Raw genomic sequence first — 121896 nt, forward strand, 5'->3', positions numbered from 1 at the left:
GGGCAAAACATAATGTACTTGCTTAACAGCCCATAAAGTAAACATAAATGCCTAAGCCCAAGAATGTCATTTCAGCTAGGAGCATCTGGATCAACATCATGGTGACTTTGCTTGCCTCCTGTTACTGTGTCCTTGAGGTATATACATATATTATTTTTTATTCATCTTCATGAGTTTGGACAAGCACTGTACCCAACGCTCAAAAGTCACTGTAGCTCCAACCCTACAACACAGAGGGTATGTGAGATCAAACAAGGTAAATTCTGAGCTTGTAACAATTAATTTTTTAGCTTTATTCAAAAGTAGAGTAAGAAAGATTAATTCAGGAAAGCTAGTTACCATGTAATAATACCTAGGGCCCACAACTGCTGAATAATTTAGAGTAAACTTTGCATCCAGTGCCATGAATTACACTCTAAAAAGAAGAGTATACAGTCAAATCAGTTAGTTCAGCTTGAAGTATCTCAGTCCTGATTCAGGATTTATGCCTGTATTTAAATCATATTCCCTCAGCCTCCATTTCCATCTCCAGCAAGAGTTGCCCATCTGCCTCAAGCCCCGCAGAGCTAAGCCCAGTGCAGCCTTAGCTGTGCATTCCAGTCCAGGACTCATGTTTCCTGTATGATGTGCATGTGTCTCCTCCACACACATCAGTCCTGTTCAAATAATACTGCAACCCTGACTGACCTTTCAATATTAATGACAACACACTCTAGAAAGCACTAGGAGAGAGCTTTTCAAAGCAGCTGAAGGAGATAGATAGCTATCTTGTGGGATTTTCAAATGTAACTAAACAGGCCAATTGGCTGACTCCCACTGCATTCATGAAATCAGTAAGAGTTGAGTACCCAACTACTTCAGTGTCGTGTTTGGAAACCTTGCCACAAGCATCTGTGAAAAACTAAGAATTTTGGGACATTTGCCCTTACTTACAGATGAGGTCTGCCCAGGCACACATTAAAATAAACAAAAAAAAAAAAAAAAAAAATCTTCCCAAAACTGTTTAGAGCCTACCTAGTACCTAGTACATGAGAGTGCTCAGAAGAGCTGGGTAGTTCTAGGCAAGACATACTGAGCCAGCTTTAGTTTTGGTCCCATATGCTTTGGATCCTGGATTCAGACCCAGCAGAAACTGGGGTGGCACTATTTTAGTGAAGCCTGGTCATCCTCAAAGCACCTACATACAAATAGGAACAAGAATGTAAAGCCAGCGATGAGTGGAGGGCACCTGCATTTGGAACAGCTGCCTGATGTACTTGGTTTCCAAAAGAAAAGGGGAAAAAGAAAGGCTTTGTATCTCCACAACTTGTCCCCCCCTCCTACCCTGGGACCTTGGAGCATCTCTACCAGGTAGCCTGCAACCTGCAGCTGCATTCCAGAGGCCACACACCTGGGAGTGCCAGCAAACTGTGGGCTGTGACCTGGTCAGCATCATTTTGCCTGCCACTCCACAGGCATTGCAGGTGGACTACTCTTCATTGGCAAACTCTCAAACAAAGATTTTCACCTCTGCCACTACACATAGATAATTAAAGACTTGCAAGAAGTGCAATTTTCAGTAAAGTTAGCTCTGGTTAGAGACGTATTTGGTCATATATGCATGATACAGCTGTCTTCATGGCAAAACTTTCTTTTATGTTAAATGTTATATTGAACAAGAGCTTTTCTGTCTCTTAATTTCAGTCTGCTGTAGAAATCATCACTAGCATGTGAAAAATGTTTTAGGAGGTCACATCTCACAGGTCTTCCCCACAAATCAATGCACTGAAAACCAGAAAGGACCACGTATATTTCTTATCCCTTACAAACAGATCTAGATTAATCCAATTTGACCTTTGATTCATTTTAGCCACATGGTCAAAATTATCCATGTTAATCTGTCCAAAATTGTCTGCCCTTCTGTGCCAAGCTCACGCTTGCATTCAGAACCAGATACACATACCACACTGATCCTCATCTTCTGGTCACTCTGAGCCAAGCCTCCATCTCCAGCAGTATTTGCATTCAGGCTGGAAGAGGAGGCACAGCCCTGGTGGGGAGCTTGATGTGAAGCTCCACATTTACAACCCTGTCACCAGACTAAATCAAACGGTATGCGCTCCAATAACACTGTCAGGAAGGTAGGGAATGCCGTTCTGCATCTGATTAAGAATGATATATTCAGTCAACCCACATAATAATGTGGTTTTAGGACTAAAATGAAAAACTACCGGCAAATGCAATAATCTTTTCTTTTGAACGGTGAAGAGGATATGCAAATACACCAGAGTATAAAAACCTAGTGATCCTTATGATACAGGATCCTGGGATCAGGACAGGGATGCTTTACAGCCTGTGTGCTCTGCCTTTTGCCTTCTATTTGTTGTTTATGCTTAGGAATAGAGCTGTGTGGGATGGGATATTTAGGAATTGTCACCACACGAATGACATATGGGTGCTGCCTGGCTCGTGGCATCTTTATGATGGTGTGACTTCTAATCCAGACATATGCAGATTAGCAGTGGATTCAGTCATGCTGAAAGCATCCAGGGCTTCCTTTTAAGCACCAATCCCTTTCAGACTGGCAGCGATGTGACTGTCAGCTACTGTTTCCTGATGTCTCCCTCACATGACTGCTGAGAGCTGTGGTACACCGTGCTCGGGTGGCTATCTCATTTCCAATCAGTGTACCGTGGCAGCAGACAGTAACGGGGGTTTCTGTTCCTGGATGGGTGCCACAGTGTACTTGGAGACATTTGCTGCTTGCATGTGAGTTTTGGAATCCCCTTTCACAATCAGGAGGTCTATGGAAAAAGAAATCCCTACCACAGCAGGAACATAATACTGGCTCTGCGTGATGCCAAGAGCATTAATCTCCTTCAGCCTTAGGGCCGTGTGCCTATGGATTCCAAATGTCCCAGTTCACTCAGCACATTTCTCTCGACCTTATGAGTGATTTTTTGATAATTATAACATCACATGATAGCATGCTACGCTGTCTTTGAGTTATGAAACTGAAGCTTCACCTTAGTAGAAAAATTCAGGTAAAATTTTTAAACCATGCATAGGAGAATGTAGTAGCTGTTATTATGGGCTGCAAATCGGATCGTACAGTAGCTTCTAAATTTGGGGATGAGTAGCCATTACTGTGGAAAAATGACACTCCAGTTTAAATAAAAATTTCTGACTTTGATTTTCATTGAAAGCCCATGGATCTCCATCTGTAACTCTCACTGGCTGTGGAGCTTCCAGCCCCACTTAATTCATGCCAGGACTCCAGTTAAAATGTTTATAAATGAGGAACAGGTGACTAAATGCTATGTTGAGAGGCACAACAGAAATGCTTTTGACAGACAATACAAGGGCAAATGGTAGTAGTAAAGTAGGTTGTAAGAAATTTGTTACTGTGAGGGTGGTGAGGCCCTGGAACAGGTTTGACCAGAAATGCTGTGGCTGCCCCATCCCTGGGAAGTGTTCAAGGCCAGGCTGGATGGCACTCTGAGCAACCTGGTCTAGTGGAAGGTGTCCCAGTCCCTGGCAGAGAGGTTGGAACTATATGATGTTTTAGGTGCCTTCCAACCTAAACCATTCTATGATCCTATGATTACTTTTGGATTTGTCTTTTGTACCAAGTGCTGATTAGGTTTTGAATTTAAACAGTAAACCTACAAACTAGAGCCAGAAATTTTCCTTTCTTTGGCATACTTTGAGATTCTAGATTTACAAACTGTTTATCTCTACAACACCTGTCATGGCAGGGAGTCCATTCAGTGCTGCTGCTGTCACTGTCCCCTCTCTGAAAAGCTGCTTGGGCTGCTGCAAGAGATGCTACAGCATGAGGAAGCAAGAAGTAACAAGTACCACACAGTGAGGATGACTGGTTATCCCACTAGGACTTATGGCCAGTGGTGGACAGGGTTGGTGCTGCTGTTCATGGGAATGAAGAGTGAGGTTCCACTTGTCGGGCACAGACTCTATGTGGCAGCAGTGCATGCACCACACGTTCCCAAAATTCAGACACTCCCTTCCAAGGACAACACATCTGCCTGTCCATCAGTCCTATGGCCAGCACAACCAGCACACCTCTAAGAGAACACAACCCTTGCCAAGGCTCCTCAGATAAGAGGAAAGAAGAAGAAAAACAAAGATGCTTGGAAACTGTGATTTTATTCCCTTTCCCATCTCCTACTGATTTCTTTTTTAACCCTTTTTTATGTCATTCACAGCACGGGAATGCATCAGTGTGACTGTCCCCTGGCTGTCCACTGAGCATAATTCAGACACTCAGATGGCTGCAGAGAAAGGAATCAGAGGTGATGCCAAACAAATGTGTTAAAACACAGCACTAGAAACAGAAACCATGCAAACCATGTTTTGTTGCCTCAAATCTGGGCATTGCAGAATGGCTTCAGTTATTTGTCATGTCATGAAGGCCCAGCAAATTTATGTCTTAAGGAATGTAGCAGGGGTGAGATCAGTGCGATCATACAGAGACTTGTGAAAAGTTAGTAGAATTTATGTTTTGATAATGAAAGGTCTCCTTTCTTTTGAACTTCCCAAACAACTTGTCTATAGAACATGTGAATTCAATCACACGGTTGATGAACACTTCATAAAAATTACCGTTTTCTGCACTGTGTTATACATGCAATTCTGCAGGACTGATGGAGAGGAAGCTTCAGGTTTCTCACTTTCCTTTGTATTGCTGTGTGGGCTCCACGCACCGAGATCAGCTGAGTGTGGGTCACAAGAGAAATGACAGTGAGGTTCACCACAAATCCTCCTGCCTGCCTCTCTGGTCTGCCAGCCACCAGCAGTGTGGGCACCAGACACTTGAGCTGGAAGGGACCTGTGGGAGTCACCTACTCCAACACCCTGCCCAAGAAGGGCAACTTCAGAGTTAGACAGTGGCTGATTGACAACAAAATGAAACACGACAGAAGCGCCAGGGGTAAGTATGTGTCTTGGATGTACAGCATCAAATGGAGAATGCATGAGAATTTCATAAGTACATTTTCACTTAACCACTACTTTAAAAACATATTTAAACGGGACACTGATACACGATCGGCTCTCTCAGGTAAATGCTGCCAGATAACAGCAACTGTAAGCTGTTCAAATTTAGCAACAAATTGAGCAAAGGAAACCTAATGCTTTAATCCAAAAACAAGCAGAAGATTAAAATCCTGATACCATCATCAAACATAATAATGGCTTTCGTGTTCTTTCAGATTTTTATATTTTTTTTAGGAACTGTAATTTAACCTTGTTAAGTAGGAGTTTCTGGGGTTTTTTGGTGGGGACAGGATCTCTCCAGACCAAGGCAGAGGCATACAAGGAGAGAATTGAGAGCAAGCATGTGCTCTTGCAGTCCGTGTCAGGCAGCTGAGGGTGACCGAATCTGCTCCTCATTTACTTCTGTACAGCTGGAGAGCTCTAACAGCCCTCTGCCTGCTCTGCTCATATTTCCTTTTTACAGGGGACAGACTTAATCAGAAAGCTGGAACAAATTGCACCTTTGGTTAAACCATCATGCATTCTAACCGTTGCTTCCTTTTTCCCGGTATCTGACATCAGAGCCATGCTGTTTGAGGAAGTCACAGTTGTAGCAATTGTTTCTAACCACTGCTCCCTTCTATTTTAGGCTGGCTGAGAATGATCCCATCCCTTTAGACTGATTCTGAGTAAATACATTTATATCTACAACCTGTATACCAAGGACTTTTGTATAAGAAGACCAGAGGACAAGACATTTCTGCACAGAATGAAGGAGCAGAAAAGTGTGGCCTTTAAATAAAAAAATTTCTTTTGTATTGATTTGAGATTCTTTAACAACAACAGCGCTTTGATTGATGCAAAGTCACAATGAAGTCACAGTAGACTTGGTGTGATGAATGCTCCTTTGACCTTTAGAGATGGTTGGCCTCATTCCCCCACTGCTGTGCACCTTGGGCTGTAATTTATACCTGTGGCAAAGTGGTTACCAAACCAGCATGGTAGCAGTTTATAGCATCTTGTGCAAATCACAACGCAAGGAACATGGCAGGGGGAAATCAGGCCCAGTGCCTTCCCCCACAAGGCATCAAAGAGGGGATCTTTTATAATTTACTACAATACTGCCTAAGCACCAACCTAAAGCGAGGCCCTGCCAGGCGCCCTGCCAACATGGAATAGTGGATGGCCCAATAGCTTGGCTAGGGGGGAAGCTACTGCTCATTAAATGAAGGTGCGTGCAGGGAGAGCAGCTCTTTGAGGCCTGGAAGGAACCAGGGCATTTAGTGAGCTCCAGGGCTGACAGGCACAGCAGCTATGCAGAGGGGCTGGAACCTTGCTAGTGCCCCTCTGAAATCTACCCTCTCAAGCAGATTAGTTTATGTGAAGACACCTCTGTAAACCTCTGCAAGATGCAAGAGCCTGGGAAACACACAGAAGAATTACACAGAGGAAGAGGTTTCCATACTTGAGCACATAAGGTGAGAAGGACAGTGTTGGCCACATCCACAGAGCTTTGATAGATCATTCCTAAGAATGCCTGACTCAGGTTGCCCCAAAGTAGAGTAACCTATGTGTGTCCATGCTGAAGGTCTTCAGAAGTCCCAAATACCTCCTCAGGCAGAGACCAGCTCTGCGCTCTGTGACCTAAAGTCAACCTCCAAAGCTCTCCAGGAGGTAAGACATCCATCCTTGGGTTATCTTATCCTGAAGGCAAGTGCAGCACAGCCACACTAAAGCCTCATCAGAAAGCCCTAAAAGGGGTCCTGCCTTACTGGATGGTAGCCAAGATCACCCAACAGCAGACACGGCTGACTACACACAGGCGGACCAGGGCTGGAGCAAAGGGAGCTGAATCCATCATCTCATTGCCACCAACTAAGGGCCAAAATCCACCTTTCCTGAAGGGAGTGTTCAGGCTTGAACAGAAAGAAGAGATCTTATACAGAAGCTGTTTTGAACACAAGGCATTTTGATGTGATGAGCAAAGCAGAGGAAGTTGAAGAGCAAGATCTGACCAAGGCATACCAAATGAACATACAACTATGCGGCCCTTCTTCTGTCTTTTAAATATCCTGCAATTCCCCAATGCACACCTAAGACACCAATTTTCAATGTACCTAAGAGAAACTGTGATTTGACTTATTTGTAGTGTTGTGACAGGCAAGCTTGTAGGAAATCTGTGTACAATATTGCCCTGGACACCAGTGGCTCCAGCACCAGGCAGGCAGTGTGTGAGTGCAGACTTTGTAAGGAAATGGAGGGGACAGGTAAACTCTGCTTCCACACACTCTCTCTACTTCCAAGACACCTTCTTGCTTTCGCAAGAACCCAACAAACAAGTTTATTTAGCAGAAACTTAAACCAAACAGTGGTTTTGAATCAGTTATTTGTTCACAGCCCCTACTGCAAACCCAGACATGATGAAGCCTATGAGTTGTGTTGAGCATGATTTGGGGCTGTTTGTTCTGTGTGGTCCTGAAAAGAGACAGCACATGAGTCAGCTGGCTAACCACTAGAAAGCAAAATCATACTCCTCATAAGCTTTCAATTAGAAACAGTAAATTAGCAAAGCCACAATCATTTCTTAAAAGCTTCTTTTTCAAAGCAACCCTTTTGCGCTGTCCATTCTGAATTCTTAACAGGATCCTGAGGTGAGGACAGACTTCATCTTGTAAAAGATTGGAGGTGAGAGCAGGGCCAAGTGCAACCTGGGACATCAGCAAGATTTTGGCTAGAAGGCATCTTGAGGTCTCCACTTCCACCTACTCAAGGCAGTGCTAGCTTCAAGGCAGACCAAGTTACCTTGAAACTTTCACTGTCTCTGTGGACAGAGACTCTACAATGCTTCAAAGAGACCTGTTTCGATGTTTGACTAAGTCTCCTGTGAAGAATTTCCTTTCTACAACCAGAATTTCCCACCCTCCACCTTGAGACCACAGCCTCTTGTTTTTTTGCTTGGCGGGTTTGGTAGCCTGCTCTACCTTCTCTGTAACCTCTCCTTTAGATGGCTGAGCTCAGCACTTACATCTCCCCTTCTCCTTTTCTTCTGTGGGACAAGTACCCCCAATTCCCTCAGCTCACCCCACTGTTACACTCTCCAGCCCAAGGCACAGGAGCATTTTACTCAAAATTAATGACACTACTCCATTTCTGCAGAGGTCAAAACCAATGACCTCACCACAACTACTCCGATGATAAAATCATTTGAGGATATTTTTCTTCATTCTGTATATGTTAAATGCTCACATTACCCCACAACAAATTAAAAACTACACAGAGTAATGTTTCATTACAAGCTGCATAAAATACAGCAACAAATGATACCCTAGCAGGTGACCATCCCTCACTGATAGGCATTAAGCCCACTGCTTGGCCAGCTGAGCTACACTAAGCATCACTTAAAACCTGCAGATTGATTAGACCCAACTGGCACCTGCAGAATTAATACCTGCAATTTTGGTCAGCTAGCTAAACTAATTGAACTGAGCAGCACACAGTGATCAGATTTCACTCCTTCTCTTTTCACACATAACTCCTGACGTCCTTTGCGAGCAGTTGTGAGAAACTGCATATTTGATTTAGTTTGAAATTTGATCATTTTTGCAGGTGACTCCAGCTTTTTAATGTAAACATGGAGATACCTCTTTATTCTCACTGGAAAACAGAGAGGGTTTGGTTTTTTGTTCTACGTTAGGAAACTGCTATTGGATATTCAGTGACAAGCAGTTTGAATAGATAGATTTAATTTTTGCTCCAGCCCTGGAAACAATAACTATCTTTACATCTCTTGTAATTACCACCCAACATTTCACCCAAAACTACACAACAGCCTCTCTTTCTGTACATTTAATAACCCTCTCTGAACCTCCAACTCCACAAATGGAGCTGCTGGTTGATTAGCAAACAAATAATCACCTGAGTGCCAGGCCCAGACAGCTGCCCCGTGTGTGTGTGTCACTCATGGCCCCTCTGCAGGACTCAGCAAATGCCAGCTGCTCGTCTTGGAGCAAGCTTGGCAGCCAGGCACTGGACACAGAGAGTCGTCCAGGCATACACACATGCATGTCTGTGCCTGGATGTGTGGCAGAGAAATAAGACTGAGGGAAGCATGGAAAATGTCAGGAAAAAAGCAAAGATTTTTATCTGCTCTTCTCTCGTGGTTATTTTTTTCCTTAGTGTTTCTCAGGGCCGTAACTATCGCACCATCTGCTGAAGAGTAGCTTTGGTGTAAGCCCAGGTAGACAAAAAATGAGCTGGCTGCTCAGAACATGCAGTGAGAGGAAATTTGGTAAGTGGTCCTGACTAATGTGGTGTCTCACGAGTTTTATACTTTCTAAACACTGCAAGATGACAGGCAGTTACACGTAACAAAATGTTTGGCAAAACTGCCTGACTAAATCAAATTTTTACATTTGTTCTGTGAAGTGACTGTAGTTCAACAAAAGGTGGACTTGTAATAATGGTCTTCATTATCCACACAAAGACATTAATATTTTGATATTGCAGTCATCACCTTGAAAAGAAGTCTGAGATTCAATGCCAGCTTCAGCAATCATATGCTAGAATATTTCTGAATTACATCTGAGAATTCTCACTTAATGATGTGACATTTTATTTTAAAATATACATTTAGGTGTGTGATGATTACTCCAAAAAGTTATAAAGCCCACTCAAATCCATTGGCTTCTCTAAGGCTGGATCTTGCTCTATTGTTTGATTTTCTTAACAAAAATGGCATTAATACTTTAGTGGAACATGGGTTTATATCAGAGACTTATTAAAATGAACAGTGCAAAAATGAAAAAAGAAAAAGACGGCATTTTAGAAACTAAGGATTTGTTGGGCATCCTTCCAGTTGGAAAAACTTGATTAGGTTAGAGGCAACCAACATTTTTTAACTAACCTCGAGTGAAACTCAACTGCCAAGTGTAGATGCACATTAAAACCTTAATAATATATTTACTTTTTCTTATAAGGGAGATAATAAAGACACAGTCAAGCTGAGATGGAGAAGTATCAAACTTTTCCCTTCTGTGTCAGTAACTCTGAATATCTGATTACATGTTGCAAGCAGGCAAAGGGATGGAAGTAGCAACAAAAGAGCAGGAATGTTTTGCTCATACTATGCCTATGCTGTACCTGGCTGATTACAATGAGGGAAAGGGAGAAGGGGAAGGGAAAGGGTCCTCTGTCAACCACGCTTAGCTCTTTTGCCCTCATACATCTTAAAATTCACATCTATTTGTTTAGATTGTGCTTCAGACCAATGGATTGTCTTCTGTGTTTGCCAAAGGAGACAATAAGTCCCTTAAAGACAATCTTCTAGCTGAAATTGCCCACCAAACCAGAGAACTCCCAAGTTATAAATCTATGTGAGGGAATGCAAGAGGCCTATGCAGAGTTCTCCCAAATATTCCCCTGCTAGGATAACATCACTGTGCCACCAGAAATCTCTGCTTGTGTAAACTTGATAGCAAGCACAGGCAAACGTTCTGAAAGATCTAATCTTAGAAAATGTACTAAGCTGCTTGATCCACATGATAACCAAATGCTTTGTGAACTTTATCTATACTGCTGGATCAAAACTTCATTGGTTCTACATTTTTCCATCCATACCCTGGCATTTAATATTAAGTATGTGGAATCAGCCATAATAATATTTGCCATAGGTGAGGGGTTACCAGAACCAGAGGGTATTAACTGCTAGGAAAAACTGATAAAACTACATTTGGCTGTGTATATTAATAACAGGTAAGTGAAAGAAGAGAGGGTGAACAGCACCCTGTCCTCTGGCTCTGCTGTGTATGTTGCAGCACTGACTCCATGAAACATTTTGTGTGGATGTGTGTTGGTAAATAACAGGTGGAACTGGATTTCTTAAAGCAGGGAAGGGCAGGATCCATAACCCCACCTGTACTGGCTACACACCAGCAGCCACCCACTGGCACCTGCAGAGAGTGAACTTCTGCTACCTACAATCTGTTAGCTCTCACAAAATGAACCCAAACCTTTTCTTCACAAAATAGCACTGCATGAAAGTACACTAATCTCCAGCAGAACAGTACAGATAGGGGTGGGGGGAATGCCAAACTATGTCATTCACCATTTCCCTTTTAAAAGTGTTATGGGAAGTAGTTTGAACAATTCCCTTCTTCTGAACAGAACAAACTGAACTCAGTGCCGGAAGGTCTTATAAGCTGGCATCCACCTACTGGGTCACAATTTATATCATCTGCATCTATGTGACGATTATACATTTCCTTCCAAATTGTTGATAAAGGTATTGAGCAACGCTGAGCCAAGAATAGCTTCTTATGCAACTTCAGTTCAAAATTTACAGCACTCCTCTGCCAGCTCTTCTAAAACTGAGATTTCAATCTGGAGCGTGCAAAGCCCACTGACGGTCCACACGCACCCTCAAAAGAGCAGCCAGACACAATTACAGCTCTGTCACGCTGCTTTCTTCTGGAGTCAGGGAGAGATTGCCTCAGAAGGTAAGAACTTACTGCCAGATTAGGGCTCAGTTTCCTACAGTGAAGGGAGAGGCTGCTGTGTAGTTGCTGTCTAACAGCCTCTTCTCCTTCCACCATTTAGACAACCATGCAGGACAGCTCTTTTTCTTCTGAATATGCCCCCGTGGATCCTTTCAGTATCACTGACTGCAATATTTGCCCTGTAGCTGAGTCACAGAAGTCACTACAGGATCAAATTCTTTAGGGATAGAAAGTGGAGAAGTAGTATTAAAGTAAAACCAAAACATGCAGCTGAAAAAAGGTGATCATCATAGTAAAATTTCAAATCATTAACAGAAACTAAGTGAGGAAACCTATAATCCAGGTAGTAGCCAACCAAAAAGAGGCAAAGTTGGAGCAATATGTAAAAATTAAAAGATAAGAGAGGACAGAATCAGATGGCACCTGAGAAAGTAGCACACATTTAAATACAAAATAGAACATACCAAAAGAAAAAAAACAAGGAAGATAATGTAACAATGACACAAAGGAATAGAAACCACCAGATACAACAGAAATTCTAGATAACAACATTGATAATCCCATCAAAGGTCCAAGGAAGCCTCAGAAAACTGTATACAACATTTGGAATCTGCATTCAAAGTGTGTTGCTCATTATCAATGGCACTCTAGGGAAAGTAAGACAGGTAGAAAGGCAGACAAAAGCAAAGAACAACTTTTCCCATCTTCTATGTTCGTTTCACCACTGGATCAACATCTTTCCCCTCTTATGCATGGACTCACATGCCCTTTCCATTTCTTTCCTTGCTCCAGCCTTTTGAATTCTGTCCATCATTACCTGTCTGGGGTCTCCTATAGTATTTGTTTCTTTTGTGTACAAATAATCTGCCCAATGAAGCTTCTAGGATTTCTAGATATGTAGCTACAGAAAAAATTGTACTTAAATAGACCAAATTAATGGTGTAGTTCAGCAAACACTAAAAAGAGAGATTGAGAGGTCCGTATACCTCAAGGAGTTACCATAAAATTATAAACTGAAAGCACACACCTTTGGATCCCTGGAAGGGGCTGCCCTACAATATTTGTTGTCTTCAGGGGCTGCCCTACAACATTTGTTGTCTTCAGGGGCTGATGGGCAATTATCTATTGAATATTATTCTTAGAAAATGTTGCTTAGTCAAATACAAACTTTGGGGGAAAATAAGACAGTATCAAAAAGAGGGCCACAAATTTTGGTCAAAACTACGAAGAAAGCAATGGCAGGATAACAAGTAATTTGCTTGTGAGGGAAACTCACATCACATGTGAGAGAACCAAACACAGGTCCCAGCTCTGCCTGATTCACAACAAGAATATGAAGGAAGCCAAGTCAGTCTTTCTGTGGTTCAGTGACTACTAGCACAAGATGGAACAGACGCAACTGGAAAGCCTGTGAAAGTCCCACACACACTCCCTTGCAGAAGGCGCTGTCTGGAGACTAGGGAGGCCACAGCCTAGTTTCAGCTGAGCAGGCACTTACAACTACACTGAACTACCACAGGATTATGCTGAAATGCAGAGGAGGTATTTATAAATCTTCAGTGAGTTTTATGGCTATTCTGTATCTACTTTCATGGTCCTCCTAACTCACAGCCCTCAAAAAATGTACAGTCCTGGTCGCTCCATTATAAACCTGCTCTGCTCTGTGATCTCAGAGGAACAATGCATTGGCTAAAGCAAGTTGGTTTGTTGCTTAAAAAAATTGGCTTGGCTTTGTTTCTTCTGCTGTTTTCTTTTTGTGGAAGGACATGGACTGTGTACTTCCTAACAAGAAGGAAACTAAAGTAGAGTAAATGAGAAGTCCACAAATTAGACTTCTCTAAGTTATGCTCATTGCAGCTGCCTAATCTAGGACAAAGGTTAAAACCAATATCAGCAACAAAACCCAACCAAACACAATAAAGACACTCAATGGCAAAATCAAGAAAAAGTTTCAGGACTTATGACTGAGGTACCAAATGATTTTACAAGTGCATAACAGAGAAAAGTTCAGCAGAAATTACTTCAAACTCCCTGAAGAAGCATGACAGGAACCTGTAGACAGACAAAATAGACAGACTAATACTGGGAAACAGAATTAATTATTTTCTCAGTGGATATCAGGAACAGGAAGAGCAACGCTTTAGGAAACATTTCCTGGAAGCAGAAAAAACACATTCTGACATTTCTTTGTCAGGACACACAAAAAAGAAAGATGCAACATCATTAAAACATTCCTAGAGATTTTTGCTCTTGCCTTCATCCAGAAGTCTGTATCATCTTGATAATACTTAGCTTTGCATCTGTGCAATCACATGGTTATGTCCTATTACTTACAGATGACGTTTACAACAGAAAATCACACAGAAGTTGTTTGAAAGGGACCTGTGGAGATGATTTAGTCCATCCTCTTCCTCAGTACTGTGGGCATTCCCCACACTAGCTCCTGTCAAGCTGTGGTTTGTCTGGCCAACCCTTGAAAATTTCCTAGGGTGGAGATTGCACAGCCGCTCTCAGAAACACATTCCAGGGCTGCAGTACCTCTCTCTCTCATGGGTTTTCCCAGCCTTGCAACTGGAACCTTCCCACAGCAGCTCTTGCCTGTTGCTCCCTGCCATACTGTCTACCACTAAATGGCTGAGTTTAGCCCTGTTACCTTTTCTGATCCCACTCCAGCTGCTGTGGGCTGTTGCTAAGATCACCCCACAGGCTCCTCTTCACCAAACTAATCCCTCAAACTCTGCATGTGTTCTTGGTCCTTTGCTGGCAGCCCTCTGCTGGGCTCCCTCCAGCTTCTTCACAGCCTTCTGGCAGCAGGGTGGGGTGGAAGTGGGCCCATACAGCAGGGTACCTGATTCCAGCCTCACCAGTGCCAAGCAAAAGTGGATGAGAACAGCTTTGCTTGACCTTCTGAGCACGCTCCTTCTAGCCTAGTATGTAAGTTTACTTTACAATTATGGCTCAACCACATGTGATTCAACCAATTCAGCACAGCTCTGAGGTCCTTTTACAGCCAGGACGCTGGTTAGCCAATACTGATGCTGGAATTACTCTGCCATGAATGCAGAAACTTGCATTTCTTCTAGCTTAATCTTATGAAATTTCTGTGGTCCCAATTTTCAACTTTCTGATGATTCCTCTGGACTAAAGCTCTGCCATTCTGTGTGTCAATCACGCCCCCCCACTTAACACAGTCTGCAAATTTGCTAACGGTGCCATCTGCCTCTTCATACAGGCCACTGCCTTCTTGTCTTCGCTATGTTTGAAAATGAATTTCAAGAAGATGTTCTTTTTCAGTGACTGAGGAGACAGTAACAATCATATTGTTCCCTGGATTGTCCTTCTTGCCTTTATGAAAGACAGGTGTTTCAGCCCTTAGCCTTTTTCCAGTCTTCATGGATTTCTGCAGACCACTCTGATTTTTCACATATGATAGCAGGTAACACTTTCAGTATCAAATGAATCTCACCAAGCACTATGGATCTGAATCCAGTTGTAGTTGTCCCTAGCTCATTGCTCCTTCCCAGCTGTATCCTCCATAACAAACAGTGCTGGTGCAAATCTGTGTCTGAGTTAAAAGAGACACTGAGGACCCTGTTTTGTTATGCTTACCACTATGTTGTTCTCCCCTATTCTTCAGCAGGCCTACATCCTCTTTGAACTTCTCCTTAGAAGTAATTAGAGTTCCAGTAGAACCCCTTCTTGTCACCCTTAATGCCTATCCTTGACTTAACTCCAGCTGGGCCTCAGCTGTACTCATTTTTATCAAAAAATGCTAAAATAATATCTTAATATTCTTCCTTTGTTCGTTTCAATTCTTGTATGCTATTTGGTTGCATTAATGGCTTGCCAGGCAATTCCATGCTTAGTCCAGAGCCTCTTCTGCTGGAAGCCCATCCTGCACAATGGGATGCTTAATTGTTACTCACCTCTCAGAAAACTGAAAGGTTTTGTGCTTGGTTTTGCTTTTTTTTTTTCCTTTCAGTTTTGCTTGTTTTAAATCAGCCAGCCCTCCTTTGCCCTTTTTCCCCTTGGCATCTTTCCTAGGAATTTTGCCTAGGGAAATTCCCTAACTAAACCAAACTCTATAAAGTCTAGAGACCTAATTTTCCTCATTCTCTTTCCACTTTTCCTCTGTATATTGACCTCAGTATCTCACAGTCACTGCAGCCCAGGTTGCTATTTCTGCCAGACTTTTGGCTGCTTTTTCCCACTTTGCAAACAGCTGGTCAAGTACAGCCCTCTGGCAGGCACTGGCATCACAACCTGTGAGCTGCATAGTCTGCAACTTCTTGGGTTGCTCACATGGTGCAAGCCCAGCAATGCCTACCTGAACAGCTCTCAAAGGCACAGTCAAAAGAGTTCTGTCTGTGGAAAGCCTCATCTTCCACATCTTGTTCAGGAGATTTTGGTCAGACCCCATCTCAACATCTCCGGTGGCACTGCACCCATAGGCCTTGGCTCTTGGCCAATACATCCTTGGATTTCTGCTAGAGCCCTGCTAAGTCAAGGAGCACCTTCACAGAGGGGACAGCAAGCCCACTGATCTTCCCCAAGTAAACTGTGTTTACAATAGTTTATGTATCTTTCCTAAGACCTCTCACCAAAAGTCTTGGTATCATGCATTTTGTGTAAGACAGTGTTACACAAAATATTACTGCTCTGGTTTCTCTTTTTTTCTCCATCTTTTCTATACCACTTCTTCCTAGAACCCTATTAACTAGTATTTCAGCTCTCTAGAATTTAGCTTTCTTTCTACATTTGTATTTCACCCACTTGAGTTCCTATCATCCCTGGCATTAGTGAAACAATTATCTTTTAAAAAGTGATTAATAATATAACTGGGGGTGAGTGTTGGGGTTGAGGCACAGGAAAAGAGGAGTAACAGGTTCCCAGTACTCGTAATTTGCAATTCATTAAATTAAAAAAAATATGAACATGCCTTAAAAAATCACAACAATTTAGCATCCTTTACAAATGTAAGCAAAATTACATGATCTAGTTATGGTCATTTATTAGGAACATGAAAAACAGATAATTTTGAATCCATTCAAATGAAAGGGAGATAGACCTATAGGTGATCAGGAAGAGTGAATAGACTGCAATTATACTACTTTTATTCAAAAATTCACTGCAAAATTACATGCAATAATTATGCCACTGTTTTACTGAAGCCAAACATGAATTTTAAAACATCCTTTACTTACACTGATCACGTTCTCCAATACTTTAAATGAGATCTAAGAGGATAAAAACAGATAAAGGCACCAAAGTTTCTGTGCTAATCTTCCAACAGAATACCCTACTAGCTATTGTTGAACAGAAATTAATGACCCCAAAGGATATCCAAAGAAATAACAATTCTGTGGTTTCCAGAGGGTGAAAGCAGATGCGGCATTACCACCTCTCCCTATCCTGTGCTGCTTCTAAGTGGATGTTTCAAGATCTAGGAGGCCAGAAGCATGGCCTCCAAAAGGCCTGCAGGGTTCAGGAAGTCATGCCTCTTCTTGAACCCATTCTCCCATGCTCACTTTCACCTCCCATTCAAGTCTTTTCCCTGCCAATAGTACCCGAGTCAGGGACAGGAGAGGGCATTTGCCAGCTTCAGGGGAAGCTCTCATTAAGACAGTAATGACCCACCATGCCCAGGAACAGCCTGTCACAACAAGGTGTCTGAATAACAGAATGGTTTAAGTGACTCCTGACTGATTCTGTGTTATCCAGAAACTCTCCTCTCACATATTGATGCTTGTTTATGCCAGCAGCCACACCTACTTATCTAGGGGGCTGTGGTGCCTGGTTTTAGGTAATGGGGAGGGAATCATCCCTGTCTACCTGAACTGCCACATCCCGGATAATTATTTTTATGAAGGGCATTTCTCAGACACAGCAAGCAGTAAAACAATACTGAGATTTTAAGTCACTTCTTAAAAACTTCCACTCTAAGTATGGCACAGTTCAGATGTTTTTGTCAAGTTAGAATTGATATCTCCACTTTAAAAAGTCTATTAAAACATGGTTCTTCAAGGAACAACATGAAAGCAAACATGATGAAAGAATTCACAGTCACAGCCATGAGTGTCTCTCATGTGTCTGTATCTTAAGCTCTCTTTCCTCCCTCTGTTGCCTAAAAGAAGCATCTTTTCACCTCAGTTTTTTCAGTTAGTCTTCATGATGAGGAATAATAACCAAGAACACACTTCTAGTTAGTAGGTGGCTTCTGTGCAGAGCTCTTCTCCATTGCTCTTGCCAAGATGAATAGTGCTGTCCCACTCTTTCCTGCCCAGCGTTTTACTGGTGGGGAACTGTATGTTCCAAAAGGTGATTTATTAACCTGCTAAACAACAGAGCCAAATGCTGTAGAGATCCTGCTGTCAGCATCCAGCATGGTAGCTAGAGGAAGGTTTGTTCTCTCGTCTAATCTCAATGATCGCTACTGATGTGAGTCATGTTTCCCACACTGTCACTGATTCCTCACCTGTGTGATGTCTAAAAGGGGATTTTAGGCACCATCTCCTGCCCCAATTACTCACACAGAGCTAGCAGCCTTCTGCACAGACAGATACAGTAATTAGACATGTGTCACACCTCAGGCTTTAAATACTGCTCCAATCTTCTTGCATGCAGGAATTTCTGAAACAGCCTTGGATTTTCCAAGGGTGCAACACAACCATGGCAAATTCTTGCTGGCACACTTTTTGGCCTTGAAAGTGATTTTTTATTTATTTACTTGGGGTTTTTAAGTCTTTAAGGAGTAGAGTTTCTTTTAGGCAAGTACATGTAAAAGCAGGAAAGCAACAGTCAGTGCCAGCCTGACTCGCACAGAGAGACAAGATCTTTAAAATAGTATTTCCGCTCCTTTTGAGGCTACAGTCTGTGGTTTCATCTGAGGTACCTGTGTGGCAACCCATTCAAATGAGCCCACAGAGAGTCTTGTATGTTAAAAGGAAAGAGGAATTTCCAGTGGAAAATGTGATTGAACGGAGAGATGTTCATTTGGACAATCTCTTACCAAAGCTCAGCAACTAACTAGTGGTATCTGCCAGTCTCTTTTTCCATGCCATGAGGCACTCTGTCTTTACTGGTTACATCTATTAGAACTCATAATGTCATTACTGGGCACATCAAAGCATCATGCCTCCCTTCAGAAAGGCTCATAAGTCTGCCCACTCACATTGTGGTCTGCAAGTAACTATGAATCCCCCAGCACTTAGTGGTATGTTTCACACCTCAGGTCTGGGCTGGCTCTGAGCACTGTTTTCAGGCTCTTATAGCCGTGACAATTAGACACCATTCCTTAGGAACCCTCAGGCTTAGTCAAACATTCTCTTTTTTTCATACTAATAAGAACTACTTTTAGAACATGATGCTCACAATTTAGAATATAATTAAGAAAATAACCCATCTATTAACTGAATATTTCAGGACTGAGGTAATAGTACAAGACAGCATAAGTACATATGCATTTACAGATTTCAAAATAAATTTTCCTAAAAATTTGCATGTGAGATTTTTAGTCTCCCATGGAACTTGTATATGCATGTCTAACTATCAGAATCACAAGGATGTTTTGTAAGCATCAAGCTCTTTTCTGGCTACAGGTACTAATTATAACAATCACTGAATTTGTCAACATGCCACTGATGCTTAAGGGAAATGTCAGAGGAGACAGGGCTAATTTGAAAAGGACAGAGGGAATGGAAATATTATGGTTTGGGGTTTGAGTTTTTTGTTTGGGTTTTTTTCAGACAAGTGTCATACCATTGCTCTTGGCTTCACTTCTGTATCCTGGTTAGTTTTCTGATCTCCTGACTGTGTGTCAGGGTGCCAGAGACATCACAACAGAAGTGACAAGAACTGGGGAGGAATAGTCAGCAGTGGTCCCAACTTAAATGTTGCTTATCTTCAGCCTGAGTCTGCAGTTGGTGAAATTATTCAGGAAAGTGCAGTGAAGGGATAGAAGTGAGAGGTCAGTGCTCAATGGCTTCTGTGTATCTTGTCTTTGGGGACTGAGGAATCTCTGCCTGTTTGCCTTCAACTTCCATGCACAGCAGGGCCAATCTTAAGCACAGAGGACACAGCTGTCTTGGGTAGCAGGCTGAGAACCAACCACAGCCCTGATGCCTGCTCTGTACCCTGGAGCTGCTGACAGCCACGCCAACACAGCTGCTGACTCCACTGAGAGGATGGAGTCAGATGTTTCAATTGAGGTCTTCACTCATCCACTCAAATGACAAGTTGAATTCCCCAGGCTTTCCCCCTCTCTCTCTGAGCCAGCTCCTTCCCCTCCTTTCTCCCCTCCCACACCATGGGTCCCACCACAGCATCTCACTTTGGAGGTGGCCATGCCAAGAAGCCCCAAACAACCTCTGCTATTTGGCTGTGAGGAGCCCAACTGTGCAGCTGTGAGCAGAACAGCTGCCAGTATTTGGGAGTCCTACAATGCACAAACCTGTAAAGGCTGGGAGCTGGAGGCATCCTCATCCTACCTTAAATGTCCAGCTAGTGCAATGTGCAGTTGGCTGAATGCCTTTGGAGACACGGTGGCCATGAGCAGTGGGATCCCTAGAGCTGCAGCCTTCTGCTGCACACTGCCATGGACGGGCTGGTTACTGTGGTTCAGCAGCCTCAGGTTGTCACTGCAGGTGATCAACCCAAACAGGCAAAATGAGAGTGACAACGAGCAATGTGGGAGTATGCTGTCACCTGGCCAGATAAGCCTGAAGAGATCTAGAAGACCCTTCCACAGCAAGCAAAGGAAACTAGCCAAAAGCCGCTGTCTTCTTTGGGATGGTTTCTGAAAAGCTCTGAAGCTGAGTGGCTCCAGGTGCTACCAGCACAACACTCTGTCCTGTTCTGAATCTCAGTAGTGGGGCCACCACAAAGAGCTGCTTGTGGAGCTCATCAGCTCATCACAATAATGTCACAGAGAGGTTTTGTGGTTGGTTGGTTTTGTGTTTTGCTTTTTTTTTAAAGGTCAAAACAGCTGAAAACTGCAAAAATGAATTTGTATCAAAATAAAGTTTTGCAAAATTGAAGACAAATACAGTCCTTTGTCCAGCTGAGTACATAAATGTAGTTTCCTCCCTTGTCCTAGCACAGACACATCTGAACCAGAAGCAAGGGTAATCTTAATAAATGATGTTAAAGTGCATATTTTTCATTGAACTGGAGGGCACGGAAGCAAAGAGCAGAAAGTTAAGACACCTGTTGCACACCTCCTTCAAAAGAAACTATATAATACTAATTGCAGGCTGTCATAAAATCTCTTATAATGCCTCAAAGGCATTGGGTCAATGTGTTAACAATTTGGTTCTTATACTTAGTGGAAAATAAAGAGAAAAGAACTTCAAGGTATGCTTGGTCACTGCAAACTTAAAACTTCAGCTGTATAGTTTGATGAGTGGTTTTATGTTGGAAATTCCTTTATGGTTATAGGAAGAGCAAAAAAACCAACATCAGTCCCGTTCTAATATTGAAAAGTAACAGAGAGTGAACAAAAGAACAATCTGGAGATATTCCCCAGGAAGGAAGGAATTACGGCTCTGTAACCAAATGGCTACTTTTTCTTCCCTGTTTTCTTAAGAGGAAGTTTTGTGTTTAGTCTCTCTAAAAACATCTTTGCTTTTCAGGTGATGTCTGCTTCACTTGTTGAGAACAGAAGTGTTAGGAAGGACAGCATCTGGGGAGAAACAAAGCCAGGAGCATTTACTGGAAAGCACTAACTATATCAGAAAGAGTACTTCAGATGCTGATTTAATTGAAATCAGGAATGTAGCTGGAGAAAAGAAACATTGCCAGCGTACCCTGGAGAGCAGTGCTGAAATATGTGCTACATTGACCACTGACAATCCATAGAGAGCTGGCAGGTCACACTGTGCTGGCTCTTCTCCTTGTTTCCAGCTGCTAAATTACATTAAAGTCAGCTTAAAATTCATTAAACGCCTTCCTATTATTACTTTTCCATATAAGCAGTTGTTATAGCTGCTGAAGAGACATTGTGTGATGGCGACAGTGAAGAGAGAGACCTGAGTAAATATGAATGGGAAAGGAGAGGTGATTTTGACCAGGAAAACGCTTGGGACCCTTCAGAATTTAACTGCTCTTCAAAAGATGAAAGCAGCTACACAGTAGATTGTGAATTCAGATGCTTAAATGCTCCAGAGATACATTAATAGTGATTGTGGAGGTCACGTTTTGTTTGGCAGTTTTGCATAAATCCTGAACCAGTCAGAATGATCACTCTGTGAGACTCTCATTGCAATGATGCTGACCCGGTGTCACTGATAATTACAGGTAATTTCAAGTGCTGTCATTAATTTGCCTTTTTCAATCTCTCAGCAAAGCCTTACAGGCTTTGTCCTGTATATAATAGCATTGAAGGTAATACGATTTCTTCCATCGGGGATTTAAGGAATTGGATTTTACTCAGATTTTTTTAAAGGCTTAGCACTATTTCCTGCAGGTTTTGAAAAAAGTAGTTCTTTAGAAGTTTTCACCAATTTCAGTGGGAAGTTTTTTCCACAGGAGGATAGAGAGGAGAGAAACTCAGGTGTTATCTGAAATACAATTCACAGAATTCACAGAATGACTAGGTTGGAACAGACCTTAAAGATCATTGAGCCCAACCCATGCCCTAACACCTCAACTAAACCATGGCACTGAGTGCCACATCCAGTCTTTTTTTAAACACATCCAGGGGTGGTGACTCCATTACCTTCCCAGGCAGATCATTCAGAACTTTATCACCCTTTCTGTAAAAACTTTTTCCTAATATTCAACCCATATTTCCCTTGACGCAGCTTGAGACTGTGTCCTCTGGTTCTGTCATCTGCTGCCTGGAAAAAGAGACCAACCTCCACCTGACTACCAGCACCCTTCAGGAAGTGCAGGGAGTGATAAGGTCACCTCTGAGTCTCCTTTTCTCCAGGCTAAACTCAGTTCAGAAGGAAACTTCCTTTATAGGTGGAAGTGGAGGAGAGAGCAGAGGTCCTTGCCTCCATGCCCATGTAAACCTTTTTGCTTACATGGTAATTTTTTTTATAAAATATCAAAACCAAAAATATTTTTTGCTTGAATTCTGGCCTTTAATGGCATGACATATGCAACAAAGAAGAATCAAGTGGCATGCAGTAAGTGCACCAACAGGACAGAAATGGCAGGCCAAGCCCAGTATTAAATAGTATTTTGAAGTCAAACATCTGGCATAGTGCTGTCCATTCATTAGCTGCATCATCTGATGTACATGAGAAAAACATATCATAGGGCCTTCAACACCACCTTCTAGTCTGACTGAAAGAAAGAACCCATCCATTTTCCTGGCAGAGCAAAGTATCTACTAGAGGAAAAAACTCTTTTTAAATCTAAAAAAGAAGATATAAACCCATTTTTTGTGACTCATATGACTTAGAGCTGTAAAGACTTTTTAAAATAGTATTTGCAGTTTCTGCAGGGAAGACTTTCAGAATAGCACCACTAAAAGTAGAATGCCCAGAAATCTTGAAAAAAGTAGAATATTAAAATAATATAGATCATAACAGGAAGTCATGCCTCTGCATATCTTATAACTGGAGTCTGCATAGGCGATGCAGAGGTCCATCCACTGGAGACCACTGCTGAATTCCATGCAGTTCCTCTGCATATGCAATTCCCACTGGCACCACACTTGACCCAGTCTACACAAGGATGCTGCCAGCACACAGTAGTCATGTAGTCATGTGTACTGTTACCTTATTCTGATCTTCTCTAAATATTTGGAGCTGAATTTGGCTTGTCTGACAACTCAGGTGCAGCAGAAGATGTGAAATTCAGTCTCCAGACTGTGAGCTTCCTATGAGTTGGGACAATAGCAGGGGCAGTCAAACCAGCTATAGCAAAGGTGAAGAAGAACAACACAAGACTGATGGGAACCTTCTGAACCTAAGGGTCTTCTAGGGAACTCAGTTAATCCTGCCGGTTTCTTCAGGGGAGTGTCTGCCTCTGTGGAGAGAAGCGCCGCCGAGCCACCAGCCCTCTTTGGGAGAGCTCCTGTACTGTTCCAAGGTGGAGCTGCTCTGCCCCCGCATGGCAGGTCACTGGCAGAGCACGGAGCCAGACCTCCGCTGCACGCTGACAAACCCATCCTCTCATGGCAAAGCATGCCAAAGATTCTGTGCCACATGGAAGGGACCCGTGTTCGTGTTCAGTGCATCATGTTCTGTTACAGCTGCACATGCCAGAAAATTGTAGGAGCGAGGCAGCTGAAAGGAGCCCATAAAAAATTAATGGCTGACATAAATACCAACCTCCAAACAAAGAATGGTCAGAAGGGAAAATGCAAGAGAACTGAAATCTGTGACTTATTACAGGCTTTGTGACAGGTTCTCATTTGGAGCACTGATTTTAAAATATCGGGTATTAAAGACAGGTTTTAGACAGGATTCAAACTTGGCTTCTGGAAGCAGAGACCATACCTGTATATAAAATGCAACTGGGAAGGAAGTCCTAATGATGTTAACTACTCCACAGAAGCCAAGAATGAAATACAGAGACAGAAGCAGGAGAAGGATGGAGTTAAAAGTTTCTGTGGAGGAATCCAGACAGCCTTTTAGGGGAAGAGAAAAACTATCTCAGTAGAGACAATTAATTCACAGAGCATGGGAAGTTCGGTTCTCATGGTGAAACGTTCCCATGAGACCAGACAGTCCATCCCATTATCCCCCAGGACAGCTTAGGCAACACCAGTAGTCACTGAGAGCTAAACAGGGTCTTGGCTGCATCCAGCTGACTCCTCCAGAGTGGGAAGAAGATCGTGACTGTTTCCTGACTACATTGAAACAAATGTATAGAGCTTTTATGTGGGCAGGGGCATCTGGTTTTCGCACCATATGCTACTCCTTTTGGAATATAAGTATATAGCTGAGTAAATGCAAGGGGTTGTTTATATGATGAGCATGAAACAGTCTGAAATGACACCAGAAGCCACTAGTAATAAATAAATTCTGCTTTTCGTCACAGGCCTCCAGATTCTCTTGGTAAACTTTTTGCTGATATGTTTGACCTTAAGTGAGATGGCCCTTGGACATGGATGGAGGAAAACACTATTGCTTTTCAAGTACACTCGATACTTCCAGACATCCAAAATGCGACAAATGAAACAGAAAAACAAAACCAAAGTAAACCACAGCAAAACCTCACAAAATTCCATCACATCCCAGTTGACATTCTCTCCCCGCAGCGTTTTCCATCAAAGATGCTACACTCATTCATTGGCAAGGTGGCCTCTTGCCATTCAATGTAAGGGAGCTGTGATCAAGTGAGTAAACACTACTCTTCATAAAAACCTGAAAAAATAAATATTGTAAGTGGTGCAGAAGTGCAGAATTTAAGAGGGTGCCACAGGCTTCAGTAACCAGAGGTGTGGGATCCTTTCTGTCTTGAAAAGGTTTCCATCAAAACCCTTCTTACAGATAGCACAGTAAGGAACAGCACAGATTATTAGTATACAAAAGAATAAAGAAGAAAAAATTTCACAGTCTGTGGTGACTGGCTTTATTAATTGTAGGCTGAGAGAAAAGATAGTCAAAATATAAACTACTGAAAACAAAGGGAAGGCATCTGCCAAAAGGAGATTACATGTCAGACTGAAACCTCTGTGCATCGGTGTGTATATACATGTGTACATATTATTTGCTAATGTTGGCTTCAGTGCATTTCTTACTAATCTTACTCCTATGAAATGAAAGAATTGTTAAAAAATTAAGGTTTTCCTGGAAGAAGTTTGAAGATCTTGAGTGTGGTGTATTAGTTCTTGTTAAAGAGTGCAATCAGTGACAAATTCCCCAAGTGGTACAGGGAAAAGTCATACATACAACTGGCACGATGAATTTTCTTGACAAGAAATCTTTGAAGAGTGTCGTCCAGCAGAGAAAGACTGAAATAGCGCCAAACATGACACATTAAGCCAGGACATAGTGCAACTGTGCAGAGAAAGTGATACAAGGATCTGTTTCTAGCCAGGGAAGGCATTTGTGATTAACCAATAGCTGGTGGACATTTGCCATTTCAAGCCATAATAACAACTTTTAATCAGACTCAGTTTAGAGTTTCCACAGAGAAACATCAATATTGATCCCCAATGGATTTAGGAAACACACACCTGATGTTTCATGTATGCACATACATACATATCTATTTCTGTGAATACACTTCCAAATATTTAGGAGCACAAATGCAGAGCCACTAATATATAGTTATGTCATTAGACATGGACGTAGTTAAGGGGTGGTTTTATATTTGCATCTGTAACTATAGATAAAATTTTAGCACATTATAAAAACACTGATATATATTAGAGGATTCTTTCTATATCCAGAAGAAATAGGACATACGTACATGAGACAAAGCTATACGTAAATATCTGGCAGCCTGGCACACTGAGTAGGCCTGCGCTCTCACTGAAGGCTGGGGCTGAATTAATGTTAGTTTCCTTTCAACCATGACAGGGAAGGAGGAGGGAGGTCTGGAAAGCACCATCTGTTTTTCCAGATTGCTGTTAATCTGCCAATAATTCATACTGGATATAAAGAATTAATGCTATGGGAGAACATTGAAAAATATACAAAGCTTTCCTCTTCAGCATATGGAGCAAAGACCAGCAAAGAAGAGGCACCAGGTTGTCTTCCTGGGCCAGGAGGGTGAAAAACCCTCTGAAATTTGTCTTGTATGTTAAAGAGAATGAAAAGACAGACAGATGTGGAAGAGGAAGGGAATGTTCCTCTGATAATCAAAGAAAGAAACCTCACATTCATCAAAAGAAGGCTTTATAAAAAAAAAAAAATTAAGATTGGCCAAGTAACACCAAAAAAACAGGGCCCCGGCCCAGGCAATGCAGAGGAACAAATGATATCCTGCCTGTGGGGAACATTCAGACTATGCTTTGTGAGCCCGTGATGGCTTCTCTGAGAACACACATTGTGAGCAAAAGGTCACACAAAGGGAGCCTAAAGTCACTTGGAAAGGGTGGCAAGGTGGCATCAGCGAGACAGCAAGACATGGGGTGATACATCTGAGGTTAGGCACTCATCCAGGCTGATTGCGGATTTTACATTGACCAGAAAAGGTCGACATATGGTCTGCTGGGAAATCCGCCAGCAAAACTACTGCTATTTTTGTATGGTTTTAATACAATTTTCAACCTTTTCCTTATGTGTGCAGCTTTATTAGAGAAAGGAGTGATGGTTACTACAAGGAGCAATCTCTACCTTTTACGGTGCCTCTGTCAATGTTAAGTTGAGCAGGAGTGAGCTACATACAGGTGACAATTCACTGAAATAGGACTGTTCTATCCCATTTCTGCTGCACCTATCCAAGTAAACTGAGCACTGGCAAGCAATCAGCCTTCCCACAAAAGCATGAGCACTGTTTCTTGCACATCTTTGGTCCAGGCCAAATGACATCCTGATCTCTAGCAACACTTCAAGACTTAATGCAGGTCAACAGCCTCTCTACTGTGCTTCTATGGCCTTCACACAAGCACACACTGCATCTTTGGGGCAATTTGCCACTTCCAGTGCTTGAATCCAACCAATACAAACAAGTATGAAGGCTTTTCCACAGGCAAACGTGGTATTCTGGATCCATCCTTTTATTCCTGTCTATCCATGGTGGCAGAGGGTCTTTTCAGAGGTGAATAAACAGCATTTCAAAGCTACTGCCTTTGCATTCCTACAAAGGTCCTCTGTGTTCCTGTGCAGCATGAAATTGTCTTACAACAATATTTAATTTTCACACCAGAAATGAAAGGACTTATCTACGCTGACATTAGGAAAAGAAAATCACCCACCTCTCTGAGGACAGAAAGCTGGTGCAGCAACATAAGTGATCTGGCAGTTCTTGCATAAACAGGAAGAGAAGAATTCCACAAATTTGATGACATGTGGTCTTTATTTTCAGAGTTGTTTGATTGACGAGTGACTGTGAGGGGTGCTGTATACAGGGAGCTCTGCTGATGGGCCCTGTGATCCAAAGCTGGAAGGAGCTCTAGACTGATATCACTGCTACCTGATGACAATTTTCTGGCTCTGGGGGCTATTTCTTCTGTCAGACATGCTGAATGCCATATCTCCTTCATTTCATATGTCTTTTTTTCTTAGGCTTTTTTTTTCCCTTCTGAGTTTTCTTACCGTATAAAACGTGTGAATGGGTATGGGTTGTACTCTTAAATCATGAATGTGGTGTCTCTGTTTCACTCAAATTTTTACAATCCTCACTTTAGACCCAGTAAAATCTACCAGTAAAAAACTTGTTTTATTCTCCTCTCTGGTAAGCTTAAGCTGCAGGTTAAGAACTTCTACAAAGATCACCCTTTGTAAAAAGACTACAAAAGTGGCAGGGGCCACAGCCTAACGCCACACCTTCAGACTCTCCATCAATAAAAGCATGGACTAATGACTTGCTTTCCAGGAGCAGGACAAGGTTAGTAAAAAGAAAATTTTTGAACCAAATAATACAGCTGGGAAAAAACAAAACAGGTAAAATTTGGCATACACAAGAACTTTAAGGGATTCTTTACCATAAAGTGGTCATGGTTTAAAGCTTTAATATTCTAGATAGTAGTCTTTATTTCCACAGATGCACAATGAATTTTAAGGGAAAAAGTCGGTACATCATGTTCAGCTTACCCATGAAATGCAAAACCTAAATTCCAGAAATTAAAGTTCTGGCTATATGAAATACACTTATATTCCATCTATCCAAAGTATATGTTGTTTAACTTAGTCATTTGTTTTATGAAAAGTAAATTAAAGACATAATTTCTATAGCTGCTTAATGTTTTATTCCTGGCTGGGTATTTGGACTAGGAAAACAACAGCTTTCCTTTTGGCTGTTAGTGCTTAATTATTCAATGTTAACAGCCAAGAAGTAAGCTGTTAGCCCTCCTCCTCTTCTTCACAGCTTTTCTTTCTCTCATGGGTCTAAATCTGTCCTTCACACATATGAAGAGCAGTTTGAGTTGTAGGGGTTACATTTTGGCCTCACAGGAAACAGCCCATGGCTTACAATATTTCCTCTTAATATCCCTGTGGCTTGTTCTCCAATCTTTTAAAACAACACAGTAGCAGCTTAATTTCCTGTCTTTGATGCTCTCCTTTAAATACCATCACAGACTCCTTCACAGACCTGCTCCCAAGCTAAGCTCTTTTGCTACAGTTTCTGAAATGTGATGATTATTCTACCTAAATCACTGTATGAAGTGCTAGACAAAGTAAATAAGCTCTAAATCTAGTGAGTTTCCTTCTTCCTTAGAAGCCTCCACAGCAGAAGACTTCACCAGACCTAACCAGATTGACTCCAGCAGCACTTAAAGGTTATGTTGAAAGGCAGCAAATACTGGCATCAGAGGATGATGACTGCTTGAAACATCCCCAAATAACATCTCCTAAATTAAACACATATTCAGTGTATTTGGGTCAAGTCCATGAAGGCCAAGTCCAGCAGTGTCACCCAGAGAAGTGTATTTTCCTAAAGACTCAAAAAAGTCATATAGCTTGCCTCTCTAGGATTAATGCTACTCATGACATAACCACACTCTTTCCTTGAGTACAGCTTTCACCTTTACCCTCATCTGGAAAAAAAATCTCTGGAAAAGTTTCACTGTTTTATTTGCTCTAGCTAAGCATAACAAAAAGCAGGCATGTACCCCTTCATGACAGGCCACCCCAAGATACTCTTGCTACATCAATCAGGGATACACAGTTCATGACTGTTCCCTTGCCTTTTCTACCAAATAATTGCATTTAGGCTATATTATAGACTGCTTTAATTCCTATCAGTCTGATAAACTTGGAAGGTTAAGGGCAAAGAGAACACACCATATATACAAAGCCATGGTCTTACTGTGAGTCTAGCTGAAGTCTTAACAGTCTAAATAAAGAATTACCTATCCAGTTACAATGACACTAATGCTTCACTGCTCAAATTACATTACTTAAAATTGTATATATACAAACATTTTAGCATTACAGAATCATTAAGATTGGAAGAGACCTAAAGATCATCTCATCCAATCATCAACCCAGCACCACTGTATCACCCCAAACCCACAGCTTCAAGAGCCATATGCAGATACTTGAACACTTCCTACCTACCAGCAATCCTAACACCTCCCTGGATAATTTATTCCAGTACCTAACCACACCTTCAGTACAAGGTTTGTTCCTAATATCTAATCTGAATCTCTCCTAGCACAATTTAAGGTCCTTTCCTCTCATCCTTGCACTTGAAACATGACAGAACAGATCAATCCCCACCTCACTACAATCTCCTTCCAGGGAGTTGTAGACAGAGATGAGATCCTCCCTGATCCTCCTCTTCATCAGGCTAAACAACAACAGCTCCCTCAGCTGACCCTCCTAAGACTTGTGTTTGTGCTCCAGACCCTTCACCAGTTTTGTCACCCTTATCTGGACACCTGCAGCACCTCAATGTCCTTTTTGAAGGGAAGGGCCCACAACTGAACACAGGATTTGAGATGCAGCCTCAACAGTGCTGAGCAGAGCTGGATAATCACATCCTTTGTCCTACACTGGCCACACTATTTCTGATACAAGCCAGGATGCCATCGGCCTTCTTGGCCACCTGGGCACACACTGGATCATGCTCAGTCACTGTCAAACAGCACCCCCAAGACCCTTCCTGTTGAGCAGCTTTCCAGCCACTCTGCTCCCAGCCTGTAGCACTGCCTGGGGTTGTTGCATTCCCATTGTTGAACCTCATGGAGTTATCTTCAGCCCATCAATCCAGCCTGTCCAGGCCCCTCTGCAGATCCTTCCTGCCCTTCAGCAGATCAACTCCCACCTAACTTGGTAATGTCTGCAAATTTACTGAGGTGTACTCGATCCCCTCATCCAGGTTATTAATAAAGATATTAAGCAGGACTGATCCCAATACTGAGCTCTAGGGAATATCACTTGTGGTTAGCTACCAGCTGGATGTAATTCCATCCATCATAACTCTCTGGGCCCAGCCATCCAGGCAGTTTTAGCCAGCAAAGGCTACACCTATACAGGCCAAGAGCAGCCAGTTTCTGCAGTAGAATGCTGTGGGAGCTGGTGTCAAATACTCCACTGAAGTCTGGATAGATGAGCCTTTCCCTAAGTGTGTCACTTTGTCATAGGAGATCAGGTTGGTCAAGCAGGACCTGCCTTTCAATCTCCTAAACAGGCCAAAGTCTGCCTGTCAGAAGTCCAAAGTGGCAGTTCTGTGGCACCCCTCCACCCTTCACTCAGAATTGAAACTATCATTTTGTGGTCACTATGCCCAGGAAATACCAACCCATTTTTCGGTGGTATGCTTTCCTTTCCACTGCACTCTGGGTCTTAACAAAGACAGCTTCAGAACAGGAGGAGGAGAGCAGTGAGGTCCTAGTATTCAAATCTTTTGCAGTATGATATTGATGGTCCTTCTCAACTTGGAATCTGCTTGGAATCCTTTTCACATGTTTTCTAACATGCTCTGCACCTTGCTCTTTCTTCACTTTTCTCCAACTCTATGTTACACATGTGTAACACTGTTACATACAGTGTGTTGTACATATGTCAGACACTTAGTATTAGTTCCTTTGTAATCCCTACCTGGTTTTACCCATTTAAAGATTGCCTTTCTTTAATTGCTTGCAAGGGACTGCTGATGAACTTCTCACAGCCCTGGGGCCTCTGGTATCATCCTGTCCCTGTAACCCACAAGCTGCTTTATTCCAGGATTAGTCATACACAGTTCATTCTACAGAGAATAAGTGTTTGTTATTAATATTTTCTAGTTACAAAAATATATAAGATTAGGTGTATACCACACAGTTGTACAAAGTGATCAAAAGCTAAAACAAAGTAATAGTTACATGGTCATTAGACAATCACTGATAAGGGTAAATAAGCTAAAATAAGTCTACAACTAACCCAAGACAAGTCCATAGGAAACCCAACAGGTTCAGAAGTCTTCACTGTTAACTTGAGACAAAGCCTGTGGCCTCTTACAATAAATGGAACCACCTTATCTACTTGGCTGCAAGGTTACAGCTGTTCCTTGAACCCTGGCCTTATGATGGAGATCAGAAAGTATAGAACAGAAGAGTTTCTAGTAAAATCTGAGCTTGAAAAAACCTCTCAAGAATTCATGTCTTCAAATCAAGTCAACCTCTGAGAAGCGACATGGACTGTGATGCAAATGCTCTCTTCAAGATCAAATATTCAATTCAGACTAGATTAGAAGGGACTAGACTTCATTACTCATCAGTCTGTCTCCATGATAAATGTCTGAATTACAAATTTGCCATCATACAGGAAACAAACACACATTTTTATTCATTGCAAAAGAAGAGCAAAACTGAAGACTTCATGGCTGTGAAGAGCACTTTAACACTCTCTTTGGTCCAAATGAAAGCTTACTTCTCACCAGAATGAAGCGATTGTACTCCTGATAAAGGAGGATTGCTCTTTCTCTAGCTCAAAATATGGAAATAAATAGTAGATGTGAGTCTTCAGGACAGTAAACATAATCCTGTCTCTGCTTGCATACCAAAACATAAATGCAGATTTAGACTTAATCTCACTGTATCTGACCTCTCCAGTTCCATTTCAATGTATTACTTTGAAAAGTGTGTTACTTTGAAAAAAGTGATTGTTACTGATTATGTAATGAAAGAAAAAGACACCTATGAAATCCACATAATTCTTAGCTCAGCCTTTACTCTTTCATGTTTTTTTTTTCCTGTGAGGTTCTCTTTTTTCAAGAGAGAAGTTACTATCAGACATGGAGTTTCATAGTTCATGAAGAGGCCCTGTGACCTTTACACCTATTACCTTCCAAAAATATGAGATTGTAATTTCTTGCTAACATGCTTCTGTTATTTTCAGGCAACTTCAACACCATCATTCTCATTTACCTCAGGCAGAGTCATTACAGAACTTGGTGAAGAAAATTCCAGCAGATGATGTTGCTGAGAGAGCTGTTAATCAGGGACCACTGAGCTAAGCCCTTCACAAACAAACAGAATGCAATCCTGGACACACAGACTGACTTCCAAGGTCTGCTCTGGGTAGTTTAGCAAACATTCTCATGTTCTGAATCTACAATGCATAGAAAAGAGGAGGCCAAACTTTTCAGGGCTTTGTCTTTCATTTGCAACCTCTCACCCACATTGATTTGAATGACTCATCTCAAAATAAAGAGAACAGGTGAAAAAACAGTAATTATACATGCAGAATTTTTCAAGAATCATAATTTCCCCAAACAAGATTTCCTGTCTATTTTGTTTAGTGTAAGTATTGCAAAAGCGAAGACACTTGCCTGCAGATACAAAACAGATTGGAAAAACCCTGCCTTTGTGATTGAAGAATGTCTCCACCTCTTAAATACTGGAAGTTGTTATTGATTTCCCCAGCAGATGGAGTAGCATGTACAGTTTTGATGATTCCTGACGACTTATTTATGGGACTTATTTATTTGCAATACATACTACGTTTTTACCAAATATCATGGACTTCTACTTGGTTCAGTCTATCAAAAAAAAAATCAAGCTCCAAAGACTGAATAATACAGCTGATAAAACTAAGAATCTTCTTTCTCTCCATAACTCTCCGAGACTTTTGAAAATCTGACATAACTTTTGTTGAGGTTCTGCTTTATCTTCAGCACTTTGCATCACCTGCTGTGCAGCACAGCAGCAGAAACATAACAAGTTTCAGAGGATGCAGACATTCATCTAGGCATCAAAAAGGCTCCACAAGAATCATATGGTCATAGGATAATTCAGCTTGGAAGAGACCTTGAAAAGTCATCTAGTGCAGCCCTCTGTTAGCTACACCTCAAAGGCAGGTCACTCATGTGATCAGACCAGGCTTCCCAGGGCTTTATCCATCAGATCTTGAAAACATCCAATGGTAAAAGGAGCCTACACAACTTCTAGGGGCAACCTTGGCTCAACCATCCTCATGGTTAAAAACTGTCTCTTTATAGCCAATAGATCTCATTTCAACTTAACCCCATTGTTTCTTGTCCTCCTGCCATGAACTGCCATGAAAAGACTGCCTTCATCTTCTTCAGGGCCTCTGTGTAGCTCTAGGAAGGACATTATTACGCCCCAATTTATCACTGTCTTTCCTATCACAGAGGGTGATCACATAAGGTCAGAGGTGGACACAGCCAATCTGCTGTAAACTGACACATTGTGCCACTCTCCTCCTGTATTTCCTCATGCTCACAGCTCATGCACAGGCTAACTCAGATGGACTTCATACTTTTATGCCAAGCATTACATAGAGGAATATCTGTAACTTAAGGACCTCAGAAATCCTGAATTCCAGCCTGACTTGTGTCACTAAATTGCTATACAAAAAAATTTCTACACTGCTTCCATGTAAGGACAGCATACATCTCACATAAAATATATATATACACATACATATATATATTCAAGGTTCAGCCCATCTTAGCAAGTCTGGCCTGAGACAAACACTATTATTTCTTCATTCACATGACAATAGAACACACCCCCTAATGCACAGAGATCAGTTTTAGAAGCAGATATGATAAGGTGGGACTAACCCAATGCTTTCCTATCAATTTGTCTTTTCCTGGAAAAGGCAGGATGACTCTAGATCCCTTCAGCAGAAATCCAAGCAGTGCTTTCTGTCAAGGAACAAAGGTGGGCACAAACACAAAGAAATTGGGAGTGGCACTGATGCAGTGTGGAAATGAAAGCAGGAGGAAAGCACTAGCATTGCTTTGATAGAAACAGCTTTATTTCACACACAGCAACAAAGAACATGACCTGTGATTACTGCCTTTTTCAGCAAGCAGAGGGAAATTGCCTGTGCAAGACCAACCAAGACCAAGTCAGTTCTTCAGTGAACTACATCCAAACTTGAGCTACATGGAATCACAGAGTTGTAGAAGGAACCTTAAAGAACATCTAGATCCACCCACCTCACCACTGACATGAGTTATGTCCTCCTTCAAAGTAGAAGCTGCTACTTTATCAGGAGGTTATCAGGAGGTGAGCACAAGTGTTATGAGTGCTTAAAACTTAAGAAAATAACTTAAGGGGTTAGCCTGGCAAAAGTTTGAAGGCAAAAAACTAGGAGAATAGTGAAATGATGGTGGTATAGCTTATTACTAATAGCTAGTGAGTAGCAGTGGTTCTTAGTGCTATAGGGGTTTTACCCAGCCGCATCAAGTGAGGGTGAGAAAGGAAATGTAGGATGGGAAGCACTGCATGAAAGTTCTTCTCTCACAGAAGGTACTGGAAATATTTAGCATGGGTGTGCTAATTAAGCATTGCAGTTACACTTTCAAATCTGGGACCTGATGGTGTTAAATGCACAGTGAAAAAATGAGACTTTGTATGCAAAAGTACCGCTTTGACTCCATACATTTGCTGGTTTACAACTGCACAATGGATTTGCACCGGAATGCCAGAAGCCATGGTGCCATCATTCTCCCACTTTAATCTGCCTTTGCAGGTTTTTCACAGTTGGGTACTTCACAAAGACACTTAGAGTAAAATGGGATTCTGTGTTTGGAATGTATGCCAGTTTTTATGACAAAGTTTCCTGTAATCTGATACATGAATTATCAGTAGAAGTATTGTTGCCAACTTCAGCATTATCTGAAAGCCACTGTTTTACAGTAGATGGTGGAAGAACAGGGTCTGGAGCATGAATACAATTGTCTGACAGAACTTTTTTATAAAACATGGTGATTAGGTGGCTTTTTAAGATATCTCTTTTCATTACCTGATGCTCATGCATTGTAGGGGTAAGGCAGAGACTGACTTCCACCAACACCATCTTCCTAAAGTACAGGCATATTACATTGCCTTTGAATCAGCTACAGAATTTTACTAAATCTGGCACAACTACACCTACAACTTCACTGCCAAGAGGTGTCTTTTTATACAGGGAGGGGGCTAACTGCTGTACATATCCCAGTGTACCTTCTCAGACAAGACATGGGAAGTTCACATAAATTAAGGTGTTTGATCAATCTGTAAAATGCTTTAACACTGTGTTGCCTGCAAGAGCAGGGAAAGTGAATTTTGAGACATTGGTATTATTTTCTCCCATTAAACTTGACATCTATATGGCAAAGAAAAGCCATTGTAAACATTCAAATATCTGTACCCAAACTCCCTGGAAAACATCCACACTTCAGCCGCTGCTACACGGGACCTGTCTGGTCAGCACTGGCAATTACCTGGAATTATATGTAGACAATTCTTCCTCAACACTTTTAGCCTCTTGTCTACTTGAAAATGAGGTGAAAACCACCCAGCCTTGAGACTCTGGACAGACAAATGTTCCAGGAGAAAGAACCTGGATTCTCATTCTGGTTTGGACACACGGGTATCTCATCATTTGGATACACAGGAATCACACAGGTATGCAGGGGTTTAATTCATTTTAGGAAAATATTTTAACAATTCTTTTTTAGTGGCAAAGAAACGCCTAGAAAAATTGTTACAGTTATATTCTGAGAGCCCCTTTTCCTTTCAGAGGCTAGTCAGTTCAAGGGGAGAAAGAATACAGGGTGAGTATATACTTGGAAGTTTTCTTCCTTCTTCTGGATTCACTGGGAATGCTAAGAGGAAATTCAGAAAAACATACTTTTCAACTGAAATCATACCAGAAATTAACTTTTATGTGTTGCTCTGGCCACCTAGTGCATGTTGTAGGCATCTTCTAGTACAGTCTGTGTGAGATCTACACATAACAGAAATGGTGTAGGCTATTGAGAAGTTAGAACTTTATATAAATCACTTTATGAGCCAGCAGATAGATCTGAATGCACAGGTGGTGAGTGAGAAATGAATAAGCAGAAGGCCTGGGAACAGTGCCTAGTGAATTTTGGGAAGGCACTCTCAAGCACGTCTGAGTTTTCACTTGCATCCTCCATGCATGAGGCTAGAGCCTGTCCTTATGTGAAATTCAGTATCTCAGTGCCAGGATTATGCTCAAGCCCAGACATATCAGGTTTTTTGAGGAAGGCCATAAACAGGGACAGAAGCTTGAAGTAATCCTGCAGTGATGCAAACTCACTGCCGTGCTGCTGGCAGGAAGGCAATTGGTCTCATTATCTGCATCTTCAGCAAGTTTATGAGGACACCAAATTTCATAAAGTGGTAGCTGGTGGAGAAGAGCTCTGCAATCCCAGGGACCTCAGCAATGTGGAAAAACGAGACAAAAAAACCTTCTGAAGTTCAGGACAGACAAACTTTAAGTACTGTATCTTGGATGGAGCAACTCCATGCAGAGAGACACGGCCTGACTCCCCAGAGAGCAGCTCTGCACAAAATGCCCCAGTGGCCACACTGAACATGAGCCAGCAGCACACCCTTGCAGCAACAAAGCCCAACCATGGAACAAGATGTACAACAGGCATGTCAGCAAAGCACTTGTAAAGATACTCTCTTATTACACACTCATTTGAAAAATTGAGTTTTGTGCCCCCAGTGCAAAAGAAGCACTAACAAACTGGAGAATCTAGGAGAGGGGTATTTAGACGGTTGGAGGCTGGTGCACATGACACACAGGGACAGAGACAACCAGGTTTGTTTAGCTCAAGAGGCTGAGGGTAAAACACAAACTGCTGTCCCCAGCAAAGGTGAGAAAGTAGATGAAGCTAGAGCCCTCCCAGCAATGCAGAGCAAAAGGACAAGAGGCAATCACTGCAAGGTCTCCAACAAAGGAATTTTGATTGGATATTACAAACAACATCTTCACCAGAGTGGTTAAGCACAGAGATGGGTACCCAGAGAAACCCTTTCCTTGGAGATTCTCAAAATGCAATTGCAGAAGGCCCTCAGCAACCTGATCAAGCCTTGATGATTACTCTGCTCTAAGCCGGGAGCTGGATTAAAGACATCCACAAGTTCTTACTAAAGTACATTTTGCTATCACCTATACCCATATTTCCAATACTATTTCACATTGTCGTGGCTGTCTAGTGTTAAGAGCTGGTTTGAGTGTGAATTTCAATTTCATAGAAAAGGTTGGGATTTGCAACTACTTTTCATTGTAGTTTCAATCAAACAAAAAAAATTTGCTTTGATATTAAAGCAAGTTAAGACTGTTAATTTTTAAAAGATATTAAATATTACATTTAATTAATTTTATCCATTGATTACTTTTTGAAGTAAAAAGAGGAATATGGAAACAAAAATGGAACAAAATTAGAAAGCGAGGTCTACCAAACCCCACAATTGCACCAAGTTCAGATTCACACTGAATTACAATAGTTTGGTCCTTTACAAATTTCTGTGCAGTTGTATCACACAGTTATGTTTCCTCCCTCACAGATGTCTCCCTGAGGTGAGGAACACATATGTTCTCCTTCACTGCTTACAACAAAATCCACACTCCAACTGCATGGCGCTTTTATGTAAGTCGGGAGTAACATTACTTACCAGCCAATCTTGGGAATTTAAGGCAACATTGCTTTGGGTTCTGTTCATATTACCTTACCAGAAAAACAACCAAGACAGTAGCTAATAAACTGGAAGGTTTCACACAATAGTGTTTGATAATTAAGCGATGTTGGGAACGCAGCCCCTCTGAAACCAGAGCATAGTAACCACAAATTTATTTCTGATTTTGGAAGCATTTCACTCAATGTCTAACCTCTGCAGAATGTATAAGCCTATTTTCTATCTCTCTGTGGTATCTGAGAAGAAAACCATGTCAGTGTACTTACTCAGTGATAAATGTATGAACAAAAAAAAAAAAAAAATCACATAAAACTAGCTGGAATTTCCCTTTTTTCACCTTTTAAGACAAGAAGCTCTTTCAAGAAAGCAGTGCATGGAAGTTTCGCTTAGTTCTATTTTATGAAATAATAGTGTAACTTCAAAGAATTTCTGAATTTTGGTTTGGTCAAAAAGTCACAGATACTATTTGGAGAGGCAGCCATGTGAAAAATCACTCAAAATAAGAAAAAAGGATAATTATTTGCAACCTGCTGCCACATGTGTGATAGCAGTATCAAATCTCTGGTGATACACATCTGAACTTGAATTTTTGACTTAAGTAAAATGGGTTTGTCCTGTTCATTATTGTTACTGCCTGGCATGTTTCTGCAGAGCATTATCCTACTACATGGCACAATTCAGTACCTTTGGAGGTCTCCAGAGAAAAAGAGATAAATAGACCACAGAAGGAAGAAGACAAGATAACAATACACGTCAGGGGTGGGGTATACTCAGTAACTTCACACCTGCTCTTGCTTAGCTTGCCTTTCCTTTCAGCAACTTCTGAAATCATAGCAGAAATCACAAATGTTGTTTCCTCTCAATAAAAAAAACCTATAAGGTAGAGCCCCCCCCCTCAGAAATCTTAAGCTGAGAATCATTACTATTCTTAGTATATTATTACCAACTCCAAGCCTAGAAAAGTTTTCCATGAAACACACTTATATAAACAGCTAATATGAAGATGTCAATGCAGCCTTATCAGCAAAGCAGGAAGTATACAACCAGTTAGACCTTGAAGTAATCTCTTTCTCCAGAAAAAAAACAAAACCAAAAACCACCAGAAAGAGCATGTGTGTGCATGTGTTGAGCAGTAGAGCTGGCTTCTAAGCAGATGGCAAAAGCAAAAGACAAATCTGAAACACCAGAACTAATGAAGCCCATATACCTACAGATCAATAGCTCGTGGGTATCGAACTTCAGTGTGCAAATATGTGCGAGAGCAAAGGTTAAAGTTTTCCTATCATAAAGGCATTAAAGAAGTCTCTCTTCCCCTTTTATTCCTGGGTAACAAGTTAAAAGCGCAAGGCTTTTGCACAGCAGGAGCTTTGACCATCTTCTTCTATCAGTTACCTATTCCATCCAACCCCAAAGAACATTGTTTTTAGCTTCTAAGTCACTGTTAAATTAGATTGAACCTGCTCACATACTCAGATTTATTGTTGGGGTGGGGTGGGGGGAGAAGAAAACCTTAAGAAAGATGAACTCATGCACAAAAGAATCATCTCCTTATAAAACCCCTTCTTCAGCTGAGGGATAATGGAGTCTGAGGTAGCAACTACTTTAAGTCAAGGATAAAAGGTTCTAGTACTTTACCATCTCTTCTATGGAAACACAAGTTCTTCCAGATATCTTGAATCTTTATTGTAAAGAAGGCAAAGTAAAGATCTTTGAGGATTTAAGAGCCTTCTACAGCACCTAAGTAAAGATATTTACAACAGTCAGCTCAGTCAAGCTCGTATTTCAATCACATACCAGTAGGCATTAAAATCCAAAGTCTTACTAATTCCTAGTCACCTGATACAAAGCTTTTAAAATTACTGTCCTTTCTTCTTTTCTAACTATTACTGAAAGACTAGTTTTCTGTATCACAGATTAGCCACTGTTTATCAGTATGGCTATAATTTATTCACCCAGGCCAAACAGAATTCCATTCATTATTAGCCAAAATTCTGATAAGTCTTTGTAACCTGCATTTCTTTATCTGTACCTCTCTGGAGCTGAAGTTTGATACGCATCAGTTGCAAGACTCCACTGCAACTCATGTACATGAAACACTAAGAATATGAGCATGAATATCCAACACAATCATACTAATAATTTAAATAATCACAACTTGGAAGCATACAATAGAGAAATCTGGGTTTTAATTAAGTAAAAGGAAAATAAAACTACAGATGTTTCAGCTAGCTGAATCCAACTTGTTTCACCAGAAGTATGCTGACACAACATATAAAGCCGAGCAAGAGTACAAAGTAATTTGTGCAAAATGAGAGACATTAGCCTCTTTTGACACTGTATGCAAAAATCCATTATAAAGGCCATTCTAGAAAAAAATTATTTAAAATATTTAAATATGGACATTACTGTCAAAATAGTCAGCATTTTTATACTCAGTTGAACTAAATGTATTAAAATGTATTAAAATTTTATCAAAAGGTTGTACAGCAAAAGGTCTTCCCCCCATCACTTTTACAAGGTCATCATCAATTCTGGTCTTTAGAAGCAGGAGGACACCAAATGAGCAAAAATATGGAAGGCTTTAAATGGAAATATTTGATGTAAGAAAACAGCTTCTAGGGACTGGAAGGGTTTAAAAGAAAATTGTTTCCTGCTGTATTAGAAAACTGTCAAACAGTATATTAGAAAACTTATTAAAAAAGAGGTTACTTACTTTGTTATTACTGTTATTATCTTTACACTAGAGTATTCCATTCCTTTTCCTTTGAGCACCACAAATTAGCTCAGCAGAGTCTGTTCACATGGTGAGCAGAACAACTGACCTGCATTTGGTCTTCTCCTTACATTTTCTTGCCTTAAAATTAAACTGCTGACTGTACAGAATTTATTTTCTTGCTAAGCAAAGCATTTAAGTGAGGGATCACGTTCTGAAGTGGTGAACTACCACCTCTACTTACTTTCCCTTGTGTTTTAACTTCCCTCCATATGCATAGAGGTAAATGATTTATGGATCCTTTTCCCTTTGATACATGATTTATTTGTATCAGTTTCCACCAATTTAGCCTTCTCCTACACCACTGCCTTTGAGTCCCCAAAATTCCCTGCTCCTCAACTTCCAAACCTCTAAAAACACCTTCCTACTATTACATTTTATATAACTTTCAGTTTCTGCTCCAAGTTTTCTATCGTCCCCTCCACATTTACGTTAGGTGCTATGGCATTAGCACAGCTCAAAACAATTACCTCTATAGCCCTGAGACCACATTCCTCATTCTTGTTTTTGTTCTGAACAGTTTGGTCTTTTCTGAATATACTGATTTAAGAATTGCTTTAAGGAAGGTGATAAGAGAGGCTGCTTCCACAACATGCAGTTAGAACTTCTGTCAAGGCTGCATAACTATTGTTTTCCCACAACAAGCTGATATTCAACCAGGACTCAACATGAACAGCAGGCTAAAATAATTCTATCCAACTTCAAGATCATATTAGCAGTGAGAAATGCTAATGCACAAATATGTAGATAATTTTAAAAAGAGAAGGAAGAGCTGTGGGACTGTTCAAAAGGAAACTACTGAACATCCAGAAGTAAACTGGAATAATTATCTGAAGAAACAGTTAGCTGTATCTCAACCTATTTGCATGTCCTGCTATTTGAAATGCAGTCATTGCTTTTCCAGCCTCACATTCAATTTAATTCTCCTCGAAAGAGTCTGAACCTGCAGTCACTCAATCACAGAATATCCTAAGTTGAAAAGGACCCACAAGGACCATGGAAGTCCAACTCCTGGCCCTGCCCAGGACAGCCCCAAGTACCACACCATGTGACTGAGGGTGCAAAATGTCTTTGACAGCCATGCAATTATTCTTTTTAAAATCAGTTAGGTACCAGTTCATGTTGTTCCTCAAGTGCAGCTCCAAAAAAAACAAACACATAACTTTTATGTATAATGAGCACTAAGTTTAACTTGCATTTAGAAAATAAATTAAATAACTCCAGCTATTCTTCTGGAGTTAAAAGAAGAACATGTCCATCTCAGCACTGGTACCTCAGTTTTATTTCAATAAGGACCTTGGTTACCTTCTCACATTTGTCAACCCGATTTTGTCTCTTTCATCCACAAAAAAAGATCTTCTAGCATAAAATTAAATAGCAATCTACAGTTTGGAAGAATCTGGTTTGACCTGTTACAGAGCATTTACTCAGAAATATGATTATTTATGAAAATCACTAGTAAAATGTGTTAGTGGTGGTACACTGGAAGAGGAAAAAATACAGTTAAGACTGTTTCTATTTCCATATACAACTTTTATTGCAATACCTGTATTCTAAGTGTACAGATACAAATATAAAATGACCCATGACAGGCTTTAAAGCTGCCCAAGTAGCAAACTGAGAAATTAATTAAGTATTATAGCCAAAGTTGACAGGACTTCAACAGGTGATAGGAAGCTTCCCCAGTCTCTCTCCAAGAACAACCAGGATCCACCATAGTTTTGGTCCAAGATGTATGCTTTATGTTGGCAGCTGAGTCTAGGAACGAGTGTATTTACCCCAGATGTGCAGCATAAACACAGAAGCAATAAAAAGAAGACTCATGACCAAAACTGGAACAGGTCCACTAAAAATAAAGAGAAAATGCATTAACATAAAAAAGAAGTCTGTCTTGCCCATTATCAGCCAAGTGAGCTCATCAGTTCATATGAAATTGTACAAGAAAACTCTTCTTCCCTTCCCACAGAAATACCTTAAGGCACATAGAAATGAGATAGCCTCTATCAAAAACTGCTGCTGCTGCCACTGTTTTAAAAGACAGTTCTATACACCCTAAATGTTACATAAAAAAATACAACAAACCCTCCCTCCCCCCCCTTGTAAAAAAAGCCATTAAATGTTCATTATTATTCATCACTGCTTCCACAGTCTCTGGAAAAGTATCCTCTGTGTTTACAACTCAGATAGCCAACTGAGCAAAGATGCAGTCCTATATAAAAAAAACAACAGAGTCCTCTAGCGGCTACTAAAATTTTGGCAAAAAATTCTAATTAGCTGTTTTATTTTAGAGGTTTTGTTTCATTTGAAAACAATGGCAGCAGTGGGTGAGAGACGGAGACTTCTGCTTTCTTGAAAAACACAAAGTGGCAAAGCTACACCTTTAAATCTTTACCTAAAATGATTATTTTTTCCCTTCTTACTTCCATATATTGTTTAGAAATTGCATAGTAATGTTTTTAAAAAAACAATTTAATCTTAGGGTGCACATTGATAGCTTCAATCAGCTGTTTCATGCTGTTCTAAGATGCAACAACAGTTACATGAATACACACACTCAACACTCCTTCATACCACTCACTTCACACAATCTCATTTTTGATTTTCAACATGCTATTGGGAAATCTCTTATCCAGCCTGTGTTTCCCTCCAGGGTACTGTTTATAAGCATGTAAATGCTACCAGAATACAAATTTAAAAAAAAGGAAACTGAAAAGGGATTCAAAGAGCTTACTGACATATTTTTCTATGAGATCATGATCCACATACTTGAAATGATCACAACCGTAATCTTACACTGAGTTTTAAAACTCAGTTATTATCTATCATACTCAGACTTATTTGGGTATGGAGAATCCTGAACACAGACATAAAGCATTTAGCAAATAAACTAATAACAAAATAAACAAAGTCCACATACATGGTGACTACATGAGCAACCCCTTCAAGAGGTATCTTTCACTAAGCAACAGAATGTAATTCTCAAACCCTAGCATTTTATATATATAAATAAATATATTTATTTTATAGTTTTATTTATTTACTTATATATATATATATATACATGTAAGTTTATAGCCTACATAAAATAAATCATAATTTATAGTCCTTACACTGTATCTGAATTATTATTTAATTGATTTGAGCCTTCAGCAGTAGGAACAGAAGCTGCTCTGCCAAAGGCACACAGTAAGAATGCAGCCCCATTAATCAGAACAGAATTACATGGAAATTAACAGTGGGGACTGATTGTGTGTTCAGTGTTTTTTAACATGAAGATGACATTGGACTCCTAAAGAAAAATCAACTCTCCAATACTGATACAGATATCTCATTTCCTCCAGTCCCAAAGAAAACCTGTTGACACCCTGCAATTCTCCTCTACACACCTGCATCTTCTCAGGCCCCCACAAATAAATAAATGGATTCAGACACCTCTAAAAATTTGGTACTCTGCATTCTCAGAATGTCTTTCATAAGGCTGCATATCATACCACAAGCTCAATTTGACTTTCTATCCACAGGAAAGCTGCCTATAGCTCCTTAAGCAGGAAAGCCCAAGACAAGATACAGGAATCACAGATACCAAGTGACCCAAAAAGACGAAAAAGTTTGGGTTTAGTTTTCTTTTTCAAAGCATGTAATCTCCAAGCTTTAAGGAGAAAAATATCATATCCCCTCTCTGCCAAATCCTCCACAACTCCCTTTCACTAACAGCTGTTTTTTAAGGCATACACATCTTGAAGTATCTTGTAATACAAACAAAGAATCTTTCCTGAGGGAAACCAACTTGCCTATTCAATGGATTTATTACTCTGGATATTGAATAGATACAAAAATATCCAAAGCATCAGTCTAATTCCGCACAATATAAAATATATAAACTTTTTTATCTAGAGCGAAATTCCCTTCATTGCAGCTAGTATGAATTAACCTGTTCTCAGATGGTTTTATGTATTTTTTCATAGTAATTTAGAGATATTGCATTTTAAACAGTAGGAAAAAAACACCAAAAAAGCCCACCCACCACCACTACCAGGCTAAGCTTTCCCATTGCTTTGTGCAGTAGTGATCACAACCATTTCTAAAAACAACTTCAGCTGAAGCACTCACTGAGGCAATCACAAATCCTTGATAGCCCATTCTCACTTTAAAGTCTACTAAACAGGGCAGAGATAATAACAACTGGTTGCTATGGAAAAAAAAATTGAAGAAAAATACCTAAAAAGCTGTAAGCAAGAAAGTTGCTACCATGCCATGGCTCAGAAAATGTTACATCTAGTGTGGGGTGCTTTGTAAAACCAATTCACTTTTATAGATTTGATTCTTTCATTAAAAACCTGACCATACAGTTACCCAAAGTAGCTTCCAAAAAAACCACTTCCAGTGCTCCAAAACCTTAAAATCAGGAACCACTGTGTCACAACATAAGTAGATGGGAAAATCTGTTTACTGATCTGCTTGCACTGAAGATGAGAACAACTGAGTGGCCATTCAGCATCAAAAGTGAAATCAAATTATTCACAAGGAAACTTAGCAAAAATGTTAAAGTGTATCACAAGTCTACTAAAAAAATCATAATGCCCTTCTGGTTGTTTGGTTGTTGTTAGGTTTTTTTGTTTGTTTTGTTTGGTGAAATTCATTTTTTAAATTGAACTTCAGTCAATCAAACAACAGATAAAACAGGCGCCCAGCCTATCTGCATAGATTTGCTCTTGAACACTATTGCTGCTCATTGTCTTTTCTTTGCCTTGTTTCCTTTCTGGACTCAGAATGGAGTAAGCAAGGCAGAACAGCACAACTTTGGTGGTTTGCTGGATACAGTTTGTTTTCTAAAGTTTCAAGTACATATGAAAACATGTAAAACAACTTCAAAGGAAGGATTACTCCCAGAACTATCACTAAGTAGCCTATAACCATGTCCTTCCCCAAATGTGCAGCTAGCAGCAGCCCTCTTGAAGAACTCCAAAAGAAAATATTAATGGATTTGAGAAAAAAAAGCAAAACAGGGTCAGTCCTGAGCATCTCAAGACTTTTCAACCCAGTAAGAACAAGAGCTCGTGAACTGTAATTCTACAATAAGTAGAAATTTCCACTCAGGATGTAACTTGGCATGCACTCATCAGCTCAAATACGCCTTCCACTTCTGTTACCCAAGTATTAGGCTTCAAATTTTGTTGGGAAAGTCATCTGAATGGCTCAAAGTGGTCAAAAGAGTAAAAACTTAGGCTCTCTCTATAGTGTTAGGGACATTACTAGGTATTTGACCATAATCTTGGAACATTCACCTTGTGAAAATGGAGATAAAAGGCATTGGCATGCTATTTGCTAGGCAAGTTCAGCTAAAGTAATTTATCTACAGCTTTTCAAGACAAACACCTGATGTGAGCATATGGTTTATCAGTGATATTCTATTTTCAAGGGGTGCACAGGACCGTAACATAGCTATTATAAGACAAAACTCAAAATTTTTACTTAAAAGAGAATGAAAACATACAGATGCTTTAACTCATTGAGACAAGTGATCTTTCTCAACTTCAAAGTGATTGCTCACAGCCTTCAAAGACTACATAGGGTAAGCTTTGGCAATTACAAAATACAACTCCTACCTACCTTTTTAAAACCACTTTAACTTTAGAAACTCCTTCTCCAGGGTCACAGATTAAATATGGCATTTCAACTATCAACTCAGCAAGTTTTCCCGTGCACCCCAGAACACTGACAGATTATTATTAATTCAAAGAGTGCAAGACAGGGAACTCTGCAGCCCTCAAGCCTGCCACCACCCATTCACCCAACTTACACTTTGAGCCCTGGCGAGTCCTCAGTGTAGAACCGCCACATCCCACCAGTCCCTGTGGACGTGGCACGGCCTGCACTCCTTGTCCCACAGCTGGCATTTTTCCTTTAAGGGGTGACAGAAGAAAACAAAGACCAAACAACACATTAGTACTCCACCAGCTTCTAGGACCCAGCAGCCCAGGAGACTGCAGAAACAATACACTTCACAGAATCGATCAGGTTGGGAAAGACCGCTAAGACCATCAAGTCCAACCAATGACCCAACACCACCGTGTCAACTAGATCATGGCACTGAGTGCCACATCCAATCTTTCCTTAAATACCTACAGGGACACAGTACGTATTTATATTTTACACCACCTCCCTCGGCAGCCCATTGCAATGTTTAATCGCCCCTTCCTCCTGATGTCCAAGCTAAACATCCCCTGGCGCAGCTTAAGAGTTGTGCTCTCCTATCCTGTCACTAGTTGCCCGGGAGAAGACACAGCCCCTCACCTGGCTACACCCTCCTTTCAAGTAGTTGCAGAGAACCATAACGTCACCCCTGAGCCTCCTTTTCTCCAGGCTAAACACCCCCAGCTCCCTCAGCCCCTCCCCATAGCACTGGTGCCGCAGACCCTTCCCCAGCAGCGCTGCCCTTCTCCGGACTGGCATCAGCCTGTGCTGCCCCGCCGGAGAGGGCACCAGCCCGGCGAGCAGAGCGCACCGGGACAGGAGCTGTCCCCGCAGGGGCGGCGGGCACCCACCTCTGCCGGACGGTGGATCCCGCGGCGCGGGGAGCCACAGCCTTGCTGGGGGAGCGGCCGGAGGAGCCGACGCTGGTGGCGCTGGGGTTGGGCCCGGGCTGCGGAGAGAGGAGAGAAGCGGGAGGGGGTGAGAGGCGGCAGGCACTGCCGGCGGGGCAGGGGCGCCTCAGCCGCGCCCCGCCTGGGGCAGGCCCTCACCATGGCGGCGGCGCTGCGGCTCGGCGGTCTCACACACGCTCCGCTACAGCCGCTCCGGCCACGTCCCCGTCCGCATCAGGCTCCGCCCCGCGCCGCGCATCCCGGAACCTCGCGGCTTCCCCGGATAATGCCTGAGCAGCAGCAGCGCCTTGTCCCTGTACCCATGGATACAGGGATACGTTCCGAGGCCGCTGCGCCCTGTGACGCCTCGGTCGCGCCCGCTCCTTGCGCAGCGACCGGGCCAGAGTGGGACCGTGGAGAACGGCGCGTCGGGCAGCAGCGAAGCCGCCCGGCGGGCGGGGCTGGCGGGAAGGCCCGGGAGGAAGGGAAGCAAGGCTGACGTGTCCCACCGGGACTGCCGGGCTGCGCATGCGACCCGCGGCAGCGGCCATGGAGGAGGCGGAGGAGGCGGGAGGAGCGGGCCCGTCCGTGCTGTTCCTGCACCCGGACCTGGGCCTGGGCGGCGCGGAGCGGCTGGTGGTGGACGCGGCGCTGGCGCTGCGGGCGCGGGGCTGCCGGGTGCAGATCTGGACGGCGCACTACGACCCCGGGCGCTGCTTCGCGGAGACGCGCGGGCTGGCGGTGCGGCGGGCGGGTGGCTGGCTCCCGCGCAGCCTGTGCGGCCGCGGGCACGCCCTGTGCGCCGCCCTGCGCATGGCCTTCGTGGCGCTCTACGTGCTGCTGCTCAGCGGAGAGACCTTCGACGCCTTCGTGTGCGACCAGGTGCGGGCATCGGCATGGACATGGGCATGGGGACGGGAGCGCCCTTGCCGCTGGCCCGACTGGAGGCAGGGATGCTCCAGTCGAGGCTGCTCTTCACAAAATCACCGAATTGTTAGGGTTGGAAGGAGCGTCTCGTGATCATCTACTCCAAACCCCCTGCCAAAGCAGGGTCTCCTACAGCAGGTTTGGAATGTCTCCAGAGAGGGAGACTCCACGACTTCCCTCGGCAGCCTTTTCCAGTGCTCTGCCACCCTCAAAGTAAAGAAGTTCTTCATGTGGAGGTAGAAGTTCTTGTGTTTTAGTTTAATGAGGAGCCACTGCTCCTCATCCTGCCAGTGGGCATCACTGGCAGCATCTTCTTAAAATGAGGTCCACCTTTGAGATATTTATATGAATTAATCGTCTCCTAGGCTTCTCTTCTTTAGACTAAACTAGCCCAGTTCCTGCAGTCTCTCATAAGAGACAGGCTCCAGAACCCTGGAGTATCAAATCCTGATAAAATTGAATTAATTATCGGGTGTGCAACAAGCCAGTAATGGCACACTCAAGGGAGAGACATCGATTGTTCATTTCAGAGCTGTGCAAGACTGGCTGCTCCACGGTGTTCCACAAATTAAGAACACTCCATCAGGCTTTCTGTGCCATCTTTTATACACAGAAATTCAGAGTTAGTAACATTCAAAATGTGGCCCCTCATAATACTATGATTGGTTAATAGTTTCCAGAGAAGGGCAGTGGAGGTGGGTCTAGAGCTCAAGTCTTATGACAGGTGGCTGAGGGAGCTGGGATGTTTAGCTGGGAGAAAAGGAGGCTCAGGAGGACCTTATCATCCTCTATAACTGCCTGAAAGGATGTTCTGGCCAGGGGGGGATTGGTCTCCCTGACAGCTAGTGACAAGGTGAAAGAACATAGTCTTAAGTGACCAGGGGACACTTAGCTTGGACATTAGGAACAATTTCTTCAGAGAGGGTGATTATGCATTGAAATGGACTGCCCAAGGAGGTGATGGAGTCACTGGCCTTGGATATATTTAAGGAAAGACTGGATGTGGCCCTTTATGCCATGGTCTAGTTGACACAGTGATGTTGGGTCATCGTTGGGACTCAGTGATCTCTTTTCCAACCTAACTAATTCTGTGATTCTATGCAAGTTACATGTCCCCAGTTAACTTCTACATTTGCTTGGAGAAATGGTCTTCACCTGAGCAGGGGTCTTTCTGACCTGTGGGTGTGGTTTTTAGTGTTAAAATGAACATAGTTTAGCTATAGGATACATCAACCTTGAGTATTTTGCAAAGTTAGCAATGTATACATAGACAGAAATCAACATCTTGATTTACTACATCTTTAAGGCTTGTTAGTTCCAGAATGTCGTTGACTAAGGGATGCTGGCTGCTGACAGTTCCATTGATGAGATCTTCTTTCTTGCTGATTAGGCTTCAAAGTGTACAAAGATCTTACATCAAAGAATGTCCTGACTTTAGATAATCTTGACCTATTCCACATTTTGCAATTTAAGTCTTACATTCTGGGGCAGCTGGAGGAAGAGGATGCCACTGCTGCTTGGACTCTGCTCCCAGCACCCCTGGTAATGGCAGAAGGAGGTGCTTGGAGAAGTCCTGGGGCTTGATGGGGAGCTGGGAGAAATTATAGGGCCACAAGAGGTCCTGGATGAGGGAGTACAACTTGATGTGCTTGTATGGGGGAGAGGGAGAAGGCACTTGGCTTGCAAAGCAGCGGCTCTTAGCATGGCTTTGAAATCACATGTGCACACTGGTGGCACTGACACAAACAATTAACCTGTCCTCTTGTCCCATCTCTCTGGTTGCACTAGGTGTCTGCCTGCATTCCTGTGCTTAGACTGGCCAGAACCCGTAAGAAGGTTTTGTTTTACTGCCACTTTCCCGATCAGCTCCTGACCAAGAGGGAATCCTTCCTGAAGCGCCTCTACCGACTGCCGCTCGACTGGCTGGAGGAGTACACCACTGGCATGGCAGACTGCATCGTTGTGAACAGCAAGTTCACTGCCAGAGTCTTCAAAGACACATTTAAGTCCCTGTCACACATAAAACCAGATGTCCTCTACCCATCGCTCAACATCAGGAGCTTTGAAGAAATTGTTCCTGCAGACATAGCTGATCTGATACCGAAAAAGAAGAAGTTTTTGTTTCTTTCCATTAATAGGTATGAGAGGAAAAAGAATCTGGCGTTGGCTCTCGAAGCTTTGCACGAACTTCAAGGCAGACTTGATTCCCATGAGTGGGATGAAGTTCACCTGGTTATGGCAGGTGGTTATGATAAGCGAGTTCTGGAAAACGTGGAGCACTATGAAGAGCTGACGAGACTCGCAGCGAAACTTGATGTTAATGACCATGTGACTTTTCTGAGATCATTCTCAGATGAACAGAAAATCTCTCTTTTTAGTAACTCTGTGTGTGTGCTTTATACACCAAGCAATGAACATTTTGGCATTGTCCCTTTGGAGGCAATGTATATGAGATGTCCAGTTATAGCAGTTAATTCAGGTGGTCCTTTAGAATCAATCTCACATAATGTTACAGGATTTTTGTGTGATCCTCTGCCAATGCAATTCGCTGATGCCATGGAAAAAATTGTAAGAGATCCCCTCTTAAAGGACACGATGGGAGCAGCTGGGAGAGTGAGAGTTATGGAAAAATTTTCTTCAGAAGCTTTCTCAGAACAGCTGTACCAATACATATGCAGACTAACAGAATAAAATTCTATTCCTATTTAATAGTTTACAGCGTTGTGTCTCTCATTTGTGTAGGAGACCAGTATTCATTGTGACTAATGAAGAATTAGGGATATCTAAATGTCCTTGTTTTGCTTCTTGTGCTGCCTTATGTCACTTGACACATTGAAGGAGCAAAACATGTCCCACTGTGTCATTAGAAGGTTAAAATTTTCATGTGGTAGACTGATCTGCCATTGCAGGAGTTTGTTTGTGTACTGTGCCTTGGCAAAATGCAAAGTTGAATGGCAGTAAGTTACTGCAGGAAAATGACTGCATTTTTATTTAATACTATATGGAATGGCTGATTCAACTTACAAAATTTGGATTTGTCCAGATAAGACACACACAGCCTTATTTTTATGTATTTAAAATGGTCATCAGTAATTTGTAAGTAAGAAAGGGCTGTCTTAGCTGAAGTATGGAGAGAAGTGCGCAGTCCAACTAACTGCATGTTTGAAAACCCCAGCAGTGTCAGGAGTATGAATGGTATGGTTTTCAAATGACTGAGCATAACTGTGCTTGTCCAGTTGCGTTGTGTAGTCACACTGGGTGTCAGAAAAGCATACAGGTGTGTGAGCAGGAGGAAGTGAGGCTGGAATAACACCAAGGATATCACACTACCTCAGGCAAAAAGGTTAGTGCTGAAAGCTATGTTTGTTCGTCACCTGCAATGCTTGAGGAGGTAATTTTACTGTGGGAATTTCTGTAGGATTGTAGGGTTTGTAGATAATTAAATGTTTTTCTCTATATTTAACATTTCATTCTAAATGACAGCACACTTTTAAAAAAGGTCTTAATCTGGACCAGGCAATAAAGACATTTTATTTTGCCTAATTTAGTGGCAACTTTATGTTTTCCTAATGCAGTGAGTGTACACAGGACAGTACTGTGATTTTTTTTTCCCAAGCCAGTGCGGGGAAAGAAATATATTTTTGTTCATCTACCTCTCTTTTAGCGCATCCTTATTAGTTGATGGTTCTATTTGTTATAACATTTATAATAATCTATACAATTGAACTTTAAGTGTGAAAGTAGATCCAGTGAAATCCAGTGTTACCTATAAAATACAATTTGCAGCGTGGTGTGAAATGTAATTTGTGGTCTGAATTCTGCAATTTCTACTTAATGTAGTTTCAGGCATTTCTACATTAGTACTTCACAGCAGAGAGACCATTCTTTTTGTTGCTTAGGACCAAAACCCACGTCTCAGTATACTTATAAGGCTTTTATTTGAAGTAGAACAAGCAAAAATCAAAGTCTGTCTTTGTCTTTAATCAAGAAGTTGGAATACTCTAAATTTTGTTTGTTATGGAGTGAGAGCGGATGGCCTCACAGGCCCTGTTTCCTACATATCTATTCAGTCAGAATTTAGGCAAGCCTAAGTCTATATTCTTGCAAGCCTGTTCCTTCATTTCTACTCCATTCCCACCTTTAAAAGCTTTCCTAAATCTTCGTGCAAGTTTTTCATCATGGGTGTGGCAATGGATGACTGAAGGACCAGAAGAGACAGTGAAGACTATCTGTAGTCAGATAAACACCCTTGAGACATGTTTGCCCTCAGTTTTAAGTTGCATTTAAAAGGTACAAGGTGGATGGGGCCAATTCCTGTGCTTGCTTAGTCTGTGTTACATTCTCCTCTCTCAGCTGTGCTGGGGTTAACCTGGAGCCTGAAGAGACACACTGGTGCACGCTTGCCAGCATAGCTGCGGGGGTAGCTCTGTTTCTGCTCCAGCCTTGGCCTCCAGCCCTTTCCTGAGCTGTGTTGCTGGCAGGCATGTGCCTAGTCCTATATCCTGCAGCTTCTGTTCACTGAATTTCATGGATTCCACTTGGACTTGATCTGCCATCTCAGATTTTCCTGGTGATTGCTGTGACTGTCAGCAGCTGCTACTGTCACCAGGCTGCCCCCCTTGGGTACTGTGCCCTGGTTGGTGAGGTCACTGTCCCGTGGTGTGATCTCCCCTGACTTTTCACTGCCATGCCTTGCAGAGCAGCCCCAGTCCTGCTGCTTCACGGCAGGTAGGTTGGACCACCTCAGTCTTGAGGCTGCCTGCATGGAGCCTGGCCTTCAGGCTCCTCATCAGCTGCAGATCAGGCTCAGACTCCTGCAGGAGCCTGTGGTCAATGTGTAGGAGTGTGGCAGAGCACTGCAGGCTGCTTCAAGATCTCTTGCTTTCCATCTTGAGAAACCTGAGATAAGAGATATCCCTGTCCATTTAAGGAGGGTTGGATCACACGGTCTTTAAAAGCCCCTTCCAACCCAAACGTTTCTGTGGTTTTATGGTCTTCCAGAACCATTCAGTGGGGACTGCACAACAATATTAGGATTTATTAGTTAGATATGGCTAATCTTTACAGCTATGCAGGTACCATATATCCCAACGGACATCAGGTGATCAGCAGTAGTAATATCCCAGAGCAATGTGGATTGTGACTGTGTGGAAGGCAATGACCATGGGGTCCAAAATCAGGTGACTTAGTTCATTTAAACAGTTTTTGGAGGGAGCGCAATTGCAGTGGCCAAGCACTGGAGCACTGGAGCTCCAACAGGGGAAGTAATAATAAACAACAGATACACAAATCAGTTGACTCTGGAAACTGGGTGTGAAAAGCAAGCCCCTTTAAAGTTTATATCTGTCTGTGACCCTCAAAATGAGATGGTTAGGGCTGGCCTACCCCAGAGCTTGGGCCAGTCTATCAGTTGTGTTCTGGGAGTAGGCCAGAATAGAAGCACCACTCTTGGTTCTTGTGTTGCCTCAAGAGTGCGCTACCACTCCTCAGAGGCAGCTGGGATTGCCAGGTCCTGTTTGTATCAGATGTGAAATTCCTATTTGTGGGAGTGATCTGTCTAAAGAAAAAGACATGGGGCATGAGTTTGATTGTGGGACAGTACAACCCCTATGGCCCAGACATCTGCTTCCATAGCGAAATGCCAGCCAAGACTTCAGCAGGACAGTAAGGCAGGATGTGGTGACTGACTTTCTGTTCCTCAGGAGCTTTGTGTGCTTCTCATGCCCATGGGAAGTAAGATCCCTTCCAAGCAGGTACCAGTAGAAGAGCCATGACACTGGAAAAGCCTGTTTTGATTCATCAGAAGAAGCTGGCAAACTCTACGAAGTGCTGCACTTCCTGCATGCTAGGGAATGAACAGCATAAGGGAATGAGCAGAAAAGTTCTTTCTGAACCAGATACAGACACTATGAGCATCTTGTGGTACTGTTTGGTCTCTCCTGTGCTCTGACCACCTTCCATGGTTCTGCACATCATGTGCTGCATAGTCTGCTTGATAACTGTGTAGTGATATTCTCAGCATCTTCAGGTTTTCCAGCACTCAACAGGCACACAGGCTAGGACAGGGATGTCCTAAATCACTTCCAGCAGTGGTGACTCCATGTCAAACCCCAGGAATCAGTTCTTTTCAACAGCACAGGGTGGAGATCCTGGCATACCTGGTGGACCCTGACTACTGGCATGTTGATCCCAGATAGGTTGAAGCCACCTTAAAATGGCAGGCTCCTCTGAAGGGTCAGAAAGACCCATACATTTTTTGACCAAAAATGTGGAATACTGGCAGTGGAGGTAGAGTGTCAGATCAAGAAATTAAATCTGTGATTGTTGTTAAATGTTTTCAGATTCTGCTGTGACTTGTGTTTTTATGGTCTCATGAGCCCTGAGGCTGGCTCAGTTGGCTAAAGCAGGGTGCTAATAATGCCAAGGTGGTGGGTTTGAGCCCTGCATGGGCTGTTCACTGAGGAGTCAGACTCAACAATATGTGTGGATCCCTTCCAACTCAGACTATTTGGTGATCCTGGGAGGGTATTTTTCTTTTCTCTTGAGCATCTGTTCATTTAATCTCAAAGGGTCATGGAATCATGGAGTGGTTAGGGTTGGAAGAGATATTAAATATCATCTTGCTCCAACCACTCTGCCACGGGCAGAGTCACCCACCACCAAACCAAAGCTGGTTGTTTGAAGCTCCGTCCAAGCTGGCCTTTCCCTACTGTTTTAAAGACCCATACATGAAAACAAAGTTTTAGGTTTACAAAAGAAAGAGACTTATGATTTCAGAAGTGCACGTACTCAGTTCCTTATTTTATCACAGCATAGCTTTGTTTCCTCTCTACTTCCTCTCCTCCTTTTTGGAAATCCAACAAGAATCTTGATTATGGACACAGAATCCAGGATGTTTTTTGTCAGTGACAAACTTCCTGTCAATTAAATGGAAGCAGCTTCATCATGAGAGGACAGTAAGTACTTCCATTTTTTACAAGTCAATGTGTTCTAGGGTATATCAAGTACATTTTGTTGTGCTGTCTGTAGACCAACATAATATGAGAAAACAAGGCTGACCAGTGCTGAGTTTCCAAAAAGACAGGTTTTTAAACAGTAATTTTTTGTACCTGTTTTGAATCTGTTTCAGAAATCCATACTTTTTCCGCTCTTCTTCATTATTTAAATAAATAAATTATTTATGAGAGTTTTCTTTAAATCAAATTACCTTATGCCTTATATCAAATATACCTTATGCAACCTGCTGTCACAAGAAATATTAAATATTGGTCTAGTATTATTAAACAAGTTATCATTAGTCTACAAGAAAATGAAAGTTTTAAATTCATTTCCCAGCAGTGTGGTGTGAAGGATGATGCAACAAAAAGAAAATGGCAGCAAGGAGGATCTCCTCTCCTCTCCTCTCCTCTCCTCTCCTCTCCTCTCCTCTCCTCTCCTCTCCTCTCCTCTCCTCTCCTCTCCTCTCCTCTCCTCTCCTCTCCTCTCCTCTCCTCTCCTCTCCTCTCCTCTCCTCTCCTCTCCTCTCCTCTCCTCTCCTCTCCTCTCCTCTCCTCTCCTCTCCTCTCCTCTCCTCTCCTCTCCTCTCCTCTCCTCTCCTCTCCCCAAATTTGCATATCCTGATACCTTCTCTTACACCCCAAATAAATAAGAAGAAGCCAAATAAAGTTGTTTAAAGCATAATTGGAAAAATAAGGGCAGAGTATGTGCAGGGTATAAGGTGTAAGCAAAGAGAGGCAAGGAGAGAGGTGATTAGGCTTTAGAGTTTCTTCACTTACCTTCTTAATGCTGTGGGTTGGAATGTGCAGACAGAGTTGTCCTTCTTCAATAACCTTTAATCTAGTCAATCAGGCCACAAAAAATAATTTATCATGCCTATTTTTATGCACTTTTTCAGACTCTAAAAAGAAATCTGAAAATTTTGTTATTAAGCCAACCTGACACTGCTGCTTTTTTTCCTTCCCCCTCCCCCCTCATTGCTATTTTTTACAATTTTACACAATATAAAAAATTTATAGATTTTAACATTTGCATGGAGTCTATAAAAACCTCATGCTGCATTATCATATTGGTAAACTTTATTATTTTTTATTATGGCTTTATTCTCTCTCATGGATGAAATGGCTGATATTTTATTTTGAATTGTAATTTATTATACAGTTAGTATCACAGGGGTATTTATAATGAAACAATAACTGCAGAATACTGAAAAAATATAGTATTAAGGAAGGGGTATATTCAATAACATGCATGTTAACACAAACAGTAGAGAAGGAAAGGCATTTTAATTATAGTTATCCTTATCTGCTTTTATGGTGAAAGTAGAATGTGTGACCCAAAAAGAAATAAATTAGGGGCTGGTCTCTATTGATTTATGGGTGTGCAGTTCTTTAGTGCCCATTATTCTATGCCCAAGATTAATTGAGTTAGGCCCACATTTTTGCACTGTTAGTCATACGAGGAAACCAACAAGTTTCACCTCATGAACTCTGAGACAGATCTATTAACAGTATAGTACCTTTATGACTCAAATTTTTCTGCACTGAAAGAGAGAAAAAGTGTAATGACTGACAAAATGAAAGTAGAAATCATTTGGAGTGGTTTTACATGGAGAAGGGGAGCAAAAGTTGCTCAGTTTAAAAACCTATATGTAAGATAATCAGTCTTAGAGAAATTGTTCTTCAAGCAACCTACTTTACAGGCACACACACATATTTTGACTTAATGAACTTTCCCCCTCACAATTATGCACAGAACTCCTGTGCTTTATAGCCAGCTTTGGCAAAGATAAAAATCCTGTCTGATTTACTGTTTTAAAAGCTGGCCTAGGATTAGCCCTGTAAACAAACCTACAGCTGAACGAGGTGCTGTGCGCAGTACAAACCTCGTAAGGATTGACTGCAGGAAGAGATCCTGATCACCCCCTCCTGTAGGAGCACAGGACAAGAGGACAGAGAACTGTGGAAGCAGGAAACCTAGCTGGAACCTGTCTCCCACTGGCATCCCTCTTTTAGCACCTGGCAAGAGACAGAGCATTTCCCTCCTTCATCCCCCTTTTAATACCTGTTTTCTTGAAAAATGAAAGTCAAGAAGCCTAACATGACAAAGGACATCTTGGTGGGACCTAGTGATGAGTCTAGGTCGTTTGATGCCCCACCAAGGTGAGAGAGGTCCAAACAGAGTTCCTACAAGAGCAGTGCAAAAGATGAAGTGCCCCCACTGAATGAAGCGGGGGCTCAGCAGTGGTCAAGGAGAAGGAAACCATGTTGGCGCTGATAAAGGAAACATCATTCAAATAGGTCAGGGACATCATTCAAAAATCATTCAAATAGGTGAGGGAGAAATCCAGGGCAACCTCCATTCCCAGGTGTCTCCGTTTCTCTCCCATCTCCCATGCGTCTGGTTGCAGTAATCAGCATAGAGTGCCCAGGGAGCACGAAGGACCATTTGGTCACTAAGGAGCAGGGAGCCAGGAGCTGTGTGCCATGAAGTGGCCATCCCACAGGCAAGGTGAGCAGGGCAGACCTGGAGATGTGGGAGTTACAGATCATAGCTGTTGTCCAGTTCAGAACTTAGCAGAAACGAGACCAGAAAGTAGCCTTTGCTCCTTTCTAGGTAAATGGCTATCACCTGGGTGGATGCACTGGCTGTGGAGCTGTTGGTTTTGTTCGTTTAATAGAAACAATGCATATACACCAGCACAATTCAGTGTGGATTATAACATGCAAACAACAAAAGTGATGGTCCAAATACAGTAATTGCTTAGAAAGTCCATCAATACTTGTGATTAGGAGCTGGAAACTATATTAGCACACAAATAATACTAGACATAAGCATTTGCTTTCAGACAGATCCTGCTGAAAACAGAACATAAATCTAATCTGATTCTTGATCCATATTTGGACCTCTTCTGTTCTTTGGCAGAATAGCAAACCACGAAAAAATTAACCAAGAGACCACCCATATACCACACAGAGTGCTTGAAAGACATTAAAAGAGACAACTCTCTTTCTGAAACAGTTCCTGTCTGAGGAAAAATGTATGCATTGACATAAAAAGCAATATACTAAGAGAGTTCTGCCAAGAAGGGATATTCTATTCATCCAGTACCAGTGTCTGATTTAATAATACTTAAAGGAGAGGGTGCTTTGTCACCTTTTCCAGCAGCATCTAGTTTTCTGCATAGAAGTATTCTTCTAACACTTTAGTGGGAATTCAAGACAAGAATTTGGCACTTTTAACTTAAGATACCAATTTGTGATTTACTGTGAATAAAATCTTCATCTATGAATTTTTAATCTCTAAATCTATATGTAAGTTCATGATAGGTGAGAGGGTAAAATTCCCCATCTTGCATTCCTGTTACCTTTCATAAATAATCTGGGATGCTCAAGTCTTGAAGTACTTTCTGTATACATGAACCCACTGTGGAGAGCTGACCTTTAGACTGAGAGGTCCAGTCCAGGCTGTTCTCCATGGGGATAAAAATGGAGGGTACTGTGGCACAGTAAGATTGCTTCTGCCTATATATTCTTAAAAGGAAGTCAGTTCCTAGAACTTGGGGTTATGGGGTTGTTAGTGAGACATTTCTAGAGGCTGAAGTAGATATCAATCAGAATTAAATTTGCAATATTCTCTGCAGTGAGTAGGGGCACTTAAAATTCTGTAATTGCTTAGGGCTTGCAGAAGAGTTGTTCAGAAGAGAGGAAAAACTGCTGTAAATCCAAGCTGTTACTGTGCTGAAAGCAGCCACACCTCAAGTCCAGAAAGGTTATATTTGCATCGATACCTGGTGTTTGCTGTGTCCTCCACTCCCTGTCCCCTTGTGCAGTACTTTGGACAAGGGCACAGGGAGTGCAAGTTTGTTTTTACTGGGTTTCGTTTCCTCAATCCCTTCACCTCTGGATTGTTAATTGTGAAACAAGAGACACCTTCCTATTATGAAATACTCAGGAATCTGTTCTCATCTCTGTCTCTTCCTAGAATGGCCTTTGTGGTCAGCATGTGCAAGAAGAAGGGAGCAGAAGTTGCTGCCTGTTGTGATTAATGCTTTGTGTAATTGTCTGTGGCATTGAGATGCTGTTCTCTTATGAGCCTGTGAAAGCCCTACAGAAGAGTGAAAGAAAGATTAAATCTGCAATTCACTGTGTTCTGTGACACCTCTTCCAATGACCACGATATGAATTTGGAAAAAAAGATCCCTGGTGCTCACATGCCTGTATTCAGTCACTGCAATATTGCAGCTACTTGGATGGAAACTCCTCTGGATAATAAGCAGATGATAAACAGGCAAGAAGATCAACTCCTTTTACAGCTAAATTCAAATCTCTTCTCTCTCGCCTGCAGGATTCATCTAGTTTTCGCCTTTCTCCTTTAAGAATCCTTTTATATCAGATTCTCTCACTCAGGCAAAGATCAAGGTCATTTACAACGGCAATAGAAAGTTGATTAAAACAAATAACAAAGGCTGTAGTGTCAACAAGGTAAAAAAAACCCTAAGAGCATTAAATGAACAAAACTAAGGCAAGATCTAAGTCTGATCAGTTCCAACAGTAGGTTTCATGTTTTTCCTTTCCACAGGACTCTACATCTTTTCTTCACCATAGTGATTCTGGGCTCAAAATCCACCTTAGAACTGTGCTGTTAAACACTGATGCATAAAAGGGCCAAGCAATTGATTCCCAATGCTCCTGTAAAATGACAGGCTACACCACGCTCACTCCAGGCCTTTACAAGGTGAGCAAAGCAACTGACTTTACATTTCAAACTCTCACCTCCCCATAATACTCAAATTGGCCATTTTACTGTGCTTGGCGCTGGTATTGGTGGACAGGCATAAGAAGGATAAAACTGGTTTTTCAACTTTGAAATGTTTGTATTCCTTCCCTAACAGACTCCCTTTGCTAATTGCAAAGAATATTTCAACCCCTACAGAGGAAAAGAGCAGGAGAAATGGATGGGGGTGGGCCTACAGCCAGAAAGTTATCCATAGACTTTCAAACGACATCTCATTTAAGCTGATGAAACTCACTTTCACATGAGTTGTGACATAACCATGGCAGGAACTGACAAGTGTCAAAATCTTGCGGAACAAATAAGATTTCAAGTCCTATTCCTCTGTACCAAAGAGGAGCCAGCAAATGCTATACATTTATTCTGCTTTTTCCGGTGGCACTAACTCCTCTCAGCAGCTTCACTGGCACTCTGAAGGCGTGTCCAATTCTCCCATTTACTTAGAATAGCTGCTGATATTTAACCTGAACTTTCCTGGCTTTTTCACAGAGACACCTTCCTAAATATGACTCTGCTAGGGGGAATAAAGAGTTACTCAATGCTCTGTCATCAGCACTGGGGGTTCTGTGCAGATTCTGGAGCCCAAGAAGCAACCTCAGTGTTCTACTGGCACACCAGTGTCTTAACAGAACAAACCAACAAGCATGGACCTTGGCACAAAGGAAAAATAATGGTAAGAAAGAGACAGATGTATGTACAACTAGATCATGGTGTCCAAGTGCAAAGAGGGAAATTTCCAGCTTTTTCCCCCTCACAGTCACATACTGCACTGGAGGATACTGTGACGTCTTTCAACTAATCCAGTCCTGTGGCCTGGTTTTTTCCAGAATAATGTCTGCCTGAATGATAGAGATGAACCACAGTACAGTGTGTCATACTTGGAGCCCCTCTCATCATCACACAGTGCAGACAAGTAGGGGTAGTGAATGCACCAGGTGGGTCTGTATTAGGTAAAGGGGAAAAAATTAGAGATTTGCTCTTGAAATTCTGGCACACTTTCAGCTACTTTAAAGTACAGACAAGGCCTGGGACCATAAAAGCCATGAGATGTGGGCAGCACAGCCTTGCGCCAGTCTGCTCACTCATCCATCTAGGACAGAATGATCCATCTAGGACTGTTCAACTTACCAGCAGTAAATAGTTTATCCAGTGTCTTCTCTGCAGCCACCACAAGCAACAGAAATCTCTTCATTATTTATTGTTAGTACCTCATGATTTGACATTTAATTTAAGTCTTTCACTGTGTCTTGCCCAGAAGCTTTAACATTATAAATAGGAAAGCACTTTCTTTCCCATTTAAGAACTAGCCACAAGGATTTAGCTCTGTTTGATGAACCTTTCCAGAAGGCTTGCATCATGTTGTCATACATGGTGATGCTCAGAAGATTTCAGGATACTCTGTTATGAGGAAAGTTACCTAATTGCTGAAGGCACTGTTTCTTCAAGGCATTTATCACTGGACATATATGTTTCCATAAATACTGTAAAGATTAGGGAGTTTTTCATTTTGTTTACAGTCGCAACCTTCTTTACAAACAGCTGGGTGTTTTTTGACAGATTTGATTTTCTTTCTGTTACAAAAACTTCTTGGCACTTGGGATACCAGGCATTTTGACACAGGGAGCAGTCAGGCTGGCCACAGACAGCATGCCCTTGGCAAATCCATGTTGAGTAGTGCTGATTGCTTTCTTCTCCTTAGGTGTGGCTGCCAAGAGGATGTGCTCTGTGATCTTTCCAGAGAGGACTTTCACTGTGTGCTTTTCTTACTGTACTTCATCCTTACTCATGCTGCTTTACCCTTTACAATATCTCAGATGCTGTATTACATTTATTTGTAGCCTCCATTCTCAAACCAGAAGATTAATGCCAGATCCAAACATCCTCCAGATGCAAAAACTTTTCAATAAACACAAAAATAAGAGGTTTCTCTTAATCGAAGCAGACTGTTAAGGCCTAGAAGAATCTAAATGAAGCAGCCACTCATTGCTCTTCCAAGGAAGGCTCTCAGTCCTTTTAAGCGTGGTCTGAAACCTGTCCATGCATCTTGCAGCTGGAACTGAGAAGTAAATCAAGCCATCTGGTCTTCAGAGCCCTCGTGTATGTAATAGATTGACCATTCTGTCATTAATGGCTTTTCAAAGCACCTTAAAAGCATTGCCAGCACTCATGCTTACATAGGTACTCACCTGTATTAGTGTTTGAAACCTCTTTGTATTAAATGCTTATACTATACTTCTTAACATTATGCCTGAGTAGCATACTACATGGCCTCAGAAATCTCCTGGAAACAGGAAAATAATATTCCCTTCAACTTACAGGCAGGGAGAAATCCAAATATTTTAAGCTCTATGTGCTCAACTTCTGTCTTCTGACAAGACTTGCCCTTTCATATCTGAAAACAGGACTTTGTTTCTGTTCCTTGGACCCTGCCATGCTGACCACGGACACACAATGTTGGAGTGCACTCCCTGGATGCAGAAGCTGTAGTCTGGGACATCAGGAAGAGATCTGGCAAGTCACATAAGCAATACCATCAAGGAATTAATGTCCTCTGGCTTGGAGTAGAGATGGTAGGCACCACAGACTCTCCTTCCTCCTCCTCCTTCCTCTGCCAGCAGCTTCTCTGAGGACTGGACCCACCAGCCTGCCCTAGGATCTGTTGGATCAGATTCCCTGACTGGGGAAGCAGCTGCCCCAAGGGACCTGAGCCTTCTGAACTGCTCAGCACTTTCCCTGGAGCACACACTGATCTTATCCATGTGGGTCTGTGGACTAGAAAAGGTGCCCATACTTACATAGACTTACTTCATGTTTGCAGATTGTGTGTCTTGAAATGGCTTTATTAAGGCACCAATTGTTATTATATTTGAATAGCAGTGAGAACTTGGTATTGTTAATAATAGGACTTTGACCATGAATTCCATCGCTTCATATTTCATTTTTGTTTTCAATGAATTTCTTCCAGAAAAACATATCATCTTATATTCCTTTAAGAGAGGGATATAACCTATTAGTGCTTTGTCTGCTTGGTCTGTTTTTTTCATGGACCTGCTTCCTAGATTTCAGAAACACTTAAAATTTTCCCTCGAATCTATACATCTTGAAGACTGTATGAACTGATTGAGACTCTTTTCCTTCCCAGAGGCTAGAATAATTTGTATTCCTGTACTCTGAGGTTTTGTTGGTGTAGCTGTGCATTGGAAGACTGCAACCTCAAGGTAAAATGGAACTCTAACTTGGCAGATGACCCAGTTTTTTCACTTACGTATGCATTTTGTTTTAAAGAATAATATATAAAGGAACGATTCATCTTCACCTCCATCTTAAGGCTCAAAAAAATCAAAGACCCTACTGCTGACATTTGTTAGCTGAAGTAACTTTCCATGTTTTGTAAAGTAAGACATTTACACAAAAGGAAAGTATCTGCAGTGCAGGAATAATGACTTATATTAAATGTTTTTGGAATAAAATTATTATTTTGCTCAGAACATTAGCATTGGCTATCCCAGGACATCTTTCAAGTACAACTGTCCTTAGAGCCTTGAGAATGATGCCTAAGCATCCATTTCAGTCTGCCAAAGGCATGTGGGAGGTCAGGATAAGAAATAAAAGAATCAGTGGGAAGCCCAATGTAATAATGAAGACTTCCTTGAAGGCAGAGCACAAATTGGATATAACTCCATGTTTAAGTGGTATTTCTGCTCCTGGCTCCTATGGTGCTGCTCTTGAAGGGCAGAGTCCTGATCTGGGTGAAGGCTCTCAGCTTCAGCATTCAAGACAGGACTACTCCCTCTTTTGCAGACTCTGCTTTGAGTAGGGTCTCATTTTATATGTTTGGACTATGGAGTAGAGTCCTGCCATAAACTACAATGTCAAGAGTGACTGTGCTCTCCAACATAATGTTGAGGTCAAAAGCAGAGGTGCCCCTGTTGTGTATGATCCAGTCAGAGGGAGCTCCTCAGAGCATAGGCTGAAATTTGGATATGCAAAATGGACATTAATAAGATATTTGCCACCTAACTCCATTTAAGGCCTAAACTTAGTCTTCCCAGGCTACTTATTCAAAGGCTTTTATCTGGATTTCTAGCTGGAAATTCTGTAGAATTTCAGCCGATATGAGTATGCAGTGCATATAGATGTTAAATGTGTTTAGTTCTCTTTTTCATAGCACACAAAATTAAAACTTCCAAAACTATAATTTTCTGCCCCCAAAAAGCCACCAGTGCAACTTTGTGATTTGCTTCATCTGTAGTGCAGGGATGATGATACCTTGCTTTTGGTAGACGAAAATGATAATAAAAATCCAAATGAGACACATGCAGCCTAATCCTGGAAAAGGATGACACATGGAAAATATTATATAACTCACCTGTAAATTTCTTTTTGATGTGGGCTATAAAACTTCTGGGTCAATCACTTCCCAGCCTTTTCCTAGCTATAGTAAATTTGGGTAGTAGAAGATTGATAAGTTAAAGGAAGCGATTCTTCCCTATGTTACACACTCATGAGTACTCTTCTCTACCTCTGAAAGACAGATAAAGACCATGCAATAATTAATGTCTATTCTAAAGAGAGCTCTAGAAGTTCTTGAGAAGTGTTAGTATTTATTTCTGAGGAAAAGTGATTGCTTATGTGATTAGAGATTCACTAGACACATACCTAAATAAAGTTAGAAGGTAAAATTCCTCGGATATCAGAGAAGTGTCCCTACAATACTCTGATTTTATAAGCTAACAACACCTTTTTAGCTACTTATAGCCTAATGGTAGGGTTTTAACAATGAGGGATATGAAGAAGGTGCAGCATCTCCTTGGAGGTCCATAGATAAAGGAGAACAACAGACATAATTTGCAGAATTCTGACTAGATACACAAGGGGGAAAAAAATCACTGTATGGGTGGTCAAATAATGGACCAAGTTCTACAGAGATGTGGAATCACCATCCATGGAGATACTTAGAACTCAACCAAATGTGTCTCTGAGCAAATAACTGGATAATTCCCTGGCTGGACTGGATGATCTCCAGAGCTTCCTTCCAACCTAAATTTCTCTAAGATTCTATGATTATGATTACATGAAGACCTCTTTCACATTCACACGTATCATGTGATGTCACTGTGTGAGCTCATATCAGCCCCTTGATATCATAATATCAGTCTTTTGGAGTTATTTTCTGTTCTTATTTTACACTATGTCAATCCTCACAGACACTGAGAATTTTTAAGTCAGATAATTGTGTTTGCTGACCTACCCTAAGCATGACAATGGTCATATGTTAAATATTATTTAATTAACTGGTTTTTTGGGAGACCTTACCTAGTAAGGCTTGATAGCAAGATTGCTATTTTTTCACAGCAAATGTGGCTTTATAGCTACTAAAGCTAGTGCTACCTGTATTGTGAAGTTTTGCCATTTTTGGGCTATGTAGATGGCCTCTTATTCTGGTGGAGATACTTTGGAAGTGTCTTGGAATATCTGTATCAGTTATAGGCAGCTTGCATGTATTTCTTCTTGGGTGAAATGAAAAATTTAATTATACGAAAAAAATGCAAATTGCTGCCAACTGTGTTAACTGTGAGAGAGTTGCATTATCTTCTAACATAAATTGTCAGTGAATTGAAGAAAAGACGTTTTGGAAGCTGATCTGATTACTGTCAGGGAAAGTGCTCAAACTCAATTGTTGGCAAATGTCCAGTACCCATCACTGAACGATCATCACCTCATCATTCAGTCTTCTCAACTGACATGCAAAACAACATCCAAATATTCATTGCACATCTGTGCTGGACAGATTATGCATTAGCAATTCAAATCAATTCAATGTACAGGCAGTTTCTGTAAAGGCGTCTGTTTGGGTGAGATGCCTTGTTGTCTGGGATGGATAATAAGGCAACTCTGTCTAATCTTGGAGAACAATCAGCCCATCTTGAGAAGGTGACTGACTACGTATGCTCTTGCCCTGACAGCGCTAGAACAATGCCCCCATAATGCACTTGACTCAGCTGGTAATAAAATCTACTTTTGATTAGCAGCCATGGCTTGTGTCAATCACTGCGTGATGTACCATTGTCCTCTGGTCCTGAACACAGTTTATTTACAGGGAAACAAAAGCTTTTTGGATATGGCTGCTGCCCAGAGATTGCAAAATAGATTGAGCTGTCAGCCTCACACACTAGATGAAGATTAATGAGTTGTGCAGACAATAAATATGAAGCAATGACCATAAATATGCTAATAGGTATTATCCATATACACTATAATTGCTACAAAAATTAAAAAGTAGTGTAAAGGAAATAGGTCAGAGGGTGACAGATAGATAATCTTGGATGCTGAAGATCTTTGGTTCAGTCAGATTCTCTACAGGTTTATTTCCTTCAATTAGACCCTTCAAAAGATTAATTGTTTAAAAGCTGTTTGAATAATCTCTTTTGAAACAGAGGTTTATGGGAAAATGTTTATGAAAAAGTGACTTCAATGAACGTGTTATTGAAATAAAAAAGGTGAGTACCAAAAGCAGAGATTAATGTCTCTGATCAGCTGCCCAGCTTCACTGTGAGGTAAATATTTCTAAGTGTCACACTAGTGGGGACTGCAAGGAAAACATACCAAAGAGTCACATCAGTTTATATCCACAAACACAAGAGACTAAGGTCCTTCCAAGCAAAATATATAAGAGTTGCCTGCAGATCTGATTGCATTGGCTTGTTTGATGTTTTCATCTTAGCCTATTTCCCCTTCTTTTATTTCTTTTTTCCCTTTTTAATTTAAGACGAGAAGAATGCCCACCACTCAGATTTTCAGAGTACTTCCAATCCAGCCTCTGGCTTTCCAATTCCTTTCAAAGAGCACATAGTCTAGATTTTTGACACCTATGGGTTTCATTTGTACTTGAAACTCAGAGAGTTAAATGTTAGCTCTGTATTTAAGTGTTGCAGCACCTAAGGCTACTGAAATTGTAGTGACACTGAAAATAAGAGCAGTCATACTCTTGGTATTCATGGCTTTGACTCTTTGGTCTCTCAGGCTTAGAAGTGCCACTGGATGCTTTTCAGGTCAGCTCACACCACCCACCCCCTCAACAACGTTTTTGTTTCTGGAATGGGGAAGTTAACTTATCCAGATATTCCCCAGGTACAATTTACTGTTATGATGCCAAGCTCTGTGATAAAACTGAATTGTTTTGGTGTTTTTTTTTTTTTTCTTTCCATACTTTAACTAGAAGTTGCACCATTTAGCTCCTAAAGTATCACTGCTTGGATTTTGACAAATAGTCCACAAAGACTTACAACTGCCTGACTGCTTCTGTGCCAGCTTCCTTGAAAACACAGCTGCACATTAACTACACTTGCCTAATATCTTGGAAGTCACCTTTTCTAACTATAAATGCCAGTAAAACAAAGCACAAAAAAAAAAAAAAAGAAGGGAGGGAACCATTCAGGAAAATGTCTCACACAAAGCTGCTCAGTCAAAGGAGAAGCACACCTTTCTGGAAGAATCAATGGAGAGAGAGGACCGCTGGAAGCTGCAGGCTCAAGAACTGTGTTCTTGTTCCCAATCCCACTTCAACAGTGCCACTGTGTCTTTCTAAATTGGAGGCTGCCTGTGACACTGTGATGTCAATGCCACACGTTGCCAGGGCACAGCAAGGTGCTGTCCCACCAAGGGAGGTGAGCACAGCAGATCCAGAGATGATAAGGCAGATAGAACGTAGAGTCCAAATCATTGGGCAAGTTTGTAGGGTGAAGTCCAAGGCTTCCCTTGAATCCCTCCAGTGGCTTTCGTTTCCTTATTACACTGAGTTTCTTCATATCATTTTTATGAGACTTCTAGTAATTTCTTCTTTCCTTGCTTATGTCTCTGCCAATCTGAATTGCCTTGAGACACTTTTTTTTTTTTTTAATAAAACTTTCATTATATATAGTTTTAATTATTTTTAGTTAAACAACTTTGTGTGTGTCCATTATGATTTGTGGTTCAGGACTGAGTAAATTGTCACTTCATATAGAGTCTCTGCAGCTTGTAAAGCCTTCATTTTCCTTGGCTTTGTCAGACTTTACCATCATTTCCTAATGGGCTGTTTGCAATATTAAATAAATTATACTAACAAAACACTGAAAGATTTTACTATTTTTGAAGGAGGGTTCTGCAGCAATATGTACAAAGAAACTGACATTTTTGGTTTTATTGTGACTTTTAAGAAGACCAGTAGCATTCACTGTCTTACTCTTATGTGGAATTTTTAACTGCATTTAAGCTTCAACTTTAGATATTTTATAACATTAATTAATTAAAATGATACATGAGGAACCTGAGAAATTGTGGGTTAAAGATACACCATAATTACAGAAGACTTAATGCAAGCAGAGTAGAAAACAAAAATAACTGGCATTAGAATTAAGGAAACTAACATACATGAATTAAAGAAAAGTTGAATGAAAGAGAAGAGTTAAAAGATCACTGCTGCTTAGAGGTATGTGGGCCAGATATCCCACTGCTCAGATAAACAGCACATATAAGAGGAGAGGAACAGACTTCATAGCCTTTGTTCTATAACCCACCATGTACAAGATATAGATATCACACTATTGTGAAAACACTATAGTTTTGTTCTGTATATTCCCTCTTTGAGAACCATTCCTGTGGTTTGTGAGCTAATCAGATATTCTTCTTTACCTAAGGGAGATCCATGGATTTTTAATGAGCCTTATTTACACTCCTGGCTAAGAAAGGCTGTGATAAATGCATGTGTGCCATTTGCAAAGGCCTGTTCATTAAAGGCAGAGGCTCTGCTTTAGAGGGACTTGCATGAAGAAGAACAAAGCATCTGTGTCAATCTGCTCATATGACACAAGGTCCCCTCATGGTTCCTTCCATATAGAAATTAATTCCAACCACCCATTGTTAGCTAGGTTCTGATTTCCAGCTCTGTGTGAGCCAGTGTTTTCAGGGGTAGCTGTACCACAGCTGAACTCTGGGTGTGGTAACCAACCCACCTGAAGTCTCTGCATGCCACCACTTTACTGCCTTTTTGTCTCTTGTCTTTACTCAGAGTTGTAGGAATACTTAAAACAATGCAGTACCTTCTACAGATGCAATTCAGTGCAATAGGGTGCAATGCAAAAGAGTTAAGAAGCAGAGCTTTCAGCTGCTTCAGTTGCCAAGCAATGACTCCTGCACCAGTAATTTGTTTTAGTATCAGAAGAGGAAATTACTTGGTTTGCCTAAATTCCATCTTGGCAACAGCAACAAAAAGACCTATTGATAAAGTTCAGTTTTGTTTCCTGGCTGAGAATAAGTTTCAGTTTCTATTCTCCCTTACCATGGCAGCAGTTTCATTTCTTCTCTATCAGCTGGAGAGAGTATAAAAAGATGGGCTGAGCAGTCCCTGAGCAGTCCCTGAGTGCTTCCCTGGAATTCTCACCAGCAGCAAGCAGCATGTCTGACCAGAACGTCCGCAACGCTGGCTTCACTCCCTCTGGGATCACAGGAGGATCCCTTGCTTCATCACTGATGTCCCACGAAGCCAGAGCCTCTGGGGGAGGTGTGCCTTCTGGTGGCCCCACTTCTACTCTCCAGGAAATGGGTATGAGCAATTCTGTGTGTGACCCTGTGTGTGGTTTTGTGGTTTGGTGCATAGGATCAGGCAGCTGTTCCTCCTCGAAAAAAGCTTGCCAAATAATCTCTTCTCTCTCTACATTTCTGAATGGTACTGGAGAAAGAAGATTCCTCCATTTAACTGTGTGCTATGAGCAGGATGTTATTAAGGGTGTTTCCTGTGTGTGCACATACTATGCATGAATGAACATATACATATGTGATCTTAATGAGGTTTTGGACAGTGTTTATTTGAAGTTTGTGCTATCTCTCCATTCTGCCAGGAAAAATATGAAGAGTCATGATAGCAACAAGTAATGATGCACTTATGCAAGAACATGATTTGTGTAGCTACATTTCATATTAATTATCATATTTCCCTTACTCTTTACTCACATCCATACAGGGGGAACTCCTAAAACTCTGTAGAGGAGAGAAATCAGTTGCAGTCCAAGAGACAAATTCATGAAGGGAATGTATATACACCCCTGACATCCCCTATCAAAGTGCTAAAATAAGGCATAGCTGCCTTTCACATGACCTAACCCTGCAGGTGGCTGCTGTTCTGCTGCTGCCTGGGAGCAGTCCCTGCCCAGACAACTCTTGGCACTTGTTTAACCCCAGATCCCATGGGATTTGTGCACAAGGTATTCTCCCTGCCAGAGCTGCCTGTGTGACCTGATTCAGCAGGATCCTCTGAACAGGCGTGCCTCCACAGAACAGGGTGCCCCCTGCAATCCTGCTTTACTCAGCAGCTCAGTATTAGCTCTCTGACCTTGGATAGAGGCTTCCAAACCCCTTCTGTGCTCGGGGTCTCAGGCCCACATGTCCCATGTGTCAGAGGATTGCCAGCCAGCAGGCTGATTATAGGTGGGCATCTCTGGCATACTGGTCTACCACTGGTCTACTACTGCCAGAATCAGCAGGTACAAATCCGAAAGATGGAGCTGAATGTGACTTCTCCAGCCATAAAATGGGTGGTTGACCAGGTGAACTGGCCAGGGTCCAGATTCAGGGCATCTTTTAATAGCCAAAATTGTGTTAAGCTTGATTGAAAGGAAATAAGTTGGATTTTTTTTAAGATATGATTTACAATGCCAGTATTATTAATAGAGTGAGGCCCTCTAGGCAGTGAGTGACTAGGTGACATAAGGGTCATTCAGAGACATACTGCATCTGACTCCTGTGAGGCATTCTTTAATTTTCTCATTGTATGATTTGAGTATAGGTTGCTGAATACAGTGTTTATTGAATATTCACTAGGAAAGAGCTTAAGGAATAGTAGCAGCCAAGGGACAGAAGATGAAAGAAAGTCAGGAGAGGAGGGGGACAGAGTGAAAAGCAGACAGGAGAGCTGCTCTCAGGCACCACACTGGCTCAGCAGCAGAAATCCTGGTATGCAGGAGATGCCAGGTGCTCATTCTAGTGATAAGTTAGTCAGATGCACAAGCTCCTTCTGTTACAGACCAGGGTGGTACAGCACACTCATAACCAGTGGCAAACTCTTCAATGGAGATGCCCTATAGAGAGCATGAAGCTGTCAGTTCTAAGCTAAAACACTGAAGATTTTTATCTCTCTGTGTGCTGGGAATTTTTATAAGAAACAGAAGCAAAATAAGCATTTAACTATGCCTAGTTTTATTCTTGTAACCTCTGTGTTACTATGGTCTTTTAAGAAAAGCACCATTTTGGTGAAGTCTGCATGGCTCAAGGAAACCTTAGCCATGCCGACAGGAGATATTCCAAAAGAGCTTTTATCCATGTGGAAAATGCTAGCTCTGTAACATTGCCAAGACAGGTGTGAGCTTTGGCTCCCTGCAGCAGGAGAGCTTGCCACACATTCTTTGCCTGATTGAGAGCTAAAAGGGCCTGATTTCATTTCCGCAGGTGCTCACTGAAATCTCTCCAAACACATCTTCTTAACCTTTTCATTCAGACTGTAACCCTTCCTCCCCCCAGAACAAACATGCTCCAAGGAGCCACTGATTCTGCAGTGGGGCATGAGTATTGTTCAGTGTCACTTTACAGAAGATGCTATAACAAGCTCATCACCAAAATATTTGAGCATCCTCCAGGAATGCTTTAAGCATTATCACTAACATTTGTCATCACTGATGCTTTGCTCCTCTCCCAGGAGAAGAAGAGTTTGCAAAGGAATGTTTTGCTTGGGGCTTATTTAGACTGAGGTGAAGAAATACATATTAATTGGCCACTGGCTACCACAACTTGTGGTACTTGAATTTTACAGGTATCTATTACAGGTTTATGTGAGAGAAAGTGAAGTGAAAGGAACATGTTCATCACCTGGAATAGAAAGTGCAACAATTCCTAGTTTCTACAGAAGTTTGTTCCACAGTCCTCAGGCAGCTCCGGAGAAAAGTGCAATTTCAGCAGAGGCAAAGTGTGCTGAAACTATTCTGGAGATCCAGGTTTATGAAAAACAGTCTGTGTAAGAGCCATAGATTTTCTTTTTTTTTCTCCTCAACAGTATTGATACTATCCTTTCCCCAAGGTGGCAGCTAAAAAGCAGTGGACTGACAGAACAAGCCAAGTGATCAGCAGACACCTTGCATTTTGATACATTTGCTAGCCTTGAATTGTTTTAAAACACAGTAGTTTGTAATTGTCCTGTAAGATTCCTTCATTTTTTGCCAGTAACATGTCCTTTGTGACTGTCCTAGGTGCCAGGGGCACAACCCACTCATCAGGTTACACAAGCAGCGGGATCTCTGGTGGATCCAGGGCCTCTGACACAATGTCCAAGGAGGCCACAGCTCATGGAGGTGGAGTTCCCAGGGGAGGCACAACTTCCACTGTCCAGTCCATCTGTAAGTGAGAGCCCTCTTGATAAATTAACAAATGAGTTCTGAGCACTCAGCAATTCTTCAGTTCATTGACTGTACATTTACTAGATGAAGGGATGCAAGTAACAGGAGTGGCTGCTTTGTATTTGAAACAATATTTCTATGGTTTGTTTCTTTAAACTTGGTGGGAAGATGAAACTGGGGAATTAGTGAAAATAACTTTGCCACAAACTTGCAAAGGTATGAGTGGACAGCAGAGTCAAAAATCTGAAACACAGTGACAGAAAAAAAAGCCCAATGGACTTTTAGATTATGCTTTCATCAGCACCACAGTGGCAGTTCAATAGTTCTTTTTCAATTACAAATTTAGTATTAAACCAAGGGCTCCACACTTGAACATGCAAAGCAGATATAGTGGGAAAAAACAGTGAACCCTGAGAATGGAATCATCAAACTGACAGACAGGACTCATTAGTTTACTTCTTGGAGCATTTCAGAACAGCTTGGCTTTCTTTCCTTTAAAGGAAATGCATTGGGTCAAAACCACAGGAATCTGCCTGCACTTACCGGCTCAAAGCAGAGAACAACAGAATTCTCCCTCATCACTCTGCCAGGTTAATGCTACCCAGACCAGATAAAACAAACCAAGTTATGAGAGAGCCTAGTCTATGCCTGACTGCAGCAGTAACAATGCTAACTGTGTTACTAGGATCCAGTGGAATTAGGAAGAGCCTTGGAGGCAGGATTGAAGTTCTTAATTTCAAAAAGTGTGTTCCAAATAGTAACAGAGACCTTTGATTTCTGACCTGGGATGGTTTGTAGCCAATGCTTTTATAGTCTGTATATTTTCCTGTACTGCAACTTTGCTTTTTATTGTCCTCACAATTTCTCTGCATTTCTCCTTAGCCATGGGTGGAAAAGGAGGCAGACGCTGAATAGAAGAAAAACATCCGTCCAAACCTGCAAGCAGTCCATCCTTCACCATCAGCTTTGACAATTTCTCCCCTTCTATGATCTCTCTGTTATGAAAGTCAAAGCCTTCCACGTGCACAAATAAAGTTTCTGTTAAAATGATGGATTCTTGCATTAAATTAATGGGGACAGAGATGAGGTGCAGTTCTTTCCTTGATTAAATATTCTCTGAAGTACAGACAAACACAAGCCAATGGAAGTTAGGGTACTTGGACTGTCCAGCTGCCTTAGGAAAATCCTGGGTTTAGCAACACTAGGCTCTTCAATTGCAAGTAGCTTGCTATGTTTATTTTACAAAAAGTAATTACAGTGTAAAAGCCATCCTGTTGTGAGAGAGAAATATAGAAATATTCAGTAAGGGGCAGTTCCTTCTAGATGTACTTCTAATAGGCTATCAAATTAAATTCTACTTAACAAAAGAGACACATAAGCAAACAAAAACAGGTTCCAGGACTGATTTTTGTATACCTCTAGAGTTTTTAAGATCCTTTTCACAATAATTTCTAGTCTCAGTTTGCTTACAGCAAGGCATCAGCATTGTCCCAATCAGACTGAAACTGCCCCTGCAAATTTATGATAGGTGTGAACAGGTGAGGAAGAGAGACCATTTTCTGATGCTGGTCTCACTGTTGGGACTTTTTGCTGTTCCTCACACCTGACTCCTTTTCTTCATCTATGCTTGTACAATGACATGTCACCAAATACATGTAACATTCTGCAAATTCCCATGTACAAATGACCCCACACTTTCATCTTCCTTCTGTCTTTCTGGCTCCTCATCCTCCCTACTCTATCACCTCCCTCCCTCTGTATTTCAAACAAAACCACACAGCACAGCTTCTTCTTCCCTTCTTCTCCGCTCCAAGACGGAGGGAGAGAATGTCACAACTTCAGGTCAAAAGTTCAGAGGTGCTGGATTTGGGGACCTGCAGTCAGTGATCTTGTCCAATGACTCCTGTCACTCTGCTTGAGCATTCCCATCTCAGCTGCATTTCTCCACAGCTGGGAAATGTGTTTGCTCCCATGCACCTTATGCTGTCAGATATGGTGACAGCTTCTCCCTGCTGCCTGGAGGGAGTCCATATCCAATGCACATGAGAAGTCAGCGTTTGCCTCCGCCAATGTTGAAGCAAAGTTGAATTATATGTCAAGTGGTGAAATGCTAGCATGGAGGAGAGACTAATGAAGAGGGGAAGAAATGTATCTTCACTTGCTGGGCTGCCCAAAGCATTAACAAGCAACTGAAAAACAACGGCTTCTTTCACAGGCTAGACCTGATGTCCTAACCAGTAGCTATCTTGGGCAAATGTTTAAATGTAACCAGGACTTGAATTAATAAAATTATAGAAAGATTAAATTTCAAAGAGACCTCAGTGTGAGGAGAATGAGGGCAGTTCTCTAATCAAACTTTTGTTAAAGAAGGGTTAAGCTTAATGTTAGACTTGTTTACTTAGGACTTTGTCCATCAGAGTTTGAAAACCTTCCAGGAGGATCCATCCTACACTTTCTTTCCTCGGTCTAATGCAGCAGCCTGGGACTACTGAAATACAGCTGTGATCTACCAACAGATATTTTCCCCCTCTATGCCTTTAGCACTGGCATGATTAGAAGCCAGAAGGTCTACCCTGGGTTTTTCCCATTCAGAAGTTTTTCTCCATGTGCAAATGCCAAGTTATGGTCCCAGAGAAAAGCAAGGGCCTTGATCCCCACAAGCTGACATTCAAACAACTGCTTAGCACTGATGGTGATGATGATGATAAATGAGTCATAAGAATGAAACCAGTGTAAGAATGACAAGAAATAGTAGAAAAAGTCAAGTACATACATAACTCATCAGACAAACTGAAGCTGTATTGTCCAAGAAACAATGTCAGACCATTTCATGGCAATTAAAGACCTTGTTTCTTATTCAAAGGGGTGAGATTTAAAAATGGGTTTCAACTTTAATGTTTTCATTTGTTGACCTCAGGTATTTTTGTATTGTTAAAAAATGACTCACAATAATGAGAGCTGACAAAGGTACTTATGCCTAGAAGAAGGAAACCAAAGCAAGGATGCTTAATCACTTATCATTTCACTTTTCAGCTTTTACGTAGTTCTAGTGATAAAAGTTTGAATTATTTTGCCATCTTTAGATCTTGTGTTGAGAACTAGCCTAGATAGCTTTGACAAAGCAGGGAGAATTCTCAGCTGCATTCAAAATCCCTTCACTGAGTCAGCTCTAATAGGTCAGCAGAAGAACAAAGGTACAAGCATCTCCCTGGAAGCCTTTCTCGCAGACTGCTTCAGCTAATTCCTCTGTGCAGAACTACAAATTAACTATTTACATATTTAACAGAATATAATTGGAAAGGTCAAAAAACAACAAATATTGCAATTTGAATCCTTCATGTCTCTCAATCAATCTTTGCACAACAAATAGACAGAAAGAGAGAGAAAGGAAAAGAGGCAGCAGCGTGTGATTAACAGAGCAATAGCACTGGAGCGAGGCACTGCAGAGAGCACATAGCTCTCTGCACAGAAATCAATTTCTCCCATGGGATGAGATCAATAGTTGTCTGACAGGACACTATGCAGGCAATTTAATAGCATTTTATCTAAATGAATCTATTCCTCCCCCCAACTGGCCTCACAGTTCATAAGAAGTCTCTCTTAGTAAAACAGATTTATTTATTTTTTATAATACAACAGGAAAGTATTTATCATTCTGAAGACACTGCCATTGTTTATTAAAAATCATTTATCCCTGTTAGCTCCTTGTTACCTACCACTCTTTCTCAACATCTTTATTCTAATTAGCTAAGTCATGGACACAGCCCATAAAAATTACTTTCAGTTACTCTGGAAAAATTTTTCTTATCCCAAAACATTCTAAACTAAATAGCAGCTTTTCAGGAAAAATAAGCCCACATAGCACGCAAACTCAGTTAACTCAAAGAAGTATTGGTATCTGAAATGACATATTTATGCAACAAAAAAGTTTATTTATTGAGGAATTATTTATATACAGAAATTGATTGTCGAGTGGATCTATTTTAATAGTACTTAATAAAAAATAAATAATAAAGTCAATCTGATCTTATTAGTGGATATCTGTGTGAAGTAAATGATAATGAATGAGAAACCCTAATAAGCATAATTCCAAGGATGGATCTTTGTCACTCTGGGAGTTTGGTATTGTGCCCCAAAGGCTCTTGTAAATCCAGCTGCAGTTCTTGCTCATCATTTAGAAGATTAGGGGCTGATAAGCGACAGTCAAGCCTTATTAGAACAGGCTAAGGCAACGGGAAGCATTAATTGGGTAATTTAATGCACAAGGAGACATTAAATGCCTGTATTGTGGTTCAGATACTGTTTCCTCTATTGATTTCTTCACGTCTTGTTCTATGAAATTCTCACAAATATTGTTGGAGAGGGTGTAAGACAAAGCCTAAGTTTAAAAATATCAAAATACTTTTGTTATTTCCTGAGGCTTCCCTTTACTCCTTGTGTTAATGAGGGACCAATCAGTAGCTCCTGCTCTTGCAAGCAGAAGGAAGAAGACTAGTCCCTTGTCCAAGGATTCTTCCAACAAAGGAGGGGAGAGATCCATGGTCTAGTAGCTCTCTGCAATGAAATGCTCTCTCATCATCTTGTTCTGGTTTTCCTCACAGTGTGTGCATAGAGCAGGAGCCCTGCAAACCTGGCAGGGAGCTCAGACACTCTTTTCCCATAGAAAGCTGGGAGCACTTAAAATCTTCTTCTCTTGCACTGTTTGGGAGGAGATATAGAAATAGTTGCTGGACTGATCTTCCTCTGGAATTAAGGAAGATGAGAGGAAGGTCCTGACACAGCTGTTTCTTCTTTGTCTAATGCCAGAATGAATCCACTTATGTGGCTGGATTTGCTCTGTTGCCTCAGTGGTGGATATCGGTGGCTGGAACACTAAAATCTCTCAGTTACATACTAGGTCCTGATTTGGGTCCCATTTTAAGACTTCCTTCCTAAGGCACCTTTCCCACAGCTGAACAGCAATGAAAAGAGGTGATCTGACAGTGTAAAAAATTCAGCATGGAAAGGGGACAGCCTTTCCTTTACCTCACTGACCTAGGCACTCTTTGTTTCTCATTTTCTAGTACTGCAGCTTGGGTGATCAAGGGTGATAATTCATGGACACTTTGTTTTAATAATTTACTTTTGCACAATTTAAATATTAAAATGCATTTTGAAGACATGCAAGTCTCATTAATTTCAAATAAACATTGTACATTATGCTCTGTTTAACAGCATTCAATCCCACTCTTTGTAGCCATGGCCTCTCCCTTCCACCCAGCAGCCTGGCACTGTTCCTGCTGCCAGCAAGTTTCCCCATGTCCATGGCATGGCCTGAGAGGCCACAGTGATTTTATTTACTATCCCTAAAGTCATGGAAGCCTGGGTAGAAGAGGCAGGGTCCACGTACAGCCCAACACATTCCCTCCAGCACTGCAATAACTGGTGCTCTAGTTGCATCTCCTCAAGGGCTGACCCAAACACAGTGATCCAAGACTGACCACAGGACCAGAAACCAGGAATAAGCCAAACACATTCCCTTCAAACCAGCGACTGGGTGTCCAGTGGCTGGGTTACACAGGTCAGTCCCTCTCCTCTTCAGGGGAGGAAGACTCCCCAACTCTTTCTGTGGGCCCCCATTTCACTGAAGTTCTGGGTGTTGTAACTGTTGTGAAAAGCAATGAAATCATGTTGGCTGCCCACAATGGTCTATTTCCTGAGAACCCCCCATATTAAAGAGACACAGCTAATAATTCCCTTTTAATACACAATAATTTTTAAAAATCATCATTATTATTATAGTAATTAACATTAAATCATTCCCCATCCTTCTCTGTATCTCTTTGGGGTAATAGCAAGCATTAAAATATAACCTGGTTTTGTGCTTATCTAATATAAGTAATATTTTATGCAAGCTATTTTCTTTTTACCCATTGTTCAGTGAGTGTTGTTTGTGGTGTTTTTTAAGGAATACCTGCATGTGAAAATAAATAAACACATACATTTTCCTCAATGTAATAAAATTTCATAGAAAATACTGTTGGTAAAGAAATTACATATGCCACAAAAACAGTTCTTAAAATTCAGATGTTGCTTTTTGCAGTCTTTTGCTATTGGAATTTCCACCCAGCCAAGATTTTTACTGGCCAGTTTTCAGCTACCTCTGCAATTTATGTTATACATAAACAGCTCTGATTTTAATTGCTATCAACTTCTTATACTTGATAGATGGTCTTAAACATTTTTTGCCTCCAGAGACTGCTTACTTTGCCAAGTATTGACACACTTTCAAGATTTATACTTCTCTGAGGAACAAAGTTTACAATAAAATGTAATGTATTCCGTGGCTGTGAATGGTAATGTTGCTAAACAGTCCAAAGATATTTCACAACTGATAGTTATTTTCCTCTCACATCCAGCACTGCCCTCCTTTAGTACTACTATAGATTAAGGCTTTTAAAGAAAAATCAGACCCCTAATTTGCCTAATTTAGTGTTTCACAGATCCAATATGACTTAATTTATGTTTCTTTCCACTAGAGCCATTATTGGACTAATGATTACACTTTCATTTTTCCCAATAATTATTTTAAGAGGCTAACTCTTGTGGAAGGGATTAATTCCCTTCTGGGATTGGAATAACCCCTTTCAGAGCTCAAATATCATCCTGCAGCCAGAAAAGGGAGCAGTTTCAGGACTGTAGACAACAATGTCAAACATACAAGTAGTTACTAACTACTGGACAGAAAAAACTCAGTAGATGATTGAAGTCACATCTAGATTAAAATATTTGGATTGGATCCAGTTTCCTGGTTGTAATCATGGGTCGCAATGCCCAGAGAAACCCTAGAGGGCAAAGAAGGTTCTCAGAAATAATACATCAGTTTGTACCATCTCCATGAAACTGCTGTGGCATTGCTGCAGAAGTAGCATCATCAGGCTCTAGCAGGAGCTCTTGTAAAATCAGCTGAAAAGATCTTCAGCACTGAAACAATTCACGGATGTTACTTTAGTGACAAAGAGCACCTCTCAGCTTTCTAAGAGTACACTAACAAAGGAGAAGATTTCATTTTCTTGCCTTATTTCTTTCCCTGCCATTTAATCTCTTTAATGCAGTTTTTAATATTAATCAGTTTTGTAAATAGGTGGCACAGCTCCTTTGCACAGGCAAAAGAAAGACATCTCTGAGCAGCAAAAAGGTGAGCAAATATCCCAGCCATAAAAGGAAATGCCCTCCAGGCTTTGCACCACCCACCTTCCTCACCGACCAGGGAATGGAAAGGAGGCAGTCCAAGAGGGTCTGCGATTTCCCTCGGATAAGTGATCATAGCCTGTACCAGATGAATCTGTTGTGAAGTTTAGAATTTAAACATCCCAGGTGATACCATTATTCCACATTACTTGGCTTCTGTGCTCAAGATGAAGGAGACATTCCCCACATTTTTAGTAAGAAATACTAAAAATTCTAGGAATAGTTTATTTTGCCAAAGTGACAATTTCTATAATTTCAAATTTTCTTGCCCTGGTTCTCCCCCTCCTACCCATTTTACAGGGATTTTTCTACAGCAAAGAATAGCTTAAACTGCAGACAGAATAAAAACTGAGGAAGGCTTAAGAGTAGAATTTTATAGAGACGGAAACAAGCAGTTGCTTAAGTCTGTTAATAACCAGATATAGCAACGATGAATGATAATGATCAAAAACCAGAAGAGACCAAAAAGGAAAATATTTTTTAAGATTTCAACCATGCAGGATAAAGAAATAGAAACAGAGATCAAATTTAGTATATGATTCAAAAAGCATGTAAGTGCTAACTCATGCGCTTACAATCTCACTTAAGCATTTATACACAAATGCTTAAGAAGTTCTTCATGTTCTGTCAGCAAGAAATTCATTTGTACTTTGCCACAGTAGTCTGTGTTGCAAAGACTTTTTTGCAAAAGCATTAGTGAATTTTCAGCAAAAATTTTATTAGTCAATAAATTAACTCTAGAAACCTGTTTCAAGATATCTAACCAATAATTCTTCTGTAGTGCATTTTATTTACATTTTTTAGTGCTAGGATATAAATCTGAGGGTAATTCTGCACCAGTCCAATAGAGCACTCATGAAAGACAGTGGGTGAGATAATTCAGTTCTGATTATTCATGTTTATTTTATCTTTAGCATAAATAGATTATGAAAATAATGTTTTCCATGGCTGGTGCTTTTTTTGGTGAATTTTAAATTATATGTGGAATATTCTTAAGCAGAAAGATATTAAAAATATGAATGTATTGTTATTTTTACTCCTCTTGGCTGCTGTGCTTAAAAATAGTACATACACAAAGAGGTTAATTGCATGAGATTTTCAGATAATACATTTTTAAACTACTGACTTGGAAACTGTGAGATTAATAGCACTGAGAACATCTAAAGGTAATAGGATTACAATTTAATATTAACTAAGTGTTTCTTGAGGGTCTGCTGTAGCGGTGCCTCATCTCTGGGATCCACTAGAGTAATTAGTCTGTAGTGGCATACAGTGGTGATGCTTGATAACTGCAGCTTTTCCTGCCACAGTTAGGATTTTCCATTCACTGGCAAATAGTTTTTATTTGCAATATCTTCATAAACAGGCACACAGCAAGCTTGCAAATGCTTTTGCCCTAAGATGTCACTGATTAGGGAGAGACCAGTTCTCAAAAAATGACACCTGAAGCACCAGTGATGGCTGACCAGGGCAGTGAAGTGAGGGGTTTGGAGGCTTTCCTCCTGTTGCTGGAGGAGCAAGTTTTATATGTAAACAAAGCAGTCAATGCTGGGCAAGCTGCTTAATGCTGAGGAAGGTGTTGTTCACATCAAGATCAGAAATCTGATGCTGGAGTAAGGCTGAAGTTACAGCTAGGTCAGCTGAGGACCTGAATGGAAGGATGGCAAAAAGACACTTTTTACCTGGTATTGCTGCCCCTGCTCTCCCAACAGGAAGATGCATTGTTATTACAGGGATGCCCAAGTCAGAAAACAGAAAGAATGCATAGTGAACTAATGTTTGATATTTACACGGTCAGAGGGTTAAACAAGAAATGCTCAGAAGCAAAAGGTTATCTTATACTAAGTACTAATCCTTAGGAGCTCCATTCAACAAAGCCCTTCAAGACAGCCAGGCCCTGCCAAGCCCTGAAGTGCAGTGAGCTCACCCTCCAGGTCACACAGAGGCACCTCGGCCCACACTTGGAGGGACACGTGCATCTCCCTGCTTGTGTGCAGTGAGCCACATCTAGGAGAGCTTGGTATACTTGGCAGCAAAATGAAAACATTTCAGTTAGTAAAATAGGCTAGCAAAAAAACCCCAAAAACTCAAACCCATAATCATTTATGGGGGAATATTTTACTGATCTCAATTTGCAGGATGTCCTCACAAAACATAAAACTTGAGAATTTTATGCACCTCAAGAGCTGCCTCCTGCAGAATGTTAGTAGGGTTTAAATGCTGCTACTCGTGCATTTTGGAATCTGTTTCAGGTAATGAATAACTTCTGACTTTGATAACAAGGATTCATTCTCCTAGAACATTCAGCTCTACAGAGGAGGTCATGTGCTGCTGCCTCCACATAAAAGTAGTGTTATGCTCAGTATCAATCCCTCCCATACTTTCCTTCAGTTCAACTGTTTAGATTTCCAGCTATTTTTACCAGTAATTTTTAATCCTCTGTTTGCTAGGAAATGTCTTTATACCTGTAGAAAAACTGCTAACAATGGAAAAAAGATAATGAAATACAAATACTGAAAACCAATAACAAACCCATCAATGTCATACAGAGAAGAGAAACAAAAAAAGCTCTAGTCACAATTTCTTTCAATTTCAAGACCTCTGAAGCTTGATGGATCCCATTAGGTTAGCAGATATGAGCCTCCTTTGCATCACAATAGTCCTGTGAGGCACAAAGTTTTATTTTGGAGTACCTGAGTGCATGAGGAACCTGAAGAAACTCCACAGACCTTCAGCAGAGGAGGGACCTGGGATTTATCTGGTGGCACTGACACAGAAGTTTTTTCACAGAGGCTCAAAATTTAAAGTCATTTAAGTCACATTCAAGTGAGTTAACATGTCACCAAGATATTTTAAGCTGCTCACATGTCAAGAGCCACCGACCATCCCCACTGCTCGACCCTGTGCTCCCTCCCTGGTGTATCCCAGGGTCTGTAGGTGATCACTGCCAAAATCAGCTCTATCTGTGCTGCACTCATACACAGGCTTCCCTTGTTCAGAGTCCTTTGTTAGAAACTCAGTCCCACAGCATCAGAGACACCCAGAGGAAATGGAAAACAAATTGCCCAATATGAGTGAAACATTCAGTGAAAATGTGTGACCATCTGCCAAGAAACACCAGTAGAGGTGAGAAGGAAGGTAGGATGTGTACTTATGAGTGAAAAAGCAATGGCACTGGACCTTTGGACTGAAGGGAAAAGAACTCCTCACCAAGGGGCAGTCAATAAGCATCTCCTTCTGAGAAAGCACAGCACCTGAGCACAGAGTTCTCCTTGTCACCATGTCTTAAACACAATGGGTCATAAGAGATGCTGGCCAGACAGGACTTCCAAAGGCCATGTCCCACTCAAGGTGGAAGTTGAACATATCAGCTTTGCCCAGCCAAGTCTTGAAAACTTCAAGGGACATAGAGACCTCGAAATATTTTCATGTCATGGCCACTGATTATGACAGAATTTAGAAATTTAGATGCATACAAAATCTGTGTTTGAAACAATAAGACTAAACTGTTTTTCCACCACTGGTAAAAATAGTCACTGTTTTTTGAAGCTGTGATAAGTAAATAAGGGTAAATCTGTATTACAGGTATCTTGTAGAGGCCAGCCAGCTCCTTCTGCCCTATGCCAGAATCTTCTGCAGGTGCACTCATGCATCTTTCTTACCCCTTGAAAGCAGCAGCAGAGTAGTGACAGGGCAGCATCCATTACAGGACTAGAACATGTACCTGCCGTGTACAAAGAATTGTTTAATGGATCCCTTCTCATGATATTTGCAAAAGCAGGCAGGCAGGCATTCTCTTCATGTGGAGGGAGAGCAGCACAGCCCACCCAGGAGTTGTTTTTGACCACTGCTAGTGGTGGCTGCCTGCAGTGAGATAGCTAACGAAAGTATTAAACATTGATACATTTCAGTGTGCCAATTGACTGTGCATTTTAAATAGACTCTGGTGTTCTCTCCTAGTGGAAAGATTTATTTTACTTTAAGAATATATAGGGCTGTGCTTTCAGTACTTTTTCTTTGTTTAACAAGCAGATCTCTTGCTGAAAACCCAGTAGACCACAAAACCAGTCAGGGGCTTTTATCCAGGATGTCTGACCCATCGCCTGACAATAATTAGTTCAGGTTAATTACAGCAAATCTGTAGATTTGCAGCCTGAAATCATCTCATCCCCTAAGCTGAACCCTCCAGAGGTTTCTTTTATGAGCTCTGCATCCTAAGGGTGGACTTAAAGTAATGAATTTGTCTCTAATAAGATTCATAGGTTTGTTCCCTAAGCAATGGTGTCAATTATAGAATCTAACTCTGATGGCTTATTTTGCTGAAAATAGAGATATTGAGAGTTTTTAATGAAGCATACAGGATTGTTAACGCTTTTGTTTAACTCTTTGCATTGTTGGAAAGCATAAAAATACAATTATGCAAAATATCATACCACTTTCCAAGTATTTCTGTGTGTGCCAATAGCTAATTTCCTTCTGCTCTATAATGGAAAAGGTTAATGTAATGACTCTGAGATTTCATTTGGAGATGTTCCAGAAGAGTGTCTGAGTATTTGCTGCACTTAATGGCAGGAAGTAATAAGTGAGGTTATGTATTGGTGAAAAATATTTCATGCACCGAGAAGATTAATACTGGAGAGAGGCACATGGGGCACAAGCCTGAGGCTTCCTCCTCAATCCTGGCACAATATAATATGTCCATACTTGATACGTGCCCTTCTGTAGTTAGCTCTTAATCATTAACAAAGCAGACAGTGAATCTCTGGGGGACGCGGTATCGGGAGAAGAGAGGGAACCAGATGTAGGATTCTCCGCTCTCCTGCAGATGAGTGGCAGACACCTCCACCTGGGAATGCCACACCAGATGGTGCTGGTACCAGCAAGGTGTCTGCATGGCAAGATAATGCCATGAGAACCTTAAAGGGTTTGACTCTACCCTGATTATCCCAATATCTACACTAATTTTTGGGCATAGTTATTGCGCTTAGGAAGATGAACCACAATGCCACAGCTTCATTTCAGCATTTTATTTCACATGAGACTGCTTACTTATGAAAAATTTAGTATCATTGCATATGAAAGATTTAGCCCTTTATTTCAAACTTTTAAAATTTACTTTTAATTGAGATCCTGTTCCTGCTTTCTGAGTCAGTGCAAGTCACAAAATTAAGGTTTCAAGCTCACAAGAAAGAGCTCGAGTCATTGATTTTACTAATTCTAATAGGAAATTATTATTTTGCTTTTAATAGTGACTTTTTAAAAGGACATCTAGTGATAAGACATGGGGGAATGGCTTTAAATGAAAAGAGGGTGGATTTAGATTAGACATTAGGGTGGTGAAATACTGGAACAGATTGCTCAGAGAAGTTGTGGATGCCCCATCCCTGGAAATGTTCAGGTCCAGGCTGGGTGGAGCTTCAAGCAACCTGGTCTAGTTGAATATGACCCTGCCCACAGCAGGGGGATTGGAACAAGATATCCCTAAGGTCCCTTCCAACCCAACCCATTCTGTGATTCTATTCCATGATTCTACAAAAGAAGAGACAATGTTCAAGGACCCTCTACACCACTGAAAGGCATTTTTGAGGATGGAACTGGAAGGGGTTAAACATGGCAATAGTCATCACTGGGAGGGTGGATCTGTCTAAGGCAGTAACTGTTCACCTACAACAACTCCTAATAAAAGCACAATTTATTTCACCAAGGCGAATTGCTGGAAAATTAAAGCGAAGCTGCCCCTGCTGGCAGACTGCCACAAGAGCTTGTTCTTCTTCCTGGCTGGGGGTAACACCAGGAGGCCAATGCAAGCTACTTTTTCAGGAAGGCTTTTAGATCTGCTGTGGTTTCTCTGCACTTTCAGCTGAGCTGGTTGAACATAGAGGCTGTTGGGTCAGACTGGACTGTCTGACACAGGGAGCGAGGACTGAGGACTGTGTACCTCCTCACCTTCCCCATGTCCAGGAGTCCACTCAATTCTCACATTTCACTGACTGCTATGCATAATCTTTCACTGATCTCCTCTCTGAAGGCTGCTTATCTAATGAAGTCTGTTTCAGTGCCCATTTGAAGCAATAAAGGTACCCATTAGGAAAGATATTTAGAAAAGAAGCGCACTGGAGGTAGAAGATTAGAAAGAAAACTTTCTCTAGGTTAAGCACTGATCAGATGCTTCCAGCGACACACATTTTTTGGCTGGAAAAGGCTGGAGCACTGTATCAGATTTACATGTCAAGGCTGTGGATAGAATAATCTCTTCCTGTCCTTACCTTGATCTACAAGCTTTTTGTCCTGTTTTTCCCTCTTTTTATCCTATTTTCCCCTCACTCCCCTTGTCTTGCTGAGGAGGGGGAGAGAGAGAGCAGCTTGGTGGGCACCTGATACTCACCCAAACTCAATCCAGTGCAAGTACCAAGATCTTAACTTTTAATGGAAAAATTACTTGACCTCACCTTTTCCCAACAAGGTCTGGGATTGTGTTTCTGGAGAAGGAAACTCTTAAGAGCCCAAAAGGATTGATTGCTTGACTCAAATGGCACTGCTTCAACATCAGCTTCTGTTTTCTGTTTCAGGGCAGGCGTCTGAACCTACAAATTAGGTGTTGAACATGGGTGTCCACTCTGCTGGAGGGAAGGGAGGGTCCACATCACCCTATCTGTAAATCATGCTGCACTCTTACTCATTCATGCAAATAAATAAAGACAAGCTATCAAAGGCTGTACCTGCAGCCTGGTGATTCCAACACTCGTCTTAAACACAACTTGATCCTGGGACGTATTACTGGGGGGAGGTGAGGGTAGGAGGATCATATCAGGAAATTTTCTGCTGATGTTGAATGAAATAAAACTTCTGCAAACGCTCACAACTGGCATAGAGCAAAAAAGTTGTTTTTCAGGTGGCCTTATGGATTGACAAGTGGAATTACTTAGTGGTATTAATTACTGCTTTGGCCATCTCCGAGAACATTTCCATTACAAAGTTATCAAGCAGTGGTTTAGGTAGGGGGAGCACACAGTGTTCTCCCTTCTGTTAAACCTGTTAACTCAACATTGCAACATATTTTGCCACACAACAACCCTTCCCCGTGGAAAGACTAAGGGAAAGCTCAGGTGTGCAGACCAGCCATTGTTCAATCCTTTCTTGCAGTCAGAACTCTCCTCACTTGGAACCTGTAACCTGTTAATTGCCTTCCCCTCATTTATATGATAAGTGGTTCATTTCCTTTATTGTGATTGAATCCCCTCCCTATATTACAAGAAAACTGGAGCTGCAGAGAGTGCTTGATTGGATTTCATTGCTGTAGGCCATTTCTTAAACAGGTTACAGGTTGACAAACATAGAAGGGGGATCAATATCCATCCTTTGCCTCATTGACAAGCTAATCTTTTCAGTAAACATTTCATCAGTACCTGCCATTTGTATACACACCTGCCTGGTGAGGATGGAGAAAGCTCTGCTTGATAAGGTTTAGGTAACTAATAAATGAAAAGACAAGAATATAAATTGGGCAAATCGTTAAGATAGCATTTTTAGGAAAATGGCCTTTCATTGCCTGCAGAGTATAACCAAACACATTTCCAACCACTCTTAATTTTAATTAGGTTGCATTACACTCAGACCTGGTGTCAGGTCCTGTTTCTTTAACTCACCCTGTACTGCTCTCTTGGAAAGGTCTGTCCCTCAGCCCAAAAAAATCTCACACTTGCTAGAGCTGAAGATATTAAATGAGCTCAGGAGAACTAAACTCTTTTTCAGGCATGTGGCCTTCCTGCTTTTTTCCTGCTTTTTCATTCCAGTGCAGATAAGAAGGGCTGCCACACTCAGAAGTGACATCCTTCTCTCTTATCAGAGGTAACAGGGCTCTATTTTGAGTTGGGATTGAAGTTGGGGCTCTACTAATCATTTAAAACCCATGAGTCATACTCCAAAAGAAAGCAAGAACATTATGTTAAATGTGTTGGGAGACATTTTTTTGTTTGCTTTTGTGTCACATGTTGATGCCTCCTTCCCCCACAATGATGTGGGCTAGAACTGGCATTGTCTGTGACATAAATAAGGGCCAAGAGAATCACTGTATTTAGGCTTCCCTTACAGTCCTGCATATTAGAATTGCATGGCTGGATGACAAATGCTACCAAAATTGGTGATGCTGGATTTCAGTCTAACTTAAGATGGAGCACGAACACATTCCCTGCAGTGAAGGAAAATGAACAGCAAACATGAAACTTTGCATTGATGAGAAAATTAAGCAATTCTGATGTGGATTCTTTTGTAATAAGCTTATTACTACCTTGTTGTCTTTATTATTAACCAAAAAGTATATCTTAGTGATGCAAATAGGCTCTGAAGCATGGCAGGAAAATCAGTTCTTTTACTAGCCCTTCCTCTGCTGCCAGGATCCAGAGCTACTGCTGGCTGTGCTATAGGACTGCGCTATTTCCTCTTGCACTTCTGAAATGCCACCAGCAGAAGGATGTACACATGAAAAATGCTCCTTTCCAGGCAGAAAAGCCTCCCTTCAGTGCTCACCAAGGCTAACAGAAGTGGGTCTGCTGGTGCAACCAGATTGGTGCATGTGCTGCTTTAGCTGAGCTGCTTTGGATACCAGCTACAGGACTTGATGTTACTCCAGCTTTAGGCAACGTTGAGGGCTCTAGACCATCTCCATACAGAACTGCCAGTGGAGGCTAGGATGGGAGCTACTGGTCCTCTGCAGTCATGTCAGTACAGGTAGGATACTGCACCAGCTCTGCTTATGGTGTGTTTGTTCCTTTGGACATCTCTAATTTGCCATCTCACAAAGTCCTGCAAACCAGAACAAGTCCCCTGCAATAATTTCAGAGACAAACTGTTTCTTCAATTTCTCACTAACTTTCCTGTTTCCTTTCTTCTGTGACATAAAGAAACTCTTCAAAGTCACACAGTAACACCTTCCAGTCAAATACATTTTGCAGAGTATAATATATTACAGGGGGAGATTTCCGCAGGTGTAACTTTGCTGGCACCATGGAAGTAATACTAGAAATACTTTGGTGCTGCATCTCTCTAGTGAAAAAGGAGGGAATACCACTACTCAGTGGCATCACTGAGTGTAAAGGCGGTGTAAAGGTGAGGGGAACACACACATGGCTCCTTTTCTCCCCAAGGGAGTATTCCAGTCAGTACTATTTTTAAATCCATAGTAACTAAAAGCAACACAGATGTCAATTCTATCATCTATATAATAATAGGGAGAACAAATAGAAAGCAAGAGATGAGGTAATGTTCAGCAACCTCAGAAAGTATTTAATGTAACACTTTCCCAGCATATTGGATGCCCTCTTTTCTTTTATCAAGCTGGTCCATGTAGGCCTGAGAACTTTTCTTTTCTAGACTCTTCAATTAGCAAAAGCAGTGTTAGGATACATCTTTTATTTGATGTGCAGACTAGAATAGAAATGTAATAGCAAAAAAAAACATTCCATACCCATAGGTTAATTGCTAGCAAATGTTGCTCAAGCAGCCCTGGGTATGTTGATTAATGGCCTCAGTGAGCAGCTGAAAAATAGCTGGGCTGCTGGAAAGATCATTAGCGATTTTAACTCCTCAGCTATTGTGATGGGCATAGAGAAACAATTGCTAACATATATAATGCATTTTTCTGAGTACAGCAGCACACTGAAACCAGTTATAGCAAGGGAGAGACAATCACTGAGTTGTTCTTTAATTCAATTTTATAGAAGTTTACAAGACAGAGAAAGAAAAGATTTTTTTTCTTGTTTTTCCAAAGCTTTTGGACACCTCCTTGATAAATGCATGGGAGGTTTTATACATAAACACAAATACTCAGTTCTGCTCATTAAATCCATTAAATCAAAAAAATTATTTGAAGGAGGAGAGGGACAGAGATGCTGTGTGAAAGGTACTGTGCCAGCAAGCAGACTCTGTTTTTACTTGTAAAGGCACAGCAATATTAGACAGAGCCTTGTGACAGCATTAAGCTGGCAGTCCAGGGGCTGAGGAAAAGAATTATGATCTTTCAAGCTGCCCCTGATCTTTGAAAGCTCTGAATACCACTCCCTCCAGGAGACCATGATCCTTTTGGGAATTCATGACAATACCTCTCCTTACCCAGAATGGTTGTGGACCCTGAGGGTGCCACAGTGCCAGCTGAAGTTTTGGGGAGGAAATCTCTCAGCAATCAGAAAAGGGGAATTCAAAGCTCTACAGACCACTCCTGGCCATTTACACCACATAAAACCAGGGCAAGGATCCCAACATCTTCCTTTGGATAGATGCCCAGCTCCACACACACAGTCATAAATTGCCTCTTTCTACCTAAGTCCTCAGAAAAGAAGGAAACACCTTCAGTCTGACTCTTCCTAGTGAGGCTTCTGCAGGCTAGAGCATGGCCCCACAAGGACCTGAAGTACTGCAGAGGAGGCTGGGAGAGCTGGCAGCTGAGAAGACAGCCCAAAGAAACACGCCTGGATACATGGCAGTGAATAGTGCTTTGTTCCGGAATAAAGCAGCCTCCAGAAATTATGATCACAGAATCACAGAATCACAGAATTTTTCAAGACTGGAAGAGACCTATAAGATCATCTAGTCTAGCCGATGTTCTAACTGTTCAACTAGATCATGGCAGCAAGTGCCACATCCAGTCTTTTTTTAAATTCTTCAAGGGATGATGCCTCTACCACCTCACTGGGTAAATGATTCCAGTTTCTGACCACTCTTTCTGTGAAGTATTTCCTTCTTACTTCTAACTTACATCTAGCTTGACGCAACTTGAGACTGTGTCCTCTTGTTCTATCCGGTTCCTTGAAATGATGTACATTTCATCTGACTGTGTGGTGGGCAGGGTGTATTGGTACACAGGTCTGCCAAACCAGCTCTGTGCTGCTGATTGATATTTCCAGCCCTCAATTCACTTCAGGCACAGTTGGGGCATCTCCTCTGTCTGCCCCACTGCGTGAGCCAGATGTGCACAGAACCCTCCTTGGGAGTCCTGCTGACATTTCTGTCAATCCTCCCATATTATTTGAGCCACCTGCCCTTCCTTCAGCCCTAGGAATTTCACAGTGACCCCTGCCCACCAGATCATGTCCTTACTGAAGAGCAGCATAAGGGTGATACACTCTCATGAGCAGCCATCGCTGTCTCCCAGACTGTCCTTTGGGAAGCCCTGGTCTAAGCACGGTACAAACCCTTTATGAAGCATCCCTACTGTTCAGAGCCCTCTCTTCCTGACATCTTTCTGTGCTAACCCAGACAAACTTGTGACACCTACTGTCAGAGACTCCATGATCCATATTAGCACTCAAATCCCAGGAGGGGGAAATAAAACAATCCTGAACGACAAGAGAAAAAGGGTGGCAAGAAGCTGAAGGCTATAACTGGCTGATAATTAGACAAGTTCAATTGTAGCAGGCTCCTGGAAAGCTCATCAGGAACAATCCCTCACATGGTTTCAGAAAATATGCAACAGGAAATTACAGCCTGAAGGCACTGTGTTCACTAGCAATTCCCAACCAAGGAAAAGAGAGACGACACAAACCAAAATAATTGCATAAGACTCCCTGAGCTTTACATGCAAGCTCTGCACTTGTCAAGGGAAGTGGGCAAGCAGCCAAAAGGGACACAATATGTCACTAATTATCAAATATAGGAGAGAAATAGCTGGCTTGTTGGAGAAACAATTCACAGAAACAGATGAAAATAGTATCTTTTATGATGGAAAAGACCTTTAAGACTATCAAATCCAGCCATGAATCCAGCACTGCTAATTCCAGCACTAAACCGTGTCCCTAAACTCTGAATCTTTTAAATATCTCTAGGGATGGTGACTCAACACATTTCCCACAATTTAACTCTGTGTGGAGCAAGGCATTTGGTAAGGTATCTGTTGTGGAAGGGTAGGGGGAAACCCCTTCATGCTCCTTACACTTGGCATAGCTTTTGTATTGAGGCTTCTAAGAGGAGACTCAGCTGGTGCACAGCACAGACACAAAGCATGCCAGGCACTCTATTTGCTTTGGGTAACAAACATACAGGATAGGAGTTGCCACTGTCATGACGCAAATGAACCCTTCTTGTCAATCCCACAAAAAAGCCAGCTCTCTGTTGCAGAGAGGTTTTTCTCTATTTTGCAGAAAGCCTAACTCAGTAGGGGGGAATGAAGAAAAGTGGAGGCAGGAGGAGCAGGGAAGCCATCCACATCCCCTATTGCAGCCTGCAAGGACACTGCTTTTCCTCAGATGGGAGAAAGTACTCCAGGTCCAGCCAAGCTGCTCTGAAGCAGTGCTCCAGGTAGTGATTCCCTCCTCTGTGTTCTGCCACTGCCAACGCATCGACAGACACACACCAGTACATGAACAGGTGTCCAGCATCATCTTCTCCCCGTGCCTAAGGCCAGAGAGGATGTTTAGCCACTGAGTCAGGACTACAAAACAACACTGAGAACTGTGTCAGCCGGGACACTTTAATAAACACAAGCTTTTTGTGAATTTCTATATTATTGCTTTATTTTCTGGCAGCTTAATATGAATTTTGGATGCAGGTGTGGGTGGACCTGCAGCCCCTGAGCCATAGCCACAGGTGCAGACACTGGGCTCACCAAAAAAGCACAGAATATACATTCAAAAGGACAGAATAAAGTGTTCCCATCACTTTATCTCAATGTGTATCTATGGGTGAGCTCAGTCAAACCCCTTCCAAATTGCATTTTCAGTCAAATTCGTGCAGCACAGCCTCAAATCCCGGCCTGAGCTATTCCACCGGCTGCCGTGGGATTAGGAATCCAAGGCCGAGGCGGGATCCCAGCCTGAGGGGCGGTAAGAACCGAGCCCGAGAGGCGGCGGGATCCGGGCCTGAGGGGCGGTAGGATCCCGGCCTGAGGGGCGGTAGAATCCCAGCCGGAGGGGCGGTAGAATCCCAGTCGGAGGGGCGGTAGGATCCCAGCCAGAGGGGCAGTAGGATCCCTAGCCGGAGGGGCGGTAGGAGCCCAACCGGAGGAGCAGCAGGATACCAGCCGGAGGGCCGGTAGAATTCCGGCCTGAGGGGCGGCGGGAGCGCAGCCGGGGCCGGGCGGGGCCGGGCGGGATGCGTGGGGCTCGGCTGCCCCCTGCGGGCCGCGCCGGGCACAGCGCCGCGAGAGCGCCGGAACGCGGCTGGGGTGTTCCAGCGGGACCGGCGTGGCCCGGAGTGTGGTGCTAGGAAAGGTAAGCTGTCAGAAGCGGCGAACTACGCACTGGACTAAGGGGATATCTGATCGTGGAATCACGGAACGGTTCGGGCTGGGGGGAACCTTAAAGATCATCTAGTTACAATCCTCCTCGCCAGCCCCATCCAGCCAGGCTTTGAACACTTCCAAGGATGGGGGGACTCACAGTTTCCCTGTTGCAGTGCCTCACCATCCCCACAGTGGAAAATCTCTTCCTAATATCTAATCTAAACCAACCTTCTGTCAGTTTAAGCCATTCCCCACATCACCACATGCTCTCGTAGAAAGCCCTACTCCAGCTCTCATGCAGGTCCTTTTACACACTGGAAGGCTACAAAGACTCCCAGGAACCTTCTCTTTTTTTGGCTCATCCGCCCCACCTCTCTCAGCCTGTCTTCACAGGAGAGGTGCCCCAGCCCCCTGATCATCTTCACACCCCTCCTCTGAACTCAGCCCAACAGGCCCACATCCTTTTTACACCAGAGGCCCCAGATGCTCCCAGATGCTCTGGGAGCAGGCAGAGGGTCTCCCCAGAGAGAGGGGCAGAATCCTCTCCCTCTCCCTGCTGGCCACACTGCTTTGGATGCAGCCCAGGACAGCGCTGGCTTCGTGGATTGAGAGTGCCCACTGTTGGGTCATGATGAACTCCTAGTCAACCAATAGCCTCAAGTCCCCTCAGGAAGAGGTTTTGTCCTTTTGGGAAGGTAAAGGAGGGAAGCTGGTAATTGAAAATGTTTAATGCAGACCTCCTTTTTCAGCACCTTTTAAAGACCAATTCTTGTACTTCCCCAAATGCTCTGTTTTTATTTAACCCAGAAGACTAGAGTTAAGCCTCAGACCAACAACAAGTATTCCTCCTCTTTCTCCTCCTCTTCCTCATGCTGCAAAAAGACCCTAGAAATCATCTGCAGGCCTCTAAAATTAGGTATTTTTCTCAGTTTAGCCTATTCTTTGTTCCTAGGGCAAATGTTATTTCTACCTCTAAAATTCTGTCTAAGGAACATGTTGTTTTGCTCTAACCTGACAGGAGATAACCTTTCTTTGCCACCTCCCAACCTCCACAACTCTTCAAGATATGCTAGAGAGTGAGGCAATACACCAACACAGATTCTTTTTAATACTGATGGCTGACAAGTCAAGGTTCAGTGTACAATTCCCAAAAATCATGTGGCTTTTGAGTGAGTCACATCAGCAACATCACCCTTCCCTTTGCATTTGGACTCCTACATACACCATGGTTTGCTGCACAGCCAGAGTTCATTTGCAGAAGGTATCAGCATCATAATCTTGGGTCATGAAGAAACAGATTAACAGTTTGGGATCTTTTAATTGTTACAGTCATACTTGAACTCTTTGTTTTTTAATTGTTACAGTCATACTTATATGGACTCTGTGGAGTGCATGAAGCAAGCACTGAGGCGATCTGAGTGGCTTTGTGTTTCTTCCATCTCCAGTTACTTCTGATATTCCCTCAAAATGGTCTTTCTAAAAACCTCCAGAAGTTCACTTGCTGTTATCATTGTAAATAAAGACAAGTAAAGCTTTGGGTTTGTTTTGTTGTTTTCTCTCTTTACCTACCTCCCCAATTCTCTCTGGACTTAAAACCTAGGTGGCAGCAGAGAAAGAAAGATTCTGACTTGACTCACTCAATTACAATATGTACAGCTTTGCATCAATCATGCAAGGAATTATAGGGCCAATAGCCTGAAAGTTAGGGAAAAAACCAGAGTACTTTAATACTGGCAATTTCTTTAACATCAGCTTTTAACTTTACGTCAGTCGCAGCAAGCCTGTTATTTTTTATAGAAAGTTCTGTTTTCATTCCCCTCTCTCTTGTCAGCTGAGGGCTTGAGGGTAGGAAGGCCCCAAGGCTGCATTTCCTGAAACACACACACACACACCTGAGTGGGAGTCGAGTGGGTTTTCTTTACTGACAACACGTCAGCCGGGAGAGGGAGCAGGAGAGTGAAACAAGGTACAAAGCAGGCGCTGGGAGAGAAAGAGGTACAGCTCCTCAGCCTCAACCATTCCCTCAGTCTTTGTATCAAGTGAGGATTTGTCATCTGCTGCATGATTTAGCCTCTCTTAGAAGCTCTCTTCTTTCTTTCCTGGACTAGAATACTTGCTGCTTTTATTTCCCCCGTGTTAGAAAAGAAATAATGTCATATGTTAATGTCCTGGAAATAAAATTGGATGATTATTCAACAAAGAATCAGGTAACAGCAAAGGCTTGAGTAGTTCATATTCAAAAATATTTATTTTTCAGTTGTTCATGATGTGTGTCAAATTCTTGGTTACACCAAAAAAATTGTAACAAACAGCGTCACAGTGACAAATAATCAAGCCATAAGAGTGCAGTTTATTACAACTGTGTAAACAAAAAGAAATATTTCTGTAATGGCACTGTCCATGAACCAGATTATGGCATATAGAATCCCAGCAAAAGTCAAGAGAAACTTTTACAAAGAAAACAAGCCCCCAAATTGAAGCAGAGTATATATGAACCTGGCCAAAATGGCCCAATCCACATTTAATCAGAGAAAAGAGTGTCCCCAGAATTTTTGCTTGGCTTGTTCTTAAGGAAATTAAATCTTCATTGTTTTCAAGGCATCAATCCAGCACATGAAATAGTACTATTATTGAATAATATTAATAAAGAGCAAACATCTTTTAATTATGACAATGTGAATACCCCTACTGTTACATTATTAAAGAAGATGAGATGATTTGTGAATGTTATTGCCTGTATAGCACGACACCTTTAAAAGATATTCCTTAGGAAATAAAAATAAGTTACTGAGAAACAAAATCCAAAGTACACCATCAAAGAAACATTTTTGTGCATAAATATCAAAAAAGTAGAATCTTATTTTTATGTAATGGAAGTAAACAATTTGATTATAATACAAGGTACATACTGTAAACTGTAGGATGCACATTGAACTTAAAATATACTCATCTCAAACATATTTTACATATCAGCATCTAAAATGGGATTAAAAAATTTTAGGGTTTTTTTTTAGATCATGCATTAGTTACAGCTTGCTTGCTGGCCACAGTTTTGCCAGCAGCCTTTTAGTGTTCTGCAAGATCCTCTTAATAAAAACACACAGGTCTGAATTCCACTACATTTTACACATGTACCTTTCATACAGGAAGTTTTGCATGTGTTCCATCTGCAGAGAGTAGGGTCCTACAACAGCAGGAGGTAAAGACAGAGCAACTAAGGTACAGTTATTAAGAAGTATTGGACAGCTGGGAGTACATAATATAATTACAAGCTGGTATCTTCAGTTTCCAGAAAGCTATACATTTGTTTGTTAAAAAAAAAAAAATAGACATCCAACATGTGTTTACTCACATGCTGACACAGAGTTCATGCAAACAATTAAAAAAAAATGACCCATGTTATCCTTCAGAAATGCTGCTTATAGTTCATCCTCAAATAACCTGAGGTCCCCTCAGAAACAGCAGGGGCCTGATGTGCAGATTGACTCAAGCAAAATGTAATTGCTTCCTCCACACTGAGACATGAACAGAAGTATCAAACAGATTTCATTGAACTGGGCTTCATTTCAACACTATTAGGTGCAAATCCAGGTTCACTTGTCATTAAGCAATAAGACTACCTTAAAAAAAATAGTTATTTTCTTGGAGGAAGAACATTTTCTTCATAATAGCCCGGATTTACTACATTTCCAGCTGGATCATATCTAGCCACCACAAACGTTGAGCCATCAGTAGCAGATGCCTTTCCAACTCCCATCTTTTTTGTGTTCTTCCAAACCATTGCTGTAAAGTGACCTGAAGAAAGAGAGAGAAACGTAAACATTCCCTTTAGATACTAAATCTGTAACATTTCCTTTAACATCTGAGGTGCTGGGGGAAAAAAGGACAATAAACAGCTGCTTCTTTGTGTAACATGAGAAGGACATGAAAAGGAACCCTACCTGTAGCATTTTATCTTGAAAACCCCTAACCTGATTTGTTTTCACACTACTATTCCCGTTTCCATGTTCTGTATCCAAATAAGAACATGTAGCAGGAGAGTTGTGGAGGGAGTAGTTTGGTAAGTATCTGATGTAAAATTTGACAAAGATATCACAGTCTGTACTCCCTGCAGTGTGAACAGCAGTTCTGGGAGTGACTATTATTCATTTGCTTAAACTGCCTCATACTCCCCCATGTGTTTGCATGTGCAGCTCTTCAAAAACCCCACTGTTTTTGTGGCTTCTTCTGCCTAGTTTAATAGCCACCCCCACATTGTTGTTCCCACTGTGCACAGGCAAATCCCAAAGTCAGGGAGAAAAGCGTCGTTTTCTTAATCTGAAACAAGGTCAGGTACCTCTCTGCTTGAGCATTATTTTAGGAACAACATTCATTTTGCACTAGGTTGTTAATATGCAGCCAACAACCTGTTCCCAGTCTCCAAATTTTAGCTGAAGTGGTCTCTGTGAGTGGAGTGATATAATTCAGCAGAAGTCACAGGTCAATGTAAACAAAAACACAGTACATTTAGTGAGACTCCTATGAGATTCCTATTCAGTATTTCATACAAATTAATTTACCTTAAAAATAAGTTGCCTGTTCAAAACTTTGAAGTCAAGGGAAAAATACAGTACTGAAAAAACCCTACAACTTTTGCTTATTTTCAAATTTTTCAGGTTTTTTTTACACTTTTGTCAGTTTTTAGCATATTAGTAGAAGTTTCATTTTTGAAGAGACAGTTTCCACTCTGAACTTACCTGTCCTAGAAGAAAACCCTGGGTTTTGAAAGCTGTAATTTTTTATTTCACTGTACCATCTGTCAGCCACATCTTTTCCTGAAAGACAAAAGAAATGTGCTGCAGAATCATGACATAAACAGAAAAGTGTAGCTCACTTACAGCCTGGCCAGTAGGATCTTCTGTAACTTTTAGCTTGGAAGGTAATGAAGGCACATCTCCCTCATCTTGGTTAAGTGCTCCTGTCATCAGGCTTATACATACAGCTCTCACCAGCTTCTTCTTCCTCTTGAAATGTGTTTGAAAATGCCTAAGTGTGCCAGGTTTTCTAAGCAAAAGTCACACCTGTGGATGTTTACCCCTTCCAGCTCCAGGTAACCCAAAGAAAAGTTAAATTTCTGATGTCTTTTTAGTTTCCTGTGTTCTCACCAACACTGAATATTTCTGATTTCTGAGTTCATTTTTTTTTAGTGGTTTCTACCTAGCACTAAAGCCACTGTGAAGGTCCATTTTGAGGCACTATAATCTGGGCTACCACGGATACCTCAAATATTCATTCATAGGAGCTGCTTCTATGTGGAAGCCTGTGTGTCCAGCATTGTCTCATTCCACCCAAGGCTTTGCCTGACAACAGCTGTATGAGGACCATGACTACAGCCAGGGATGTAGCTCAGACCAGAATCTGGAGACGCAGTGCAGACAAATGTCAAATGTTACTTGTTTTCCATTACTGGTTGTTAGGAAATTCTTGTGCCAAACTCTGGGGGGACAAAAGGGGTCAGGTTTTTCCCTGAGAAACCTCAATAATTAAATTTCTGCTTAGCATTCCAGGATGTATCATCCACACAAGGGCAGGAGATTTCAAAGCAAGCTGCCAAAGCTGTTAAGCCTGACATCATGAAGAATGCTGGTCCCTGGTGGACTGCTGGCTGCAGAAGAGCAATGAGTCATGCTTTGCTATTTTGCAGCAAAAAGTCTTAAACCTGTGCACTTCTAGAAGTCAGACACTGTGTTAACTTCTTTAAACTTCAGTCTGTTATGACTGAAGTCAGCTAAAAGGATGATGGTGTTAGCCTGGCAAGCTGGTTGTCAGAGCCCTAGCTGATAAGCAAATATTCAGTGAAATGCTATCTTTAGAGAGGTTTATGAACTTGAAGTACTATGAACTTATATGCCACACTGGTTGTTAGGAATGGTGCTTAGTAGAATAAATATTTTTTTTTCTACATAAAAGGTAACAAAATATCTCTTGCCTCCCAAAGTAAAAGTTTCAGGAATAACAATTGGTTCCTTCTTTTCTTGTTCTCCTTGCACCGGAAAAACAAACCCAGTAGACCTGTATTATGGTTGAAGTATGTTACACTTACTTATTTGTTCATTTCTTACTCACACTCAAGCTAAAATGAAGATTAAAAGAAAGTGCAAATAGTGACCTTTATGCAATACAAGGGGAAAAGAAAAAGCACATAGTAAAAAAACACACAACAAACCAATCAGATCTTGTTGCCCCACTCTAGATTTCATAGCTGTGAAGGATTTAGATGGGTTTGTGGTAAGCTGGGTGTAACAGAAGTACAGAAGGTGACTGGCAACATATCAGGCCTTATGAAGCCCATATATTCTACGTGTACTAGTGCTGAAGTGACTATACTACATAAGCAGGATTTTAGCAGATGTAGGACTGCATTCTCACTGCTGCCAGCTTTTTATTCCCTCTGGTAATGTATCAGTGGGATATGGTAGAAACAGTATTTAAACAGAAAGTCACCCCCACTCTGCTTACTGTAGCTCTGAGAAGTGTGCCTAGGCTGCGTGTGACAGAACTCAAAATCTCCATAATGCAAGTAATGCAGGGCAGATGGAAGTTTTGACAAACACAATATATCTTCATAATTAATTTGCTTTTAATTTAAAGAATACTATCATTTGAAAAATTGTTTGCTTTAATTCAAGGGAGATAGCAATGGCATCAGGTAAGACTGCCTCAGTCCTGTATCTGAAAAACAATGAGCATAGTTGGACAGCACAGTCTATCATGTGTTAATTCCCAGATTTCAAGGATGAAAGCTTTCAACTGACTGAGGCCAGGCAGTTAAAGCTGAGAAGCTGATCACTATTCTCCATTTTTCACATGCAGGATCATTACATAGCATTGCTGTCATCATCCTTGAATTAAAAGAGTCATGGCCTCGTAAACTGTGAGAAAATAAAGACTGGCTTTTTTCCAGCAAAAGAGAAGGTCACCAAAGGACTAGGCAACTTTTGACAAACTGTGTCTTGAAATCATGTTAAAGAAGTGTCCTGTAAGTGAAGGGAATGAATGGTATCTGTCACATGGCACGGGAAGTGAGGGGGAATCCAATGTGGAAGCTATTACCTTGTGAGAAGACAGGTAGGTACCTAGGGATTAAACAGTCTCTCTTTCCTCTGAAATACTTTTCTTCTGATTCTTTGCCCTTTGTAGAGCAGTAAACAGTGCCCTGGTGGGACACCAGCCAAACCAGTGTTGAAAGTGACAGCTGGCACATAGGAAAGCTGACCAAGGAAAACCCCTGTTTTGAGCCCAGTGACCTCCAGGCTTCCAGAGAGAAAACAGCACAAGGGTCATAAGTCACCTACTCCTGAGCAGGTAGGCTGAGGAGTGCCCTGAGCCTACCTGCTTTAGGAGCAACCTGCATCCTCAAACTTATTGTTTCAGAAAACTGACCATGATATTTCATTTACATTTAAATGTATTATGGAATAAATGATGCAGTCATATTTAGAGTCTGTTTGGATTGCTTTACAATGTTCTGTTGAAAACAGCTCCCCCTGCTCCCAAAGTTCCCCCAAAACAAAGGAAGTTGGTTGCTGTTCACAATGCTTTCCAGTCAGAAGGAAAAATACACAGAAAAGAAATTGCTCACATTCTTCATTCCTGATCAGAGCAGAAATGATAAAGTTTACTCCTCTCAAGAGGCACATGGATCTGCCCTGCAGTCGGAGCTGCAGCTTCTCTTCCGTTGCTCTGCTTGTGGAACTGATTAATAAATATTCTTCTGGGCTTTTTTATCACCCTTCCTCTTTGCACTGCTGTAAACTACACTCAGAGTTTCAACACTTCCACTATGGAAACACAGTTTGACTATGGAAACACAGTTTGACTCCACCCTTGTCCCAGTGAGAGGCAGCTCACTGATGACCTGCTCAGCTAGGCTTTCTAGATGTTCATTTCAGAACAGGCTGAATCTCACTCTAATGAGTTTCAGTCATGATGGACAATCTTGCCCAAGTAAAAACTTGCTGCAACAATCCTTGAACTAATGCCCAAGTATAGTTTTGCCCAAGACTGGGACCAGAACCAGCACAGTGGTTTGATTTTACTTACAGGAGCAACATGCTTGCAACGTGGGCACACTGACTGTGCCTCAAGCTTCCTTAGAGGGTCAGAGGAGTGACCGTGTGGGCTCAGTCCAGATGCAGGACTAACATAAATAATGTCTAAATAATGTCCCCCTTGTTAACAAGGGGTCACTGCATGTAAGCAGTGACATGGCCATACTCTGCATCTCATCAGCTGTGCTGTTATCTCATTAAATGTCATTTTTAGCTATTCTCCTGGGTGAGGAGCTCCATTCTGTGTAGATGTTGAGGGTGTGAATGCCAACCAAGGGTTGCAGGGACCTCTGTGTGGTGCCAGCAACTGGAGCACCAGCAAAGCAGGAGAGGGACCAGCTGGTGAGCAGGTGAAGTGCTCTGGGGGAGCTGCAGAAGTGAATGGCCATTGCAGGATGGGTTCTGGCCAGCAGCCAGGGACCTGTGTATATGAGATGTACTGTGCTGGTGACTGGAGTGGAACTGCAGCCTCAGGGTATGTCCAGGTGCAAGCTACTGGTGAGATCAGGATCCAGGGACAGCTATTGGGCAGACTGAGTGTCTGAGCTCAGTTACTGCTGGGATCCACACTGGAATTATATTTCTATTTTATATATATATATATATATATATATATATAAATATATAAACATATGTAATTTAACACCATAGAATAAAAATTATATCTACTTTTAAATAATTTACTGAGCAATAGATACTTGTATTTTGATGTACTATATTAATTTACTTATATATACTCCAGTAATATATATTAGAACATATATTGGCATCATCTGGAAAAGGAAAGAGGAAGAGGCCACTGGTGCTGTTCATTTTAATACTGACTGCATCTGTTTGTCCTGCTCCGCACATAAACACATGTCCATGATATATGTGTGTTTGTGTAAGGCTGGAAACACATTCCCAGCCTGTGCAAGACTGGACACACATTCCCAGCCTCACCATTGGGAACACAATGCTGTGGCAGCCCTATTCCTGTATACAGCTCCCCTCGACATTAAACTTCTCTGGGCCCAGCCTGTTTCTCCTTATACCAAAGAAAGCTTAAATCCTCAAGTAATCCCACTGAATTGCCAAAAACATTGTAACAGAATCACACAGACCATATTTCTCTGCAAATGGGCAGCATCTTGGTGATCCACTTAAAAACTAAGTTTTCACAACATTCCTTCCACCAGTCTAAGGGGAAAGAGCGTTGATTTAACATAAACTCTCTCTAGAGTTCATAAACCACAGTGCTTCCACCAGCAACAGGGCAGGTTCTTCTCAGTCACACCAGCCATCCCAAACAGAATTCAGACATCCAGTGCTTGCCTGCAGCCCCCCAACACAAGAGAAATGAGATGAGGCACCCTGAAGCCTGACATAGCACAGCTGCCGAGGCAGGCTGCAGTCTCTGCATTAGTGGCAGATGACAGCTCACTTATTTGAACACAGACAAAGAAAAGTCTGCCACAGAGCAGTTCCTGCAGGACTGGAGGGAGGAAACAGCTGTCAACTCCTCTTTCTTGGATTACAGGGATAAACATATTTCTAGCAACAGCTTTAGGCTATGTAATTCTAAAATCCTGAATAGAATTCAAGGCATTCTTATACCAGGAGAGAAGTCATATTAGAAGGCTTTATAGTTGAAAGCTTAAGCCTTCCTTGAAACAAGAAATGCATCTTCTGGCATTATTACAGAACTCAGCAAGAGCCAAAATAAACAACACCATCACTTTCTGAGAGAGAATACAGAGTATTCTAGAGGTTTATTGAGTCTTGCTTTATCTGGGAAAGAAACCAGAAGACACTGCCTGCCTTTGTTAAGCCCCTGAATGGATGTCTTAATCCAAATTTCTGCCTCATTGAGCAGGATACAAATTAACTATCCAGAGAGAACTATATGAGAAAAAGAGGAAGAATGAACCAACTCCACAGAGGTGAAGACGAAGCCTAGATGAGAAAATAACTTCCTTTGAAGAACTAGCTTTCTCATTCTGGTACTTTGAGTGATCCTGTTGCATTGGAAAAGTAGAAATGTTTCACAGAACAAAAGAAGATGTAGCTTAATTTGCTCAACATGGTATTTAATCCTGTGGATAAAAACCAGCAAAACTTCTCAAAACTGGAAAGCTATGTATGGAAACTGTGCATTGAAGAAAACAGACCACATCCAGAGAAAGGACACACAGACATTATGTAGAAGGATTTGTGTGTTATGTTTCCAGCTCTCTAAAAGGGAATTCTGTGGCTTTAACCTCAAGGGAAGGAGCACAGGCCAGTAACACAAACAAGAAAGAGCTAAGCTCAGTCAGTGAGTCATAGCCACTATGCAAACTCTGCCATACATCTGTGTTTTCCCATGCTGCTCCCAATCCTTTCCTCACACCCTTGCAAAGGACAGAATGCCAAATATGAGCAGATCAAATTGTATTTTTCCACCATGGGTTTCTTTTTCAACAGGAAAACTGGGGCTAGAGTTAGCACTTGAAGAGGAACCAAACAGCATCCCTGGGACTAAAACCCACTAAAATTTCCAGATCCTTCAAACAGAGCCTGCAGCCTACAGAAATGAGCTTCTGTTTCTTTGGGGCTGTGCTGGAAATTCCAGGGGTAGATTAGAATAAAGAAAGCAAGTGGTCACTTATAATACATCCCACCTGCTGTCCCAGCAGGCTGAGGCATGAGCCCTGCTCACTGGAAGGAGGCAGGAGGGAAGAGCCTGCTGAATCTCTCTGCAGTTGAGGGCTCACTACAGGCTGTCAGCCTGACCAAAATTCAGCTCCTGGGGCTCCCAAACCAAAGGCTCCCAGTTACAAATTGCATTTACAATCAGAAAATACATGGAGCAAAATAGTCTTCAAAAATGTAATAATGAAAAGAGCTTAAAGCTGTTTGCTGACAGAGTGGAAGATATTAGTGGAAGGACATTAGCCACTGTTACTTTGGTGTCCAGTCCCCTGCTTTTGCCCCCACAAACAGGAACTGCTGTGCAGTGTGCAAGAGACATTTTTCCACTTCCCTGACCACAGCTGGGCTGTGGGCAGACCTCTCTTTGGCTGAGACAAACTAAGGACAAAGGTGAAGTAGGGGCCATTGTCAACTTCCTTCTCTCCTGCATGGACCCACAAGCACCACTAAAGACAGCTCAACAGCAGGGACACAGGGAGCAGTGTGGCTGCCAAGTCCTCCTTCCAAAGGGACACACCATCACAGTCCCTTACGCCCTCTGTTCCCACATATGCTTCTTGCTGTCAGGACACACAGGAGACTACAAACCACCAGCCTGTCCCCAGGGAGCTTGGGCTGGGCTATGCTGGATACATTTTTGAAGCAGAGGAAACTCCAGCACTCTTGCTACCAGATACAACCCAAAGTACTTGAGATAAGGCATTTATCAGGTGTCTGTGAGACAACAAGAGAAAAGAGCTCACCTGATTGGTCATAAGATGCCCATGCTAGGTTTTCTCCACAATTCCCATTAGCAGACTCGGAGCTGTGCTTGAGGACTCTTGTGGTAGCCAGTTCTTCTGCATACCTAGCAAAGGGACACGTGAGTCAGGGACCACAGGTGCAATGAGCAGAAAGGAGGAGGAACAGGAGGAAGAGAAGGATATGCAAGGAAGGAATTGTGCTGGAAGATGATGGGTTTAAGTCAAGTTGCAAAGCCCTGAGGACAGAGATGCTTTAAGGTTACATAGATCAATGAGTTAGGGAAAGGAAAAACACATTTTCCCTGTCTTTCATGAGCATCTGTATAAATTCCAAGAAGGGCCTAGGAGAAATCAAAGGGCAGATTCCCTTCCACCACATTTTAACCAGCACCTGGAAATCCAACGGCCATCCCTAGCCACAGCTGCCAGTGGAAAGGGAAGTACCTACAGCAATTGCTACAGGTGCCACCTCCTGTATTTCTAGGTCACTCACAGGAGTAAATTAAATGTTCTCAGGGAGACTAGAAAAAAAACCAGAAGTGGTAATTCAGTCAAAGCAAGCACAAACCCCCTACATTTACAAATGAAAGAAAAAAAGTCAAATAGAAAAAAAGAGCAATGTACCAGGCAACAAGGTGGAAGACAAGGGGATCACATGGAGACTCTGACAACAACTGTGTAAACCAACACAGGGATAAGCAGCCCTGTTTCTATAGAATTTGACATGTGTGCGAATGTGGGATGTATTTTATATTCTTAGAACAATAGGGTTAAGAACAACATCATGGGTAAAGCAATTACTCTGTTTATTCAACATTGGAAAGGCTTCAGTACAGAGATAGGGAAATTGGAAAAACCATTTGTTATTTCTTATAGTGGCAACACAGAGTCATCAGGTCATAGATTTAAAATTCGAGTGAGACAAAGCTCTTCTTCCACACTGTGGAGCAGAACTCATTTCCACAGGACAATGCAGGCACCAAAGCACATGTGAGTTTGAAAAAAAGAGAGGCAAATTCAGTGTCTGGATGTGGGGAGGAATCTTCACAGCATATTAAACAACAGCAACAAATAAATGAGGATACAACTTACTGCTTAGGAAAATGGTAATTTCCAGGATAAATCTGTAATTTCCAGAGGAAGATAATGGGGGAAGGATCACATTTGTTTTGTCCTCCTACTCCTTCCCTAATCGTGAATTACTGGCATCTGCCAGAGACGTGAATTTTGTACAGCTGAACATTTTGACCCAAGCTAGCACTGCAGTCATTAGGTTCTAATTTCCTTCTGCCCTAATCCACCCACCAAAACAAAAATAAGAGTAATTAGCTACATCCATTAATTTAGAAATAATGAAAACTTGTCAGTTGTCAGTTTGCTAGATCCTGGACTAGAGGATCTTTAGATGCTATCTCTACAGTCCTGTAATTTTCCTCAGGACCCTCATATCCCAAGTTAGAGGCAGGACTGAGACTAAGTACACATTGCAGGTGGATGAAGCTGCCAGGGATTTGAGACAAAAGGTGATTAATCCACTCCAGCTCAGGCAGCTGAAAGCATGAGATTTTCATCTGAGATCATCATCCTATGCTTCATTACAGTCAGAGATAAACAGACACCTGCTGAGGCTGACTCATCTCATGTTAAAGCAGGAATCCAATAGTCAGTTCACCTGTCACAATGACTGGGCCTGAAAATAGTAGGAAACATACCATTTTCAACTCAGGTAGAGAAGCAGAGAAAAGCACCCAGAGACAAAAGCATCCAAATACATACCAACCAAGGTTATATATAGAATATACCCAAAGAAAAGGTGAAGTTCTTCTTTTAATTTAAGAATATGCAAAATCTGTCTTGAAAAATATGAGATTTCTTAAATTTCATGTCTTTTAATTCTTACAAGTTAAGTTATAGACCTCAAGCAAAGAGAGGTTTCCTATTGTTGTTCATTGCAGCAGGGCATCAGCTGAGACCAAAGAGGGTTGTGAAGAATTTCTGAAGGATCTAAAAATACCCAGCAAGGGCAACAGCACACTCAGAGATAAATGTGGAGCAATGCATATTTGATAGAATAATCTGAACTATTCATACAAGCTGACTTGTTCAAACTGAGTGTTGCACTTCTGACACTCAACAAGTGCTATTGACAAGTCAATGAAATCTCTTCCTCACTGTGAGCATGAAAAACAGAACCAAAAAAAAGAAAACACTTAGAAGAACAGAAGGAAAGTCCCTGCAGATTACAAGGTTGGTGAATGAGTCACTAGCATTCCACGTTTTAGAAATACTGTATCCAGTTATAATGGTGTCTCAAGGAAAAAAAAAAAATGAAATCACCAAGATTTCAGCAGGACTAGATTGTCTCCTACAGATGACAATCTCTCATCTGACAGAAGTGGTGGTGAAGCATGTTTTAGACAACTGCCCTCTGCAGAGGACACCTACCAGTGCAGACAGATGTGGTCCACATCTGAAAAAGGCTCCAAGAAAGATTTGTACAGTTGTGACCACATGTGTCCATGTAACCAGTGAGAGTGAAAATGAATTTCTACTACTGCTATATGATGGTAAAAGAGGGGATGAAAGAGTAGAGTCCCACACTTTCTACTCAGTAAGTCTTCACTGGTTATCAGCATGTCAAAAGGCAAATATCTTTGCAGTAAACACAGTCAAACCTAACAGATAAAAGTGTCACAAATCTCAGAGAAAAGAAAGGACTGAACTCACTGTTGGGCTCCTCTGTTTAACTTCTTGCAGAGTTTTAATGGGGGCACTCCGTGTTTCTTCCTGTAGTCATTGTGTACTTTCAAGACTTCTTCAGCAAATTGTTTGGAAGCTGAAAGCACATTAAAAAATTGGAAAGGTATGTCAAATACAGACATTAGTGATAACAGAAAAAGCACACTCTGAACCCAAGCCCTGGTGCACGCTGGACAGAAGAACACAGGGGTACCACCGTCATTACCTGGCAGCAGGATGAAAGGAACCACTGACTTCCATCCAAAACCAAACTCTGACAGACACTCCCATTGGGAAGCTACAGACTCACCAAAGGTTGGAGAAAACTGTGATCATTACTGCTTTCCTCAATAGCAAGGTGACTTAAGGTTAGTCAATCAGTGTGTCAGTTTAAAACCAAAATCAGTTTGACTGACTTTCATTTTAAGCTCTCAGTGCACTTCATCACCATTCCAATTTCAGAGTAAGCAACAAATGACTCCTCCAAGGAGATGCATTAAAAATGCAAATGATTATCCCATGCAAGAATTGTCTGTATTAGTCAGGGCACCACCTAAAGAGAATGAAGATACTAAAATGTTTATATTTCCGCAAGTGTTTGGAAACATGCACCATTCTTCTAATTAATTTTATAGTACAAATTCATAGAAATCTCAAAATGCACCTTTATTTAGCTCAAGACAAATAAATGTTCACAAACAGGAAGTGGTAAGGAAAGAAACAACCTCTGTGGCATGGGTTTTTATATTTACTAATGATTCATCAGCTTCATTGCTGAATATCTCAGTTAGCATGACTACCATAATTTTCCTTGTAAGGCATTTGGGAAACCCAAACAGATTCTATGACTAGAAAGAGTTTCCTGTTATTAACCTTAGATTTCTCAACTTCCTCTCACTACTTGATCCTGACAACTAAAATCAATCATTCTCTGCTATATTATATTCTCTTCCACTGTTTTTAATGATGCACTTTCTCCACAACAGAGCTGTCAGTTTGCACATACTGCCCCCAGAATTTTTTCCTAAGGTGATTACTCAGCTTACTCTCATGCTTTAGGCTGCTCTTGGAGTTCTCTCCAGTTCCTCAATAGCACTGGGATAATACAGCAGCCTAAAATAATCTCAGTATCCAATGCACACAAGAAAGCCATTACAGTTTCATGCAGTACCTTAAATCTTTTGAACACAGTCTGAAGTTGGGTTGGCTCTTTCCTGATGAAAGTGTCATTGTGGACATATATCTAATATATTCTCCATAACATGCTTTCAGGCTCACTTTTTTGGTATCCGTTTGTTGGTAGAACACAGAAGCCCTGTTGAACAAGGTGACATCTGCCCACCACCTTCCTCCTCTTCAGTTATCCCTCAATTTTGTGTATCACAAGTTGCACATCATCAGGAAAACAGGCACCTGCATTCTGGTATTCAAACACACAAACTCCTTTTTGCTAATGAACCTGTCCCATCAATCTTGTTACCATTGCTCACAGCTCGCCGATTCTATCAGTGAAGGGTCCTAAACCTCTCATCTGCTCTGTTACAGAGGTACCAATTTCTACAGCATCTATTAGAAGTCACTGAGGAAAGCAAGCCTACCCAATTCACCCCCTTCCCTAATGCAGAGGGTTCAAGCTTCCAACAAGGAAATGTTAGGGCAGCCTACAAATTAAAGACACTGAAAAACACAGCTTTGAAAGTTGCATCACATACTCCAGACTACTTTTTTTTCTCTTGAGACCATGCGAAACTTGTGCCTGTTATCACCTAGACTTAATATCTCACCCACTCAGCACTGAAATAGTAGATAAACAATCTGACCTGCAAGTATGGAAGTTTCTATCCAAAAAATTAGCTCTCAATGACAACATCAAATTGAAATTCTAATTTAAAAAAAAACTCAACTGAAATACAGATTTTGTCAGTGCTTAGTCCATAGATTAACAGAAATACTGCATAATGTAGCTCTGTACAAACTTTCTGCCTTACAAAGAGTAACAAGTCATGGACAAAACTGAGTTGCTTCGAGCTGCAACAGGCACTGCTATGCTGTCCCTGGAGAGCCTCCATCCTCCCTTCCCCTCAAAGGTGGCTGCTATAGAAAAGCTTATCTTCTGTGACTCAAGCTCATGTGCTAACCACCTCCCTCTGTACAGCTCTTCCCATGCCTGATGATGTGTGGAGAGGGACGCCCAAGTGCCAGATATATTTCAGATTTGTTTCAGAATGCATGTTAAGTTTTTCCATTTTACCAGTGTTCCATACACTGAGAAGCCAGGCTTTAAAAGTGAGAGTTAATGGGAGTTTTCAGGCTCCCACCCAAATGGGAACAGCTTCCCAAACAGCTGTGGAGACATACTTCTTTCCCTTCATGTAAGCTGCTTAAGCTGCTAGAAAAAATTATTTTCTACGGCCAGAGAGTTAAGTTTGGTCATGAATCATTACACACCTTAATAAGTAAAACTGAAGGTATTAGATACAGTTGCTTGCTCCTCAATATTCAATTATTTGCCTCTATTTCTTATTCTTCTGGAACATTGGCTAAGATAATGGCAGCATGTGACGATGAAATTGTAGGCTATGATGTGGTACAGAGCATACCTTACAGCTGTTATGCTCCTGGACTTCCAGGTTCATTGATCAGCTTTGTGTGACAGGGAAAAATAGGCAGAGGAGTCTAGGTTGCCTTTTCCCATCACATTTGTTTTTCAGAGAATTCTATTTCTCTATTCTTACTGTCTTTAAACAGTGCCAATCTACTCAGTCTTTCTTGCATGAAGAGCTCTTCATGCCTGAATCCATATACCTTCTTGTTAGAGCTGTCTTCTCCTGCCATTTCTACTTTAGTTTGGGCACCAAAACAGTGGTGACTTACCCAAATGTGTGTTCCACAACACAAGCTGCCCTGCATCACCTTTGCAGCTGTCAACTGCACCTCCTCCACTGCTCTTGTGGAGCCACAAGATGGTAACAGTGAACTGTTCCACAAAGCATCAAATTCCTACACAGCAGAAATGCTGTGGGTAGCCTTTACCTCAGCACTCAGGACACACAGCATTATAGCAGGCACACACATGACTAGCAAAACAAGCATATATTTTTATGCCTAAGTATCCACCCTGGTGACTCAAAAATGAGCCCTGTATCAATCTCCAGAGGAATTGTTTCTTTTCAGTGCTTTTTGTCCTATTGTTTATGGATTAATTTTCACTGGTAATGTTTTACTTTCCATAAATACTAAGTTTTTCTATTTAGCCTTCAAATAATTAATATATAATGCTATCAACAAAAGAGAGTTGGGACTGTTCAGTCTAGAGAACACAAAGCTTTGGGGAGACCTTATTGTGGCCTCTGCTTAAAGGAGGCTTATAAGAAAGACAGAAGCAGACAATTTATTACGGTCTGTAGTGATAGGACAAGGGGAAATAGGTTTAAAATAAAAGAATTCAGGCTAGATGTATGGAACAATTTTTTTATGATGAGGGTAGTGGAACAGTGGCACAGGCTGCCCGGAGAGGTGGTGAATAACCCATCCCTGGAAACATTCAAGGTCAGGTTGAATGGGGCTCTGAGCAACCTGATGTAGCTGAAGATATGCCTGCTCTGGGGTTTGTATTACAGGACCTTCAACAGTCTCTTCCAACTCAGATTGCCCTATGTTACTATGAAACAAACCTCATTCAGAATCCTACAGAGAAAGGTACCATTATGTCTGTCTCAATCTCTCTTTGAATCATGACAGAGGCCTCAAAATTTTCACCCAATGCATACATTAGAAGTAAATTGAGATAATGACCCCACCTTTCAATCTTCCCCCAGAAATAAATACCTAGAAATTTGCTGTTCTATTAATAGGACACTGCATGTTACTTCCATGGTACTCTTTCAGGCCCACAACCCAGGCAGAAAAAAACTATCTTGCTTCCAGCCAGGCCAGGGCTAATTTTTGCAATAGCCAGGAGGGAGCACAGCTAGGACCTGGAGATTATTCTCTATCACCTCTCATGATTTTCCAGGAATGGGAGAAGGGGTCTCATCCACGTCAAGGTAGTGTGGCACGATCAGCTATTTTAGGTTCCGAGTGGTAGTGAGCATTTGCATATCACAGAATCACAGAATCACAGAATTTTCAAGACTGGAAGAGACCTATAAGATCATCTAGTCCAGCCGATGTTCTAACTGTTCAGCTAGATCATGGCAGCAAGTGCCACATCCAGTCTTTTTTTAAATCCTTCAAGGGATGATGCCTCTACCACCTCACTGGGTAAATGATTCCAGTTTCTGACCACTCTTTCTGTGAAGTATTTCCTTCTTACTTCTAACTTACATCTAGCTTGACGCAACTTGAGACTGTGTCCTCTTGTTCTATCCGTTGTCGCCCGGAGAAAGAGGCCGACCCCCAGCTCACTACAGCCACCCTTCAGGAAGTTGTAGAGAGTGATGAGGTCACCCCTTAGTCTCCTTTTCTCCAGGCTGAACAACCCCAGCTCCCTCAGTCGCTCTTCATATGGCTTGTGTTCCAAGCCCCTTATTAGTTTCGTTGCTCTCCTCTGGACACGCTCAAGTAACTCAACGTCCCTCTTAAAGTGAGGGGCCCAGAACTGGATACAATGCTCCAAGTGAGGCCTCACCAGTGCCGAGTACAGGGGAAGAATGACCTCTCTGTTCCTGCTGGCCATACCATTTCTGATACTGGCCAGGATGGCATTGGCCCTCTTGGCTACCTGGGCACATTGCTGGCTCATATTCAATCGACTGTCAACCAGCACCCCCAGGTCCCTTTCCACCTGGGCACTATCCAGCCACTCCATCCCCAGCTTGTATCGGTACAGGGGATTATTATGGCCGAAGTGCAATACTCGGCACTTGGACTTATTGAAGTTCATCCCATTTGATTCTGTCCATTTGTCCAGCCGTTCCAAGTCTCTCTGGAGAGCCCTACACCCCTCTAGTTGATCTACACTCATAATCATTCACCTGTCTTGTACATTTTTCTATTAATATTGTTGCTGTTTGTTTTCTTCCTGTTTCCAGTAAATGGTTTCTCATTGCTGTTTCCAGTAAATTGTTCTTACAAGTCTTTACTTTTTGTTTCTACAGTTCTCCTCTCCAGCCACCCATGGGAAGGGGGAGAGGAGATTGAGAGAGCAGTGCATCATTTGGGGAGGTTTCAGCAGGAACTCTAACTTGGAGAAAACCATGCTTAAACCACAACAGAAGCCAAGTGCCAGAATACATAGAGAAGAGAGATGCAAAGTAGATAGAAAACACATAAAAGGTAATTAAATAATCATTTAAACACTGAGTTTAAAGCTCTGCTTTAAAACTGAAATCCCTTCAGACTTCCTTGATTCTGCAGAACTGCTCTACTCTACCCTGGAAGCAGAGTGGGTTATGGAATAAGAATGCAGCAAATACAGCTTTTAGTATGCCCAACAGGTTTGTGGAAAAAATTAATTGGAATGAGAAGCTTTAGGGAACTGTAAAGTAACTACATCAAAAAGTCCTTTGTTACTGTCCCAGGTAAGTGATACTTCTATTGTGACAAATGTCTCAAAGCATATTCACTGACTGGAAACAAACAAAAATCTCAAGTAAAAGAGATTCCAGCTTCTAAAGACCACATTTGCATCTAGACTCTTCTAAGAGAGCTGAGTATTAATCTTTACCCACCCTGGAAATGTAACTCTCTGGAAAGCATCCCTAGCTGAATCCTTCCCACTGTGAGAATAGCATTCCTTCTATGGAGAAGTGATGGATGTCTAACTGATATGAGAAATGCTAAGAAGACTGTCTATGTTCCACTGCACTTTGACTCAGCACTTTGGCTTGAAGCCACAAATGCTTCAGGGTGGTCTCATGCTGGCTGGGTCTGCAGCAACAGGGAGTGAATGTTCCGTGCTTCTTTCTCCACATATTTAACTGCACTTTCTTGCCCCCCTTTTGGGACTGTAACATCTTCCAAGACTGGCTCTTAATGCTTGATGTCATTTAGGAAAATGGATCTGACACTCCAATTCATGAATTATTTCCAGCCATAAAAACTGATCTCCTCCAGTGTTAAACTCCCTTTTTCTTTAACATAACTGGCTGATTGCTTGGAAATATACAGAAGAAATGAAACCATGTATAAATCTGGAGGAAAGATTTAATAATACTATGTTTAGAAAGTATTGTATCCTGGGTGGGGTTTCCTTGTCTCCTTTTACACAATCAAGAACTCAAAAAAGGGGCAAGGTCCCCATCCTATACAATAAGCATTTATAAGAGATATCATAATTGCTGGTACGTGATTTCCCTTCCAACCTGAGTTATCCTGTAACCTTACTAAAAGTTAGAAGAGAAAGTACTGCTGATGGAAGTTAAAGGAATTGGGAGCTATAATTAGATACCAGTTTAAATGGGAGTAGTTTCCTGGAACATTCCTATGTTTGCTGCTCAAAATAGCTTTCTCTTCAGCTCAGGAGAGCCTTCAGGGAGGAATTTCTGTGATCTTTCTCAGCATCCACTTTTGCCTGAATTTGCTCACACACTTGCTTATCACTGGGGTGAGCTTCAGGACAACAGTGAGATGTCTGAGTTAACTGCATTGATGGACAAGGACCCCACTCATTTGAATATCTGGGCTTGCTCTACAGCAAACTGGTAACTTAATAACCTTGCATTACCTGAGCCACACAATGTAACACACTCTTTTCCCCCACACACAATTTGGGGCATGTGGCCTGAGAATATGAAGCTGTCAATGCAATAATGCTTCAATGACATTAGTCATGTCACTATTTGATTGCAAATCCTATTCTTGCTATAATAGACAGTGCTGATTACTTCCTCACTTAAGGCCTTTTATAAACAGTGAGGCAATTGACTGCCCTGATTAAAAAGGAACACCTGGTAAACTGGAGGCTGCACAGCTCTGAGAGGCAGCAGAGCCTTCTGTGATACAGACATTTACAAAACAAGCAGCACTAATCAGCAGTCTTGTGGTCTTGAGCACTGACAGAAGCAACTTTTCACTTCCACTGGAGGCAAGGGTGGGAGGAGAAGTCCTTGCCTTGCAGCTCCTGTCTCCTCCAAACTGACCAACAATCAAAACAGCCAGCTCCCTTCCATGGAGCGTTCATCTTACATAAGGTTGGAATTGATTGCTCATCATCTCCAGAGCAGCCAGTCCTGGCTTTGCATGAAAGAAAATCAAGTGTGTTGTTTTTATTACTGTTCTGCCAGGAAGGACACCTGAAGATTGTAATCATGCCACACAGCCACAGAGACAACATTTGTAGGCAGCTAATGTGTATGCTGCTATCCCTTTCAAAAAGACTAAGGAGACTCTCCCATCAGAAAGACCTCCTATTCTTAATTCCAACTGCCACAGAATTCCTAGGGCACACGCACTTCCAAACACAAAGCCACAAGTGACCTGTTTATGTTAGAATCACACTTTGCAGGAGAAGCAATTCATGTAATCTTCTCTATCTCTTCTCTCCCCAGTGCTGTGTCTGCCTAGAGTTTATAATTACAGAAATTTATTGAAGAAAATAAGGCACAACTATATTTATTAATGAGTAACAACAGACATCAGTTGTTTTGAGTAATTGTACAGAAGTAATTGAATTGAAATTGAATCATTTTTTCTATTCATATTTTGGATGCTGCATGTTCTTATGCTCTGTAGATGGACAGAAACAGACACAACCTTGTTTTTACCCAGTGCCAAACTCATTTTCCATAGCACTGCTGGCTGTGTGGTGCCAACCAAAGTCTTTGGAAAGAGAAGAATTTTGCAAACAAGAATCAAAGTGAGATAGAGCAATCCCACATCTCCTGGGATATGCTCCTGCATTTTACACCTCTACCATTCATGTTCTATCATGGCTTGGGGTAAGCATACCTGAACTAGTTTTAACCTCATCGGCTCCAATATCCTCCCACCTTGCTTTTCTGCCAAGGACGTCCAAGATAGCTGTGGCAATGCTCAAAGTATGTTTATTTATGCACCTCCCTGAGGCATGGAAATACGGCCATGCACATTTCTTCTGATCACTGATGTGTGTGAACACACCCATCCAGTACCCAAAGTCAAGCAGGGAGGCACAGAAATCTTTCTTTACTCACATATACAATCAATTACACCACTTGTTTTTTAGCCCTCTGCTCAACAGGTTAAACTCTAGCTCTCACAATTCAAAAACTTTCCAAAAAGGTATTTATTTCAAAAAATCACAGAATAATAGAACTGTTTGGACCAAAAGGGACCTTTGAAGATCATCTAGTCCAATTCTCCTGCACTGAGCAGGGACACCTTCAACTACACCCTGTTGCTAAGAGCTTCATCTGGCCCGACCTTGAACATTTCCAGGGACACATTAACTGTTTACAGTGACCTAAACAGGCTCATATTGTCTTCCTACACAACACCCCAGACTCCTACCACCTCCTCTCACCTACTTGCACAGGAGCCAGTTCTGCACCAGGGAAATTGGGCCCCTGCACAGCCCCACCTCATCCCCCTCTGCAGGGCCACCCAGCCCAGCTCTGGCTGCTGTTCAGACCTTCACAGAATGGGCAGAACTTGCTTAGATCTGCCTGTAAAAACAGAACAGAGATAGACTCCAACTTATCTTTCAGAGAACAGCATAGCCACTACAGAACGAGAGCTCTGACATAGTCTTCTGGCCTGCTGAGATAAATAACAAACAACAAAACAAAATCAAAATACTTGTTTTTTCATACTTTTTGTTCCTGCACATAGAGCATCAACAGAAGCAAATTCAAACCTAGGCAAGACAGACCCTACTAACTGTATGGATAGAAAATGCAGGGTTTGCATGTTTCCGTCTTAATGCTCAATCTTTTTTTAAAATTTTTTTGTTAATGTACAGCACAATAGCATTGGAAACCTTGGTAGGTATCTCAGTTACTACAGACCATCACATTCTATCTTATTCTTCCTGAGCCCTGCCCACTTGTTTCAGTATTTATCTGCCTTGAACATGAGGAGCTAAGGGTACAATCTACCAGCTGACAGGAGCAACCACTCTTGCATGGGGGGGCTGCTGCATTCTCCTCCCCTACCAAAACCCTGATGCTTCAACAGACAGGTAAAAATTGGGCTCAGAATACTGCCAAAACCTGACACATTCCAGGAAGACTTTTTTTTCTCCGCTACTTATTGAACTTGAACCCAGCAATCAATGTCTTCTACATGCAACTGTAGATGTGGGACTAAGAATTGAATTAACTTTGGTATTGAAAAGTCATTTTCCCACCACACCTCCAGTTCAGCTCTGGTGTAAAGAAAAAGACAGTAACTTGTGTTGGCAAGTTCTGCAAATGTCCCAATGTTACCAAATGCAAAAGCAGAGTTTCTAACAGTTCACAACAATCCATCTTCCCAGTCCTGTAAAACCAGCCAGCATAACTGTCTCATTTTGGCAGCTTGGGAGTATCTGATTTCTCAGAAAGCAAACAGGCCACTTGCCCAGTATGCCTGTATTTTTGTCATGACCTGCTATGGCTGTCTCTTACCAGGATGCTGAATACAAGTCAGCATTTCAGCTGAAGATTTAGCTCGTTCTGCAGAAAACACAACAGTCCTTTTTACTGTACTCTGAAGATGCATCTGAAGAGTTAAAAACCCAGCACATGCTTCTAAATGAGATTAAAACCAGCATGGAAAACTGCATTGAGTCTGGTTCCTGTCTCTTTTCCTTTTCTCAAAACCCTTTCTCAGCCCCTCTTTGGTTTGTTTTTTTTTTTTGTACTGACTCAACACGCAGAGCAGTGGGTAACTCCCAGCCCTTTCTCTGGAGTCCCGCCCACATTTGTCGAAGTGGCAGAAAAAAGGAAAACCAGCAGAAAAATACAACAAAACCAAATTCTGTAAAATGATTGCAGTATTTACTGAGCCCGACCTTGACACCGTCTGCACACACTTGCCAGAGTAAAGAGAGCTATTGCCCCGCAGGGAGCGAGCGGGACAAGCTCCCTTCCCCCGCGAGGTTGAACCCGGGGGGAAGTGGGAGAAACAAGACTTTCAGCAGCCTTTCCTACCACCATCCCAGCCTATTCAGAGACTCCCACTGCTCAGCAGAAATCCACGTGCTCCAGAGCGGAGGAGTGGAGCTCGCAGCCAGCTGCTGTCCTGAGCATCGCCTGCAGCTGCTGGCAGGGATGGATGTCCCCCGTGGGGCGAGGGCTGCCTGCAGGACCCCGTCCATCTCCGGCCGCGCACAGCTGCAGCGGGCTCAGAGCCCTGCCAGCACGGCAGCCTCAGCAGCAGGGCAGCCGAGAGCTGCCAGCTCCCCATCCCCTCCTTTCCTGCAGAAATACTGTCCCTGTCTTCTTGGTTAGAGCTCTTGGTTAGAGCTCTCTGCCTGCATCTCCAACTAATCCAAACGGTATCTGAAAAGATAACACCTGGGGGAGGGCAGAGCGGTCTCTGAGTTTGGCTTAAGTTTTGCAGGAGTTATGACCACGGGAGGCATTGTCTAACCCTGGCAAGGAAGTTTCAGTATGAATTTGGTTTCATCAGCCTGTAGCTTTCAGGGAAGAAAGCTGAGTCAGAGATGCTGATGGTTTCAACACTCAGCTCTATCCAATGAAACACAGAGTGCTGTCTCTAGCTCTGACACTTGGAATGAGCACTGCTTCAAATATAATCTAACACCTAGTAATACAACATTATTGGAGAGCTTTTACCAAAGAACTGAGATTTCCAACAGCAGGTTTCTTTGTGTGGGGATACTTAGACTTCAAGAGAGATTTACCAAAACCAAGAGGTTAAAGAAACTGCTAGCTTATATTAAAGTAGTGGCCCCACTTGTCATGAATTAGAGCATCCTTAAATAAGCCCTTCAGGAAATCTCTGCCTTAACCTTTCTGACCCAGAAGAGGAGCAAGGAATCTGTTCTGAGGACAAACAGATCTGTCATGCAACCTATTACACCTTCGTGTACCTCAGTACAGAGAAACTTGCCTGCATCGCACCTTTAGAGTACTAGAGTGGGAACACATTTTGTATTTCACACAAAACCCAGAGGAAGCAATACCCTGTGCAACAGCTGCTCTCCCCATTCAAAGGCAAACCACACTGAATGATCTCAGACAGGAATTTGAAGACTTCAGTGAACTAAAAAGGGCAGATGGGATTTAGTCAATAAACCAATTGTCAGGACAGGATCTCAGTTTTATGATTCATCTAAAAATATTGCACACAGCTCAAAGACAATAACCTGGACCTAGTTTAACATTGGTTTGAAAAGCATGACACAAATAGAAAACATTCTTAACACGTACCTAGATCTCAAGTTCTATTTGTATAACCACTTAAGGATGCTAACATTACCCAAGCCTTGGCAAAGGGAGTTTCTGGTCTGCCATTGTTCCTAAGTTTGTAAAAATCAATTAATGCACAGCAATACATGTGCAGGGGGAAAAAATGAACATGGTAATTGCCTTATGACTGTTTCAGCAATTTTCATGCATTAAAACAAAAGGAGATTTTTATTCCTTTGGGGATTGTGAGATGCACAGTGGAGCATCTCTACTGCTTTTGCCCAATGTGCTTTGCTAATGCTAATGTAATGTCATGTCTACACTGATTTGGTGTTTGTACTTCTTAGCATGGGAAGTGCTGAACTTGATACTTCACAGCAACTATGCTTATTTAAATTGTTATAGGGTTATTTATCCCAATCTAGCTGTCAGGATATGAGGCCAAACCCACCCACTGGCAGCTGGACTTTGCCAAAAAAAAAAAAGCAGGTGGTTTGTATGGACTGGGTATCATACTAGTAAGCCCTCTACAGTCATATTTGCAGACAGCTCTGATCTCATCTGTTGGAATCCATAAAGTTAGAGGGTTTTTAGGAAATGGTTAAAAAAGTATAGGCCTCAGACTGAAGTTTCCCAAGCAGTAGAGCATACGTGACAAATAACAATAGGCCTCTGTAGAATTGGCTTTTGGATGGCAACAAGGTTATTTAATGTATATCTTAGAAGGTTAGCATGAATAGAGCTCGGTTCTTTGTCTCTTATGAACCAGTCTCAGGCCGCTCCCGCAGCGCCTCCGGGGCCGCGCCCGCAGCTCTCGCGGCAGCCGGTGGGCCGGGCCCAGGACAAGCGGACCCCGTCCGAGGGGCCGCCCGTGGCACCTCCCCAACAGAAACAATCGCGGACCGGGCTCGGGCCCGGAGCTGCCAAGGCCGCGCCCAAGGCCCCGCTCAGGACCCCGCTGCGGCCGCGGGGAAGAACGATGGCCCTCACAAGGCGGCATCGGTGGCAGCTGCTCCTCGGGCAGGCTCTGCCACGAGCACGAGCTCCGAGGGCGCCTCCAAGCGGCCGCCGTGGGACCTGCGGGGGCAGCTCGGGGACCGGCTGGAGGCGCTGGGCAAGGCCCAGGAGCGGCTGCAGGGGCTGGACAGCGAGAAACGGGAGCTGGAGAGCAGCAACCGACAGCTGAGAGAGCGGCTGCAGAGGGAGGTGGGCAAGAGGGAGAGCCGGGAGAGCCGCCTGTGCACCAGGGTCGGCTCCCTGGAGCTGGAGGTGCCTCAGTGCCGTGAGAAGCTGCAGCAGAGCCGGGGCTGGGTGGAGGCCCTGGAGGCCGAGGAGCGGCGGCTGCAGGCGCAGGAGCAGCATCATCTAGCAAGCTGACCTTTAAAAATAAAGAAAAATTAAAAAAAAAAAAGTGCACCCATGCGGAGGCCCTTTAAAGTGTTACTCACACAAAGATTTTCCTTAAGTTTCTCTGAAGAGGCCTAAAGTTTTGAGTTAATCAAGTACTAGGTTTTGCTGAGCATGTCCCTATATGTGCTGTTCACACACAGGACAGACAGACAACATGCCACTAGGCTCTGATTTGTGACAGAAACAATGCCCTAAGAACAAGAACAAAAAGTCCCATCCAGTTTCACAGCTGTTTCAGAAATTCAGGACAGTTTTTTTACTCGTGACCTTAACAGGACAAAGGCAGAGAAAACCCGGGGCACTGAGCACTCCCTTCTGAAGGTCTCTGGCTCCTTGGCAGCTTTGGAGAAGTCTCTCCAGCCCAAACTGAGCAGGGCACACAGACAGCCAGCAGCAGTGGGGAAGGAACCAACAGCACATGAAGCAGCAGCAGGGAAAGGCTTAAAGAATATGTGCACAGCTGGGGAGAGACTTAGGAGCTCTGCCCGCAGTTAAATAGTAACCAGATCTTACATCTAAATCCTTCCGACAGGAAGGGTGATAAAGCTTACCCCCCTCGAAGCATCCTGCAGCTTATATGCAAGGCTAATAAGTTTTGTCCCACAGCAAGACACAAAATAACTTTAAAGCTACAGGATTCATAGCCATTTTTTACAACAAAGCAAAAGTACTTTAAGTTACAAAATACAAACTTTACCAAGTTGTATATGAAATACAACTACCTCTACATCGTGCAGGCTGAGGAGGGGGGTCGCTTTTCCTTTCTTTTTTTTTTTCAATCCAACCCTTTGTCAGGGAGAAAGCTCCTCCCAGGCAGTACCATGCACAAATGAAAGCAGCCTTCTCCGAGGAAAGCCACTGAACGCTTTAGCAACGCTTTCCAAGCACAAAACCAGGCATGGACTTTGTGCGAACACACAGCCAACTGCACGAAGGCATTTGCTCACCTGATTTCCCCATGACCAAGTGGGTTTCTTTTCTTTTTTTTTTTTTTTTAATTTCACCTGCGTCCTCCTCTCTTGGGTGAGTTTTGCCGCTAAGTGCCGGGATGAAGTGTTCGCAGTTTCAGCTCAACTTCTTCATTCGCCTGCGACCGCTACTGGAGAAAAAAAACCCAAGCAACTCAGCAGCACGAACCCGCACCGCCCCTTTTTGAGCGCTGGAATAAGCCTGCCCATGCCTTTATAAGGCATAGGGACACCGCTCTTTTTTCATGAAAAGATCCTGGTTAGGGTCAGGAGCTATTTATCCTCCACAGTAACCAAGCAGCTCCAAAACACCATATGTTTTCACATACCATTTTAGCTTAGTAATCACATCTGTCTTCTGATAAGAGTAGGCTGTGAGAAGAAATTCTGCTGACAAATAGATCTGCTGCCACAGTGGGCATAGCCCATGGGGCTCTCATACAGCTAAATGATGTTGAAGTTTTACCCACCTGCTGTACGTGAAGTTGAAACAGAAAAGTGATAAAGCACTCTGAAGTATAACTACATTTGTATGTCTGAAATGAATCACTTCCTGCACTGTTACAACATAACCTGTAGAAGGTATTATTAAAATAAGATTTTGCAGGTTAAAGAGGAGCTGTGCTGATGGTGTGTTTCTGTGAAAAGCATTGGAGGTGAGTATGTCTCATTTCATCTGTGTAAGCACGCTATGCCACTGTTATCTACACTTTACATCAAAATGCCTCAAGTTAATCTGACAAATATTAACCACTTTAACTACAGTGAACATGATACTTTGATTTAACTTCAGAAGTGCTGCATATCTACAAACAGTAATTCAGTTACGTGTTTCCAACTTTCATCTTCTCATCATGACAAAAATCATCTCAGATTAATGCTTCCTGTTTTTTTACAATGCCTTTCAATATTTCAAGGTTCTTCTTGTTTTTGTGCCAAGTCTGCTGGCTCATCAGGATTTAATTATCCTTTGTCCACCTCTGTAGGCTTGGCTCTATGATAAGTAAAAGAAAACAAAAGATGCAAGGGTTGGGTTTTTTGTTTCTTATGCAAGTAGCAGCAGCAGGTGGGGAAAGGCAGCATCCCTTCACCAGCACACAGCTGCTCCTGTGGTGGTTCCACGGGCAGGGCTGAG

At 41.9% G+C, this 121896-nt stretch overlaps 4 protein-coding genes across 5 annotated transcripts; 2 read left to right on the top strand and 2 right to left on the bottom strand.

Annotated features, from left to right (window-relative positions):
- Window positions 1–42211: 42211 nt before the first annotated feature.
- Window positions 42212–47594, bottom strand: SEC61B (SEC61 translocon subunit beta). Its single transcript, XM_058812096.1, has 4 exons — window positions 47443–47594; window positions 47245–47342; window positions 46500–46601; window positions 42212–42545 (listed from the first exon to the last, which is right to left on the bottom strand). Exons 1-4 carry the CDS (start codon window positions 47443–47445, stop codon window positions 42458–42460), a joined length of 291 nt encoding a protein of 96 aa, XP_058668079.1. The 5' UTR covers window positions 47446–47594; the 3' UTR covers window positions 42212–42457.
- Window positions 47595–47832: 238 nt separating this feature from the next.
- Window positions 47833–50901, top strand: ALG2 (ALG2 alpha-1,3/1,6-mannosyltransferase). Its single transcript, XM_058816683.1, has 2 exons — window positions 47833–48165; window positions 49999–50901. Exons 1-2 carry the CDS (start codon window positions 47833–47835, stop codon window positions 50899–50901), a joined length of 1236 nt encoding a protein of 411 aa, XP_058672666.1.
- An 18462-nt stretch (window positions 50902–69363) lies between these two features.
- Window positions 69364–73472, top strand: LOC131567067 (interferon alpha-inducible protein 27-like protein 2B). The gene is made up of 3 exons (XM_058818540.1): window positions 69364–69583; window positions 72276–72422; window positions 73305–73472. Exons 1-3 carry the CDS (start codon window positions 69436–69438, stop codon window positions 73331–73333), a joined length of 324 nt encoding a protein of 107 aa, XP_058674523.1. The 5' UTR covers window positions 69364–69435; the 3' UTR covers window positions 73334–73472.
- A 22705-nt stretch (window positions 73473–96177) lies between these two features.
- On the bottom strand, window positions 96178–120916 carry GLIPR2 (GLI pathogenesis related 2). Of its 2 annotated transcripts, XM_058807297.1 has the most exons (5): window positions 120741–120916; window positions 107096–107204; window positions 104369–104472; window positions 97599–97676; window positions 96178–96657 (listed from the first exon to the last, which is right to left on the bottom strand). In XM_058807297.1, the coding sequence occupies exons 1-5, from the start codon at window positions 120751–120753 to the stop codon at window positions 96497–96499; spliced, it is 465 nt and encodes a 154-aa protein (XP_058663280.1). In that variant the 5' UTR covers window positions 120754–120916; the 3' UTR covers window positions 96178–96496. The 2 variants fall into 2 exon arrangements, with proteins under 2 accessions (XP_058663280.1, XP_058663270.1); XM_058807287.1 differs by lacking the exons at window positions 96178–96657; window positions 97599–97676; window positions 104369–104472; window positions 107096–107204; window positions 120741–120916 and adding exons at window positions 118879–119761; window positions 120307–120656.
- Window positions 120917–121896: the final 980 nt, after the last annotated feature.

The sequence above is a fragment of the Ammospiza caudacuta genome, chromosome 1, assembly GCF_027887145.1.
Source record: "Ammospiza caudacuta isolate bAmmCau1 chromosome 1, bAmmCau1.pri, whole genome shotgun sequence".
NCBI lineage: Eukaryota > Metazoa > Chordata > Aves > Passeriformes > Passerellidae > Ammospiza > Ammospiza caudacuta.

What these genes read in the sequence shown, in the direction of transcription:
- SEC61B (XM_058812096.1), bottom strand. An exon ending in GGATCCACCGTCCGGCAGAG is followed by an intron (nt 46,602 to 47,244) that starts GTGGGTGCCCGC and finishes CACCCCTTAAAG; the next exon opens with GAAAAATGCCAGCTGTGGGA. An exon ending in GACTCGCCAGGGCTCAAAGT is followed by an intron (nt 42,546 to 46,499) that starts GTAAGTTGGGTG and finishes CTTTATTTTTAG; the next exon opens with TGGACCTGTTCCAGTTTTGG.
- ALG2 (XM_058816683.1), top strand. Translation starts at nt 47,833, where the DNA reads ATGGAGGAGGCGGAGGAGGCGGGAGGAGCGGGCCCGTCCGTGCTGTTC. An exon ending in ACGCCTTCGTGTGCGACCAG is followed by an intron (nt 48,166 to 49,998) that starts GTGCGGGCATCG and finishes TGGTTGCACTAG; the next exon opens with GTGTCTGCCTGCATTCCTGT.
- LOC131567067 (XM_058818540.1), top strand. Translation starts at nt 69,436, where the DNA reads ATGTCTGACCAGAACGTCCGCAACGCTGGCTTCACTCCCTCTGGGATC. An exon ending in TTCTACTCTCCAGGAAATGG is followed by an intron (nt 69,584 to 72,275) that starts GTATGAGCAATT and finishes TGACTGTCCTAG; the next exon opens with GTGCCAGGGGCACAACCCAC. An exon ending in TTCCACTGTCCAGTCCATCT is followed by an intron (nt 72,423 to 73,304) that starts GTAAGTGAGAGC and finishes ATTTCTCCTTAG; the next exon opens with CCATGGGTGGAAAAGGAGGC.
- GLIPR2 (XM_058807287.1), bottom strand. Translation starts at nt 119,748, where the DNA reads ATGATGCTGCTCCTGCGCCTGCAGCCGCCGCTCCTCGGCCTCCAGGGC.